This window comes from Labeo rohita, chromosome 25 (assembly GCF_022985175.1).
Source record: "Labeo rohita strain BAU-BD-2019 chromosome 25, IGBB_LRoh.1.0, whole genome shotgun sequence".
In the NCBI taxonomy this organism is placed as follows: Eukaryota; Metazoa; Chordata; class Actinopteri; order Cypriniformes; family Cyprinidae; genus Labeo; species Labeo rohita.
The window spans coordinates 27,454,925-27,563,521 of record NC_066893.1 but is presented as its reverse complement, the minus strand read 5'-3'; the positions used below and the strand labels follow the sequence as shown (position 1 = coordinate 27,563,521).

Below are 108,597 nucleotides of genomic sequence, written 5' to 3'. Positions count from 1 at the left end.
AATAATCTTTATGGAATGTTCTTATAACTTACCTAATATTTAATATACGTTCTCATAACATTGACAGAAAACATTCTTACGGTGCGTTCACACCAGACGCAACTTGCGTGAATAAATCACGCGTAGTTGGACGCTTGAACATGTTGAGTTTACTCGCTTAATGTGAAATTCGCTAAATTCACTTCACAACATACACGAATTCGCGTCATGGGAGGGGCTTCTGCCAGGTGGCTCCAGTCTCGTTGCGAAATGGCTGACATGGATTTTGTTAAAAGGGTAGCTGCGCTTTATGTGCTATGGAAGGCTGAAAAACAACGTAGACTCGTTCGGCGAGCTCGTTCGGCCAGCTTTATGTGCTATGGAAGGCTGAAAAACAACGTAGACTCGTTCGGCGATGTGTCTGGGTCCATCAGATCAGTCCGTCAATATGTATATAGCTCAAACTGTTAAAGAGTTTACAACTTACCAGATTGTCCGATGTGCATGTCTTCCAAGAAGATTTTTTATTCCTGTTTCTATAAAAGTACGAAGATGTATCGTACAGCTCCAGGTATCCACAGACAGCGACGATGATTTTGTCCTCCAATTTTGTTTCGGTTCAGCCTCTGCTCGCTACGTCGTAATCATGTCACTACTAGAGCAAGCTCCTGATTGGTTAACGCGGTGCGAATATTTGCCAAAGTTCAGATTTTTCAACTTGTGTTACGCGCATCAAACGCCCGAAACGCCCGAAACGCTCAATACGCACGATTCGCATCATCCGCCGTAGGCATTTTGGTGAACGCACCATTAGAGTAATCTTTATGGAACGTTCTTATAACTTACCTAATATACGTTCTCATAACATTGACAGAAAACATTCTTAGAACTACATACTACTTTGAATGTCCTTATGAAGTTATTTGTACTTGATAAATATTGTAAAAAAAAAAAAAAAATTAATAATGTTATCACAAGAAAACTAGACATTTCAACATTCTTACATCATTATAAACAAACATTCAAATATTGTATTTTGAGTAAAAATAATGCTAGTATTGTCAGAAACGTTGTTGCAACCTTTACATAACGTTATAATCACAAAAAAAAAAACAGTTTTTTTTCAAAACAATGTCCCCACAATGTTTTCAGAACCTAAATTTACTTTGGTTGTACGCTAGTATTTATACCTATGCATTTACCACAGAATACCTGTTTTTAGCCAAATTCTTTAAGGAAAAATACATAAGGTAAGAATACATAACGTATTCTTTTTCTTGCGCAAAATATACCATATTTCCTCAAACACATACATCTGTCAGCATAAGCAAAGGAGCTATTTCCATCTTCTAGTTTAAACCAGACTGGTTTGAAGAAGTGTCATTGAACAATGTAACTTGATGAACATGTTACCATATCTGAAAAGGGAAAGTTATGAATATTCGAAAACTGTTGGCTTCCACACACATATCAACTTATCTCCCGCCCGCACAAAACTTTCGTTACGAGGGGAAGGGCGTGGCCTCAAAGTTAAAGGTAAATGACACTGTTATAAACGCCAGCAGGAGTCACTTACACTTTATTAAATAGTTCTTAAACAATTCATTGATAAAATACATAATATATGGAATTTTTTGACAACGACAATGGGTTGTTTATATTGCTAAGGATGTTACGAAGTGATACACAGATCTGTTTTATGAAGCGGTCATATAGCCGTGTTTTATTGCATGGCTATTGACCAGAGACGTTCTAAATCACATATTAGTTCCATAAGTGAAGGTAGCTGCCTATGTAAGACTAGACTAGGCAACAGAGCAGCTCACTATATTGTCACTAAGTCATATATAGACCTAAAGGCTGATTAATTACTATTTTGTGTCAGATGAGTGCAGATTATTGAATCTTTTGCTGCTTCATAATGTGAAACTGTTAAAAGCTTGTCAAAAGCCTTTTGTGCTGCTTTCTGAAAAGCTTTGGGAAACGAATAATGAGACGTCTATTTCAATGACAGCATCTGCATTTATATGGAGATATTCTGCCCCAGTGTGTTTATAATAAATCATTTCATAATCACAGAGCTTTCGGATCTTTTTTGTTTGATTTTCATCTTGAGTTCAAAATCTGAGGGGAAAACACATTAAGTTGGATTCTCCTGATGTTCATTAGAGTGTTAAGGCCAGAAAATGGAAAAACTAGCCTATAAAACAATAACATAATGAGAATTGGGGCAATCATTGCTTTGTAAATGCTAATTTGCTGATTTTGTGGCAAAATCAAGTCTTTAATCTCTGACACCTAAAATAATATTATGAGAAAAATTGTGTCCAACCATGTTAAACTATGTTAAAATCTACTATTACTTACTGGTTTATAGTTGTACAGTGACTCTTTATGCAGTTACATTGACAAAAACGTCAATCATTCACTGGTGGTTCATTCAGGAACGAATCAAGTTATTCACGCAAATGATTCATTTAGAAACAAAATACTTTTTGTTCGGAGAAACGCAACGTTTAATTATTCTATGGCTTCTTAATTCATTTCGTTATTACTATTTTTTAATCCAATTTTGTATGAAAAATATCTGACAGTCTGACAGATTCAGTTCGACTGAATCAGATGCGCGAGTCAGTTCAATCGATTCATTAGACAGCTGATTCAACATTTCCACAGCGTGAATCAAATCACACTTCCTACAATGCTATTTCCATTTCATCAGATCTATAATGTAAGTTTACTTTCTTATTTAAACTGAAAAGCGCTGTCTGGGTTCCACCTGCAGGGATTTGAGATTGCATACACAAATATAGTTATATATGGCTGCAAAACGTTGAAAATTTCCAGTAGGTCAGCCTGAGATTCAATGCACACATAAAACAACCTGAATACTGCGTGCTGGAAAAATACTGTATGATATGAAGGGTATGATAGGCCTATTAAATATCCATAATCTCCTTAATGGTCGCTCATGTACAACACAGATGCGGAACAGTGTGCAGTTAAATGATACAAAACCACTCTAAAGGCCATTCCACACGATAACTATACCATATATTAAGCCAATTTCTCTAATTACACAGGAAGTTCCAACGACATGTCGCTGTAATCATTTTCTGAACATATTTCTCCAACTGACGAATGATGAAAACACTGACAGCCAATCAGAATCCATTCTGCTTTAAAGAGCGCGAACATTTAAAGCGGCAGATGACAAAACTGCATTTCGCGCTTAAAATAAACCGAACGACCGTTATCGCGCGGTGGTGTGGACGCAGTTAAGTCTCTTCAGACCTTAGAACTGTACATGAATTATGAGCTTCTTGTCCCCAGTGGAAATTACGCCCCTGATTATGATAGTTATCATTCTTGGTGAGAATAAAGACATTTTTAAACATGCTGGAACCAGAAAAAGATTCAGGGTCAAAGATTGTGGTTTTCTGAAGTGCTTTCAAAGACGTCTACTGAGTGTTTAGATGTAGGACAGCAGAACAGCGCCAAGACACAAACGATACGGGCCTGGCACAGAAACAGTCCTGTTCAATGAATATTGGATTATTTAATGATATTAAAGAAAATCTCATTCCAGTTTTCAACTTTATTGCTCTTTTGTGGGATTTTTACCTCATTAGACACCCTTGATGCAGAAATCGCACAGATGTTCAGAAATTCACGCCAAAACCCAAAGTAGACCATAAGGATGCTGAGGTGTGTGTATAAGTGTGTGTGTGTGACGACTAAAATAGCCTACTGGATCATTATTGGGGCTCAAATTCAAGAATCCAATTAAAAAGCCCAACGAAGCAGAGCTGATAGGACAAGTTCACTTTCAGACATGACCATGACAGGAACATAAACCCTTAATATCATCATACAGACATTTAATATATGCTTCTATGTAAATTTACAACAACTCAATTAGAATGACTAAAACTTTATAGCCTTTTCGTGTACTAATTTCACTAATGATGTGTATTTATAAAATAAAAAATAGACGTATTATATAAAAATCTAAAATTACTTTATTTATAAAATTAAATATGTTTTACAAATATGCATAATAACATTTTATTAGTATTTAAACGCAAAATAACAATTTATTAAATATTAAAAATTATTTTTTTTATTAAAAATGCTAATTTGCCATTTTTATATAAATACAAAATGCACAATAACAATTTATAAAAATGTAAAAAATACATTTTACAATTAAAAATGCCAAATAATAATTTTTAAAGTAACCATTTATGCAATTAATACTTTTCAATAAAAAATGCTAATTTACCATTTTTACATAAATATAAAATAGAAAACATTTTATAAAAATGTAAATATATATTTTACAATTAAAAATCCTAAATAATAATTTTTATATAATATTTAAAAATGCAAAGTAATAATTTATTTATGCAATTAATTTTTTTCCAATTAAAAATGCAAATTTACCATTTTTTATATAAATATAAAACGCAAAATAAAAATTTGTCAAAATTGAAAAATATATTTCACAATTAAAAATGCCAAATAGTAATTTTTATATAATATATAAAAATGCAAAGTAACCATTTATGCAATTAATATTTTTCCAATAAAACTTGCAAATTTACATTTTTTATATAATATAAAATGCAAAATAATTTATAAAATTTTAAAAATATATTTTACAATTAAAACTGCCAAATAATAATTTTATATAATTATATAAAAATGCAAAGTAACCATTTATTTATGCAATTAACTTTTTGTTTCAATTAATGCAACCTTACCAATTTTATATGAATTGAAAATGCAAAATAACATTTTATAAAAAATGAAAAATATATTTTACAATTTTTATATAATATATAGAAATGCAAAGTAATCATTTATTTATTTGTGCAATTGATTTTTTTTTATTAAAAACGCAAATTTACTATTTTTATATAAATATAAAATACAAAATAACAATTTATACAAATTAAAAAATAAATTTTACAATTTAAAAATGTTAAAATTCCACATAATATATATTTTTATAATTTTCAATTAAAAATGGAAAATTACAATTTTTATAAACATAAAAAATATAAAATGCAAAATATATAAAAATGTGTGTGTGTGTGTGTGTGTGTATAATTGCTTCTTTTGTATAGCTTGCATCCAGATTTAAGATGAACAACTTTGAAGAACTACTAATCTTGCCAATATTTCAACTCAACTTTCACTTTATTATCAGCAGCATATGCGACACTATTTTTGACTTGAACAGACACGACATGATGGAGGGTTTAAAAGCATCACATATACTGTTTAAAGCACTTATCTTCTCTAAAATGTTATTTTGGGTTGTTTTGAACCAGTAACAATCTTTTAATAACCAACACACCAACAAAGCACAGCCAACCCAAATACAGCAAATCATCAAATATGCTGCTAATGTTTCCGCTTTCAAATATAGCTGCTTATTTTCTGACAGAGGCACGGCGGACAGATAACAGTAATTATTTTATTTCTATAAACTGTCGCTTATCAATGAGCCGCTGAAAAAGTAAAGAACCTTTCTCTAAAAATAATTTTGCTGCAGTATGTCATTTATCTGTTAAAATACTGACCCGAGAGACTAAAATATTAAAAATAAAGAACTTTCCATTTGCACTTACTGTTATGCTGTTCACGTCTGCTTTATCACGAGGCGCAATGTGAACACGCTAGTACATGCTCAATATAAACCACTAGCTTACAAAAACACATTGTTATGTGAGCATTGGTGCTTTCAGATTGATTTTCTCACTGCATGTAGGTCTGTCTATTTCAAGACTGGTGCAAGGTTGTCTTTTTACTGTATTGTTGAGCGACACAAAGGTAAACATGTCCAGCTGTGACACAAAAGGAGAACGTGTGTGTTCTCATCCATTCAGATGTTCTGGTTGAGTCGAGGACATCTTTAAAGTGTATAGTTTATTTTAACCGGTACATTACGGTCGCTAACGCCCACCCGCATACTGACATTTACGACTTTGTGGAGTTTAATTAGAACGGCTGAAAGTTAAACATTCAATGGTACTGCAATGACACAATCCAAATGTCTAATATAAGATTGAATCAATATTGAAATTCATACATGCACGGGCAGTTTATGGCCCCTTTATCATTAGGGCTCCGTTCCAAAACCTAGTGAGCGGCTTTGCCGTCTGCTGTCTACATAGGAGGAGTCGACTAAGGAATCTTACAAGTGACCTATTTATAAGAGATTCAAGCTCAGCTGATTTTGCTTTTGGTATGTTGTTAAATTTAGCATTGCATCACTTTTTCACCAATAGATGTGAATGGGTGCCGTCAGAATGAGAGTCCAAACAGCTGATAAAACATCACGATAATCCACTCCAGTCCATCAGTTAACATCTTATGAAGCCATAATCCATAGTAACACTTCCTACAGTGAAAAAGTGGTCTGGTCTGAATCAGGGGAGAAATATGCACAGATAAAGCACTGTTAACAAGCCAAAACAGCTTCAAACAAACAACAGGAGAAAGAAATTTGAAGTAAAAACATCTTAATGATGGATTTGTTTCTTACAAACACACAGCTTTTGGCTTCACAAGATGTTAACTGATGGACTGGAGTGGTGTGGAGTATTTCTACACAAGCGAAGGGAATCTAGTTGCGTGGATAAATGTTTATATCGTCTCCCTGGGCTTCATCCTCCATATGTGTGCTACGGATTAATGATTACACAGCGGACTGTCTGTCAGGTCTGTGAAGGTCAAAGTCTTTGGCTGCGGGTTTGTTCAGCTTCACAGGTATGATTTTGCGTACAGATGTGAAACTATAATGCTTCTACATAGTTAAAACACCTTGGGGATGAGAGAAACTTCAGCGTTTGGCGGTCTCTCTAATGCAGTGTCCATTTTTTAGTCACTGTAGTGCACGGATACTTTTTTTTTCTCTCTGTTTTTAAGTTTGGTCGTTCATCTTTTTGTGGTACATGCATGCTTTGAGGTGTGACCAATATAATTAGCTATAGTGTTGCAAAAATGAAAGCCTAAAACTTTTTTTGGGGTCTAATCCACAATCAATATACTTTTTATTTATTTTATTTATTTATTTGCATTGTTTTTGGTCTTTCATACAGTATGTTGTGGCTGTGGCCAATATGATTCTATTAATATTTAATAAAAAAATCAATCAAAAATCAGTCAAAAGTTTTTGAACAGTAAGATTTTAATGTTTTTAAGTCTCTTCTGCTCACCAAGCCTGCATTTATTTGATCCAAAGTACAGCAAAAAGAGTAAAAATTTTAAAATATTTTTACTATTTAAAACAACTGTTTTCTGTTTGAATATATTTTAAAATGTAATTTATTCCTGTGATCAAACCTGAATTTTTTGAATCATTACTCCAGTCTTCAATGTCACATGATCCTTCAGAAATCATTCTAATATGCTGATTTGCTGCTCAAGAAACATTTATTATTATTATTATTATTATTATTATTATTATTATTATTATTATTATTATCAATATTAAAAGGTGAGAACATTTTTTCAGGATTCTTTGATGAGTAGAAAGATCCAAAGATCAGCATTTATCTGAAATAAAACCAAATAAAAGTCTTTTGTAACATTATACACTATACCATTCAAAAACTTATTATTATTATTATTTTTTTTTATTACAGAAATTAATGCTTTTATTTAGCAACATTATAACACATTTATAATGTTACAAAAGATTTCTATTTCAGATAAATGCTGTTCTTCTGAACTTTCTATTCATCAAAGAAACCTGAAAAAATTCTACTCACCTGTTTTCAACATAATAATAATAATAATATTTTTTGAGCAGCAGATCAGAATATTACAATTATTTCTGAAGGAACATGTGACTGGAGTAATGATGCTAAAAATTCAGCTTTGAAATCACAGGAATAAATTAAATTTTTAAATATATTCAAATAGAAAACAGTTATTTTAAATAGTAAAAATATTTGAATCAAATAAATGCAAGCTTGATGAGCAGAATTTCCATTGTGGTTATATTAATATTCAATCACAATGTAATGATGATTTTTTTTTTCTTCCTGTTTTAATTTCTATTTCTCACTTTGAGAAAAGTCCTAAAAACCTTTTTGCAGAGCATATACCCCAGTCAATCTACTTATTTCATTATTTATTTATTCATTTATTTGTTTCCATTGTTTTTGGTCCTACATATTTCTAAGAAACAAAATGTGTAGGTGTGACCAATATTTATTAACTATTTAATAAATTATTTATATAATGGCAAGAAGTATAAAATGTTTTGTATACATCTTTGTATGAGTCCATTCTGCAACCTCTTTATTTATTTATCTGTGTTTTGGTAATTAATTAATAGAATAATTAACATTTGTGACCCTGGACCACAAAACCATTTGTAAGTAGCACGTATATATATGTAGCAAAAGCCAACAATAGGTCAAAATGATCGATTTTTCTTTTATGCCAAAAATCATTAGGATAATAAGTATTAAGTTGCATGAAAATATCTTTTTAAAATTTCCTACCGTAAATATATCAAAACTTAATTTTTGATTAGTAATATGCATTGCTAAGAACTTCATTGGGACAACTTTAAAGGCGATTTTCTCAATATTTAGATTTTTTTGCACCCTCAGATTCCAGATTTCTCTGGCAGATGTCCTATGCTAACAGCACATCAATGGAAAGCTATTTATTCAGCTATCAGATGATGCATAAATCTCAGTTTCATAAAATTCACCCTTTTGACTGGTTTCGTGGTCCAGGGTCACATTTGACCAATTACTAATACTGTATAATGTGCGAAATACACCTTACTGTTTTCTAGGCACAACACTAGCAAAGAAAGTGAAACCTCGTTTCGATGGTCGAGAGGGAGGAGCGGATCGGCGTGACTCCGCCCCCACGGGCGGCGCATCAGGTGGCGCAGGTTTCATAAAGCCCCGCACAGAGCATCCGCAGCAGCATCAGCGGCGGTTGCGGCACCGTGAGAAGCTCCGTCATGGCGCGGGAGTCCCCAGCCTCATTATCGCTGTGTATGGATGTGGCGCGCACTCGTCACCCGCTCTCGTAGTGTTCCCTCCCGCCAGTCAGCCAGGTGATGCAAGCCCTCCACAGACCCGGGCTGCACCGGGCACCTGACGCTGAGCTGTGGCTGGACAGGATGGCGGACTTCCAGAACCAGAGCTCTGCGAACGGCTCCGGGTCCGAGCTGAGCCGCTTCAGCAACCTGGAGGACATCGACTTGGCGGCGGACGGCACGCTGGAGCTGCGCGTCATGATCTCCATCGTGTACTCGGTGGTGTGCGCGGTGGGTCTGGTGGGGAACCTGCTGGTCTTCTTCCTCATGAAAGTCCGACAGGGGAGGAAGAAGTCCACGATCAACTACTTTATCATGAACCTAGCGGTCACGGACTTCCAGTTCGTCCTCACGCTGCCCTTCTGGGCCGTGGACACGGCGCTCGACTTCACCTGGCCGTTCGGACACGTTATGTGCAAGGTGGTGGTGACGGTCACCGTGATGAACGTGTACGCCAGCGTGTTCTTCCTCACCGCTATGAGCGTGACGCGCTACTGGTCCGTTGCGTCCGCGCTCAAGGACCGAACGCGCAACAAGCGCTGCTCGGTGAAGCTGGTCAGCGCGCTCCTGTGGCTCCTGGCCACCGTGGCGTCGGTCCCCACGGCGATCTTCTCCACGGTGAGCTCGATCAGCGGCGTCAAGCTGTGCCTGCTGCGCTTCCCCAACGGCCAGCACTGGCACGCTCTCTATCACCTGCAGAAGATCCTGGTGGCGTTCGTGTTTCCGATGCTCATCACCGTCGTGTGCTACTTGCTCCTGTTGCGCCTCATTCGCCTGCGGAGCATGAACAACAACCTCCCCAAGCGCAGGTCCAGAGTCACCAAATCCGTCACGATCGTGGTCTTGTCCTTCTTCATATGCTGGCTGCCCAACCACGCCATCACCTTCTGGGGAGTCCTGGTCAAGTTTAACGTCATCCACTGGGACAAAGTCTACTACACGCTCCACACGTACGTGTTCCCGGTCACTATTTGCCTGGCGCACTCGAACAGCTGCCTGAATCCGGTCTTGTATTGCCTCATGCGCAGGGAGTTCAGGAAAATGCTCAAGGACTTCTTCTGGAGGATTTCCTCGCCCGCGATCGCCAACAGCTGTCAGATCCGCCCGTTCTCGGGCACCGTGAAGGAGCGCGACGACAGCCAGGCGGTGATTCCTCTGAACGTGATGGAGACCGAGGAGTACAGATTGTCGGTGGTGAACGGGCAAACCGACGCGTTGCCGTCCACGGACTGCGCCATTAGGAGGTAGACGCGCAAAGCCGTGCGTAAAAGCGCGCTGTTTACTTGAGATACAATACTGGAGGATAAAGGGAACTTTTGGAAAACTCTGCAAGGATGTCGTGCGAGCCCTTTTTTATTCTACTTCCTTCAAGTGACGTTTCGAGATGTTGCATCCTTAAACGTTCGTGCCAAATTGTCTTTTGCAAACCATGCGTCCGCTGCAAGCCACCGTGCTTTTTAACGCTTCTGTCCCCATTTCTGAATTCTAAAAAGTGGTTTTATTCCGTGTAAACGTGCGCGTTGAAGCAGACGTGGATGTACAGAGCATCGAAATAAAATATTGGGCTTAAGCTGCAATGCATTTTTTATAGTTTCCACTTTTACTCGTGTTTGGAGGAAATACTGTTGCATTAAAACTCAAAAAGAAAAAAAAAAACAGATTTCAAAATAATCGTTTATACATACAAATATCATAGTAATAATAATTAAATTATGATATATATATATATATATATATATATATATATTTATTTATTTATTTATTAGAAATATTTGGCCAACCTCATTTGTTGTCTTTTCCACACATTTGGAGTAAAATATTATTGCATTAAAAAAAGCTAGAAAAAAATAAAAAAGAACATTTATGTATAATTCTTAATAATACATTATGAGCTACCAACCCCATCTTTTCAAATATTTTGTTGCATTAAAAAAATGCTGCAAGATAAAAAAAAAGAAAAGAAATAATTGCATAAATGCTCCTACGGTAAATGCAGCAGTTTTTAAAGCAGCAACTTGAAATTGCTACATTTTTCATAGCTGGTTTCCGACCTCCTTTTCGTTGTTTGAATCTATTGCCTGGAAATTCTGAAATAATTAAAATGTATTGCTCATTTGAAGTGTAATAAAGCTATGTCAATGACCTCAACCATGTGAAGGTGGTGGTCCGAAAGGAAATGAATGTAAACAGTGTTACTATGTTGTCCATTTGAAGGGCATAATAAAGTCCTGTCTTATCATAGCAATGTTTGTTTTCCTCACAAACACAATTACAAAGTTAACTTTTACTGTTATTCCATCTAATTAACATTTGACAGCAGGTCTGTGGTTTAGGGAGTAAATCTACCTCAACAGCTTTACTTCAGTTTATTATCTCAACAGAGACACATAAAGCTGTGCAAACAATAACACGACAACAGGGGAATTTATGGGCTTTATGATCCAAAGACGGTTTGGTTCACAAAACAACAGAGTTTGCTTTCAGTTCTTGCTTTTTATAGGTTCTAATAAATTGTTTAAACATCTTTTTACACACAGAGAGGAGCAGTGGACATTTGGTGATCCACGTGTACACACATTTATTGTTTTTAAACGGGGTCTTTAGGTTGAGAGAAGACGTCATTTAAAAATTGATTTCTGAGATATGTGATTCATTACACCAAAATTATATTCTCTCTATAAACACAAGAGGGCACTGCGATCACAATTTCAAACACTAAACCAACAATCTCAAATCTTTACTACTTAAACTATTTAAATAAACAGTTGGAAAGTTCTGGAAAGTCAACTTTAAACCAACTATTAACCGTACAGTAAAAAAGTCGCACATCTGGTGACTTTGAAAAGAATCCCACGGTCGTTAGTTAATGATTAAAGCAGTTTGGCAGGTGGTTTATCAGTTAAATATGGTCATGCTTGTGTAATTATTTCATTTTTTTGCTAATTTAGGAAGATTTAGAGGCTGTAATATCTGAGGTTTTTAGCTGGAATGTCATTCTGCTACTGATTTATAGCAGCTCATCAGCTGGTCAGAAATGTCACAATCTTTGCAAAACCCTCTTCGTTAATTTGTCCGTCACACGCCACGCCGGCTTTACTCAGCAGCTCATCCACTGTAACACAAACATCAACAGCATTATTATTAACTAAATTCATTCAACAACAATGTAATGAGGAATAAGGCAAAAAGATTGTTTTATGCTGATGGATTGCAGATGTTTTTAATGTGCTGCATTTGACATCAAAATTTGGAATTTTGCTGGTTAACTTTAAGATTTTGGGATATTTTTCTTTCACAACATGTCTTGTTTCAGACTAGAAAACATCTACAACACACATTTAAATGTTTATTTTATTGCACTTTATCTACAGTATTTGCGCCTGTAAATTTCGATTACAAATATTTTTAAAGGCTGTTTCTGGTGTTTTCTTTTCTTTTCCACTTCAGCAGCTCTTACATGCACCAAAACTTAGTTTTATTTGTTTTTATATTCTAAAGGTTTTTACTGAGGGGTTTGTTCGTATATAATTCACCTGATATTTATTTGATTACATTTTATCTATTTGCGTCTGTAGATTTAATTAAAAACACATATTTTTAAAGAATATTTTCCACTTCAGCAGCACTTACATACACCAAAATTTACAGTTTTCCTCCCTTCTATATTCTGAAGGTTTTTACTGAGGGGTTTATTCATATATCATCCACCTGATTTTTATTTTATTACACTTTATCTATTTGCGTCTGTAGATTTAATTTAAAATGCATATTTTTTTTAAGGTAGTAACTAAAAATGAGTTTGTTTCTCCACTTCAGCAGCACTTACATGCACCAAAACTTACAGTTTTATTCCTTTCTATATTCTGAAGGTTTTTACTGAGGGGTTTGCTCATACACAACTCGCCTGATATTTATTTTATTACACTTAATCCATTTGCGTCTGTAGATTTCATTTAAAATGCATAATTTTCTTAAAATGCGTTTGTTTCTCCACTTCATCAGCACTTAGATGCACCAAAATTTACAGTTTTATTCCTTCCTATATTCTGAAGGTTTTTACTGAGTGGTATAATTCGGCTGATATTATTTTATCTATTTGCATCTGTAGATTTAATTAAAAACACATATTTTTAAAGAATATTTTCCAAAAATTAGTTTGTTTCTCCACTTCACACTTAATCTATTTGCGTCTGTAGGTTTCATAAAAAAATGCACATTTTTAAAGAATATTTTCCCAAAATGAGTTTGTTTCTCCACTTCAGCAGCACTTACATGCACCAAAACTTACAGTTTTATTCCTTCCTATATTCTGAAGGTTTTTACTGAGGGGTTTATTCATATATAATTCGCCTGATATTATTTTAACTATTTGCATTTGTAGATTTAATTTAAAATGCATATTTGTAAAGATTATTTCCTAAAAATGAGTTTGTTTCTCCACTTCAGTAACACTTACATACACCTTTTTATTTTATTCCTTTCTATATTCTGAAGTTTTGTACTGAGGTGCTTGTTCATATATTATTAGTCTGATACTTATTTTATTATACTTTATCTATTTGCGTCTGTATTTCTTTAAAAATGCATGTTTTTAAAGATAATTGTCTCAAACTGAGTTTGTTTCTCCACTTCAGCAGCACTTGCATACACCAAAATTTATCTTTGTCTATATTCTTAAAGTTTTTATAGAAGGGTTTGTTGCTATATAATTCCTATTAAATTATATAACATTTTATGTCTAAAGATGTGGTGAATTTTTTTCCCGTCTATTAACAGTACTTTATGGAATTTATGAAATGATAAAAACAGATATCCAAAATCCCTATAAAAACCTTTAACTCATATATGACAATAAAATGAAACAAGAATTTCGAACCTGGCTTTATCCAATGTTCAGATTAATTTTCTGGAAATTAATGCAAATTAGGGCACATTTAATTATGTATGGTGATATCTTTTATTTTACCCTAATAAAATGCATAAATTAGCCAAAGTTCCTACGTTGCATGACATTAAAAGACTTTTGAGACGATCAAAAACCTGCAAAGCTAATGTTTGGAATTCTTTTTTTATATACTTACAGATAATGTTCCAAGTATCGGTCAATGGAAACGGCTTTGTTAGAGATATAAAGCAGGAATATGCAACATCTGTCTTAGAATGGCACACCGCACAATGCATTGTGGGTAATGTAGTTCAACCTTTCCTGTGCACATGGTCCGAATCAGATTTACCTTCCTGATCTGTGAGTCGCTCTCCAAAGCATGTCAGTCTGGCCCTGAACTCAGACGCCGTAATAAAGCCTTGCTTCCTCGTGTCCATCAACCTCACGGCCTGCAGGATCTCGGCCCGCGGGTTCTCCTGCTGGATCTGCACGTGCATCACGCTGAGAAACGTGGAGAAGTCCAACTCGCCGCTCTTATCTGGGACAAGCAGAGTCAAAGCGCTTTGCCAAAAAGCTTCAGATACAGAACCCGTTTGATCACGTCTGACAGGCTGAGAGTTATATTTATTGCAAAGGGTTTATACATAGTACATTTCATCACATTTGTCAAGCAAGGCTTCATTTCATCAGCAGCACCACATGTGATGTCAGTTCAAATGACACTTCTTTCAATTAAAAACATTGTGAATGTATAGCAAAGGACTTTCAGTGCTCTGTTTTATTTCCAGGCGACTCTATAAACCATCTTTCTGCATTCACTGACCTTATCTGGATGTGCTGGGCACTGAGATTTGCAATTGTTATTGTTGAGTTTCATTTATCTTACTTATCTTAGTCAGCAAAGTTTACACTGTTGACTTTACCTGGGGCTTGGAAGTGTAGGAGGACATATATGCGATAACTTAACATTGACGTGAGTCATTTGTTTGCATGTTCAAATACTTCCAGTATCTCAGTTTAATGTTCACAGTCACTGTTATTATAGTTGGTTTTCAATGAGCTGCTTGACTCAACCAATAAAGAACTAAAAAATCCTATTAATTTTCTCAACAGGGAATTGATTTCTAAGGAAATCTGTAATATTAACATTTTTTATAGCGCTTTATACAATATGGATTGTTTCAAAGCATCTGTGCATTAATAAAACAGGAATACAACAGTGTTAATGTTGCAATGAAACAAACTTAATTTCTATTAAGAAGAAGCTCTACAGCAGTTATTTTAGTATTGTTTGTTTTATTAATATTTTGAATTATCTTTTATTTTATATATTCAGATTTATTTTTAGTTTAATTTGCTTTAGTCATTTTTATTATATTTTTTCTTTTTAAATATTACTATTTGTACTATTTATAAAGGTTTAATTTATTACTATTTTATAGGTTTAATTCCTTTTTAATTCTGTTTTGTATAGTTTTTATTTTCAGTTAGTAATTTTAGGCCTTTCCAAATTAAACTTATTTCAGTTAGTTCTAATTTCTAATATTTGTTCAATTCAAATAATAATTTTTTTTTTTTTTTATTTATTTAATTTTTAATTGTTTTATTTTCAGTTAACGTTAACCCTGCTCTGCAGAAGAAAAGTGTCATATTTCAACTTTAATGTTGATTCAGTTCATTATCAATGTTACAAAAAAGGCCAATTCAAGTGGAATTGAAATCATTTCACAATTAATGAACTTTCTGGCTGCTGAAAAAGTGGGCGGGAACAGTTGAGTTTGGGGCGGGGCTATCTTTGATTGACAGATGAGGAGCAGAAGGGGAGGTGTTTAAGAAAACAATTTAAAAGCAATCATTATTTTGCAGTTCTCAACTCATTTACTTAAACAGACCAACAGATATAGATACTATACCGATTTTATGGGTTAGCAAGTGTTTGTCGAGTTCTTGCAGGGTCGGACAGCAGCCCAGAGATCTCATGACCGTCAGCAGATCTTCCGCCTTCATTTTACCCCTGCGCTTCTGGTCATACAGGGAAAAACACTCCTTATACTCTGACAGAAACAGACAGAAACATATTACTATACACAGAAAATGTAGTATGCAAACATTAGAGAAACAACACCATGCACTTTAACTTTGAAGTAAGACCATAACAAATTGATTGTTTGAAATGTATCCAGATGACAGATGGAAAAAAAAAATCTTTTTTGTTTGATAAGGATTGGATACAGTTTGGCAAAGAATCTCTTTAATCCCAAATGAAGGATTTGTTCTGGCATAAACTGAGACAACCTGTGTAAGAGGGAATCAAGATTACAGCATTATCAACAACAGCAGGTGGAGGAATGAATCAAAGCCAGACAGTATGACAGACTGGAGCGTTCAAGATATCCTCGCATTTCCGCAGTGTATATCTTTGTGTTTACGATGTAAATCATGCATCTGTCTGTCTTGTTTTTATTCTCATATTTTGTACCCTGTTGAGCCCCATGTATGGTTCTTTCTCTGTTTCTGCATCAGAGGATCTGCACCGTGTTTGTCGAGCACTAATGGGTCAGTTCAAGTCCAGTGACCAGCAACAAATTCCACTTTGTTTCCAGTGAAAGAATAAAATCTATTGAATGAGCTTCAGTATCAGTGCAATATATAATAACTTCCAACATTTATATAATGTTTAACATATCATGAAACGTTCTTTCATATATATAGGCTATATTCAAATCTAAATGTTCACAAACTAATGGTCTACTAAACATTTTATGAAAGCTGTAATAGGTACTCAAGTAAAAGCATCTCAGTCTCTCTGTTAACCTGTATTTCCGTCTTATGTGAACGATATAACTCTAAATTTATCTTACTAATCAGATAAAAACAATCACAGAGTGTCTTTACGAAAAGTTTGGCATAATAAACCCAAGAGAATAAACCCACTTACCACTGATTTGATCTTGACTTAGGAATTTCGTCTGCAATGACATAAGTATACATTAAGTAAATTATATTTTTGTTTACATAGAAATAATACGCAAAGAACAGACGCTAAACTGACCATGTCCACAAGCAGACCTGCTCCACTACACTACAGTAAATCAGACATTGGGCTACAAATGTTGTCAGCTGTTTGTAATGACCTGTAATTCCTAAAGGGGGCGCTCGACGGCACAGAAAGCTGAATCTCCATTTAAATCAACATTTTAATCAAAAACATTTGGAAGACAAATCTTAGAATTGTTTAAAAATATCACATACACTGTACACTGTAAAAAACAACTTGTTGAGTCAACTTAAAATAATTTGTAACCTGGCTGACTTAAAATTTTAAGTTCAGTCAATTCAAAAAAAGTTTAGTCAACTTGAAATGTTAAAGTATACTAAGTGACAACTTAGCTATTTGAGTTGAATCAACTTAAAATTTTAAGGCAGCTGGGTTACTTACCCATCTGTTAAGTTTAGCAAACACAAATATCTAAGTTGTTACTTCGTACAACTTAATATTTCAACTTGACTAAACTTATTTTAGTTGACTGAACTTAAAATTTTAAGGCAGCAGGGTAACAAATTATTTTAAGCTGACCCAACAAATTGTGTTTTTTATTTTTTTACAGTGTATATTATCCAATTCAGTCGTGTTGTAAGGATTTTTAAGAACATTTCTGCATTTTTACTCACAAAGTTGATAAGACCGGCGCTGAGGGAAAAAAGCGGGCGTCACGTGACAGCGGCGTTTACGCTGAGGCGCGAATTTTATGCCTGAATGACATTGGGAAACTTTAATAAACACTGGATATTTGTAAATGTACATTGAAAAGGTACAATAGTATAATTAATAATATAAACCTATTATGCGTGAGCAAGTGATGAGCCTTGTCCATTCTACCCATGACAGTACACATCGTGTATATTTATTTAAGTAATTAATTTTTTAATTAAATGTCTTAGTTTACGTACATAATTAATTAACATATTAGTTTTTGAGGGAAGACATTGCAGATGAATAGGGTAAAAAATAAATAAATACCACCTTATTTCCCCACTCGATTAATCAGTTCAGTAAAACAGTTGTTTTGTACAAGTTATCTGAAACGTTTTTCCCGCCTGTCCTGAAAGCTTAATTAAATATGCCCTAATTAGCATACATTTTCAGATTTTAAGTTACAGAGGGGATTTTGGATTTCTGTTTCTGTTAGTTCTGTTTATCACTCCATAAATTGAAAATACTGTCAACAGAATAAAGTAGTTATTAGGAATAAAATGTATAAAATCAGGTGAAAGACATATAAACAAACTTCTTCATAAAAACTTTCAGAATATTGATAAGAATAAAACTGCTAAATTTGGTGTAAGTGCTGCTAAAGTGGAGGAAAACTAATTGCAAGATATGTGACCCTGGACCACAAAACCAGTCATAAGCAGCATTGGTATGTTTGTAGCAATAGCCAAAAATACATTGTATGGGTCAAAAAATATAGATTTTTCTTTTATGCCAAAAAATAATAAGGATATTAAGAGAAGATCATGTTCCATGAAGATATTTTGTAAATGTCCTACCGTAAATATATTAAAACTTAATTTTTGATTAGTAATATGCATTGCTAAGAACTTAATTTAGACAACTTTAAAGGTAATTTTCTCAATATTTAAATTTTTTTGCACCCTCAGATTCCAGATTTTAAATAGTTGTATCGCAGACAAATAGTGCCCTATCCTAACAAACCATACATCAATGGAAAGCTTATTTATTCAGCTTTCAGATGATATGTGACCCTGGACCACAACACAAGTAATGAGGGTCAACTTTTTGAAATTTGGATTTATACATCAGATGAAAGCCATCCACTGATGTATGGTTTGGCAGGACAATATTTGGCCAAGATACAATTATTTTAAAATGTGGAATCTGAGGGTGCAAAAAAAAAAAAAAATCTAAATGTTGAGAAAATTGCCTTTAAAGTTGTTCAAATGATGTTTTGAGCAATGCATATATTTACAGTAGGAAATTGACTAAATATCTTCATGGAATATGATTTTTACTTAATATCCTAATGATTTTTGGATTAAAAGAAAAAAATGATAATTTTGACCCATACAGTGTATTTTTGGCTATTGCTACAAATATACCCGTGCTACTTAAGACTGGTTTTGTGGTCCAGGGTCACATATATAAATCTCAATTTGAAAAAAAATGACCCATATGACCGGTTTTGTGGTCCAGCGCCACATATATATATTGGAATTTAAAGCTACAGACACAAATAGATAAAGAGTAATAAAATAAAAAAGACGTGTTATGAAGGCAAAGCAGCTTAAAATCTCAAAACTGACTTCTGCATGAAAAAACAATGTTTTTGACTATAGCGACTTGCCTTAATACACAAAACACTTTTTGCACACTTTTTGAATTTTATTTTATTTTTTTTGCAGAAATAGTCCATTTTTAAAGATGCAACACGACAGTTACTTACAAATGAATAAATAAAGTTTGAGTTGCAATGCAAGTCTTATTGAAAAATAAAAATGTCATATTGATCTGCTCTGAGTGATTTGAACTGTAGGTTCAGTCTGTGAGCGTCATGTGTTTGTCTCTGAGATGCAATGTGTAAATGGCCCACGGCTCTGGTATATATATCACACCTGGATATTTCCTCCGTAACACCTTGTCGTTCCACAAACAGGCGACCCAGATGGTCACTAACAGGAGTGATAGCGAAAAACTGTAGAGCAGGAAGAGTCCGTTACCATCGGGCAGAAAACCTTTGCGCTTCTGGTGCACAACTGTAGCCGTCATGGCAAAAAAAGTGAAAATGAACGGGATGAAGATTTGCCCTTCCGTCACAAGATACCTGAAGAGTAGAGAGCTATGATTAAATGTGACTATTTATTAAACACTTGTGTGTTTTTAAATCATATTGCAGCAAGGCATGAGCAATACAGTGATTTTACCACAGTTACCCATGGTAAAAACACTAACACACCACCTCAAGTGGCATATTGCTTTAATTAATGGCAAGACACTACAGGCAAACTAGAGTTTTATTCCTATCTGTATTCTGCGGGTTTTTTAAAAAGTTGAGAACGTTACATTTGAATGAATGTTCGGAAACAAGAAGTAACATTTTAAAGAATATTTTAAAAAAACATTCCATGGATCATGTATAAATTATGTTCTTGTGCTAACCTGATATTTCTGAATAAACATTCTATTAAAGGAGAAGTCCACTTCCAGAACAACAATTCACAAATAATTTACTCACCCCCTTGTCATCCAAGATGTTCATGTCTTTCTGTCTTCAGTCGTAAAGAAATTATGGTTTTTGAGGAAAACATTTCAGGATTTTTCTCCATATAATGGACTGCATTGATGCCGATTTTAAACTTCCAAAATGTAGTTTAAATGCAGCTTCAAAAGGCTCTAAACAATCTGTCATTTTTGTCTGAAAATAAAAAATTGTATACTTTTTAAGCACAAAAGCTTGTGTAGCACAGGCTCTGGGATGCGCGTTCACAACGCTACGTACTATTGAATCACGTCGGAAGGTCACGCAGCGTTTACAAAGCGAACGCACAAAGACTAAGAAAGTGCAAGTAAGTCAAACACTGTTTACAAACAAAAAGGTACAACGATGTTGGACGATTCTGAAGTTGTAGGAGAAAATAAGATGGAGTTTTTTGCCATACTGTACCTTTTTGAGCCGGAGTACACAGACGATGAACTTAGACGTGATTCGTAGCAGTGATGGGAAGTTCGGTTCATTTTACCGACTCAGACCTTTGAGTCTTTTTTTCAGGAAAATGAACAAATCTTTTTTTTCGAGTCATTTCGTTCATTTCAGCAAAATATAATTAAAATGTTACGTGTTAACACATCTACTGCTTACACAAACGTGTAACTAATGAACTAATTCCAGTACAGAACCTAATAGGATGTTGAGCATGCGCGACTGAATCATTCACTTCCTGAGACGACTCATTTTTCCGAGTCACATTAAAGATTCGTTCAAAATGAACGAATCATTAAAGAACGACCCGTCACTAATTCGTAGCATCATGAACGCGCATCCCAGAGCCTGTGCCACACAAGCTTTTGTGCTTTTTTATTTTTTCTGAAAAAATGACCGATCGTTTCGTGTTTTCCTCAAAAACCATAATTTCTTTACCACTGAAGACAGAAAGACATGAACGTCTTGGACGACAAGGGGACGAGTAAATTATTTGTAAATTGTTGTTCTGAAAGGGGACTTCTCCCTTAACATTTGTTTAAAACTTTGCCAGAACGTTCTCTGTTGGATGGTATGGCAATATAGATAAATGCTTAATTCTATTCACCTGTTGTGTCTTGCCTTAATTAATCATCTGTCTAACAGATAACGAAAGGAAACGAAAGGAAATGCCTGTGTCAGATGGCACACTAATGTAAACACACCCTGGAAACAAAGTTAATGTGTGACACTGGAGCTCACGGTTGTTTCCTTATTTCCGTGGCACAACACACGATATGCTTGCTGTTCTTTCTTTAAGGGCTGACTTTATAAATAATTCTGATGTGGGATGGAGAGTTGAGTTTTGTTGAGGTAAATAATGAAGAGCATCTGGTACCCGATGAGCAGGTCAAACACTAGTGTAAAGGGGATACACTGACCAGTAGTAAAGGCCACTAGGACCTAGGAGAAGCCACGCAGAGATGGGCATCGTCTTCTCTGCTTTGACTATAGTGAAACAGCCGGTGAAATACAGGAACAAGATGAGGAATAGAGGAACATACCTGTAAAAAAAAAATAAATATATATGCAAAAGTGATTTTTAGATGCCTTATGATGAGTTAATTCAAATGCTTTAATAAAATTATAAATTGCACATTTCTGCTTAAACCTTCCTGTGACAAGGATGTTTCTATGATTTTCAGATGAATTGGTTGAATTAGAATGAAGTAAATCAGCCTTGAAATGTAAGGGCTTAATGTGTGCAGAATATTTCACAGCTTACCACATGCAATGACCCAGACTTTCATCATAATACTGCAGCAGCTCAAACAAGTCAATCTATCAGAAAACAGAGAAACTAGATTTTAATTTTAATTTTAATTAAGAAACTATTTTAGTATAATTGAGATTAAATTATCATTTTTCTTAATATTTAAATATTAATAATTTATTTATTTATTTATTAATATATTTTTTCATTTTAATTAAAGTTTTAATAAATGTTTTGCCATTTTATATTGTATTATTATTATTTTTTAAATATGTCTATATAGTTTTCAAATAATGCAAATGATTCTTTAATAGTTTTTGTTTTAGTTAACTATAATAGCCCAGACTGATGTAAAGCTGAAATAAAGTAAAATATAAATATTAGATAAAAAAAAAAAAAAAAGGAAAGAAAAAATTGGCATTGGCAACTAACTAAAAGAAATGTAAGGTAAAGTACTAAAGTACTAAATTGTACTAAAACTAAAAAAAAAAAAAAAAAGCTAAATAAAAATTTAAATGTCATTATGTAACAAAATTAAATGACTACATCTTAAACTGAAAATTTAAAAAATGCATTAAAAATATTAATAAATACTGTAATATAAATAAACACTACCATACTATGACATATAAATAGTGCTAAAATAACACTGCAATGCTAGGGTGGTTGCAAAGGGAATTGCTATGTGGTTGCTATAGTATTTAAGTAGTTGTTAATCACTAAATGTAACTATGAGCATTAATAATGATAATGCTTGACTTAGCAAACCACATCAGTTGCCATGTACAAACCCGACTGAAAACTGCTGCATATACAAATAGTGTTGAAAGGTCTTGAAACTAATGTTTCCATTTGAGAGACGCTTTTTGGTTTGTTTTACCAGAGTTTTTGGTCTGAGGTTCTTCATGATAGGGTTTTCTCTGACGCTCAGGTGTAGCTGGTATCCGCTGAGCAGGAGACGATGGTTGATGGACTCTCCCACCAGGTGTATGCTGGCGCCCATCACAAATGTGATGATGCACAGGTAGACGGCGGAGCGAGGTAATGTCTTTGGGCTTCGCTCTATCAGCTGGAACAGAACACTGCATGAGATAAAATACACCAAAATGCCAAAGGTGCAGAATTTTGTAGGGACGCTAGGGACAATATCCAGTGACTATCAAATTGTCCCTAGCAACACAGAACATATAAGGTAGCCGAAGTGTTTAAAACATAGGCTACGTGCACAGTTCAGTTGAATGATAAAGTTTACCCTCTTTAACTCTGTTGTTAAACTGAATGTAGCTACAAATATCCACAAAATAAAAAAACAACATTGAAATGTGCTTGAACTGATAACTGTTACCAACGGAATTTAAATATAGTGAATTATGCTACAAACTCGATCATAATGCACAATGTTTCCATCTAATATGTATTTTGAAGTGCAGCTTGTCATATTAATGGAGTGTAATCACTAAACATTTGATTCGTAACGGAACTTCGGAGTGTGAATCGCTAATCATTTGATTTAGATTGAAACTTATGAGCCAGTTTGTGATTCTTTTCATTTAGATCGGAACCTCAGAGCGGATTTGTGAATCATTTTGCGTAATAAATGTTTTGCGAATCATTGTTCAGACCAGCAGTACTTGCTTCGGAGCGCGATTCGTTTAATTTAGATCGAAACTTATGAGGGAGTTTGTGAATCTTTTGATTATGATCAGAACCTCAGAGCAGATTCGCGAATCATTTCATGTTTTGAAGAATTTTGCGATCCAAAGTCCTGATTTTAAATGATGGTTTACGAATCATTCAGATCGGAACTTCGGAGAGCAGCTCACAAATCATTTGATTTAGATCGGGACTTCGGAGAGTGTGTATCGGGAATCTTTTGATTTCGATCGGAACTTCTGAGCGAGTTTGTGAATCTTTTGATTCAGATCAGACCTTTGGAGCGGGGATGGCGAATCATTTAATTTAGATTGGAACTTCGGAGCCGGTTCGTGAATCTTTTGATTCAGATCGTAACTTCAGAGTGTGGATCGCTAATAATTTGACTTAGAACTGGAATTCTGTGCGAGTTCACAAATCATTTGATTCAGATCAAGACGAGCGCATATCGTGAAACCATTGCTAATTTGCAATGTTGCCAGATTAACAAACAAACAAACAAATGAATGAATGTATACCAAAAGAGGACACATAAAAATAGAGAAGCAGATTTCACTGCTCTAGGATTAACAGAGTTAATTTCCTATACTTGTCAAGATCAACTTTGAGTAAAGAAAAGAGTTTCTGAGCCAGATTTTTAAGTATAAAAAATGAAATTGAAAGTTAGCTAGCAAGAGCCACAAATTAAGTTATATTTTCCTGTATTCTCTTATAGTCAAAAGTAGTCAAACAATACAAAGAATTTTTTTATACAGAAAGGTCATTTACAAAATGAGATTGGATGAACATTAAATCTGAAATTTGCAAAACAAGTGAATGACAACTTCCTCAGAAGAGCTACAAAAACAGCAACTCACTTTAAGCTGTGTCGAAAATCACATTTAAAACACAAAACTGGATTTACCATAAAATTTGAAATGTTTATCATTGCATACTGCATTTGACTTATACACTGTAAAAATAGCAGACGCTCACAAACTCAAAATTACAAAGGCATTTCTTCAACACTGACCTCAGAACAGTTTTATATCATAACAGATTTCTGGATCCATGCAATGCATGTCATCAATCATGCAAACCGCAGTTCTTTGAGACAGAAAAATCTCCAATTCGTCCAAGAAGACAAAGCACTGCAGAGATGTTTGCCAGATATTTTCTCAGATGTAAAGGTCAGAGTTGTTCATTTCCAACAGGTTTGGGGTGATGCATCATTCCACCGACATGTAGCGGCTCAGGTCATAAATATCACCTCCTTCTGAGGTCATTGTGCTCTTTGAGCTTTAATAAAATGTCTGAGCCTCACATCGTCAAATATGACACTGACAAAGCATCCAGCCTTACCGAAAGCAGCTGTGCCATCCATCCTAGAAGTGCAATGGATCTTGGTCCAGCACGTTGCAATTTGCAAATGGGCGGGGCTTGGTGAAGGGGTGGAGCCTAGAAATTGGTGGCCTGCTTCACAATAATGAACTCACCTTGAGCAGCAGGAAGGGTGTGGTGATGTTGTACAGCATGTGGAAATAGTCACCAGCACTGGGTTTGTTTAAAGGAAACCACTCCAAAGGACAAAAGATCTAGAGGAACCCACAAAAAAGCAAACATTGGTCATTTTTAGACACCTTAGAGCTGAAATAAAACATTTTGTGCATTGCAACAAATGCATGTAGTGTAAAATTATTAATTATTTTGAAGGAAAAATGTAAAAAGACTGTAAAAACCAGTTAACTGGCTTTCATTTTACTGCACAAAATAGTGTGGAAAAACTGCAATGTATATTGCATTTAACAAGAGAATAAAAAGGAGGATAAAAGTGTGAAAGTGATTTTGCCTCCTGGCTGAAATAAAACATTTTTGCAAGAGAATTAATAAGTGCTTTAATAAAATTATAAACTGCACATTAAGCAAACACAGATGTAATAGCTTAATAAAAATATTTGTGTAACAAATGCATGCAGTGTAAAAGAATAATTAATTATTTTAAAGGAAATAATAATGTAAAAATTCTGTAAAAACTTGTTAATTGGCTTTCGATTTACCTTACAAAGTACAGTGGAAAAATTACAGTGTATATTACATTTAATACAATACATGCAGTTTTATTAAAACAATACATGCAATATTTTAATCAAATATTCTAAAATTTAAATTTTCTTTATAATTATCTTTGAAAATGTAAATTATATTTAACAGGTCAAAACATGCACTTTTCACATAAAAAAACTAAATAAAAAATTTAAAAGCTAAACATTTCCCAAATAATACTTTACACAATTTTAATATAACATTTTCACTGTAAAAACTGTTTAAGATGACTGTGCTGGAAATTGTTCTATATTTACTTGTATGTAAAAATAAACAATAATAAAATAAGCAGATTAAAATAAAATTAAATAAAATTAAATATAAATTAATATGAATAAATAAATAGATTAAAATACAAAAATGATCAAATTCATAAACAACAAAAAACTAAAATGAAAATGTAAAATATTAAAATAAAAACTAATTTGAAATATTAATAAAAACTAAAAAACATTATCTAATATTATACAAAAAAAAATCATCTAAGTTACACAAAAATAAATTTGTTATAATGACTGGAAATTGTTCTATATTTACTTGTATGTAAAAATAAACAATAAGAAAATAAACAGATTAAAATAAAATTAAATTAAATTAAATATAAATTAATATGAATAAATGTCAGACCTGTGTGTGCCAGTCGGACTGTTTGTGAGTGCTTTCCCAGTGTTACCCATATTTGGTCTTCCTGTTCCTGTCCTCGTTAGTCACACATTGTCACCTGTGCTGTTCTGATTGGTCTGTTCTGTGTATTTAAGTTTGGTTGATCCCCAGTGTTTTTGTCGGTGATTGTATTGTTACTATGTTTATGCTCGTCGTGGCTGCCGTTACCCTGCCGTTACCCTGCCGTTACCCTGCCGTTACCCTGCCGTTACCCTGCCGTTACCCTGCCGTTACCCTGCCGTTACCCTGCCGTTACCCTGCCGTTTGTTTCTATGTACACTTTGGATTATTATAATAAAATGCACTTATTGGATCTCCGCTCTCCTCCTGCTTCATCCCTCGCACACGACGACAACCGTGACAGAATCACCGACCTAAAACCATGAATGCGGAGGCAGAGTTGATGCGTTTGAGGCAAGGCGGTCAGAAGTTGGAGGGGTATGTAGGGGATTTCCTTGAGCTACCCCCTCGATCAGCCATGGCCCCAAGGACTGCGTATTCGGCCATGGCTTCCTGAACTCCCTGATCCGCCATGGCCAAATGGACTGTGTGCTCGGCCATGGCTCCCCGAACTCCCTGATCCGCCATGGCCAAATGGACTGTGTGCTTGGCCATGGCTTCCCGAACTCCCCGATCCGCCATGGCCAAATGGACTGTGTGCTCGGCCATGGCTCCCTGAACTCCCCGACCCGCCATGTCCTAATGAACTCTGTGTTCCGCTGTGGCTCCCTGATCCGCCCTGGAGGTACTCCCCTATGTACCCTGTGTCTGCCCGGCACGGACCTCCAGGGCGCCCACCCTCCCACCCCGGTGTATTATGTTACGGCGCGAGTCGCTCCTTGGGGGGGGGGGGTAATGTCAGACCTGTGTGTGCCAGTCGGACTGTTTGTGAGTGCTTTCCCAGTGTTACCCATATTTGGTCTTCCTGTTCCTGTCCTCGTTAGTCACACCATTGTCACCTGTCCTGTTCTGATTGGTCTGTTCTGTGTATTTAAGTTTGGTTGATCCCCAGTGTTTTTGTCGGTGATTGTATTGTTACTATGTTTATGCTCGTTGTGGTTGCTGTTTCCCTGCCGTTACCCTGCCGTTTTCCTGCTGTTTGTTTCTATGTACACTTTGGATTATTATAATAAACTGCATTTATTGGATCTCCGCTCTCCTCCTGCTTCATCCCTCGCACACGACGACAACCGTGACAATAAATAAATGGATTACAATACAAAAATGATCAAATTCATAAACAACAAAAAACTAAAATGAAAATGTAAAATATTAAAATAAAAACTAATTCGAAATATTAATAAAAACTAAAAAACATTATCTAATATTATACTAAAAAAATAATCTAAGTCACACAAAAATAAATTTGTTATAATGACTGGAAACTGTTCTATATTTACTTGTATGTAAAAAAAAAATAAATAAATAAACAGATTAAAATAAATTAAATTAAATATACATTTATTAAATTCATAAACAACAGCTAAAGCTAAAATTAAAATGTAAAATATAAAAATAAAAACTAATTGAAAATATTAATAAATACTAAAAATATTACAAAAAGATATCTAAATTACACAAAAATAAAATTGGCATGAAATGTTGCCAAATAATTAATTATAAGTATATACAGAGTACAAATAAATAATAATGTAACAATAATAGAAGCTGAACACTTTCCAAATAATATTTTACACAATTTTATGTTTAAGAACATAATTTGTTATAATGACTGGCAATTGTTCTACATTTACTTGTATATAAAAATAAACAATAAAATAAATAAATAAACAGATTAAAATAAAAGTAAATAAAAAATTAATATAAATGAATATGAATAAATAAATACAATTGTAAAAATTATTAAGTGTATGAACAACAACAAAAAAAAAAACTAAAATTGAAATGTAACCAATTCAAAATATTAATAAAAAGGTCTCTCAATTACACAAAAATAATGAATTTTGTGCAGATATGTTTTTATGTATTTTTTTAAATGCAAAGGTTTTGATTAGTTTCAGATCTCTGTTTAATACAATTACGTGATGCTTTATTTTGCTGTTATTAATTTTATTCTGCTATTACTTTGATACCATGACTAAAGGCCTGCCAAAGTCCAGCAGCCAGTTCTGGAGGGTGAAGTAACACCAGAGGTCCATGTGGAACTGAGCTTTCCTCAGACAGGAGTCCGTCTCCCTCGAGCCGTGTCTGTCAAGAGGACGTGACATCAAAAGACAAATATAAAATGATAATGAGAAATATGCCCAAGGTCATTAAAGTCGCATAACGCTCCGCTGGCTGCTGATGCTTTTAGCAGCGTTTGTCTGATAAAGGATGTCAGGGCCTGATGTGCGTTTCCCCGGACCATCTGGCAAATATTTTTCATTTATTTATGTCCATCTGGCTCACTCTGGTTATGTCACTTTAATTTTTTTCTCCCGTTGTTTGACTTTCATGCTGACTTTGCACCACGGACCAGATGTTGGCCACAAATCGGTTTTAATGGAATTGCTGACGTGAGGATGCAGGACACACAAAAAGGCTAAACTAATATTTAGGATTAAAACTGCGCATCGCAAAAATATAAACTAGATTTGTAAATTTCCCCCCCAAAAGACTTTTATTAATATTACATTTTCTGTTTTCATTTTATTTTTAGTTAAAGTTTCATTTTTATATTTTTTGTATATTTTTTAAAATTTAAAAAAAAAAAAAAATATATATATATATATATTTTAAAAAAAAAACTAAAATTATAAAAAAATACTAAAAATGAAATATATATTTATTTATTTTATTATATATATTTTAATTTTTATATATTACAAATATATATTGCATTTAAAGTTCATTTTAATTTCAAGTAACAAATGACAATTTTTGACAAATAACGGTTTTAGGTTTACTTGATTATAATAACCCTAGTGTAGAACTCACTATAGAACCGTAACGAGTTTAAGTTGAATACTTAGTGTTGGGGTTTGTTCAAATCACTAATTCTTGACCTAAAAAACATCAAACTACAAGCGCAAGTGTAATGATGATGGTTTGGGATGCATCCAGACTCTTCCTCCATTTACATCTCAAGAAAACGTAGAAAGCGGATAGAAAGCGTCTCATGGACCGCCGTGGGAAACGCACTTTAATCTCATCCGATTTGTTTCCCTCAAATCCCAACGCAATATCTCCGGCTGCAGGGGTTTTGGGAGGCATCAAAGAGCTTTTGGCTTTGAATGTGATTCTAAGGTGGATTCAACCCAATCCAAGCACTTTAATATTTAAATATATATTTATAATATATTTAAAAATATTTTAAATAAATACTTAATCATTAGACATATATTTTTTAAATATTTAAATATTAATATATTTATATATATTCTTATATATATATTTAATTATTAGATATACTTTTTAGAACCAGACATAGACAAATGCTAAATACTCGCATCCACTTTATGAAATCTTTTACAGTGCATCTTAATTCTTTACAAAACTTTCCATATACTTCATACAGTATGTAGTCAAAAAAACAACAATAAAAAAAGTTTCAGACCTGTTCAGGAAGGCAGCATGCATGGCACAATTTTGCCTCTTGCGCATGACGGGTGGCATTTCAGTGGCACCATGAAGATCTGCTTTTCAGCCGCACTGGAGGCAGACGATCCCGTGACTGACCTCTGACCTCAGCGGGCAGGGGTAAAACGTCAAAAGCAAGCAATCATTTTGGTTTAGTCCTGATCTCTCGTCGATGAGGAGCTTGTAAAGCTGCAGGACACTCATGGCAGGTGTCTGGTGTAGCTGTAACACAAGAAGATGTGACTGTCCCGCCCTTCAATTCACACTGAGCTGACAACATACATCAGGTCTATACACTGACTTCTGACTATTTATTAAAATTAAAGGTTATTAATAAAGTAACATAAAACAAAACACACATTAAAATAAAAATAATGTTAGTAAAACAAATGAATGATAAAAGCTTGTCTGTCCAAACACAAAATCCTGAAAGATTAGGTTTTGCAAGAGCTTCAGTGCATTTATAGTCGGTGCGGTTGAGTGTGCAGATAAACCTTTAATCCAAACCCCTCCCTTTGTGAAATGCATGACATGTTTTAGGGTTTCATATTTATTTTGAATATACAGTACCATATGTCCCTAGAGAAGCATTTTTAAAACCTGCCAAAAATAAAAATCAGTATTTATCTTAAACACATGAAATCTATTTGTATGTCTTTAAAAATATAATACTGATATATATATATTTATATATATATATTTGTTTTCCAAGTGATAATGTGAAAATTTAAATTCATTATTGGGATTTTTAATGGGGACTTCTATTGCTTAAAAAATAAATAAATAAATAAATAAAAATAATAATAATAATGATAATAATAATAAATATAATATATAAAACAATAAAACCATAATGAACCCCACTAAAATATATATTAGTGGCATTCATTATTGTTTTTTTTTTTTTTTTAATTTTACAACTTTGTGGGCCTTTTATTACTTTAAAATTAACAACTTAAAAATATTGTTTCTTACATTTTCTATTTATCGCAGGATTTAATATTTCAGTTGAATATACAGCACCATGTGTCCCTAGAAAAGCATTTTTAGGGTTCATAACTTTTTCATAACTTTTTTTAATATATATTAATAATATATATATATATATATATATAAAATAAGAATTAATTCTTGTGATTTTATTTTTTAATTATTATTTTATGGGCCATTTATTGCTGAAAAATGAAAAAAACAAATATATATATAGATTCATTATATATATATATACATATATATATATATATTTTTTTTTTACAGTTTTACAATTTTGTTTTTTTTTTGTTTTTTTGTTTACTGCTGATATTATTTATTTTAGTATACAAGTTACGTCTACATATTTTCAGATCCACATTATTTTTTGGTATTGGATCCAGACTTCTGTGTAGAACATGTAAACAAACACATAAATTATATTATATTATATTATATACTCATAGATATATGATACATCATGTTATATAATATATAGAAAGTATGATTTTCCTCGTTCAGATTTTACCATGGTATTTTTATTTTATCCTTCTGGGATTTTTTTTTTATTTATATTATTTCATGGGACTTTTATTTCGAAAAGGCTGCCTTGGAATCCCAGTATCGCACTTCCTGTTATTGCTGACTTCATTTCCGGGCGTCGTTACTGGCAGAGGTGAAAGGCACAAACACATTTAGCACAGATTTAACCATTAATTTGGCTTCAATATCGGATTTATTAGCGAAATTTGTCTTCGTTCTGTTGAAGCGATCGGCGGACATTATCGCGGAGGAGCTCGGATCTGAAATCAGAACAAACCGAAGCACAAAAGTGAAGGAATGGGGCGAGCAAACTCGTTTCGTTTAGAAGTGAAAGAGAATTCCGACTGAAACTCATTTGAATTGAACAGTTTCCGTCAGGATTAGACAGTTAATATTTAAACTCTAGAAGTCTAGGACATATGTTAAGATATCGGATTATTATTTCAGTTACAGTATATGTTGTTTCATGAGTCCGTTCATATAATCACTGAAAGTCTTCATTTGTTTTATAAATATATAAACAGCTCATAAGATCCATATTAATAACGCAGCGCAAATATAATGTCGGTTGGTCTGGCAGAAACTCTCCATGTGCTTCATATATGAGCTGAAGAGCTCAGGCAGGTGTTTTTAATGGGAGACGGCTTGATCTGTTCTGAGATCAGCGGGCGAATCTTGCACAGATGGCGGAGGTACCGGCTCTGGCCCGGTTGGAGTCCCTGGCCCGGTACGTTCACAAAGCGGCTAGTGAGGGGAGAGTCCTGACGCTGGCTGCCCTGCTCCTGAACCACTCCACCGTCCAGACTCGATACCTGCTGGAGTATGTGACCCAGGAGGGCGGACAGAGATCCACACCGCTCATCATTGCTGCTCGAAACGGACACGACAAGGTGGTCCGGCTGCTTCTGGACCATTACAAGGTGGACACCGAACAGACCGGAACTGTCAGATTTGACGGGTGAGTTGTTTATTTACACGTGTCTAAATACCGGTTACTTTTTAATACATTGATTACGTTTCCAATTACTGTATATTATGTTTGGGATTACACGGCTACTCTTATACACGAAATATTGAGTTACAAATTATTTATTTATTTATTATCAATTACGATGTACAAAACAATCTGGCTTGCAACAATTACACATATAACTAGATGAGTAAAGTTTGAGAACAAACTTTAAGTTGGCTTGAGAAAGCCTAGCCTGAAAGTTTGAAGCAGTTGTAAAAGTATGAAAGCAGCTAGCATGATTCAACACATTGCTTACATGATTTAACATGTTGTTATAATGTTTTAGCATGATTAGAATGTTGCTTGTATTTTTATAGGCTGATTACAGTGTTGTTAGCATGATTAGCACGTTGTTATCATAATTTTCAAGTTACTAGAATGTTGTTAGCATGATTAGCACGTTTTTAGCATGTTTCTAGCCTGATTAGCATGTTGATAGCATGTTTCGCACATGATTAACATGTTACTAGCATGTTTCTAGCGTGATCGACATATTGCTAGCGTGTTGCTAGCATTTTTCTATCATGATTAGCATGTTTGCTAGCATGATTAGCATGTTAATAGCATGTTACTAGCATGATTAACAAGTTACTAGCATGTTGTTGGCACAATTAGCATGTTGCTAGTATGTTTCTAACATGATTAGCATGTTATTAGCATGTTATCACGATTAGCATGTTACTAACATGTTGTTAGCATGTTGCTAGCATGTTTTTAGCATGATTAGCAAGGTTGTTAGCATGTTTCTAGAATAATTAACATGTTGCTAACATGTTTCTGGCATGATTAGCAAGTTGCTAGCATGTTTCTAACATGATTAGCATGTTGCTAGCATGTTTTTAGCATGATTAGCAAAGTTGTTAACATGTTTCTAGAATGATTAGCATGTCGTTAGCATGTTTCTGGCATGATTAGCAAGTTGTTAGCATGTTTCCAGCATGATTAGCAAAGTTGCTAGCATGTTTCTGGCATGATTAGCAAAGTTGCTAGCATGATTCTAGCATGATTAGGAAGTTGCTAGCATGTTTCTAGCATAATTAACAAAGTTGCTAGCATGTTTCTAACATGATTAGCAGGTTACTAGCATGTTGTTAACATGATTAGCAAGTTATTAGCATGTTGTTAGCATGATTTAGATTGGAAATATTAGAAATATTAAATGAGTCTAAATGGATTAGAAATAGATCATAGAAGGGAAGCTTGATTGAGTCTCAAGGGATTCTGGGAGTTTAGATTTGAATTTTGTCAGTTGGAGTTTGAATAGTGTTGCTCATTTGAACATTCCGTCAATGTAAGTCTATGGGATTTTTGGTGGTTTTGATAGTCTGGTTTATGAAAACTGTAAACCGGATCAGTCTGAAAAGATACAGCACACCGAGTCAGACCAGTCTGAAGATCTGGACCGAGTTTGGTGGTTCTAGCTTGAAAGCTCTAGGAGGAGACAGATACCGAAATTTGGCTCAGAAGAAGAATAATAATCTTAAATAGTAGATCAGTAAGTTGATTTTCTCAAGCCAACTTAATTAATACTTATATCCTCTGAGGTCATTTTTAAAACAATCGATAACTGAAACGTGAGAATGGCGTATGAAATAAAAGAGCGCGAATCTGTGGAGTGATATGAGACGTTTGAAAGTAGCGCCGGTTTTAGTTACCCGGATGAGCGAACTGATATACGAAAAATAGATCGTTAAATACCGCGCTTGACCAATCAGAAGCGAGTATTTTTGAAATCCGTGTAATAAAATGGCTTTTTCCCCAACCAAATGTGGATCTATCATTATTTACTCACCTGCGTGTTGATTATAGTGATGGAAAGTTCGGATCATTTTACCGACTCGGACCTTTGAGTCTCGTTCAGCAAAATGAACAAATCTTTTTTCGAGTCATTTAGTTTATTTTTGCAAAATATAATTAAAATGTTACCTGTTGCCTCCCTAACACATCTACTGCTAACACAAACGTTTATCACACTTCAAACAAAACAAAACTATAATACTATAAGAAACAGAAAATATTAATTCATTGTTTACCTGGGTCTTTAGTCTATGGTTCACTCACCTCACCTCTTATCTGACAAGTTTTCGGGTTTGAGGTGTTCGTTCATCACATGACAGCACCATAAGGTGAACGAACGACTCTAAAAACCCGAAGACTCGAAACAGGTGAACTAATTCCAGTACAGAACCTAATAGGATGTTGCGCATGCGTGACTAAACGAATCACTCCCCGAGACGACTCGTTCGTCCCGATCAAATTAAAGATTCGTTCAAAATGAACGAATCGTTCAAGAACGACCCATCACTAGTTGATTATACATGTACAAACGCTTTATATGTGGAACATGAAAGAGGTGTTTAGCAGAATTGCTCTTTCCCAGGCAAATAAAGTTAAATTAGATCTCCAAAAACAGAATTTTAAGTTTTGAGGAACAGACTCAATTTAACTCTTTATCCATTTGAATACATTCAAATATGGCTCATGAAGTTGCATGACACCAGGTCTTAGTGTTCTAGTTAATTATTTTCTTTTAACTTTAACACATTTTTGACATCTAAATCAAAAATATTTCTGATTTATGTAAACCTTGCTATTTTTATTTTATTTTATGTTAATTTTATGGAGAGCTGTAAAAAGCATTTTACTAGGGAAAAATGAAAAATAAAAAAAAATGGTGAAGAAACAATTTTCACTCAGAAATTGCTATTAAATTTCACAATTACAAAGAAACGGCAAGTAACACATTAAGTTATACACTACCAGTCAAAAGTTTTTGAACAGTAAGATATTAAATGTTTTTAAAGAAGTTTCTGCTCACCAAGCCTGTATTTATTTAATTCAAAGTACAGCAAAAATGGGAAAATTGTAAAATATTTCTACTATTTAAAAATAGCTGTTTTCTATTTGAAAATGTAATTTATTTCTGTAATCAAACTGAATTTTCAGCATTATTACTCCAGTCTTCAGTGTCACATGATCCTTCAGAAGTCATTCTGATATGCTGATTTGCTGTTCAAGAAACATTTTTTATTTTATTATCAATATTTAAAACAGTTGAGTTCTTTCTTTTTCAGGATCCTTTGATGAATGTAAAGTTTCAAAGATCAGCATTTATCTGAAATAAAAAGCTTTTGCAACATACATTACATACATTATACCAATCAAAAACTTAGAGTGAGTGTGTGTGTGTGTATGTATATATATATATATATATATATATATATTTCATTATAATTATATAAATTAATGAAATGTACTTTTAGTTAACAAGGATGCTTTAAATTGATTAAAAGTGATGATAAATGATGATTTCAAATAAATCTTGTTCATCTGAACTTTCTATTCATTAAAGAAACTTCAAAAAAATCTGCTCAGCTGTTTTAAAATATATAATAATAATAATTATAATAATGTTTTTTGGTCAGCAAATTAGAATATTAGAATGATTTGTGAAGGATCATGTGACTGGAGTAACAATGCTAAAAATTCAGCTTTGAAATCACAGCAATAAATTCCATTTAAAAAAAATATTCAAATAGAAAGCAGTTATTTTAAATAGTAAAAATATTTTAAAATTTTACTGCTTTTGCTATACTTTGGATCAAATAAATGCAGGCCTGGTGAAAAAACATAACATCTTACTGTTCAAAAACTTTTGACTGGTAGTGTTGGTAGGTAGAAATACTAAAATACAATTTAAAATATAGTTTCTTTGTTTTATTTTATTTCTGGTTGTGCTTGTCAGCAATTAAAATTGTGAAATTTTTGCTCTCACAGGTATATTATTGACGGCGCCACGGCTCTTTGGTGTGCAGCTGGCGCTGGTCATTTCGAAGTGGTACGTTTGCTGGTTTCACACAACGCCAACGTAAATCACACCACCCTCACGAACTCCACGCCCCTCAGAGCTGCGTGTTTCGACGGCCGTCTGGACATCGTACGGTATCTAGTAGAGCACAAGGCCGACATCAGCATCGCCAATAAGTACGGCAACACTTGTTTGATGATCGCCGCCTACAAGGGCCACACCGATGTTGTTTACTTCCTGCTGGAGCGCGGCGCGGATGCCAACTCCAAAGCTCACTGCGGAGCCACCGCGCTGCACTTTGCGGCAGAAGCCGGGCATTTGGATATCGTGAAAGAGTTGGTACGATGCCAAGCGGCTATGGTGGTTAACGGACATGGAATGACGCCGCTAAAAGTGGCAGCTGAAAGCTGCAAGGCGGACGTCGTAGAGCTGCTGCTGTCGCATGCGGATTGTGACGCCCATAGCCGCATTGAGGCGTTGGAACTGCTTGGAGCATCTTTCGCCAACGATCGTGAGAATTACGACATACTTAAGACCTACCACTACTTGTACCTCGCCATGCTAGAGCGATTTCGCGATCCTGAGAGGCCTATCGCCAAAGAGTTGCCGTCACCCGTAGCGGCGTACGGAGGGAGAGCCGAATGCCGGACTTTGCAAGACTTGGAGGCCATTCGACACGACCGGGACGCGCTACATATGGAAGGCCTGATGATTCGCGAGCGAATTCTGGGTGCAGATAACATAGACGTCTCGCATCCCATAATATATCGTGGCGCAGTCTACGCCGACAACATGGAGTTCGAACAGTGCATCAAACTCTGGCTGCACGCCTTGCATCTACGCCAACAAGGAAACCGCAACACGCATAAAGACCTCCTGAGATTTGCGCAAGTGTTCTCGCAAATGGTCCACTTGAAGGAGCCGGTCCGCGCGTCAGACGTCGAACACGTCTTGCGCGCCAGCGTCCTGGAGATTCGCCGCAGCATGGCGCGCGTGCGAACCTCCACCGATGCGGAGTTGCCGGCAGCCACCGACAACTACGAATCCAACGTGTTCACTTTCCTATACCTGGTTTGCATCTCTACGAAAACGCAGTGCGGCGAAGAGGAACGTGCGCGAATAAACAAACAAATCTACGACTTGATACGCCTAGATCCGCGATCCCGAGAGGGGTCGTCGCTTTTGCACCTAGCGGCTAGCTCTAGTACACCAGTTGACGACTTTCACACCAACGACGTTTGCAGCTTTCCCAACGCGCAAGTGACTAAGCTGCTCATAGACTGTGGCGCACAGGTGAACGCCGTGGACCATGAAGGAAACAGCCCTTTACACCTCATTGTACAGTACAATCGTCCCATCAGTGACTTTTTGACACTTCACGCCATCATTATTAGCCTCGTCGAAGCCGGCGCTCATACGGACATGACCAACAAGCAAAAGAAGACACCGCTTGATAAGAGCACAACGGGCGTTTCTGAAATCCTTCTGAAGACGCAGATGAAGATGAGTCTGAAATGCCTGGCGGCTCGTGCCGTGCAACAACATCAGATCTTGTATCGGGACCAGATTCCCAAAAGCCTGGAGGAGTTTGTTGAATTTCACTGAGGTGGACTTTTGGGTTTCCGTCAGATCTGTTTTTTTTTTTTTTGTTTTAAACCTGTGAAACGGTGCTTTAGTACTAGAAAATTGTTTTAATTTACCTGTTGATCCATTTGGGAGATTCGTCTAAATCCGACTGCTGCATTTTATCCCAAAGGAACGGGAGTTTCTGGTTTCAACCTGGTTGTTTTTTTAACAAATGAAAGATGTTGACCTGATGGATACGGGCAGAAAAGACTCTTATTTTGAAAACAGATACGTTTCTTCTTTAGACAAACAGCATGTTGAACTTGACAGTGTGAACAGCTCTTTTTAATAAGCTGCTCTTTTGTCAACATTTTCATGATTTTTTGTTTTCTTAACATATTTTATAAAAGGTTTATTTAAAACAGAGTGTAAAATGTCTATTTTATAAGGAATCAGTAGCCGAGTGTTGATGTCCTAAAGCTAAACTCTGTGCCAGGTGATTTCTTTTATTTGAATATTAAAATGTGCCTGTAACCAGAGGTTTGACATTTGTAATTATTATTATTATTGTAGTAATTATTATTAGTTTTTTTTTTTTTTAAACCATGACGCCACTGTAAAGCCAATTAGCAGGTCTATAATTCTGACTTGCGTTAATGAACGTGCTGGAGCTCTTTCTGACTCACGGGGCCTTATTCTGGATGGTGCTGTTGTGCGAATGTGTGAGCAGCATGTCTTCCTGCTTATAGCTCCGTGTGTGTGTTTGAATGTGGCCGAATATGAATGTGGAGGTTTTTTTAACCCTCTGTGTTTGCACCATGTTTTATTCTTTCATTACTGGAGATTGCTCAACATGTTTTTATTTCCAAACCAAATCAAACAAGATTAAAAACATTGATCTAAGACGCCCGTCAGACTCTGTGTGCTTCTGTTGCATTTTAATTGTGATGGATGTGAATGGGTGCCGTCAAAACAAGAGTCCAAACAGCTGATAAAAGCATCACAATAATTTACAAGTAAGCCCCACCACTCCAGTCCATCAGTTAACATCTTGTGAAGTCAAAAGCTGCATGTTTGCAAGAAACAAATCCGTCATTAAGATGGTTTAAATTTAAACCGTTGCTTTTGGCCAAAAAACGAGTCCATAATTCCATAATAATGCTTTCTCCAGTGAAAAAGTCCATCTCCTTTTGTCCTCAAACATCAAAGAGGATCCATGCTCTGAAGTCCAGTTCGGAATAATGAATCATGACCCGTCATGAACTTGAAGTGTGGACTTATTTGTTTCAGATCGGGACTTTGGAGCGGGTTCTTGAATCATTCAATCAATTGAATGATTCACAATCCGCGCTTAAAGTCCTGATCTGAAATGATGGTTCACGATTCATTATTCAGAACGGGACTTCGGAGTTTTGAAGTCCCAGTCTGAAACAAATGATTTGTGATACGACTTGAGATTCAGATCTAAATCAATTGATTCATTATAAGTTCAAGTCTAAACCAATTGATTGTGAAGTTCTGATCTAAATTGAATGATTTGTGAACCCACTTCGAAGTCCGATCAGATGATTCGCGATATGCAACTTGAGGTTCTGATCTAAATCAATTATTTTGCAATACGCAAAGGTCCAATCTGAATCAAATGATTTGCGATACACAAAATTCTGATCTGAATTAAATGACTCATGAAGTTCCGATCTAAATCGAATGATTTTTTTTAAACCCGCTCCGAAGTCCCGATGTGAAACAAATGATTTGTGATGCGCGACTTTAGGTTCCAATCTAAATCAAATGATTCATGATACGCTAAGTTCCGATCTGAATCAAGTGACTTGTGAAGTTCCGATCTAAATAAAATGATTTGCAAACCCACTCTGAAGTCCCAGTCTGAAACAAATGATTTGTGATATGACTTGAGATTCAGATCTAAATCTATTGATTCATGACAAGTTCCAGTCTGAATCAAATTACTTGTGAAGTTCCGATCTAAATCGAATATTTTGTGAAGCCGCTCCGAAGTCCCGATCTGAAACAAATATGTAAAGTTCTGATCTAAATCAAATGATTTGCGATACGCAAATTTCCGATATAAATCAGATGATTCGTGATATGCAACTTGAGATTCTGATCTAAATCAATTGATTTGCAATACGCAAAGTTCAGATCTGAATCAAATGACTCGTTAAGTTCCGTTCTAAATTAAATGATTCGCGATACGTGAAGTTCTGATATAAAACAGATTATTCGCGATATGCGACTTGAGGTTCTGATCTAAATCAATTATTTTGCAATAGGCAAAGTTCCGATCTGAATCAAATGATTTGCAAACCCGCTCCGAAGTCCCGGTCTGAAACATGATTCGTGATACGCAAAGTTCTGATATGAAACAAATGATTGCGATACACGGCTTGAGTTTCCGATCTAAATTAAATGATTCGTGATACGCAAAGTTCCGATCTGAATTAAATGACTCTTGAAGTTCCGATCTAAATCGAATGATTTGTGAACCCGCTCCGAATTCCCGATCTGAAACAAATACGTGAAGTTCTGATCTAAATCAAATGATTCGCGATACGTGAAGTTCTGATATAAATCAGATGATTCGCAATATGCGACTTGAGGTTCCGATCTAAATCAGTTGATTCGTGATATGCAAAGTTCCGATCTGAATCAAATGACTCGTGAAGTTCCGAACTAAATCAAATGATTCGCGATACGCAAAGTTCCGATCTGAAATGACTCGCAAAGTTCTGATCTAAATCAAATGATTCGCGATACGCAAAGTTCAGATATAAATCAAATGATTTGTGATACACCACTTGAGGTTCCGATCTGAATCAAATGACTCATGAAGTTCCGATCTAAATCAGCTGATTTGCGATGCATAAAATTCTGATCTGAATCGAATGATTTGTGAACCCGCTCCGAAGTCCCAATCTGAAACAAATACATGAAGTTCTGATCTAAATCAAATGATTTGCAATACGCGACTTGAGGTTCCGATCTAAATCAGTTATTTTGCAATATGCAAAGTTCGGATCGGAATTAAATAACTTGCGAAGTCCCGATCTGAAACAAATGATTTGCGATACGTGAATTGAGGTTCCGATCTAAATCAATTGATTTGTGATATGCAAAGTTCCAATCTGAATCAAATGACTCGTGAAGTTCCGATCTAAATCAAATGATTTGTGATATGCAAAGTTCCGATCTGAATCAAATGACTCGTGAAGTTCCGATCTAAATCAAATGATTTGTGATATGCAAAGTTCCGATCTGAATCAAATGACTCGTGAAGTTCCGATCTAAATCAATTGATTTGTGATATGCAAAGTTCCAATCTGAATCAAATGACTCGTGAAGTTCCGATCTAAATCAAATGATTTGTGATATGCAAAGTTCCAATCTGAATCAAATGACTCTTGAAGTTCCGATCTAAATCAATTGATTTGTGATATGCAAAGTTCCGATCTGAATCAAATGACTCGTGAAGTTCCGATCTAAATCAAATGATTCGCGATACACGAAGTTCCGATCTGAATCAAATGACTCGCAAAGTTCTGATCTAAATCAAATAATTCGCGATACGCAAAGTTCAGATATAAATCAAATGATTTGTGATACACCACTTGAGGTTCCGATCTGAATCAAATGACTCATGAAGTTCCGATCTAAATCAGCTGATTTGCGATGCACAAAATTCTGATCTTAATCAAATGACTTGTGAAGTTCCGATCTAAATCGAATGATTTGTGAACCCGCTCCGAAGTCCCAATCTGAAACAAATACATGAAGTTCTGATCTAAATCAAATGATTTGCGATACGCGACTTGAGGTTCAGATCTAAATCAATTATTTTGCAATATGCAAAGTTCTGATCTGAATTAAATAACTTGCGAAGTCCTGATCTGAAACAAATGATTTGCGATACGTGAATTGAGGTTCCGATCTAAATCAATTGATTTGTGATATGCAAAGTTCCAATCTGAATCAAATGACTCGTGAAGTTCCAAACTAAATCAAATGGTTCGCGATACACAAAGTTCCGATCTGAATCAAATGACTCGTGAAGTTCCGAACTAAATCAGCTGATTTGCGATGCACAAAATTCTGATCTGAATTAAATGACTTGTGAAGTTCCAATCTAAATCGAATGATTTGTGAACCCGCTCCGAAGTCCCAATCTGAAACAAATACATGAAGTTCTGATCTAAATCAAATGATTTGCGATACACGACTTGAGGTTCCGATCTAAATCAGTTATTTTGCAATATGCAAAGTTCGGATCGGAATTAAATAACTTGCGAAGTCCCGATCTGAAACAAATGATTTGCGATACGTGAATTGAGGTTCCGATCTAAATCAATTGATTTGTGATATGCAAAGTTCCAATCTGAATCAAATGACTCTTGAAGTTCCGATCTAAATCAATTGATTTGTGATATGCAAAGTTCCGATCTGAATCAAATGACTCGTGAAGTTCCGAACTAAATCAAATGGTTCGCGATACACAAAGTTCCGATCTGAATCAAATGACTCGCAAAGTTCTGATCTAGATCAAATGATGCGTTATACGTGATTTGAAGCCCCCATCTGAATCGTATGGCTCTTTTAATTTGATCTGGTTTTTGCTAGTGAATCGCTTGAAATAAAAAGAAGTCACGAGTCAATCAGAGCGGTTCCAGCTTAAATGACTCACTAGATTTGGTTAAGCTGTTCCTCTTTTTGCATCTTCAGTCATGTTTACACAACAGTACTACTACTGGCTTAGCTCAACAGTTTTAATGTATGTTTTTTTTTTTAATTGAAAGATATGAGCTAACTAAAAAATTAAACACTTATTAGATACATTTCAATAACTCAAGCACTTTTCAAGTTCAGGAATATTGCTATTTTCAATGGTTTTCCAGGGCTTAAATTTCAAAAAGTCAGATTTAAGTACTTTAAGCACCTTGTACAAACCCTGATTATAGATCGAGGACTTTTAATTTTGGGAATAAGCAGAAGGTTTAAAGTTAAAGTGTCTTGATGTATCTGTTTCTTAAAAACACAGCTTTTCACTATATAAGATGTTAACTGATGGACTGAAGTGGTGAGGAGTAATTGTGGATTATTGTGATGTTTTTTTCAGCTGTTTGGACTCTCGTTCTGACAGCACCCATTCACATCCATTGATGAGCAAGTGATGCAATGCTACGTTTCTCCAAATCTAATGAATAAACAAACTCATCCTGAACTTGCATGGCCTAAGGGTGAGTGCATTTTCAGCTAATTATCATTTTTGGATATTGCATAATGAAGGGAAATTCAAAACAAAGAATACAGTGTTTTAAATCAAGATGATTTTAATTTATTCAGTGATTCAATTAAAAACATGTGACGAACATTCAGCTGTCATCTTTACATGCAATAAAATGGTGACATAAATGACAATTAAAACGAGTGACTAGAATCACACGCCGTCTTAAACTGAAAGCTGTGAAGCCATGTCAAACTAAAATACTGTTGGAAAACATTTTTGATTGAGTGACTGTGTTCAGAACAGAACCATCAAACTACTTATTCCTGAAGTCTGTAGTATGTATAGTGTGCACAGCATGCATTTTTTATCAGTTTATCAAAATGTACACAATGCATAGAATAATGTATCCTCAATGCAATGCAATGCATTTAACTTGATCTTTTACTTTTACAGTGTAATGAATGAATTGTAAATTATATCAGCTGTAATGTTTTTATTTTTTTTTTTAGTTTCCTGACTAATGGTCAGACTGACACTTTAAATGTAAATAACCTTATATTGTTTACACACGGGATAATGCACACTATTTCAATTAGTATTTTTTTTTAATAGTATGCAGTATACAATGTGCTTACAAGTAGTATACTAGTATTGCATTCTGAACACAGCCACTGTTATTCAAGACCGTGATCGTGAAAAGTATTTAAGGGTAGTTGTGAAGTCAAGAAAATTTTAATTTATAGCTTTTTTTCTAATTCATGTGATCATATAAATGGAGAAAGTACATGGAATATTGTGCTTTTTTTTTTAGATATCACACTACAGAAATGTTGAAGTGCATAAAAAGGAAAAAAAGCCTTTTATAAATTATTTAGTATTATTTTTTGACAGCAAATTTGCAGTTGAATAAAATAATTATTGCAATGCGAGAAATAAGTGAAAAAATGTAAAATGTGCATGATTCTGCATACAAATGTATATTTTTATTTCAACTACCCTTAAACCCTTTTACCAGTTTCAAATGATGAAAAGCACAGACATACTCGTGGAAGAAACACTTCCGATTCCAGCTGCAATGTACTGTACATAAAATTGAGATTGTGACAAAAATTGACAAAATCTCAAATACATGAGCCTTGAACAGATGTTGCAACAAAATGCATTAAGGTGCATCATTTAATGGTTAAATATTCTATTTGATCATAGTTTTACATTATATTGCTGAACTTTAATATTTACAAATTTCAAGTTCAAAATTCTTTACAATGTGCAAGTGCATCAGCTTGAATTTATGCTGCAGCAAACAAAAAAAAAAAAAAAAAGTCGTACTTCTGTTCCACAATCTGAGGTTTGTTGATAAGCAAACATTTTATCAGCACCAAAACCTCTCAAAACGGTTCAAACCGAAGCCTCTTCATTAGTGTTTTTACCTCCGTTGACTAGTACTTTCCAGCTCTCTTTAAAGTCTCACACTAGGTGAAATTTCCAGCATCTTCACATCTTCTGTCTTAATTGGCAGTGCGGCCAAGGGGAAGTGAGCTGATTGGTTCTGCGTCGGACTGCAGGAGGGCGTGGCAGTGCTTGAGGGCAGCTGATTGGCTGACACACACCCGTGTCTGCAGAGTCCCTGAGTGATTGGCTGAGGAGGTTGCCGTGGCATTACCGATCCTCTGCTGTTTTCTCATTGGTCGCCTGCTCTTCCCTCTTTCTCTTCTGCCTGTGGAAGAATCCGAGCTGCGGATGAAAGAAAAACAGTGACTTGTTTTGATTCATGTAGCGGAAGTGTCCTGAGAGATCTGACCTTAAACAAACCCTAAAATAAGTGTTTGTTATGTAAATGTCTGTTTTGATATGTAAATTTAGCTCTACTTAATCTAGGGTAAAAAGAGAACGGCAAGCATATGGACAGAATTTAAGCCTGGCTCTGGATAAATGAGATTTCACTTAGTTATTCAAGCAAACATAATGCACATTCGTTAGCCTAAGAGCCAAATATTAGTGTTATTTAAATACTATTATAGCATTTATTTATATTTTATATTAGATTTTATTTTAAGATTTTCAGTTTTCATTTTAGTTTTAGTAAATTATGTGCTGTTGTAATTTTTATTATTATTATTATTATTATTATTATTCATAATTTCTATTTTTTTCTACTTCTATTTTTATTCTATTTTTCTATTTAAGTCATTTTAACTTAATTTTAGTTTACGTTTTAGTTATTCTATTATAACTCTAATTTTATTAATAACTTATTTTGTTTCTGTTATTTGCCAAGGCAACACTTGTCATTTTAGTTTACATTTTAGTAATTCTATTTTAATTCTGTATTTTGACATTTCATTTGTAAAAATATTTTTACTTTTAATTTGTTTTCATTTCAGTTTTAGTTTTAGTAATTTTAGTTTTTCAATTTAAACTAATTTATTTTAGTTATTTGCCAAGGCAACATTTGTAATTTTAGTTTACATTTTAGTAATTCTATTTTAATTCCATATTTTGACATTTCTATTTGCAAAAATATTTTTACTTTTCATTTGTTTTTATTTCAGATTTAGTTTTAGTAATTTTAGTATTTCAACTTAAACTTATATTATTTCAGTTATTTGCCAAGGCAACATTTGTAATTTTAGTGTATGTTTTAGCAATTCTATATTTTGACATTTCTATTTGCAAAAATATTTTGACTTTCATTTGTTTCCATTTCAGCTTTAGTCATTTTAGAATTCAACTTAAACTTATTCTATTTCAGTTATTTGCCAAGGCAACATTTGTATTTTTAGTTTACGTTTTAGTAATTCTATTTTAATTCTATATTTTGACATTTTATTTGTAAAAATATTTTCATTTTTCATTTGTTTTTATTTGTCTTTTTTTAACAATTTTAATATTTCCACTTAAACTTATTTTATTTCAGTTATTTGCCATTGCAACATTTGTAATTTTGGAGTATGTTTTAGTAATTCTATTTTAATTCTATATATTGACATTTGTATTTGTAAAATATTTACATTTTTCATTTGTTTTTATTTCAGCTTTAATTTTAGTACTTTAACTTAATCTTATTTTATTTCAGTTATTTGCCATTGCAACATTTGTCATTTTAGTTTATGTTTTAGTAGTTTTATTTTAATTCTATATTTTGACATTTGTATTCGTAAAATAGTTTAATTTTTCACCTGTTTTTTATTTCAGCTTTAATTTCAGTAATTTTAGTATTTCAGTTTAAACTTATTTTTATTTTAGTTATTTGCCCAGGCAGCATTTGTAATGTTAGTTTACGTTTTAGTAACTCTATTTTAATTCTATATTTTGACATTTTTATTTGTAAAAATATATTTACTTTCATTTGTTTCTATTTCAGCTTTAGTCATTTTAGAATTCAACTTAAACTTATTCTGTTTCAGTTATTTGCCAAGGCAACATTTGCTGTTTTAGTTCACCTTTTACTAATTCTATTTTAATTCTATATTTTGACATTTTTATTTGTAAAAATATTTTTACTTTTCATTTGTTTTTATTTCAGTTTTAGTCAATTTAAACTTTTATTTCAATAAGTTGCCAAGTCATTTATTTATTTATTTTTTTTAAGTTTAAGCTTTTCATATAATTTTTACATAAGTAATATCTATTTCAGCTTTATTTTAATGACAGAAAACAATGTTTAATAGTTCAGTATTAGTTAGTATTAGTAAAATGTGTTGTTTTTCAGATTTTAAACCTCTTTATTGTGCTGTATGCATCTTAATATGCAGATAAGCCATTCACAGGCAGATTTGCCTTGATTAAACCAGAAAAAAAGCTTGGCCAAAAAAGGCCAAAAAAATTGATCTTCTTTTTTGACACCCAAATTAAGTGTGTTTACAAATGCACTACAGTAATATAAGCCTATACTAATACATATGTTCATATTAGCTTGTTAACTGTGAATAAAAACCGTCTCAGACCTTCCAGAGCGCCAGTACGAGCAGAGCCAGAAGCTGCAGTCCTCCCAGTGTGCTCCCAACAATCACCCAGATGGGGATTCGGTAATCTTCCTCCTTCCTAATCTCCAGGATTATCTACAGAACCACAATCCAAAAATCAAATTCTTGGAAGAATCGGATATACAAGACCAGGCCTCACACAAACCTGCACAAATGAAGATGTTAGAAGATCTGTGTGTGTGATTAAGTTAAAGTTGACTAACTAACACTCTATTTTATCAGCAGTTGTCTAGTAAAAAGCCTGACAGCTGTTCATCCAGAAGGGGGCAGCACATCACTTGAGTTATTTTGGATCTCATAAGAATTAGTTCATGTTTTCACCTGCACATCTGAAAAGCTTTAAGAGTGTATTGGAAAAAAACACATAAACACTTAATTTTCTGTAAACAACTGGATTTTCTTTTCATTACAACTAGGTTGCACTGGCGTCTACTTGTGGCACAAACAAATGTAATAAAAGAGCTCAGACGCATCATTTCATTTCAAATCCATGAAGTGTCTCATGCACCATTTTTTACAGCGTTCTGGAGATACTCACATGTCTCATGGGTCGTTCCTCGTGGAGGAACATCGGACTTGAGGGGCTCAACTCAACTACGGCCGTCATTACCAGATCTAACCGTTTAAATTTCACCTGAAGAATGACATGAAGAGGTTTTTTAATCACATATCTACAAAAAAACAAAAAAAAACAATTTAAAAACCCCTTCGATATGTCTTGCACCAACTGTCTGTTTCAATAGGTATCAGCACAAGAGCTTGCTTTGGGAAAACTTACATGTATAATGATAGAAAAAGTAGATGTATTTAATAAGATTGACCTGCTTCATGCAATTTGTTAACAAGCAGATAACATGGAATTTAAAATAACAATTATAACAGATAAATAATGTGAACAAATGCCTGATGTGAGAAATTATTTAGATACTTATGGAAGTATCTAAATAATTTCTGAATAAAGAATAAAGGATAAAAAACAGTAAATGCAACTTTTTACCTCGCAATTCTGACTTTTCACATACACTACCAATTCTGACTTTTGTTCTCAGAATTGTGAGATATAATGTCCAATTCTGGGAAAAAAGACTGATAAATTTGCAATTCTGGGGGAAAAAGTCACTTTAATTTTTGCAATTCTGAATTTTTCTCACAATTGTGAGTTTATATCTCACAATTCTGAGAAAAAAAAAAACATTTTTTATTTTTTATTCAGTGGCAGAAATGGGCTTTCATAGATACTAGACTGATAAATGTAATTTTCTTGTTAATTTATTATTTAATATTTTTATTTATTTTTAAGTAAAAGTATAATTTTTATAATTTAAGTATAATTTGTGTGTGTGTGCGTGTGTATATATATATATATATATATATATGCACTACCAGTCAAATGGTTTTGAACAGTAAGTTTTTAAATGTTTTTTAAAGAAGTTTCTTCTGCTCACCAAACCTGCATTTATTTGATCAAAAGTACAGTTTTTACTATTTAAAAATAACTGTTTTCTATTTGAATATATTTTAAAATATAATTTATTTCTGTGATCAAAGCAAAATTTTCACCATCAGTACTCCAGTCTTCAGTGTCACATTATCAATATTTAAAATAATTGTTTTTTTTTTTTTTTTTCAGAATTCTTTGATGAATAGAAAGATCCAAAAATCAGCATTTATCTGAAATATAGAGCTTTTGTAACATTATACACTGAACAATTCAAAAGCAGTATAAATATTTATTTATGTTTTGGGAAAGAAATTACAGAAATGAATACTTTTATTTAGCGAGGATGCTTTAAATTGATTAAAAATGATGATAAAGACATTTATAATGTTACAAAATATTTATATTTCATATAAATGCTGTTCTTCTGAACTTTGCATTCATCAAAGAAACCTGAAAAAAATTAAATGTTTTTTGAGCAGCAAATCAGAATATTAGAATGATTTCTGAAGGATCATGTGACTGGAGTAATGATGCTAAAAATTCAGCTTTGAAATCACAGAAATAATTACATTTTAAAATATATTCAAATGGAAAACAGTTATTTTAAATAGTAAAAACATTTCAGAATTTTACTGTTTTTTCTGTACTTCAGATCAAATAAATGCAGGCTTGGTGAGCAGAAGAGATCTTACTCTCCAAAAAACCTTTGACTGGTAGTGTTATCTAATACAACATATTATATTAAATCATTTTTAAATATACTCACGGATAATAAAGTACGCAGATTGAGCCATCCTGTCGCGGTGATGCTAACGTCTCCTTGGGGAAGCAGGTTGATTCTACACTGTGCAAATAACGTGTCGCTGGTGGACGCGTTCTGTGAACACAAATGACACAGTTCATGCTTTCTGATCACTTGGAAGATGAACGTGCCAGAGAGGAAACTCTAAGTGAATCTTGTGTGAATCTTCAGCCAACAAAAAGTGATCAAGCAGGCTGGGTGGTTTGTTTTCATCAAGCTTGTCCCTTTTGCAATCTCATGCTTTGTTTTCCAGCAGATGGATGCAATTAGTGTTTTTTAAGAAGTGTAAAAAGAGCAAAATTTACCACGTGCGAGTTGAGGGAGAGATCCTCCTGTGAGGACGAACCGGCCGTAATGACACGTGGAACGCTGCAATGTGAGCCAGCCATCTGAGACGAACAAACACGCCACAGATGAGGATTTACACAACAACAGTACTTACTAAAACAATACTACTGATTGAACTCGAGCTGCGCCAACTCAAATAAACAGGACGAACAGATCGCTTGCATTATGAAGCAGGCAAAACAACCTCTGGAAGCAGTTAAAAGATTTGTTTACAACATTAACTAGATAAAAAAATTCATCAAGACAAACTTTTAAGTTGGCTTGAGAAAGCCGGACCAGAAAGTTTTAAAAAGTTTGAAAAGTTTTAAAAAGTTTTAAGTTTAATGGTGTTCAATCTGAAATAGTTTGAAGTTTAAAGTAGTTTTAATAGGTTAGAGTTTGAATGTTTTGAAGGCGATACAGTCTGTCATGTTGTTAGCATGTTGCTAGCATGTTATTAGCATGATTAGCATGTCATTAGGATGTTACTAGCATGATTAGCCAGTTACTAGTATGTTGCTAGCATGATTTTAACATGATTAGCATGTCATTAGCATGCTACTAGCATGATTGGCATGTTATTAGCATGATTAGAAAGTTATTAGCGTGTTGCTAACATGATTGTAACATGATTAGCATGCTGCTAGCATGTTTTATCATGATTAGCATATTGTTAACATGATTAACAAGTTACTAACAAATTTCTAACATGTTTCTAGCAAGGTTAGCAAGTTACTAGCATGTTACTAGCAATGATTAACCAGTTACTAGTACGTTGCTAGCATGATTTTAACGTGATTAGCATGTTATTAGCATGATTAGCAAGTTATTAGCGTGTTGCTGGAATGATTTTAACATGATCAGCATGTCGTTAACAGGTTACTAGCATGATTAGCCAGTTACTAGCATGTTGCTAACATGATTGTAACATGATTAGCATGTTGCTAACATGATTGTAACATGATTAGCATGCTGTTAGCATGTTTCTAGCATGATTAACATATTGTTAACATGATTAACAGGTTACTAACAAGTTGCTAACATGTTTCTAGCATGGTTAGCAAGTTACTAGCTTGTTACTAGCAATGATTAGCCAGTTACTAGTACGTTGCTAACATGATTTTAACATGATTAGCATGTCATTAGCATGATTAGCAAGTTATTAGTGTGTTGCTGGCATGATTTTAACATGATAAGCATGTCATTAGCATGTTACTAGCATGATTAGCCAGTTACTTGCATGTTGCTAGCATGATTGTAACATGATTAGCATGTTGCTAACATGTTTTTATCATGATTAGCATGCTGTTAGTATGTTTCTAACATTATTAGCATATTGTTAGCATGATTAACAAGTTACTAGCGTCTTGCTAGCATGATTTTAACATGATTAGCATGTCGTTAGCATGTTACTAGCAAGATTAGCCAGTTACTAGCATGTTGCTAGCATGATTAACAAGCTACTAGCATGACTTGTCTTGGCTAGTGATAGACAGATGAGTTGAATGAGTTAAATGGATTGTAAATACAGTACATAGAAGGGAAGTTTGATTGAGTCTCAAAGGATTCTGGGAGTTTTGACAGTTGGAATTTGAAAAGTGTTGCTCGTTTGAACATTCCGTCAATGTAAGTCTATGGGATTTTTCCCAATTTTAATTGTTATTTTTAGGAAAACCGTAAGTCAGATCAGTCAGAAAAGATACAGCAACTAACTTCAGATCAGTCTGAAGATCTGGGCTGAGTTTGGAGTTTGTAGAGTTAAAGCTCTAGGACGAGTTAGAGTTAACAGTTTTAGAAAGAAGAAGAATATTAAGTCTAAATAGCATTTAGACAATAGCAAGTTGCCAACTTAATGATACAATGTTCAGTTTCAGATGACCTGTTTCTTTAAAAACAAACCAAGTTTTTGTAGTTTGAGGCTGAAATATGTAAATACGTCTAAAAACACACCTGATCGATATGCAAGTCTGAGAGGCGCAGGAGAGCGTTTGCGTTTCTGGTCACAGTGAAGACGTTTAAACTGAAGAGAAGCTCAGATATGGGGAACATGCCGAGATTCTGGATCTGCCAAACCAAAAGTTTTAGGAGAAACGTCTTAGATGTCCAAAGGAAATATTTGTTTTGTTCAATGCTCTGATTCGTTCTGGAGAATATTATTTGAAAACTGGTTTTGGATGTGAGGAACCCACCTGATAAGAGAGATTGAAAGGCGGTCCGGTCCCAACAGCGACGCTCTGGCCAAGCTCAGGTTTGATCTCGAAACGGGACGGGCTGGAATCCCTGAAAGAAAGACTCACGGTATGAGTTTAGTATGATTCAATACTAAACAATCATTTATTAGCTTGAAGATATTTCTGGTGAATCTCACATCTGTCAAGAACATGTCTGTGTTATATTTCACCCCATAAATCATAAGTAAAAAATTATCCTTTTTTTTTATTTTACATGAAACTTGTGAAGGATAACTCTTTTTGTCCTGTTTTTGAAGCATTATGATTTTTTATGAAAACTTTTAATAGATTGAAACTTTAAGTAAGTGCTAATTTAGTATATTGCAAATTTACATTTATATATTAAGATTATATATATATATATATTATATATAATTAAGTATTATTATTTTCACATTACAATGAATAATATAATATAATATAACAATATAATATAATAAAATATAATGTATTATAATATAATATAATATAATATAATATAAATCAGAAGAAAAAAATAATATATTTATTTACTTGAAACTCATGGAGGATTACTCATTTTGTCCTGTTTTGAAACCATTAAGATTTTTATGAAAACTTTTAATAGATTGAAACTTTAAGTAAGTGCTAATTTAGTAACTTTGGCATATTATTAATTAATTAATATTTTGATTTTTCCCCTCATTTTCCATTTTCATTTTAATATAAATTAAAGTCTTTTGTTAATTTTAGCAGTTTTATTTCAGTCCATTATTATTTTAGTAAGTGCATTAAATTGTATGTCTGAATATATACATGTGAATTCAATTGTGAATTTTGTAAATATAATTCAAAATGTATAAATACAAATATGCACAATTTACATTTATATATTCTGATTTTATATAATTGTTTCCTGTTTGGTACTTTACATATATATAATTTTTCCATGAATGAATACAATTTTTCCATGAAACTCATGGAGGATTACTCATTTTAACAGACTGAAAGTTTAAGTCAGTAGTATTTTAGTAACATTGACATTATTATAGTTTTTATTAATATTTAGATTTTTTTTTTCTTATTCCATTTTCAATTTTCATTTAAATTTAAAAACTTTTGTTAATTTTAGCTATTTTATTTTAAGTATAGTTATTATAGTCAGTGCATTAAGTTATACGTTTGAATATATAAATGTAAATTCAATTGTGAATTTTGTAGTTATAATTTTGAATGTATAAATATAAATATTCACAATTTACATTTATATATTAAGATTATATATATATATATATATATATATATAATATAATATAATATAATATAATATAATATAATATAATATAATATGAATAAATATTTTTTTTTTTTTTACATTTTCTGTTTCTATTTTAATTTAAGGGAAGTCTTTTTAATTTTAGAAATTTAATTTCAGTTATAGTTATTTTAGTCCATTTATTTGCAAAATAAATTTTAATTAAACCTTATAATAGATTGAAGCTTTAAGTCAATGTTATTTTAGTAACATTGTTGTATTATAGTTTTTATTAACATTTTGAATTCGTTTCTTTACATTTTCTTTTTCTATTTTAATTTAAATTAAAGTCCTTTTTTAATTTTAGAAGTGTTATTTCTGTTATAGTTATTTTGGTACATTTATTTGCAAGATTTTTTTAATAAACCTTTTAATAGATTGAGGCTTTAAGTCCTTTTATTATATTTTCTATTAATATATTTTAATTTTTTTTCTATTACATTTTCTGTTTCTATTTTAAAGTCTTTTTTAATTTTAGAAATTTTATTTCAGTTATAATTATTTTAGTGCATTTACCTGCAAGATTTGTTTATTAAACCTTTTAATAGATTGAAGCTCTAAGTCAGTGCTATTTTAGTAACACTGACATATTATTATAGTGTTTATTAATATTTTAAACAAGTTTTTTTTACACGTTCTGTTTCTATTTTAATTTAAAGTCGTTTTTAATATTAGAAATTTCATTTCAGTTATAGTTATTTTAATGCATTTATCTGCAAGATTTTTTTTCTTTTAGTAACTGATGTATTATAATTTTTATTAATATTTTTTAATTAGTTTTTTTGTACATTTTCTGTTTCTATTTTAATTTAAAGTCTTTTTTTAATTTTAGAAATTTTATTTCAGTGTTACTTTAGTTACACTGATATATTATTACATTTTTTATTAATATTTTGAATTAGTCTTTTTTTACATTTTCTGTTTCTATTTTAATTTAAAGTCTTTTTATAATTTTAGAAATTTTATTTCAGTTATAGTTATTTTAGTACATATATATATATATATATATATATATATATATATATATATAAGGGCTAAAATGTATAATTAAATGAAATTATATGTAATCTGAATATATAAATGTAAATTCTGAATATATAGTTATAGTTCTGAATATATAAATATACACAATTTACATTTATATATTCAGATTTTATAATTATTTCCTGTTTGGCCCTTGATACGATATATATATATATATATATATATATATATATATATATGATACGATATATAGTATAATATAATATAATATAATAAAATATAATATAAACACTTGATTTTTGGACATTTCTCTGTGAGTTTCACACTACTGTGTTACCTTGTAAAGAGAATATCAGCCTCATATTTCAGATTATGATATATGTCATTGATGTTGTCCTCTGGAGACATTTCTTCACCTTCACTGCAATGAAACAGACATATTAATCTTAAAACCTTCAAACTTCAAGCTACCAAAACATATCCAAACATTCTGGCCAGGCTTTCTTAAGTCAACACAGTTTGTCTTAATAAATAACATCCTCATTTACATTAATTTTATTCATCAATAAAAAAGATCCATCCGCAGAACTCATCATTTCAAAGGTCACGACCTCACCTGGAGACCCTGAGGGTGATCTGGACGTAGTTCAAGAAGGCAGATCTGCTGAACTCAAACTCCAGTCGAAAATACACCTGGATAAATGAGACAAAACGTGAACGGATGACGACAGAGAAGCCAAACAAAACACTAAACATGGCTAAAGGACACAGTGTTCTCTTCTATTCTAGTCGTTTATGGTTTCTGCGTTTCTCATTGCTGTCTAATTGGCGGTACTGTGATTAATGCTATTGCTTCGTACCAGATTTGAACAGAAGGTGCAGTGAATTTCCGACGGGCCCTAGAGACGCGAGTGGAATTCAAGTAGTGAAAGGAAGAGTCTGGGGCGACGCCAGCCCAGCGAGAGCACAGGAAACCACACAGAAACACCACATGATCCAAAAATAAACACCTGTAAACTCTTCAAGGAACAATCCCACCGTGAGACAGACTGATCAAACACGCATGGCGCACAAAAATCAGACCTTCGGTATGTGGAAAATGAGCAGAGAAATGACAGTCCTGTTCGGACAGGCACAAACAAATATCTGCATATGAATAGAATTTGGGGATTTTACATGATGAACTTTCTATTCTGCAGCTTCACTCGATGTCAGGAGGATTATAGACGACCAACCTCGGGCTTCTGTTTTGTGGCAGATTGACTCCAATGTACTCTCAAATTGGAACATGTGGCATTTGTTTTTCCAAGCAATCAAGCGGCGCCATTATTTTGACCGCATCTTCACTAACAAAAACGTACGGTATTAAAGCAATGCATAAATAAAATGGCTTTTGGAAATGCATCGTATTTTAGGCATTTATCTTGTAAATGCATATGGTAATTGAGTATTATGTTATATTGCCATCTGATACAGTCACTAAACCATGCAACTACCACTTAGATGATCAGTAGCATTCAGACTAGTCAGTCTTTACAGGTGTAAGGCATCTCACCTGAGCAAATGACCTCATGAATGGCGCACTGACGTTGCAGGTTCGGAACAGATTCGTATCGTCAGAGTTCGGACACTCGATTGCAATGTCCGAAGGTCCCTGAAAAACACATTTTAAGTTTCAAACCAATACATTTTTGCTGAGATCATTCCATAAGACATTACCAAGTAAATCATTTAATGGACAAAAAGTTAATTTTGTAGTCAATATATTGACTTTAGAAGTGTTTCATTTGCATATAATTTGCATATAACATCAGTCTATCACGTCAATTACAGTCCACTTAAAGTTTTTTATAATTCAGTTTAGTAATCTGTCTGAGAACGGCATATTTCTTCCATAATAACTATTAAATGTTTAAGAATTTAAATTATTTTAATATTTTAATTGTTAATCTGTGATGATCGTTGGCTGTTTTTTAGTGTTTCACATTATGAGCCCTATTTCGTTTGAGATTACAGGTATATTTAAAAAAATATTTGAATTAATTTGATTTATTTTTCATGTATTAATTATGAATATAATTTCTATTCAATAAAATACAGTATTTAACAGCCTAATATGACTTTTCCATGAAGATTGTATTAATTTGCATGACTTTTCCAGGTCTAGAAATCACACTTTTAACAGTCCCTCATACAATCATGGGAACCAGATAAGAAAAATCTTGATTTATTTTTTTTTTTATTTATTTATTTATTTTTTTTTTTTTTTTTTTTTTTACATTTAAATTACCAGTGAATTTACATGACGTTTCTAGTCACTTGTGATTACAGATTTAATTTTTAATTATTTTTAAATTTAATACATTTTTTAAAAATGTTTTAATTATTTTGATCAAATCTAAATTTCTATTCGAATATCGCACGTATGTAACGTACATTTAAAAAATGCAATATCACCCCCCTAGTGGCTGATTTCTTTCAAATTTCTCTCAGATCTTCGGGTCCGTGAGTCGAACAGGCCCAGTTTTGTTCTGATCGGCCTCCGTTAACCATGTCTAACAGGTGCTCAAAATTAATCGGCCAATGGCAGCCATATTTTTTGAGATATGCAAATGTCCTTATAGACACTTGTGGAAATTTGGATCAAGACCGTGCACTGCAATTTTCATGTTGATAGGACAAATTATTGTACAATTATAGCAATTCTTATGTTTTTTCCCTCTAATAGCACCACCAAGTGGACAAAGTCCGCAATTTGCGATATCGCCCCCCCAGTGGCCATTTTTTTCACATTTCTCTCAGGCATTTGGGGCCGTGAGTCGAACAGGCCCAACTAGTTTCATTCCGATTGGCCTCTGTTAACCTTGTCTAACAGGTGCTCAAAATTCATTGGCCAATGGCGGCCATGTTTTTTGAGATATGCAAATGTCCTCATAGACACTTGTGGCACTTTGGACCAAGACTGTGCACACCAATTTTCATGTTGAAAGGACAAATGGTTGCTAAGTTATAGCCATTATTATGTTTTTTTCCCTCTTATAGTGCCACCAAGTGGCCAATCTCCGCAATTTTTCACTTTGACCTCAGATTGAACTCCTACATACATGTTCTGAGTTTGGTGCGAAAGATGCGATATTACCCCCCAGTGGCTGATTTCTTTCAAATTTCTCTCAGACCTTTGGGGCCGTGAGGCCCGCTGTGTTTTGTTCCAATTGGCATTGTTAACCTTGTCTAATAGATGCTCAAATTTTGTCGGCCAGAGGCAGCCATGTTTTTTGAGATACGCAAATGTCCTTATAGACACTTGTGGCACTTTGGACCAAGACTGTGGACACCAATTTTCATGTTGAAAGGACAAATAGTTGCGCAGTTATAGCCATTTTTATGCTTTTTCCCATTTAATAGCACCACCAGGTGGCCAAGCTTTGCGATTTTTATCCTGTGGCCTCAGATTAAGCTCTTGCATAAGCATTTTGAGTTTGGCAGAGATATCTTATTCCATTCAGGATTTACAGGCATTTTACTAAAAGTGGCCCTGGCCCTTTCAAAAGTTTTGGCGCCCCTTTGCGACGGTAAGTTGAAAGTTAAACTTTTTTTTATAATTATTGATATTCACTCTCCAGAGAATCTTAATGCACTGGTTTGGTTCCAATCCGGCAAAAAATCTAGGACTAGTTCACAAAATCAGGTTTTTCAAAAAATGCGAAATACCTGAAAATTTATGAACGTTTTCGTAGTTTTGATCGATGTAGTGCCTCCGTCAGGCCAACTGGGGTCAGCCTTGATCACATTGTAGGTAGTGTAAGCACTACCATCCCTCCAAGTTTCAAGTCTCTACAACTTACGGTTTGGACTGCATGATCATTTTTACGTGAAGATTGCCAATCCTTGGCCATTCTAACAATTACAATAGTGTTTCGCTGCTACGCACTTCCCCCTAATAAGATTTCATTTCACATCTTGATTTTTAGCTGTTTAGCAAATTTAGTTTTATATTAAATCATTTTGAGCCCTGGTTGAGCAATTACATTTCTTCTAAAGCTGTTTGTGTGGCATGTATTTGTTGCTTAGCCACTTATCAGGTTCCACTGAGATTACGAAGCTGCCTATGAAGTCATTGAGGAAGTTCACTAGGCTTTGGATCAGATACACACACACTGAGTCACACTTTCCCTTTCACTCTTGGCCTCTTTATCAGCAACCCCTTCCATCTCATGTTTGAATTCCTCCTTTAATGCTCAAAACCCTCATAAATACAGGTGAAGCCTGGGTTGAGACTCAGGTCAGGGAGTTTTTCCTGAAAACAGACCTTCACCACCAGACTGGAGAACTGGAGGTTTGGAGAATGCGTGATGTGCAGGATCGTGCCGTACGCGTTCTCTCCTCGGTTCTCTAAACGCGCCTCCACCAGAACTTTTCTCCGGCTGGCCTCCACCAGACGCTCGCCGCTCGTCCTCGTCCTCTGATGGACACACGGCGGCCACGAGGAACGTTCGCGACGCCCGCAGAACTGCCTGGAATACAGAAACATAAGATCTGAGGTTTGTTTCACAGTGCGAGAAAGAGCAAAAGTGTGCGTTTGAGGACAAACCTGCGATCTAATAGGTCAGAGTTGCTCTGCAGGACGAGGTTGGGAACGCACTGATCGTCATTATCACAACCGTTCCAGAACGGAAGCTGGAGAGAAAGACATGTCATTTGATAGGATGTGAGGCAAAAGTGTTCTCAATTTGTGTGTGTGTCTGTCTGTGTGTCTGACCTCCGACTGCAGGCTGGTGGGCCACCCGTCGTCCAGCACCGGCCCTTCATCTGCGTTTTGCAGGCCGACGTTAACAGTGAAGATCAGGGGTCGTGTGTAGTCTGTCACTTCCTGTGCGAACCAACAATAAGATTCCATTTACTAAAAGAACAGAATTCATTTGAAATATAAATCTTTTGTAACATTCTAAATGTCTTTACTGTCACTTCTGATCAATTTAATGCATCCTTGCTGAATAAAAACATTCATTTTTTGCAAAAAGAACCCAAAAAACTTTTAGATCTCAATGTAGCTGCTACATTCATAAAAAAGGAGCAGAAACTGATATAAGTGACTGTATGTGAACATATGCAGAAGGGGGCTCACATGAACGTGGAAGTACACTTTCTGGCAGTAATCTGAGTCTGGCCGCAGGGTGACATCTCTGGGCTGCGGGTCTTCAGTGCTGTCTAACACGGCTCTGGGGAAATAACCGTTCTCCTCGAAACCAAAACTGTACCTCAGTGCTGAACAGAAAAACAACATATTAATGTCTGTATCTCTATATTCATCCTATGCATTCTCTTAAGTTGTAAGTTTATTAAAATAAATATTATTAATTAATTAATTGCTAACCAGGCAACACATCCCTTATGAAAATGAACAATGGTTTAAATAATAAATAAATAAATAAACAAATAAATAATAAAATAAAATAAATAAAAACATGGTTACTATAGTTAAATTATGGTAACAACACAAATAACCATGGTATTTGTAATTAAACTGTGGTTATAAAAATGCTAATCAATACGCCAAAAATAAAACATAGTCACTATACCTTTACCATACCATAATAAAAGCATGGTTAATTTTCTTTTTTTCTTATCTTTTTTCCTTTTTTCTGTTTTGTTTTTACAACTGTAATGCCTGAATGGTTTGATGTTTTGTATTGTTTAATAAAGAAAGAAAGAAAGAAAGAAATCAGAAAAAAGATTCGCGATATGCGCTTCAAAGTCACGATCTGAATCAAATGATTCACAAACCATTTTTCGAAGTTCCGATGCACATCAAATGATTCGCGTTCCGCGCTCCGATCTAAATAATGAATCTCGAATCATCATTTTGGGATTCGGGACTTCAGAGCACGTTTCATGAATCTTTCAATTCGCGAAATGATTCTCGAACTCGCGCCACCCTGGTGAAAAAACCAACATATGCTGGTAGGTATGTTTTGATGCTGGGATGCTGGTTAGGTAGGTTTTGATGCTGGTTTAAGCTGGTCCTTTGCTGGTTTATGCTGGATCTTTGACCAGCAACATGACCAGCAAAAACCAGCAAAGGACCAGCAAAGGACCAGCTTAAACCAGCATCAAAACCTACCTAACCAGCATCCCAGCATCAAAACATACCTAACAGCATATGCTGGTTTTTTCACCAGGGCAAAGTTCCCATCTGAATCGAATGATTCGCGATCAGATTGAATTGCTTCGAAACTGTGAATCTTTTGCGATGCAGTGGTTTCTGATAAGGAATTTCGAAAAGCTCCATTTCATCTATCACTACGTGCTTTTTAAAATGTTGAAATTTGTAAATAAATGCTCTTTTGATCTTTTTTTTATTTTGCTAGTGAATCAAGTCACGAGTTTAAATTTGAATCAAACATCTACTAAGCATCTCCTTTTGCATTCTACTAAAGAAATCAGCACAATAAATGACAGACTCTTAATTTCTGGATGAAATCCAGACTAAAAATATATCCAGTGTTTGATAAAAAGGTAAATATTATCTGTCTGTGCCTCTCAGACATGTTTATGTTCTGTCCTGATCATGTAAGTTCCAGATGGGAAATGCAGGGGATGCCTGTCACAGTTTTACGATGGTTTCTATGGGCTTCTCTCGCTCTAAATGCTGGGATTAAAGCATTTTCTCTTTGGCCGGAGGCTTTATGTATTCGGAAAAACTGTTCTAATGTTAAGGAGTGACCTTTCGAGCAAACATCTGAAAGATATTACTCACAGGCACAGGGTCCTGGAAAATACAACAAATATGCGTTTATCATACAGCCATCTGATTGGTCAGTCATTTTTAGGTTCGCCAGTAGAGTCCAGTTACATACCGACTGTTTTTGGATCCGTCATCGGTGTCCGCGCAGTGACGTTCAGGCAAACGGTGGCCAACATACACGACACCTCTCGACCTCCTCGGTTGCAGTCTTTATTAAAAACATTGATTTTTGAAGGCTCAAAATGAACGCTGATCCCTACGCGGATGACACTGCGAGACCTGTTTGAGAACACGTTAAGTTATAAAACTGACTCAGGAGAATACTGGAGATTTCAATTATGTATCATCTTCAAATAAAAATAGATACAGACATGATCATGTAGACTCACAATAAAAATACACAGCTAAAGGTCTTTTGATCTTGAATTTTAAGAGAAATATTTGAGATCATGTTGAGATTACAATTTTTTTTAGAAGGTTTGTATTTATATCTCAATTTAATCTTATTGCTGTCTATGAGAAACACTTGAGATATTAAAAAAACCATCAGATCTAATTTGGATTTTTCTTTTTTATGTGAAACCAGGGTTATTATATTAGCTAAAACTTAAACCATTAAAAAACTGCCTGAAATAAAATATTAAAAAAAAAAAAAAAAACTTCACAACTTAATGTAATAAAAAAACTAAAATTGAAATAAAAAAATATATTTATAAACATACTTAACAAAAATAAAAAATAACAAATAAAAAATTATTAAAACTTTAGATAACCCTAACCCTAAATAAAATGAAAAAATACAAAAAAAAAAAAAAAAAAAAAAAAATATATATATATATATATACACACACACACACACATAAATATAAACTAATTCAAAATATTAATTGTATATTAAATGTATAACACTAAAATAATGAGTGAATAATACATTCACATTCATTTAATTTAAATACATTCACATCTATTGAATATTTGTCAGATCAGTGTATTATAATAGGACTTCATACAGTATTTTTTGAGACATTTTAGTTTTTTTATTCCCACAAGGTATAATGGCTAATCCTAAAACAAGATGAATATTTTTTTAATATTTTCATTATATTTTATATATAATTTTTATATAATTATATAATTTTATTTTATTATATTAATTTTTATATTTTAAATGTTATTTTTAGTTAAAGTAATTTTGTTGTTTTTGCCATTTATATTTTATTTTTATTTTTTAAATATTTCTATATAGTTTTTTTTATTACTTTTTTTCCAGTTTTAGTTATTTTAGTACCACCTAGTAGTTTTAGTTAACTATAATAACCCTGCAAGATATTTTTAAATTTTGATTAGTTTTTTATTAATCCTAACACAAGATTAATATATTTAAAAAAATATTTTCATTATATTTTATTATAATTTTATTCATTATATATTGTTTTATATATATTATATTATTTAATTTTATTATTATTAGATAATTTTTTTAGATTTTACATTTCAATTTTAGTTACAGTTTAAGTAATTTTGTTGTGTTTTTGGCATTTCTATTTTATTATTATTTTTCTAATAATCTAATAATGTCTATATAGTTTTTTATTACTTTTTTCTAGTTTTAGTTATTTTAGTACCATCTTAGTAACAAGTTAAACTAAATGAAAATGAAAAATGTTGCTTTGGCAACTAGCTGAAATAAAATATATTTAGGTTTCCTTAATATTTTTTATATATTTTTTTTTGTATTATTTTAGTTGTAGTTTTAGTTAACTATAATAACCCAGCAAGACATTTTTAATTTTTAATTAGTTTTTTTTATTAATCCTAACACAAGATTAATATTTTTTTATATTTTCATTATATTATAATTACAGATATATATATATATATATATATATATATATATATTATATTGTTTTATTTTATTATTATTAGATTATTTTAGTTAAAGTTTAAGTAATTTTGTTGTGTTTTTTGTCATTTTTATTTCATTATTATTATTTTTTTATATATGTCTATATAGTTTTTCTACTTTTTTCCAATTGTAGTTATTTTAGTACCATCTTAGTATTAGGTTAAACTGAATTAAAAAAAAATATTGCTTAGGCAACTAGCTGAAAAAAAAAAAGTAAGGTTTCCTTAATATTTTACTTTTTTATGGTTTTAGTTGTAGTTTTAGTTAACTGTAATAACCCTGCAATCATCACTCTAAAAATGGGCACTATTAAGCTATTGGCTTGTAAGTATGACTTTTAACTTAACCCGCCCTATGTGAAGTAGAGTAAACTCACCAAAGCAGAACCGCGGCCCCTAAAGTGCCTATGGACAGATCTATGAGCTTATCTCCATTCAAATCCATCATCCCATGAACACTGCGCCCGAAATAACGGAGACCTGGAGAGATGTCACCAGCGGCTATCCTCTGAGATAACATGGCAAGAATGAATAATTAACAAACTAGATGAGTAAAGTCTGAGAACAAACTTTAAGTTGGCTTGAGAAAGTCTAGCCTGAAAGTTTGAAGCAGTTGTAAAAGTATGAAAGCAGCTAGCATGATTTAACACATTGCTTACATGATTTAACACGTTGTTAACATGTTTTAGCATGATTAGCTTGTTGCTTGTATTTTTATAGGCTGATTACAATGTTGTTAGCATGATTAGCATTTTGTTAGCATAATTTGCAAGTTACTAGAATGTTGTTAGCATGATTAGCAAGTTACTAGCATGTTTTAGCCTGATTATCATGTTGATAGCATGTTTCGTGCATCATTAGCATGTTACTAGCATGTTTCTAACATAGCTAACATGTTACTAGTTTGTTAACATGTTTCTAGCATGATTAACATATTACTAGCATATTGTTAGCACGATTAGCAAGTTACCAGTTGCTAGCACAATTAGCATGTTACTAGCATGTTATTAGCATGTTTCTAACATGATTAGCATGCTGCTATCATGATTAGCAAGTTACTAGCATGTTGTTAGCATGATTAGCATGTTACTAGCATGTTGTTAACATGATTAACAAGTTACTAGTATGTTTGTAGCATGATTAGCAAGTTACTAGCATGTTGCTAGCATGATTAGCTTGTTACTAGCATTTTGCTAGCATGTTTCTATCATGATTTGCAAGTTACTAGCATGTTGTTAACATGATTAGCAAGTTACTAGTATGTTTGTAGCATGATTAGCAAGTTACTAGCATGTTGTTAGCATGATTAGCATGTCACTAGCACGTTGTTAGCATGTTGCTAGAATGATTAGCATGTCACTAGCACATTGTTAGCATGATTAGCATGTCACTAGCACGTTGTTAGCATTTTGCTAGAATGATTAGCATGTCACTAGCATGTTGTTAACATGTTTCCATCATGGTTAGCAAGCTACTAGCATGTTGTTAGCATGATTAACAAGTTACTAGTATGTTTGTAGCATGATTAGCAAGTTACTAGCATGTTGCTAACATGTTTCTATCATGATTTGCAAGTTACTAGCATGTTGTTAGCATGATTAGCATGTTGTTAGCATGTTGTTAACATGATTAGCAAGTTACTAATATGTTTGTAGCATGATTAGCAAGTTACTAGCATGTTGCTAGCATGATTAGCATGTCACTAGCACATTGCTAGCATGTTTCCATCATGATTAGCAAATTACTAACATGTTGTTAGCATGATTTAGATAGCTCGATAGATTAGAAATATTAGAAATATTAGAGTGAAGCTTAAATGAGTCTAAATGGATTAGAAATAGTACATAGAAGGGAAGTGTTGATTGAGCCTCAAGGGATTCTGGGAGTTTAGATTTGAATTTTGTCAGTTGGAGTTTGAATAGTGTTGCTCATTTGAACATTCCGTCAATGTAAGTCTATGGGATTTTTGGTGGTTTTGATAGTCTGGTTTATGAAAACCGTAAGCCGGATCAGTCTGAAAAGATACAGCACACCGAGTCAGACCAGTCTGAAGATCTGGGCCGAGTTTGGTGGTTCTAGCTTGAAAGCTCTAGGAGGAGATAGATTGGACCGAAATTTGGCTCAGAAGAAGAATAATAATCTTAAATAGTAGCCAGTTTAATGAAATATCAGTGACTCTCAGCTCAGTCTTACCTGTTTGTATTTGGGTTGAATGTTGTTTTGTTGGCCATAGAACAGATAGATGGCTCCCTTGTGATTGTCCTCCAGTGGTGCGCCCACTACTAACTCACTGAAGCCGTCACCATTCAAGTCCGGAAGGGTGGACATAGCCGCGCCAAACCGGGAATCATGGGTCTTTTCTGACGGCCCAAGAGTCCCATCTGGTATAAAAGAGCCCTGTGGAATAAATAAGAGAGAAAAAGACAAGAAAATATTAATTAAAATGTCTGTTTTCAGCATTGAATACCAGTATACTAGTCTGAAGTGTACTACAGTGTTGTCACATGACATCATAATGTACCAAGTGGCATCCAATCCATCTCAGAAGTTTGTTTGAGGTTCGTATTTATGCTAAAATAATCAGCTGATAATCAGCAAATAATATAATATAAATATTCACAAAAGATTCATTCACTGATTCTTTTGAATGACTCAGAACTGAAAGAACAGTGTTCTGTTGAACCAGTTAATAGACTGTGAATCATTTAAATGACTCATAAGAGTCATTTGTTTGTAAAACAGAAGACACTGGTTGAGCTGTATGTTAATGAATCACTGATTAGAATTGGTTCATAAGAATCATTTGCTGGTGAATCAGACTATGCTTGCTGCACTGTAGGGTTTTGATTCAACCCGGTTCAAAAGTCATTTTCTAATGAGAAATCTGTGTAAACAAGCGGTGTTGATTCGTTAAGAGGTCTTACAGATTGATTCACAGAAGAATTCGTTCACTGATTCAAACCGGTAATAGTTTGTGAGTCCCACTTCAAACATAACCCAAGTCTTTCTGTGAACAAATATTGTTTGAGAAAGCATCATGGTGTTGTGTTTAGGATGTTGTCACCTGTAAGCTGATGGTGTAGATGTAAACTCTGCCTTTCTCCCACCCTTTGTAGAAGTACATGGGAGCTCCCACCAGTAAAAGATCCGTCAATCCATTGCCATCCAGATCAATTGGTGCCAGCTCACTTCCATAATACGATCCGATCTACAATTCACCAAAACACACTCTGTGAGCATTTGACATCCATATGCGTTAGGCCATAGTGTAGCTTGGTAGGTAGTTTACTATCCCAGAGTCCACATCAACTATATGTTCCTCCTTTATTGTAAATTTGTGGGATTTTCTCAGCCGTTTTATCATTCACCAGGTGAGACCAGGTTTTCTATTCGAATATATTTTAAAATGTAATTTATTCCTGTGATTTTTAAAGCTGAATTTTCAGCATCATTACTCCAGTCACATGATCCTTCATAAATCATTCTAATATTCCGATTTACTGTTCAAGAAATTATCTGAAATAAAAAGCTTTTGTAACATTATACACTATACCATTAAAAAGCTTGGAGTCAGTATAGAAATGATAGAAATTGATGCTTTTATTTAGCGAGGATGCTTTAAATTGAAGTGATGATAAAGACATTTATAATGTTACAAAAGATTTCTATTTCAGATAAATGCAATTCTTCTGAACCTTTTATTCAACACTGAAACCTGAAAAAGACCTGCTCAGCTGTTTTTAACATAATGAATGTTTTTGAGCAGCAAATCAAAATATCAGAATGTTTTTTGAAAGATCATGTGACTGGAGTAATGATGCTAAAAATTCAGCTTTGAAATCACAGGAATAAATTACATTTCAAAATATATTCAAATAAAAAACAGTCATTTTAAATAGTAAAAATATAAAAAAATTTTTTTTGCTGTATTTAGAATTAAATAAATGCAGGTTTGGTGAGCAGAAGAGACTTCTTTAAAAAAAAATTAAAAAACTTACGGTTCAAAAACATTTGACTGGTAGTGTATTGAGATCTATATATATATAATATACACATAAAGTCTTTTATCATTAAGAATTCAGTGTTAGTGCTTTGTGAATGAATGTAAGTGAATGAAAGTCCTATTTCATTTTAATTTACAATAAAATCATATATGTTTTATGTTCAGATATGATAGTATTGTACAGTTAGATATATAATATAAAGGAATATATAATGGTTCAGTCTATAGCACATTCATAAATTTAATAATAACATAAAGCAAAGCACACCTGATGCACATTCTTTAGCATTTTGTAGAAGTAGACTTAAAATAAGAACTTAAAAGAAGAGTTAAAAGATTTTAGAGCACCATATGATATTTTGGGGCAAATGCTGGTAATCATGGCAATTAAAAAAAATAATAATAATAAGAAGAAAATAAAAATAAATAAATAAATATATATATATATTTATTAATTTTTTTGTAAACGTTCTGTGTGACCTTTTGACACTTCAAGAAATAATAAAAATTATATATATATATATATATATATATATATTTTTTATTATTTTTTTTGAAGCTACATTTCATTGTACTTAAAGGAGTGAGTGACAGTGAGTGACTACTGAAATATGCCTTAGCATTTGTCTGGTTGGTGTGAAATTTTATGTTGAAAGGAGAAGTCCACTTATAAAACAACAATTTACAAATAATTTTGCTCACGCCCTTGTCATCCAAGATGTTCATGTCTTTCTGTCTGGGGCACAATTGCAGTCCATTATATGAAGAAAAATCCTGAAATATTTTCCTCAAAAACCACAATTTTTTTTATGACTGAAGACAGAAAGACATGAACATCTTGGATGACAAGGGGGTGAGCAAAATTATTTGTAAATTGTTGTTTTATAAGTGGACTTCTCCTTTAAACATAAAATTTCACACCAACCAGACAAATGCTAAGGCATATTTCAGTAGTCACTCAATGTTATTTTTCTTTTGCCACTGAAGACACATTGTGCGGCAGGTTCTTCCATTCTTCTGAACTTGCATTTCAACCCTGAAAGCTCCTGCTGGCTTTACAAATACCAGAAAACAGCAGACGCACTTTATCACATTCCCGTCTAAGTGCTTTCCTGAGGGCTCACGCACACACACGCACACGGTCTGGTGCATAACAGGTTGATGGCTAAATGAATGTTGTGGTCGGCGACCGGCAGTGTTTGAAACCTAAGCGTTTATGTGTGCATTCACTGCAGGCCATGCGTACACACACACACACACACGTGCAGATGAGATGCACATGGGCCGCGGAGACGCCTGCCCATCTGGAGCGGGTGACTGAGTCTAGACCTTCACACGCCGTCTCCTGTCCGCACACATGGTCCGCATTAATCTACTGATGTGCCTCTCCAATCAAACACGCCACCGTTTCGGAGAGAGAGAAGGTATGATGGAAAAATGCAGACAGATGGATTAAGGAAGCAGTTCAGAACGTTCACCGTTTAGGCCAAGTGCACACTGCAACACTCACTAAACAGTTGTGGCACTTTTACATGCGCTATTTCATGCAGATTAGCCCTATTATAGATTATTGACAAGACTATTTCCATGCCGCAATTTACCATCTGTGGAAAGCGGGTCGTGAATGGTATTTTGTTTAAAGAGGCCATTGTGAACGTTTTGTTCTGATAATGGCAGTAGTAATTTATCAAATGATGAAGAACATTCTAACTAGGCTATTTTGCAATGATTCGTGGGCTTTTTTTATTCTTGCAAGTTCATGGGTTTCTGCAGGTTTTAAAAAGGTCTTAAAAGTCTTAAATTCATAAAGTCATGGCATTGAATGATTTGGCACTTACATAAAGTACAAAAACCAGGGTTCGTGCAAGGTGCCTAAAGTACTTGAATTTGACTTTTTGAAATTTAAGGCCTGGAAAACCTTTGAAAATAGCAATATTCCTGAAGAGGTACTTGAAAAGTGCCTGAATTTAAAGACAATGTATCTATGAAATAAGTGTTTAATTTTGTCAATAAGCCGATATCTTTTCACACAAAATTCATGCGATTCAAAAAACAGAACTTTTTCACTTATTTCAGCTAATGTCAGAAAACAATCGAGCTAAGCAATTAGTAGTGCTGACAGTCTCATGTAAACATGGCTGAAGATGTGAAAAGAGGACCAGATGAACTAAATCAATTGAGTCACTTATGCTGAAACCGCTCTGGGGTGCGTTTCCCGTACAACGATGTAACTCGCTAAACGAACTAGGTAGTCACGACTGTTTCCCGAACACGGTCGCTTCTCTGTCGTTTCAGCTACATTAGTTCAACAATGTAGGGCCGTTGTTAATGACGTCACGGAGTAATAACTGATTAGAGATCTCTAAAATGCAGCTATATTGAACATGGCACCTAATGACTAATTTACTAGTTTTTGTTCCATGTCATTTCGCTTTATTTGATGTTTGATTCATCGCGGGTTCCCTCTTACGTCATACTCCGTTTCCCGTGGGCATTTATGCACATGCGCACTATTCAAAAACTGGGCTTACAGAGGAAGCTTAAAAATACATAGATTAAAATGCATTTATATTTAGATTGATATATCGAAAGATATAAATTGTACTGCATGTTAGCTTGCTTGTTGTGCCCAAGAGCATAATTGATTGAGCCCATATGTGACCCTGGGCCACAAAACCAGTCTTAAGTCGCTGGGGTATATTTGTAGCAATAGCCAAAAATACATTGTATGCGTCAAAATTTTAGATTTTTCTTTTATGCCAAAATCATTAGTAAATTAAGTAAACATCATGTTTCATGAAGATATTTTGTAAAATTTCTACTGTAAATATATCAAAACTTAATTTTTGATTAGTAATATGCATTATTAAGAACTTAATTTGGTCAACTTTAAAGCTGATTTTCTCAATATTTTGATTTTTTTGCACCCTCAGATTCCACATATTCAAATAGTTGTATCTCGGCCAAATGCCGTCCTATCCTAACACTCTATCCTATTTATTCAGCTTTCAGATGATGTATAAATCTCAATTTCGAAAATTTGACCCTTATGACTGGTTTTGTGGTCCACGGTCACATATGTCTTACTAACAAGGAACTATGCTTCTAACCACAGGTGAAGAGCTGTAGTTCCAACCACGTAAAGTTTGTGACGCTGTTTGCTAATGTTTTAAAAAGCACGTAGTGATGGATGAAATGGAGCTTTTTGAAACTCTGAATCAGTTAAACCATTGTGTCGCAAAGTGATTCACTATTTCGAAGTGCTCCAATTGGGTTGTGTATCGTGAATCATTTGATTTAGATTGAAACTGCGTGCATTTTGAATCATTTGATCCAGGTTTGGACTTCGGAGCATGTATTGCGATTCATTTGATTTAGATCGCTACAGGTTCATGAATCTTTTGAATAATTACAATCAATGATACGTGATTTGAAGTCCCAATCTAAATCAAATTCAGATCAGTACTTTAGAGCGTGGATTGCGAATCAAATTTCAGATTAGGACTTTGGTGCAGATTTGCGAATCAGCTGTATCTTTTTGTTTTCAGATTTTTTTCTTAAACAGTAGAAAAAAATCTAACTATTACTGCAGTACAGTTATAAAAACAAAAAAAGAAAAAGAAAAAGAAAGTTTACACAAATACAAATTCCTTAAGCAAATTAACAGTCGTTTTACTATAGTAAAAATGTAGTATACTTCTTTTATGTAGTATACTATTTCTCTTTTTTAGAATTTGAAATAGACATTGTTCAATAAGTGAGATTTCTGACTGAAATCCTTAAAAATAAAAAAAGGAGTGCTTGAAATATCCTTGAAAGTCCTGGAATTTCATTTTACAGTGTCTGTACGAACCCTGAAAAAAGTATTGTGATACTGCCAAGTGTGGCTCAAAAATAATGATTTTTACTTCCTCTGCCAATTTCACTGGCCCACTAATTCATTTTTTATGTTTATATTCCAGAAAAGATCCTTATTTCTTTAATGTCAAGTTTCTTTGCAAAAACAATTAGTACGTAATAGTAAGGCTTATTGTTGAGCCCTGTCATGGTTCGTACCAGGGTATTCTTGAAAGTACTTTGTAGTACCACATGCAGTATATCTTTAAAACATGAAACATGGAAGTGTAGTATGTACTTGGCTTTACCTGCTGTCCGTAGAGTGAGTACAGTATGGTAAGGTTGCCGCTGTTGGTTAGCGTGAAGATGACGACTTTCCCTGTGTGATTGAATCGAGGGGCTCCAGCAATGTACAGCTGTCCATGCTGAGCCGAGACCACGGATGACACCATGTACCCTACAAACAAGTGCCAATGTTATACATTATACATACAGTAAATATGATAAATATTGCCTACTGGCCTGGAGAAAATACACAATTCAAAGAAGCATTAAAGTGTCCCTATCATGGATTTTTGAAAATTACCTTTCATGCAGTGTGTAGCACAGCTCTAAGTGAATAAAAACATCCTGCAAAGTTTTAAATTTGAAAGTGCACCGTGTATAAAATTACAAAAGACAGTACAATTAGGGTATGTTGAAAAACTCCCATCTCATTTTTTCCTCCAACTCCAAAATTATCCTACATCGCTACAGAAACACCAACCCAGTGTTTACAAAGTTAACATGCAAAGAGGGTCAAACACAAAAGGGCAAAAAACAGCAATGTAGGATGATGAAATTGGAGGAGAAAATGGGATGGGAGTTTTTCGACACAACCCAACTGTCTTGAAGTGCAGAGTCCACATGCGCATCACAGAGCAAGATAAGCATTTGTGGTTAAAAAGTGTATAAATATAAATTTTTAGAAAAAGACAGATTGTTTTGCTAGATAAGACCCTTATTTCTGGGCTGGGATCGAATAGTGGATGTTTGTCGTGGTTATTACTTAGAGTTCTGATAAAGAATAGAGCAATACGTTGGTGTACAAACTGCAGTGCTTTATAAATACATTTCTGCGTTGGGCTAACACATATGGCTGTTGGCTGTTTGTGTGGTTAATGTAATGGTGATGGGTGTTCCGTTTCCGACATGTGCTGCACGGAGTAGACCAATCACAACAGACTGGGTCATTGGACCAATCACCGCAGATTAGCTTCACGCAAAGGAGGATATGAATCGTTGAGTGAACCGTTTGGGAGTCACTGGGCAAATAAGGTAACAATAAACGCATATTATAAGACAATGAAAGTGTTTTTTTACCTTGCATGCATATCAACCTGTTGTTGGGGACTCCCAAAACCAAAATATGAACCTTTCATAATAGGGGATTTTAATTAATAACGTTTTTGAGATAAGTTATGAAACCTGCTTGTATTTTCATACTAGTTTGGTGCTGGTCAGCTCCTTTAGTAGCGTTAAGCAAGATTTATGGTAATCTTGCCTTTCTCTTCCTGAATTCTGTGTATTCTGGCTCAAGACAGTTAGGGTATGTCGAAAAACTCCAATCATATTTTCTCCCTCAACTTCAAAAATCATTTCAAAATCATTCTACATCGTTGGGTCGAAGTTCTGACCCAGTCTTTGCAAAGTGAACATGCAAAGAAGATCAGACGCCCTTAACAAAAAAGGTAAAACAGCGATATAGGGCGATTTCAAAGTTGAAGGAGAACATGAGATGGGAATTTTTCGACATATCCTAACTGTCTTGAACCGGAACAAAAACAGTCCAGTTTGTAACAGTGAGACAAGATGAGCATTTGACATTAAAAATTATATAAATTGTATTATTTTTATTAAAATAACCAATCGTTACACTAGATAAAACCCTTCTTTCTCGGCTGGGATCGTTTGAAGCCGCATTTAAACTACATTTTGGAAGTTCAAAATCGGGGCAACATATCAGTCCATTATATGGAGAAAAAGGCTGAAATGTTTTCCTCAAAAAACATAATTTCTTTACAACTGAAGAAAGAAAGACATGAACATCTTGGATGACAAGGGGGTGAGTACATTATATGTCAATCTTTGTTTTGGAAGTGGACTTCTCCTTTAACGAGTCATGGGTGTGTTTTGGCTGTAACATGCAATATTACAAGCAGACCAGCAGAATTTGCAAGAGCAAAGACTGAACGCTTCTCCAGAGAAGAAATCTGCTCATGTGCAAAGCGTTCCCAATAATAATCTTTTACATTGTAATCCTTTCATTTTTAATATTTGGCATGTTTGTGTACTAATATTACTAATGCACCCTTTAAATAAATAACAAAAATACCACGCCATTGACTTTAGACTAGTTTTAGTTGGTCAATGGCGCAGTCATTTTCAGTTGCCTCAAAATAGCAACATGCCAACAATGCATCTGAACAGACCAGCATGCCTATGGGCGAACAGATGGGCGCAAGTGCATTTGCTATTTTAACAATGTGGCGCTGGATGTGAAAATTATAACTGTATCGAGCTGAAACTAGCAAAAAACACTTGCGTTGTGCCTGGCTTCACATTGCACTGGGTGTATGATAGAGCCCGGAAAGTCATTTTTGATTGCAATTGATGCAACGCACATTAATTTGGTGAGTGCATGCATAAATTGCATAATTGTGAACATTCTTAACCATTTCTTTTATGTTCTACCAAAGAAACTCAGACGTTTTTGAACTCAAGGGTGAATGCATATTCATTTTTGTCACAGAATCAGATCCTGATTTGGTACTAACCAAAAACGGTTGAATTTTCTTACCCAGGTAAGCTCCGTGGTTCTTCAGTTCCTCTGGGAACTCTTTCATGTACGAGGACTTGGGTGGGATAACTTTACCATGACTGGTCTCCTTCAGAACAGCTCCGTTCCAGTCGTATGCCCCAACGGCACCAACAAGAATCCCGTCCTTTAAAAGCATGATTTGCATCTTTAGTTGTTTACATTTATTCATAAACCATTGCACTTTTACACTGACCAAAACTATAAATGCAAAACTTCTGTTTTTGCCCCCATTTTTTATGAGCTGAACTCAAAGATCTAAGACTTTTTCTACGTACACAAAAGGCCTATTTTTCTCAAACATTGTTCACAAATCTGTCTAAATCTGTGTTAGTAAGCACTTCTCCTTTGCTGAGATAATCCATCCACCTCACAGGTATATCGAGGCATATCAAGATGCTGATTAGACAGCATGATTATTGCACAGGTGTGCCTTAGGCTGGCCACAATAAAAGGCCACTCTAAAATGTGCAGTTTTATCACACAGCACAATGCCACAGATGTCGCAAGTTTTGAGGGAGCGTGCAATTCGCATGCTGACTGCAGGAATGTCCACCAGAGCTGTTCCCTGTAAATTGAATGCTCATTTCTCTACCATAAGCCATCTCCAAAGGTGTTTCAGAGAATTTGGCAGTACATCCAACTGACCTCACAACCGCAGACCACGTGTAACCACACCAGCCCAGGACCTCCACATCCAGCATCTTCACCTCCAAGATCGTCTGAGACCAGCCACCCAGACAGCTGCTGCAACAATCGGTTTGCATAACCAAAGAAATTCTGCACAAACTGTCAGAAACCGTCTCAGGGAAGCTCATCTGCATGCTCGTCATCCTCATCGGGGTCTCGACCTGACTGCAGTTCGTCGACGTAACCAACTTGAGTGGGCAAATGCTCACATTTGATAGCGTCTGGCACTTTGGAGAGGTGTTCTCTTCACGGATGAATCCCGGTTTTCACTGAACAGGGCAGATGGCAGACAGCGTGTATGGCGTCGTGTGGGTGAGCGGTTGCTGATGTCAACGTTGTGGATCGAGTGGCCCATGGTGGCGGTGGGGTTATGGTATGGGCAGGTGTATGTTATGGACAACGAACACAGGTGCATTTTATTGATGCCATTTTGAATGCACAGAGATACCGTGACAAGATCCTGAGGCCCATTGTTGTGCCATTCATCCACGACCATCACCTCATGTTGCAGCATGATAATGCACGGCCCCATGTTGCAAGGATCTGTACACAATTCCTGGAAGCTGAAAACATGTCAGTTCTTGCATGGCCAGCATATTCACCAGACATGTCACCCATTGAGCATGTTTGGGATGCTCTGGATCGGTGTATACGATAGTGTGTTCCAGTTCCTGCCAATATCCAGCAACTTTGCACAGCCATTGAAGAGGAGTGGACCAACATTCCACAGGAGAAGGAGATGTGTTGCACTGCGTGAGGCAAATGGTGGTCACACCAGATACTGACTGGTTTTCTTGATATGCCACACCTGTGAGGTGGATGGATTATCTCGGCAAAGGAGAAGTGCTCACTAACACAAATTTAGACAGATTTGTGAACAATATTTGAGAGAAATAGACATTTGTGTACATAAAAAAAGTCTTAGATTATTGAGTTCAGCTCATAAAAAATGGGGGCAAAAACAAAAGTGTTGCGTTTATAATTTTGGTCAGTTTATGTAATGGAAATGCACACACATTCATAAGCAGTACAGAATAAAAACCCACAGCGTTGCATCAGAGGCCTGGGTTCATGTACCTGCAGTAAGCACTCAATGAGTGTTATGGGACGATGACAAACGGCCTGGCAGTGACTTCAGTGGTATAGAGAATGCAAACAGAGAGTTTTGCCAAACCTCTCTTAGATCTTAGAGCTCATGCCAAAACCCTGCACTGCATTAACATCTGGTACTTCAGCGTTCAAAGCCACAGTGAACTGCCCATTCCTGAACAATACACTCAAATACGCTTGGTCATAGTCAGACTGAATGTCCAGAACTAAATGTGATGAGTGACCTGTGCAGTTGCTGCAGTTTTCAAACATATAGCAACTTAAACAGTGGCTTTACATTTGCAGTCATTTATGTTGTAGAACAAACCATGAAAGTCTTCTGATGTAATATTAACCACAGAAAAACATTCCCGAGAGAAACACTAGCATGAAAATGCCAGTTATGTCCAGCTGTTGAGACTATAAACTGAACAGCTCTGTAATGATTATTGGCTTAGCAAATACCAATAGTAACATATACTACACAAACCATATTCACAGAGAAGACTTAGTCAATATGTAGTTTAATGCACAAGAGAGATATTTTGAGTACAAACGGTGGTCATATGAGGGATCTGGACCACCCTTGGTGATTAACCGGACAGAAAAGTCTTCAGCTTTGATATCCTGGATGCATGCGAGTCAGAGCAGCAGTCATCTGTGAGTCTGACTGGAGGCCTAAAACTCACTACGTTCACTGCCAAAGTTTTCCTCATGCGATGTCGACGTGGACACTTTGACAGAGTTCCATGGCACATTTGCACAATAAACTCTCTCCAATATGCTCTGTGTGTTGTTCCATTCGCTTTTTATTAGCGGTGCTCGCAAAGGCAAACCCCTGAACAAACCCTTAACCCGGAGTATCAAACCTTAGTATATAACTTTTGTGCTAAAGAAATTAATGGTGCCTCAAATTGCATGGATTATTTGAGAAAAATACTAGCAACCACCCAGAACACTTAGCAACAATATAGCAATGGTATAATGAGTTTCTGAATAAAACCATTCATGTCTAAACAAATTGGCAGCGGTTTCAATAGTTAAAGGTAGCTAGGTAACATTTTATCATTTAATATTTAATGTTATTGTAGCTATGGACTATATCTTTGCTCTTTACTATTTTAAACATAAACAAACATGGATCCATTTCAGCATTTTGAGCACTAATAACACAAGGTGCTTAATTTGACTTTTTGAAACTTAAGGCCTGGAAAACCCTTCAAGAGGAACTTGAAAAGTGCTTGAATTATTGAAAGTATTTTTTCGCTATTTCAGTTAATGTCATGAAACTAGCAAGCTAAGCCAGAAGTAGTACTGACAATGTTGTGTAAACATCCCTGGGGAAAAAAACAGCATATGCTGGTAGGTATGTTTTGATGCTGGTTTATGCTGGTCCTTTGCTGGTTTATGCTGGTCCTTGACCAGCAACATGACCAGCATAAACCAGCAAAGGAGAACAGATGAACTAAACAATTAAGTCACATACACTGGAACCGCTCCGACTGATTCAAACTCATGACTTTCATTTTAAATGATTCACTAGCAAAAGCCAGATTCAATTAAAAGAGTCATTCATTTTCGAATTTGAAACTCTGAATCAGTTAAACCACTGTGTCGCAAAATGATTCATTGTTTTGAAGCGCTCCAATCGGACTTCAAATCGATATCACAAATCATTTGATTTAGATTGGTACTTTGCATATCTCAAATCATTTGATTCAGGTCGGGACTTCGCATATCGCAAATCATTCATTTTAGATCAAAACAGGATTGTGAATCATTTCGTGAATTGAATGATTCAAATGATTCGGAATGCATGATTTGAAGTCCCGATCTAAATCAAATGATTTGTGATATGCAACCCTGCTGAAAAAAAAAAAGCAGCTAAAACCAGCCTAGGCTGTTTGGCTGGTCCTAGCTGGTTTAAGCTGGATATAGCTGGTTTTAGCTGGTCTCCCAGGCTGGTTTTGGCTGGTTGTTCCTGCTGGTGTCCCAGCCTGACCAGCTAAGGAAGTGGCCAAAGCCCCTCTAAAACCAGCCTGCTGACCAGGTAAAACCAGTCAACCGGCTTAGGCTGGTTTTAGCTGTTTTTTCAGCAGGGAAAGTTCCAATATAAGTGATTCACAAATCATTTTCAAAATGGGACTCCGGAGCGTGGAATGCAAATCATTTGATTTATATTGAAACTTTGGAGCAAGTTTGCGAAACTTTTGCTTTAGATCCAGATCCTAATTTTGGTGCAGGTTCGCGAATCATTTGATTCAGTTTGGGACTTTAGAGCGCGTATGACGAATCATTTGTTTCAGATGAGGATTTCTGAGCAGTTTTACTAAAAACAAGACATAGAAAGTATACACAAATACAAATCCCTTACAAAAAGTAATCATTAATTTATTTTTACAGTATCTTTATTGAACCCTGTAATAACTAATAATTTCTAAGACAGCTTGGAGTAGATTAAAGGTAAAACACAACAACAACAAAAAGATTTTACCTTTACACTGAAATATTTAGATGTATTCTGATGAATAAGTATTTCTTTAATAGAATTTGGATGAAAAGAAATGTGAATGTTCACACATACAGTATAATAATGATACTGTTATTTTAGTATCACTGATATACTATTATATAGTTGTTGTTAATATTTTAATTAATTTGTAAACTAATTAATTTTTTGTTGAAGTGTCACGTTGTGTGCGAATGTCAAACTCTATTGGAATTGATTGTAATTGCTGTTTGCATGGTGCGCAACACCTACTGAGTGATCCAAATCAGTCACTTATTAGATTTTACTTAATTTTCAAATATATACAGTTTCATCTATTTTGCCAATATAGACATTTGACAACGAGGTTTTGGAACAGAGTGTATGAGTGAGTTTTTCTAGGCCTGGCAGCTTTCTAGGCCTTTTTTTACAAAACAAGGCAGTGAAATCTAGTATGCCACGTCCATGTCAGCAGTCCAAGCTAATAAAATGACTTCCAAATGTTTTATTTCAATCTGATTAGGTTTTATTTACTGCTGTCTTAATGGACGCCAAACTCTTTTCTTTATAAAACAAAATAAAGTCATTCCTTTAAAAACATTGCAGCCACAAGCAAATAAGGCCTTTACAAATACAGTCACATGTACAAGCATGCATATAAAAGACAAGGGCACGTGTGTGAGAGTGTTTGTGTGAGGGTTCCTCACTCAAGGAGCCTAATTCAACAAAACCATATGTGTTCTCTGGACCTTGTTCCCTCTGAGAAGTCAAGAATGAAAAAAAAAACTTTCCAAGACGTTATCTCCATTCTCGAATTGCCACTGTCAAGAGCGGTTCCTGGAATCCAACAGTGAGAGTTATGAAAAAAAAAATATTATTTTCTGAGAGTAAGTTGTCCTTCATCTAACACGAAAGGAGCCCCAGACCTTCAAAACCCCATCTCCTTCATGGGATTACTCAAACCGAGAGGGAAGGCGTGAAAAATAGCCCTTTCCTTAGAAGACGCTCTAAACTGTTTTCATGCCACTCACAGCATGTGGAACGGCTTCAAACGTAAACAAGCCTTATTTTAATTGAAAGAGTGCCGCTTCGTGCTTCTGTCGGGCCCTAAAAGGACGTACCTCAGGTTTGTTTTCCCATGGGCACCGAGCAGTAAACGAATCATTCTTTCAATGACTCTTTATTTTGACTGCTGCCGTAGTTTCTGCTCCAGGCTAATGGAAGAGCGTCAAACTCAATCAGAGTGCAGAGAGCAAAATAACAGCATTTCGTTCACCTTGCTGAGTATGTAATATAATTCTCTGCACATTAGCTCTGTTGTCAATATTTATATTTCTTCTGTTTGAAACGGATGGAGACACACTCACCTCAACAATATGTGACGAGAATCCAGCTTGAGACATCTGCAAACCAAAGGCCGTACCATTCTGATTGGTGCCTGCAGAAAAGTAAAAAAAAATGCTAAGAAATCTAGTTTGAGGTTGTTACTAGTGTTTTGCTGTGCAAACTTCACAGCAGTGGTGCTAATGAGGGTGCTGAGTGTTTTTTATGTTGCTGTGTGGTTCTGAGGTTTTTTTTTAGCACATTTCTATTTGGCTGCTAGAGTGTTAAATGGCTTTTACATTGCTGTGGGGTTGCTTGGGTGTTTTGTGTGGTTGTAGATTTTGACGTGGTTTCTAAGGTGTTTTTATGCTGCTATGCAGTTGCTAGTGTATTCTGAGTGTTTCTTATGTTGGTATGCGGTTTCTAGGGTGTTCTGAGTGTTTTTTTTTAATATATGTGATTTCAAAGGTGTTCTGAGTTGTTTTTATGTTGCTATGTGGTTGTTAGGGTGTTCTGAGTGGTTCTTATGTTGCTATGCGGTTGTTAGGGTGTTCTGAGTGGTTCTTATGTTGCTATGCGGTTGTTAGGGTGTTCTGAGTGGTTCTTATGTTGCTGTGCAGTTGCTAGGGTGTTCTGAGTAGTTTTATGCTGCTATGCAGTTGCTAGGATGTTTTAAAATTTTTGATGATATGTGGTTTCCATAGACTTGCTATGTTGTTGTTATGCAGTTGCTAGGGTGTTCTGAGTGGTTCTTATGTTGCTATGCAGTTGCTAGGGTGTTCTGAGTGGTTCTTATGTTGCTATGCAGTTGCTAGGGTGTTCTGAGTGGTTCTTATGTTGCTATGCAGTTGTTACGGTGTTCTGTGTGGTTTTAGATTCAGTTGTTCGGGTGTTCTGAGTAGTTTTATGTTACTATGCAGTTGCTAGGGTGTTCTGAGTAGTTTTATGTTGCTATGCAGTTGTTAGGATGCTTTAAAATTTTTGATGATATGTGGTTCCCAAAGACTTGCTATGTGGTTGTTATGCAGTTGCTACAGTGTTCTGAGTGGTTCTTATGTTGCTATGCAGTTGTTAGGGTGTTCTGAGTGGTTCTTATGTTGCTATGCAGTTTCTAGGGTGTTCTGAGTGGTTTTAAATGTTGCTATGCAGTCGCTAGGGTGTTCTGAGTGGTTCTTATGTTGCTATGCAGTTGTTAGGGTGTTCTGAGTGATTCTTATGTTGCTATGCAGTTGTTAGGGTGTTCTGAGTGGTTCTTATGTTGCTATGCAGTTGCTAGGGTGTTCTGCGTGGTTCTTATGTTGCTATGCAGTTGCTAGGGTGGTCTGAGTGATTCTTATGTTGCTATGCAGTTGTTAGGGTGTTCTGAGTGGTTCTTATGTTGCTATGCAGTTGTTAGGGTGTTCTGAGTGGTTCTTATGTTGCTATGCAGTTGCTAGGGTGTTCTGCGTGGTTCTTATGTTGCTATGCAGTTGCTAAGGTGGTCTGAGTGATTCTTATGTTGCTATGCAGTTGTTAGGGTGTTCTGAGTGGTTCTTATGTTGCTATGCAGTCGTTAGGGTGTTCTGAGTGGTTCTTATGTTGCTATGCAGTTGCTAGGGTGTTCTGAGTGATTCTTATGTTGCTATGCAGTTGTTATGGTGTTCTGAGTGGTTCTTATGTTGCTATGCAGTCGTTAGGGTGTTCTGAGTGGTTCTTATGTTGCTATGCAGTTGCTAGGGTGGTCTGAGTGATTCTTATGTTGCTATGCAGTTGTTAGGGTGTTCTGAGTGGTTCTTATGTTGCTATGCAGTCGTTAGGGTGTTCTGAGTGGTTCTTATGTTGCTATGCAGTTGCTAGGGTGTTCTGAGTGATTCTTATGTTGCTATGCAGTTGTTATGGTGTTCTGAGTGGTTCTTATGTTGCTATGCAGTCGTTAGGGTGTTCTGAGTGGTTCTTATGTTGCTATGCAGTTGCTAGGGTGGTCTGAGTGATTCTTATGTTGCTATGCAGTTGTTAGGGTGTTCTGAGTGGTTCTTATGTTGCTATGCAGTCGTTAGGGTGTTCTGAGTGGTTCTTATGTTGCTATGCAGTTGTTAGGGTGTTCTGAGTGGTTCTTATGTTGCTATGCAGTTGCTAGGGTGTTCTGAGTGGTTCTTATGTTGCTATGCAGTTGCTAGGGTGGTCTGAGTGATTCTTATGTTGCTATGCAGTTGTTAGGTGTTCTGAGTGGTTCTTATGTTGCTATGCAGTTGTTAGGGCTGTTCTGAGTGGTTCTTATGTTGCTATGCAGTTGCTAGGGTGTTCTGCGTGGTTCTTATGTTGCTATGCAGTTGCTAAGGTGGTCTGAGTGATTCTTATGTTGCTATGCAGTTGTTAGGGTGTTCTGAGTGGTTCTTATGTTGCTATGCAGTCGTTAGGGTGTTCTGAGTGGTTCTTATGTTGCTATGCAGTTGCTAGGGTGTTCTGAGTGATTCTTATGTTGCTATGCAGTTGTTATGGTGTTCTGAGTGGTTCTTATGTTGCTATGCAGTTTAGGGTGTTCTGAGTGGTTCTTAGTTGCTAGTTGCTAGGGTGGTCTGAGTGATTCTTATGTTGTTTGTTATGCAGTTGTTAGGTTCTTATGTTGCTATGCAGTTGCTAGGGTGTTCTGAGTGATTCTTATGTTGCTATGCAGTTGTTATGGTTCTTATGTTGCTATGCAGTCGTTAGGGTGTTCTGAGTGGTTCTTATGTTCTGAGTGATTCTTATGTTGCTATGTAGTCGTTAGGGTGTTCTGAGTGGTTCTTATGTTGCTATGCAGTTGCTAGGGTGTTCTGCCAACACACATTAATGTTCAAACAACATGTAAAAGTGAACTTAGCATCCGATGACCCCTTTAACATGTTGATATATGGTTTCTTAGGTCTTCTGATTGTTTTGGTTGTTGCTGTATGGTAGCTAAGGTGTTCTGAATGTTTTTAGCATGTTGCCGTGTGGTTGCATTTTTAGTGTTCTGGTTGGTTTCTGATCTCTAGAAATGGTTTAAGTATGAGATTATGATTATGTTTAAGTTCATACCCTCCAAGCTGAAGATCTTCTCTCCCAGAGCATCAACAATATCCTTCAGGGCAGACTCGTCAGTGACGCTGAAGAAGTGCTCCTCGGGATCGGTGGCGATGAACTTGATTTCCCTCAGAAAAGCTTCAGGATTGATCCCTCGCCGGTTATAGTAGCCAAGAACCTGGAACGGCATTGGAATATCTGAACTATGTTCACATGTTTGACCTGTGCACCTGTTTGAAAACAACTCAAGAATCTGAGTCACGTGACCAACGGAGAAAAATAAACCTGAAGAACACATCTGGAGGATTCTACTGGAAAGAGGCAGTAACTCACCGCAATACCATACAACGTGATATTATCCTTCTCGCTTTCTTCCACGGCTTTCCGTAGGTCTGGGCTGTCGTGCGATTCTCCATCGGTGATGACAATCATGACTTTCTTAGCATCTGGGCGACCTCCGCGTTTGAATGCTTTAGATCTGTTATAAATACATATATGTAGACTTGTACATTCAGTGCTGGGGAGATTACTTTTGTACGAATTGTAATCCATTACTGATTCCAGATTACATTAAAAAAATTGTAGTTAGTAACGTAATCCATTTCATTACACATTTTAGGTAATGTAATCAGACTACTGTTAATCCGATTACTTTTAAATAAGTCTCATCTGCTCACCGAGCCTGCTTTTATTTTATCCAAAGTACAACAAAAATAAAGTTTCAAATATTTTTACTATTTAAAATAGCTGTTTTCTATTTGAATATATTTTAAAATGTAATTTATTTTGATTTCAAAGCTGATTTTTTTTAGCATCATTACTCCAGCCACATGATCCTTCAGAAATTATTCTAATATTCTGATTTGCTGCTAAAAAAAAGTATTATTATTATTATGGTGAAAACAGAGTAGAATTTTTATATGTTTCTTTAAAGAATAGAAAGTTCAAAAGAACAGCATTTATTTGAAATAGAAATCTTTTGTAAAATTGTAAATGTCTTTATTATCACTTTTGATCAATTTAAAGCACCCCTGCTAAATAAAAGTATTAATTTCTATATTTTCACCCCTCTCCCCCCAAACTTTTGAATGGTATTGTGTAAAAGTTTTTGATTTCAAATAAATGCTGATCTTTGGATCTTCTATTCATTAAACAATTCTGAATAAAAATGTACTCAACTGTTTTAAATATTAATAATAATAATAAATGTTTCTTGAGCAGCAAATCAGCATATTAGAATAATTTCTGAAGGATCATGTGACAACGAAGACTGGAGTAATGATGCTGAAAATGTAGCTTTGATCACAGGAATAAATTACATTTTAAAATTAATTAAAATAGAAAACAGTTATTTTAAATAGTAAAAATATTTTGAAATTTTACTGGTTTTGCTGGATCAAATAAACAAGGCTTGGTGAGCAGAAGAGACTTCTTTAAAAAACATTAAAAATCTTACTGTTCAAAATGTTGACTAGTAGTGTAGCTGATGAGTTTATCTAAAATTACTCTCCATTTTAGTGTGATTTGTGCAATTGCAAATCATCTTGATTCGAGCTGAAAGGAAGCTTATTTACACCACTGAATACAAATATAAAGGCAACTGCAGTTGCAGTCTAACAATTATAACTTTTTCCTGCAATTGTGAGTTTATGTCTAACAGTCCTGACTTTAATTCTCAGAATTACTAGTTTACATCTCGCAGTTTGGACTTTATCTAAGAAAGAAGTGATCAGAATGTGTTCAGGCCAGGTGTTTAAAAATTTGTGGAGGGGGGGCAGAATTGAAACTTAGTCTAGATGTAGATTTGCAATTGAAATTGAGAGATATAAACTCGCAATTCTGATAAAAAAAATATGAGATAAATTCACAGTTACCTTTTTTAATACATTTTTATTCATGTGGAAATAAGCTTCCATTTTTTTTTTGCCTTATTTCCTTTGCAAATGATGCACAGTTAGTGAAAGTTAGTGAATATCAGACAAACACAAAAACGCCACTGTACCGAGCCTCACTGATCGCGAGAGCCGTCCGTGTTTCTTCTCCGCCTCGCTGGTCGATATTCTTAGCTGCTGCAACAACTTCCTCAACCGTACGGAAATCATCCAGACGAAACTCGTTCACCACTCTCTCACCGTACTGGACCACCCCAACCTGGATATCAGGACACAACACCACGTGAGATGACAACTAACCTCCATATGCTTTTAAATGTTGTTAAAGGAGAAGTCAACTTCCAGAACAACATTTTACAGATAATGTACTCACCCCCTTGTCATCCAAGATGTTCATGTCTTTCTGTCTTCAGTCGTGAAGAAATTATGGTTTTGAGGAAAACATTTCAGGATTTTTCTCCATATAATGGACTTCATTGGTGCCCGATTTTGAACTTCCAAAATGTAGTTTAAATGCAGCTTCAAAGGCTCTAAACGATCCCAGCCGAGGAAGAAGGGTCTTATCTAGCGTAGATAATTTGTATACTTTTTAAGCACAAAAGTTTGTGTAGCACAGGCTCTGGGATGCGCGTCCACAAAGCTACGAATCACGTCTAAGTTCATCGTCTGTGTACTCCGGCTCAAAAAGGTAGAGTATGGCGAAAAACTCCATCTTATTTTCTCCTACAACTTCAGAATCTACATTCGGCGTGACCTTTCGACATAATTCAATAGTATGTAGGGTCGTGGACGCGCATCCCAGAGCCTGTGCTACACAAGCTTTTGTGCTTAAAAAGTATACACATTTTTATTTTCCGAAAAAAAATGACCAATCGTTTCGCTAGATAAGACCCTTCTACCTCGGCTGGGATCGTTTAGAGCCTTTGAAGCTGCATTTAAACTACATTTTGGAAGTTCAAAATTGGGGCACCAAGGAAGTCCATTACATGCAGAAAAAAACCTGAAATGCTTTTCTCAAAAACCATAATTTCTGTACGACTGAAGACTGAAAGACAAGAACATCTTGGATGACAAGGGGGTGAATAAATTTTTTGTAAATTGTTGTTCTGGAAGTGGAGTTCTCCTTTAATTAATATTCTATTAATAATTTTGAATATTTTCTTGAATTATCAGATTAGTTTCCACTGCTTGGATGAGTTCCTGAGCCTCAGGAGTACAGTGGTAAGTGCTGTTTTTGTACAGTCCAAACCGTTCATAAATCAAAGTCAGAACAGTCCAAAACTGATTTTCCAGGTCGTAATTCAGACGCACCTGGATCTGTCCTGGACCGATGTAAAACTTCTGTAGCACATTTATCAGGAAATCTTGAACCTCATACCAGGGGTAGATGGAGTTGGACCCATCTAACACAATCACTATGTCCATGTAGGTTTCGCATCCTGTGGAGAAACTGATGCTGTCAATATGCATATGATCTGCAATTGTTAATGAGATGAAGCTTCATAAATGAAAAAGTTTGGCTTTACTTTGATAGGCTGGAGCAATGCTGTGGGTGAAATCGAAGCTGCTGTTGACTCTTGAACAGATGCCTGTGCTGTAGTATGAACTTCCACATTCGTATGACCACAATGGTCCACATGCCTAAAACACAGTCAGCATGAAATATATTCACGAGCCATTTACTTATGCATTTTAATTAGAAACTGTACATTTCTGCATTGTGTATTACCACAAAGCTGTTGTCTTTCGGGTTGGAGGTGAGAGTCATTCCCAGCCTCATTTTCTCTTTACGTTCAGACACGTTGTTCAAGGATATCTTTCCTTAAAAACAGCAGAGAGAGGAAAAGAGAGAACAAATTACAAAACGTTCTTACATTTTGCCTTTTTAAAGCTTAAAGGAGTAAGTCACCCAAAAATTATTATTTGCTGTTTCTTTCTTGAGTAGAACAGTACAAAATGTTTTAGTTGAAACTGTCGTCTTGGTGATTCATTAAATCCAACTCAGTGGTTGCCCGTTTTTGACAAAAAGAGCATATATTTGACGCTGGACCACAAAACCAGTCATACATTTTTTTAAAATTGAGATTTATACATCTTTCTGAGCTTTCCATTGATGTATGGTTTGTTATAATAGGACAATATTTGGCTGAGATACAACTATTTGAAAATCTGTAATCTGAAGGTGCAAAAAATCAAAATACTGAGAAAACTGCATTTAAAGTTGTTCAAATGAAGTTCTTAGCAATGCATATTACTAATCAGAAATTAAGTTGTAATATATTTACGGTAGGACATTTACAAAATATCTTCATGGAACATCATCTTTACTTAATATCCTAATGATTTTTGGCATAAAAGAAAAATCTATAATTTTGACACATACAATGTATTTTTGGCTGTGGCTACAAATATACCCGTGCTATTTAAGACTGGTTTTGCGGTCCAGGGTCACATACTGTATAGGCAACACATAATCAATACCTGTGGCTCCCGACAATATATCAAGGTCTTATGAAGTGAAATGATCGGAAACTGAACTTTGTTTACAATATGTGACCCTGGACCACAAAACCAGTCATAAGTGTAAATTTAATTAAATTGAGATTTATACATCATCTGAAAGCTGAATAAATATGCTTTTCGTTGATGTATGTTTTTTTAGGAAAGGACAATATTTGGCCGAGATACAACTATTTGACAGTTTTAAATCTGATGGTGCAAAAAATCAAAATACTGAGAAAATCGCCTCTAAAGTTGTCCAAATGAAGTTCATAGCAATGCATATTACTAATCAAAAATTAAGTTTTGATATATTTACCATGGGCAATTTACGATATATCTTCATGGAACATGATCTTTACTTAATATCCTAATGATTTTTGGCATAAAAGAAAAATCGATAAATTTGATCCATTCAATGTATTTTTGGCTACTGCTACAAATATACCTGTGCAACATAAGACTGGTTTTGTGGTCCAGGGTCACATATTACCTTTAATCCAGAGCCTCAAAGCAACAGAATGATGTCTGATTCCCAAATGAATTATTCTTTTGAACCGGTTCTTTTTCGTGAACTAATTGAACCAGTTCACCGAACACTTGAATGAACTCGAAATGAAGGTTTTTATGGTTTCTCATTGTTTATGTAAAGGTGAGATGATAAAGACTAGATTTTTCACTTTATATGCTTTACAAAACATGTCAAACATCCACGTTTCACATGGGTGCTGTATACATTATGTCAGTGCATTACTAGTGAATTGAACCAGTTCATTGAAAAGAACTGTCCGAAAGAACCAGTTTGCAGAAAATAATCAGTTTTCCCCATTAGTCTGACCCTAGTAAAAACGTAATAGATTTAAAACGTATTTATTTTATACTAAGTATGGTTCAAGTCTATAAACATATTTGCTGACATATCGCTTGAGACTTACTGATATTAAAATTATTAAAAAGTTGTAATTAAACATTGTTTGGATTAATAATTGTGCACAATGCACATTTCTTAATATTAAGCCTAAAGTATAATCTTTAAATAATATCAGTCTTTAAATGTAAAACATTTAAAGGCTACCTAAAGTATACTTGCAATAGTTCTACTTTAGCACAATCGAATATACTTAAGTATATCTTAAGTTGGACTTCAGCGCTACTTCCACACATTTAAAGTGCATTAAGTACAAATTAGTTGTTCCAATTTAGCAGACTTTAAATATACCAGTTTAGTATACTAAAAGTACAATTGCAGGGTATTTTTATTAAGTACATAATATGTAAATGTATTTGTAGTATACTTAGCATGAAATATGTATATTAATGCTTTATAGTAAATTTATTTTTCACTAAGGGAGGCTCTGGATTACAGGTAATGTAATGCACAGACTGAGCATTTGGCTTCATAAGACTTCAATATCATCAGAAGCAACAACTATTAATTTTTTGTTTTTATTTTGTTATGCGCCTTTTCTTCTCAAAAACAGGCAGCCTGTTGACTTGCATTTTATGAATCACCAAGGATCACGGTTTCAGCTAAAAATCTTCTTTACTGTTCTACTGAAGAAAAAAGTCACCTACAGTTGAGGTCAAAAGTTTACCTTGCAGAATCTGCAAAATGTTAATTATTTTACCAAAATAAGAGGGATCATGCAAAATGCATGTTATTTTTTCTTTAGCACTGACCTGAATAAGACATTTTACATAAAAGATGTTTACATACAGAAAATAATAGTTGAATTTTTTTTGTTTAGTAAAAATTGTTCATGAAAAATCCTTCAGGTTCCATAAAATTATTTTGTTTTTCTGCATTTTTGTGTATTTGAAGCCTTTTCAGCAGTGACTGCATGATTTTGAGATCCATCTTTTCACACTGAGGACAACTAAGGGACTCATATGCAACTATTACATAAGGTTCAAACACTCACTGATGCTCCAGAAGGAAAAAAGATGCATTAAGCTGGGGGGTGAAAACTTTTGAACAGAATGAAGATGTGTGCATTTTTCTTATTTTGCCTAAATATGATATTTTTTATTTATTTAGTACCGCCCTTCAGAAGCTACAGAAGATAGTTACTTGTTTACCAGAGGACAAAATAAGTTAAATTTACCCTGATCTTCAAACTCAAAAGTTTTCACCCCCCGACTCTTAATGAATCGTTTTTCCTTCTGGAGCATCAGTGAGCATTTGAACCTTTTGTAATAGTTGCATATGAGTCCCTCAGTTGTACTGAGTGTGAAAAGATGGATCTCAAAATCATACAGTCATTGTTGGAAAGGGTTCAAATACACAAAAATGCAGAAAAAAACGAATTTGTGGGACCTGAAGGATTTTTTCTGAAGAACAGCAGGCAGTTTAACTGTTCAGGACAAACAAGGGACTCATGAACAACTATCACTAAACAAAAAAACACGGCTGTGGATCATTCAGGTAATAAGAATCAAGCATATGTAAACTTTTATAAATTCAACTATTATTTTCTCTTGTGGACTTTATGTTAACATCTTAAAAATATCTTAACAGGTCAGTACTAAATAAAAAATATCATGCATTTTGTATGATCCCTCTTATTTTGGTAAAATAATTAACATTTTGCAGTTTCTGCAAGGTGTATGTAAACTTTTAACCTCAACTGTACATCCTGAATGGCCTTCTGAGGGATCAGACGCATGATATGATACCTAAATGCAGTCTTGTGCAGTTTGTGGTGCGTTTGCCGTCTAGTGGACATCTGTAGACGTCACCTGTCTGGTGTTTACCATTGCTCTCAAAGGGAGCTCCAACCAGGAGCCTGAAATACAAAAATTAAAATACTTATACAACATACATTATTTGATCATGGTTAATTGTTTGATGTAATCTTCAATTCTGCAACACGGTTTATTAAAATCTTGGGATATTTGGTTTTCTTACATACTATTATAGCTTTAATTGTTGTTCATAAATTAGTGAATGGTAGTAGACCATTCCAAACAGCCATTTTATGAGAAACACAAACAGGATCACAAGTTCAACATTCCAGCTGCGTTCCAGAGCTCCAGTCAAAGTCATTCACTCCCCGATAGGAGGAAAACGCTACACGAGCCCAGCAGCAGGGAACCGCTAAGCAGATTTTTCCAGCTTCTGAGGTACGCTTGGGACGGAGCCAATACCAGAAACCAACAGCAAACTCAGTAATGCTGTTCGCGTTCAGATCAAGGCATTTAGAACTGCGTCGACAAACCGCATCCCAGAGTTTGGCCTGTGAAATCCATCCATGTCAATGTTTACATTCCTCCACTGCCACTGCGACCCACAGCCGTGTGTTCTGAATCACGGAAATGTCATTGTCAGTCAATTTGTGCTCTTCTCATAATGTGAAAAACTAGTCTAAGGTGGTTTGTTGGTCTTAACTGGCAACCAAAGCGGTCGGGATGGTGTCGATTAAAGGTTTTACCTACAACCTGAATCAAAAACACTGCAATGCAGTCTTGTCATATTGTCAGTTTGAAAAAAATAACAGCATAAATCAGTCTAAAGTGGTTTGTTGGTTTTAACTGGCCACAGGATGGTCTAGTTTAATGGTTTTACTTATAGCTGTGTCTTCTGAACACGTAAACCAATCTAAAACCCAACATAAACCAGTCTAAGGTATTTTGTTGGACTTCTAGTCAAGATGATCTAGTTTGATGGGTTTAGAGAAGTTTTGCAGCCTTCTCGGTTCCCACAATGCACCACTTTCTGAATGTCAGTCATTATTGGAATGTACCGTTACTCTTTGGCACCCGTTGTGAAGGTTTAGTCTATCCTGAGGCAAAGTTATTTGAGGAACGTCAGGTTAAACCCAGTCGTTTTTCCAAGCCATCCGATGCTAATACAACATGCCAGGTCTTTCTGAATAAATTGGAGCTCAACGTCTTAAAGGATGACAGACCGTTTGAACAGTCTCTTTCTTACCCTAAACAACCTACAAGTATCCCAGCATACTCTCAAATGAATAATTTAGATGTTGTTTACTCATTTTCATGTTGATCCAAACCTGTATGCTGTATGCAAAGTGGTGCTGCTATGTTGTTGGCTTTACATAATCTACCATTATAATAATACCAATAATACCAATCTACCATACCATTTTGACTTAAAAAAAGTTATGACCAGTCTTAAAGAAAAAAAAAAAGATAACTACTTTTTAAGACTATGGTTTATGCAACTGGCCACAGGACTTCGAAGTGCTTATCGCGAATCATTTGATTCAGATCGAAATTTCGGAGCGGGTTCGCGAATCATTTGATTAAGGTCTTTGAAGCACATATCGCAAATATATTTTCTGATTTCTTTATTTTTCATTGTTTTTTTTTTGTTAAACAGTACAAAACAAACTAATTCAGGCAGTACAGTTATTAAGACAACACCAAAGAAAGAAAGAAAGTATAGGCCTACACAAATATAAAACCCTTAAGAAACATGATTTTGGCATATTGATTACCATTTGTATAACCACAGTTTTACTACAAATACCATGGTTATACTGTGTAGCAAAACCATGGTTAATTTGTGTTGCCAGGTTAAATAAGAAAATATAAAAATGAATACATTTACACTTTAAGAGGACACAAAGAATGAATTTAGGATTAACCAAGCTTTGGATAGTTTCAATATACTTGTCTAGATCAACTCTGAATAAATAACAGAGAGGTTTAGAGAGATTTTTGTATGTATATGAAATCTGACTAACAAGAAACACAAATTAAATAAGTATTTTTTTCTGTATTCTCATTTGAGTAGTGAAACAAAACATAGAAAACATCTAAGGAATGTCACTTACAAAACAAGATTGGCTGAACATTAAAAAAAATCTGACCACAATTTCTCTGTGTGGGTTGATTGCCAAAACACTTGAATGTCTATAAATACGTCCATAAGCTTTTTGTGAAATTTTAATTAACTCATTAATCTGTTGTTTCACTTCTTTACATTTAAGAAGGGGTTGTCTGCTGTTATGTACCCACCAATGTCAAAGTCAAACTTACGCCCTTGCTGAATTAACATTAAATGTAAGTTTGCACAAAATAACCACTGTCATGTCAAGAAACATAAAACATGCTTGCGTAAAACCTAGTAGTTAAACATTAGGACTGATGACATTGCATTTCAAGTTCATGCATTTACTGGGAATCAAACTGTGTTTTGTTTAAACGAAATGCATTTGGCTATTTATAATTTTGTTTGCTAAAACAATGCAGACATTATATGCAAATAAAGGCTAACAGGATGTTCAATTCATTTTAAGTGAATTTTCCCCTTTCGATTTGTTCACACAGTCATGTCCGACTCAAATCTGTTTAGCTGTTTGTTGTCTGTGTGAAATCCGTAGTTTTTACAAACCCAATCCAAACCACATTTGTATGTGGTCTGAAATCTGATTAAAATAGGAATTTTAGATATGCATTTCAGTCTAAACAGTACAATCAGATTAATATTAGTTGTACTATCCTGGATATTGACTTCACTGTCTGAACAAACGGATCCAGTTTCAGCACTTGCACAGTGACGCTGCAGACAGTCAGTCCTAAATATTGGATTTGAAGAACAAATCAGAATTGGGTGCAAAGCCGCGTTCTCTTCATACGTCACTTCTGATAAAAGCTTCTGCTGATGATATTAGCCAGAAACCGGCTGCTCTGGAATATAAACTGATGTTGTTCTTAATCTTGCGGATCGGAACATGTTGACATGTGGATACCAATATCCCAAAAGTACTACAAATTCTTCATTTAATGAGTTATGTTGAGGAAATGAATCTCTGACACAGCATCAGCGACTATTACTTTTTAGTGTTTACCATTAATGTCATCCCATTTTACATCCATAATGTGATGTATTTTTATTTTTATATGAAACACGATACAAAATGTTCTTATTTGGTATTTCTGTCTTGTGTTTAGTGTAAACATTGAAACATTTTAAATCAGGATTCATATTTTCTGGAGGAAAAAGAAATCAAAATTAAGTGTTTTTATGCTTAAAATAAGAATAATATATCTGCCAATGGGGTCAGAAAAATAAACTTCATTCAAAGAGACAACTGATCCCACAGTCATTTTTCAGGAAACAAAACTTAATATTTTGTCATTATGCATCTAAAAATAAATATATCTTACTTTAAGACTGTTTAGATATTTGTACTAAAAAACAAACAAAATTTTTTTGAAGACAAATGTGCACTGATAAATTATGGGGTGCAGAATGAAAATAACCATAATAGATATTATATTAATAGAATATAATGGATTATTTTATGCATTTGCATTTTAGTCAGAAGTTAAAATGGCTTAATGATGGATTTGTTTCTTACAAACGCAGCTTTTGGCTTCACAAGATGTTAACTGATGGACTGGAGTGGTGTGGATTACTTGTGAATTTTTGTGATGTTTTTATCGGGTGTTTGGACTCTCATTCTGATGGCACCCATTCACATCCATTGGTGAGCAAGTGATGCAATGCTACATTTCTCCAAATCTGATGAAGAAACAAACTCATTTACATCTTGGATGACCTGAGGATGAGTACATTTTCAGCTAATTTTCTATTATTTTTATGTAAAAGAGGCACTTTTTATTTACTTTGGGATTTACCAAAACATGTAAACCGGATGCACTCGGGCCTCAACTAGAACAACAGGGGAATATCATGCAACATTTAAAGTAATAATTTAGATGCATGTGTTTTTAAGAACTAACTTATTTGTATGCATTACTGCATAAAGCAAAACCGTCACTTTAAGTGACATTTTACAGAAATTGAAAAACAGCATTCCTCTCGGTTCTGCTTAGTACCGCATTCCAGAGGGAAGCGCGTGCCACACGGTTTGTCCCGAGATGGGATGCACAGGAGGGGGTTTGGGAATTACAAGCCACAAAACACATACTTTCCAGAGCTCACGCTCTCAGAAGGGGTCGAGACAAGTGCAAATACTTTCCACTTATTTACCTGCGCACATCAAAGGCCCCCAGGTTTCTCAAAACTGGGGGACCACGAGTTCTCCATCAGTGATGACAAACAACAGGAAGCTGACGTCCGGATTTGGCGGTTTTGGTGCCGTGGGAGTTTGGTTAATGATGTGTATTCTTTTGTGTACCTGGGCTTTTATGAGTCAAAAACAATACCCTGTGTTTTAAAGGCTGTAAACTGTGAGCGTGTAATGTTTAGGGCTAATTGATTAGCTTTAACATAAGTTACAGTAAGGACAGGCTGGGTTACAGTAATGCAATTACTGCTAATGACGCAAGTCACATTCTACATGGCTGCAATTATACATGCACCTGGTTCTAAAATTTATGCACCTACACTACCAGTCAAAAGTTTTTGAACAGTAAGATTTTTAATGTTTTTTTTAAGTCTTGTTTGCTCACCAAGCTTGCATTTATTTAATCCAAAATACAAAAGCAGTAATATTGTGAAATATTTTAACCATTTAAAATAACTGATTTCTATTATATTTTAAAATGTATTCCTGTGATCAAAGCCACATTTTTAGCATCACTGCTCCAGTGTCACATGATCCTTCAGAAATATGATTTGCTGTTCAAGAAACATTTTTATTATTATTTACAATATTTAAAACAATTGAGTAAATTTTTTCAGGATGCTTTGATGAATAGAAAGATCCAAAGATCAGCATTTATCCGAAATAAAAAGCTTTTGTAACATTATACACTATATTATTCAAAGGCTTTTTTTATTTTTATATTTATCCTTTTATTTAGCAAGGATGGTTTAAATTGATCAAAAGTGATGATAAAGATATTTATAATGTTACAAAAGATTCGTATTTCAGATAATTGCTGTTCTTCTGAACTTTCTATTCATCAAAGAAACCTGAAAAAATTTTACTCAGCTGTTTTCTACATAATAATAATAATAATAATAATAATAATAATAATAATAATAAAAGTTTTAGTAGTTTATTAAAAATGTAAATGTAAATGTAAATATAAAAATAAATGCATTTATAATTTAATAATGATAAACGCAAATCAGAATGATTTCTGAAGGATCATGTGACCAGAGTAATGATGCTAAAAATTAAGCTTTGATGTCACAGGAATAAATTACATTTTAAAATATATTTAAATAGAAAACAGCTTTTTTAAAAAAAGTAAAAATAGTTCAAAATTTTACTTGTTTTTGCTGTTCTTTGGATCAAATAAATGCAGGCTTGGTGAGCCGAAGAGACTTCTTTAAAAAACATAAAAAAAACATCTGACTGGTAGTGTAAATATGAGTAAGTTTGATGTATGTTGCACAGTTTCTGACATAAGACTTCATAAAGAGTGAAACACAAGCTTTGCTTGTTTTTGCTTTCAAAAACAATGATCCATCAATGTCTGAGTCAACCAATCATGTCAGTTTGGGGCGGGACTTGTCTGTTTGCCTGACCAATTATAAATGAGGTGGAAATAACATATGTTATTTGTTGTCATTGTTAATGGTTTTGTTTATTGCTTCTTTAATTTCCCATGAATTCGTGCAGATGCAGTTATGTCGCGTCAGGAGAACCACAGCTTGATTTACTTCAGTGAGAATGATATGTCTTCCTGCTTGGAGAGTTTCAAGGTCAATTCTGAGACTGTTTGTTTGCCAGCAGACAGCAGAACCATGAGCACGATCACATTTCACAACAGTATTTCATTGGAAAAAAAATGATGGATGAAACTATTCAAGAAGAAAGTTATTGCTTAAGTTCTGCTTCTCTCTATAATATCTCGATTGTTTCTTCTAGACAGCCATGAGAGAGCAAATGAAGATTTGCTTAAGTGTGCTCAAAATATGAATGTCAGAGATTTAATGAACCATTTCTCATCAAATGCTCTGAGCTGCTCCACATTCATTTTAAAGCTCTATATTTATACTGTGCGACCAATTTGTGTCTGTTTTTTAAATTCTTCAGAAATTTTAGACGAAACCTCTGTGATGATGTTGATTCTTCAGTGAAACACGGCTGCGAACTCCATTACGTCTCATGAGGTATGAAAGCGCAACACCAGAGCTGTAAAATGTTAATTTGGGAATGTTCTCTCAGGCCTATGAAACTCAAACTGGCAATATAAAATTAAAGTGTCGATCAGGTTTTCATACTGAACTAGTTTTCAGTTTTTAGATCAGTTTCTCAAGATGCATTCTTACCATTTCCGCCCATCGGCTTCGTGTTGTTGAACCGTATATCCAAACTGAGCCTCCTTTGAACCCTTGATGATTTTTGCATGTCTGGTGTCGATATTAAAGCAGGTCCACCGCCCTGAAATAAACACAAAACGTTTTTTAAATTGGATTCAGTTGGGTGTTAAATGGATTAAATTCATAATAAATACTTTAACATTTGTAGGCTGTTAAAACCATTGTTTGTTTTTTTTCATGCATCAATTTTGGAGGTTTTATTTTGTTTCCAAAATACACACTATAAAACGGATAGTTCCGGTCCTTGACTCTGATTGGCTGAGCTGCATTTAAAGCTATTGTAAATTGCTCTACAAACTTACACCTTTATTTACTTTTGTGTGTTGCTTGGCAACCACTTTGTTACAACTGTTTCTGAGGAACTACATTGTTTGGTGGAAGAATACTGTTTTTATTTAAATCATTACACTTTATTTGCTCTGTTTTATGTTGTGAATCCTTACTACATATATATGGAATATATATGGAATTTTATAAAAGCAGTAATCCCTGTGAAGCCATAGTTTACAGTGAATTTATAACCGCTTCGCAGAGAACTGGATCCAGAGCAAAAACGAAACTGTCACGAATGTTTTGCTATGCGTTTGATTACGCACAGGCGAGTACACAGAAGCTACAATGATCTATCACGTCACATTAAAGAGCGGCAAAATGGTATTTATTGCTTGAATTTTCTAATGAAATGGATAGAACGTGAGACTTTGTTTCATATCAAAAGTAACACAAAGCTTAGCCTATTCCAATTTATTGGATGGGAGGCACACTATGTACTGTTCATTCATCAACTGAAAACAGCATAAACCAAAAGAACGATTGGGATTTACTAATCGATATTGGTTCATAAAAATGAGAATATATTAAAATCGCCGTAACTGCAGGGCGTGGTGTTGAACATGAAAAGTTACGCAGTCTCATCTGTTCGTCTGTTCTCTTAAAAATAAGTGCATAAGCTTATATCATCCTGTAGGTTCATAATTAAAAAATGAAAATGTGAACAAAAATAAAAGCAATTACATTTACATTTATTCATTTAGCAGACGCTTTTATCCAAAGCGACTTACAATGCATTATTATAATTAAAACATGAAAATTAAAATGACGGGTAATGTTAAAGTCTAGCGCAACCTCTGATATATATATACAGTAGTCAACATTTGAAGTGGATCAAAACCTTTCATTAAATTTGTCCTAAAACCAAAAAGAATACCCGTTCTTGTCTTAGGACAACTTTGATGAACTTTTTTTTTGATCCACTTCAAATGTTGACTACTGTATATATATATAAATAATGTATGATTTCATATAACGTAAATGGTGTCTTTTACTGAAATATGTAGTAGAAAACTCATGAACAATTTGTAGTTTAGAAAATGCACATAGTTTTATACATATTTTGAACTATGGGGGGGCGCCATAATGACATGAAATGGTTGCGCTCATTGAGCTACTGGCGCTACCTGTTGCTTTTTTACCACAAAACAATTCAGAATACACAACTCTGAAAATAAAATACTGATATGATGACCACAGCTACTGAAAGAGCTTACAGGTGGCGATGGATATAAGCGTAGGCTTAAACCAAATGCCATACCCTCGATTTTCCCCACAAGAAGTTAAACGCCCCAGATATCGAGTGAAATCCGCCCTGAAAAACTGTGGCGTCATGACAAAAGTCTGCATGTTTACATCCTGCCAGGATGGCATCTAGCGTTTCTTGTCTCTGCCATTTGTAAGCACTTTTAGTAGCTGTGGTCAGGGCTAAAGGAATTTTTATTCATCCACAGGCATCTTCCCATTCTTTGCTTCTCTTCACATCGCTAGGAAAAGCAATAAAGATTTACATCACTTCTCTTGTTGCCCTTTGACTAAAAATTACAACCAAATCCAAATGTGGCATTGTATTAGTATTTTTTTTTCCGAGTTGTGTTGTGGTAACAACAGCAATTTAAAAAATGGCTGCACTCAATTTATAATATGTATAAAACGATGTGTTTTTTTTTTAGTCATGGGATTTCTGCTACATATTTCAGTATTAGACATTATTTACATTATATTAAGCCAAGTCTCAATACCTGGGGTTCCCTTTAAAGTCCCCATGAAACCAAAATTGAAGTTTTTTTGGCTTTTAGTATGAATATGTTAGCCTTAAGTTTATCTGTAAGCTATTGTGCTCCAAAACAATGACAAAATTCACATTTAGAAGATATAAGCTTTCAAAACTTACAATCTTTAACTTCTGCCAATATGGATCAACGATTATGATGACATCACCCTGCACTTTAGCTTCTCATTAAACTTTCTGTCGAATCAAATGCTCTCTAGAATCCGAAGCATCCCGCCCCCCTCACTATAAACAGACGTTGAAGCTGTGGCTGAAATCTGTCAAGTCTGTTCACGGAATTTGTATTTTCTGTATGGTAAATGGCATGTTGTGCATTATATAGGGGATAGGGAAGATTCAGACAGTGTAAATACAGAGTTCTGGCATGAAACTCTAGATGGCGCAGTCTGATAGGTCTAGCTCAATCTGACGTAGCAACATAATTGTCACATAGCAGCTGATTGGTTCTCTCCTGTATTGGTTGCCAATAAACTTACTGCTCAATATTCAAATACCTGGATTTTGTTTGCTGTAGCAGTTTGCAGCGCACTTTACAAACCCTCCACCTCCTCCATCTCCACCTGTATAGTTCTGCTAGGGGTGATTCATGTGTACTATATGGGGTTATACATATGTGTTATATGTGCAGCAGCAGTATTTCTTACATGCTTATAGCAGCATGTTGTGGATGTACTGGCAGTAGATAGTCTTGGTACTTGCTCCGCCACAGCAGCAGCAGCAAAGCAGCTCTATTCCACCAAGACCAAATACATTAACATTGTCATGTACATTTCAATGCCAATCCTTCCGAGAGTTGTACTGACAGAAATATGCACTCCTTTGGGGCGAATGAAGTCTGGTTTCACATCATGTCACATGATAGCACGATAGCGGATCATATGTACGAGTCGGCACAGACCATAAAACATATCGGACACATTGGAATTCTACACAGAATGCTATTTTATATATAGATAATGCGATGCGGATGAGATTGTGACTATCATATGCTGTCAAATGCGGCTTTACTGAGCTCAATGGCTCTAGTCCAAGCTGTGATATAAACGAAATGCTATTGGCTAGTTTTAAAAGGGGGCGGTGCTGCTTGATATGTCGCACCTTGTTTTTCTGTTTCAGCTAAAATTACGTCAACACATAGAATAAGCCTGCGTGTTTCAAAGCACTTCAGTCAGTGTTGCTAAGTTGCCAAATTGGGCAGTTTTAACACTGCTGCCACATGTTGTTTTTGATGTCTGCGGGTTAAAAGCCATATTTAAAGTCATATTTAGCCCCTGAAATACAAATTTACTATGATAAATACATGCGTGTCTACAATTGGGCTAGTTTTCGGTAGCAATTGGGCGGGTTTTGTTGTGAAAACTTGGCAACCCTGACTTCAGTAGACCATTATATACCCTAATGTGAGCACTAGGAATAGTAATACTTGTATTAGCAAATGATTTTGGCCAACCCAGGCTCATTGGAAATATGTACTTGTGGCAACGTTTCTGCAGCACTGTTATTACGTACCACACGTTTCACGGCAGTTTGAAAGGGAAATGTTCAGTAAGTAGCGCTAAAATGCACAACGTGATCATTGCATATTTGTATTATGTTGATACGAATTGCTATGTTTTTATTATGTTGCTTCTGGTATGTATTTGTGGTGGTACCAGAAATGTCTGGTAAGTGTCACTAAAAGGTTAATGCTCTATTGAGTTGGAAAATAACAAATCTCCTACACCAAACTCATCCCTAAACCTACCCGATAGTATTAACGAATGCGAAGTTGGTATAATACGAATTTGCGGATGCAGTCGTGCTATTATAACTTACTTATACGTGAGTTTGAGCTGTTTTGTCAAATCGTTTTATGGGATTCATACAGGAATGCCTTACATAGATAGACCTGTGTGAAAATTAGGCTTACTTAATCGAAATGGCCCTGCTGAAAAAAAAAAATTGTAATGGTTTTACTGGATATAATGGGACTTGCTTTAATTGGTCGCCTTCTTTTAGTGGCTTGTTAAAAAAAAATTTAAAAATACACTACAGAAAACCGTTTTTTAATGGTTTTAATGGTTAAAAGTTGATGGTTTGTAATGGTATTTGTATTTAGAATTTCTGTGATGGTTTGTATTGTTTTTTTTCCCAACAGGTCTAATTCATACTTTTTCTGCAGTTTCAGAGTTTTACTGGGTCTAGTGTTCATTTTAACTGGAAGCTGCAGCGTACATATAGGTACGTTATTTAAGCTTTGCAGAAATGTTGGTAGACACATAGGCTATTTCCAGTAAGCCTGCATGTGTAGTTTTTGGCATAAATACTGTGAAATTACTAAAAGGTCTAAATGTTACAATCTGTCAGAGGAACGCTTATTCTATTCTTTAGTTGTTCTTAAGAAGGCACAATTTGTCTCACATGGTGCACAAACATGATAAACAGTCAATAAGACCACATGAAAGAGCAGGAGGGAAAAATTTGAAGTTTAAAGCTAAACGCCATCGGCAGCCCATATCAAAGGGAATTCTGCGTCCTGTGATGGTCTGTTCACTTCCCTCGGCTTCTGGATGGACATTCGCAGCCTCTGGTTTTCATTTAAATGTTTATTAGGAAAGGTCACTTGGATGGGAAGCAAGAATATGGTATCATAGAAGTGACATCACATCGCTTTTGAAGTTTAATTTCCTGGGGAAATGTTTCCCCTGACTGGGAAAAAAAGAAAAAGGGTCAATCACATTTCCTCCGAATTCTTCTCACTTTCACAGCAGAATAAAGAAGTCATCAGACTTTATAATACGCAGTGGGTTGGCGTGAAGCCAACACATCAGAAATGAAAATATGTCTCTCAAATTTAGTCTCATTGATTGTGGAATGTGTTTTGGACAGCATCGTTTTGTCTCTTTATAGACAGGAATGTTCTGGCTGCAGTATATAATGGTAGTATTTGTGGTGTAATATGTTACCACAGAAAATTATATTCACTTATCCATCAGTTTTGCTTAGAAAAGTACAAAAATCACAATTTTGGGTCACTGAGGGTTTTAAGAAGAAATTAAATGAATTTTTCCAGACAAAAATGTGTTATTGAATTCTAAAGCAGAATTATAGAGCTGAACTAAGGCATTAAAATTTTAGCTATTTTTTCTAATTGTTCCATGATATGTAGGAAAGGCTATTCGTTAACATTTCCACTCTAAATTCAGCATGTGCCAAGGACATGCTGAACATTTTTACTGAGGAGCACATAGTTCTTAGACTTATGTCACCTGAGCCGTGAATATCATGTGATCTAATAACTCTAAAACCACAAAAAATGACATTGGCACAACATAAATACACGTAATCCCAAACTAGCGACTATCCTGTGACGTCAAAGACAGCAGATCTTCAGTGAATGTGAGTAAATGATTTTTCTGTGAACTAACCCTTTAAGTTGTGTAGTATTTTTTTTTTACTATAATAGTATTTATTACTGTTTTGAATTAGTTTGTATTTAAAATTAGTCATTTTAAAGTTTTAGTCATGTTTAATGCATTTGTTTATTTCTTTGTAGCATTTCAGTTTGACTTATTTCAAGTTTTTCATCTAATAAAGGGTTCAAGTGTGTAGTGCTGAAACTCTATTGTAATTGTTAGAATGGTCACGGATCAGCGATCTCCACGTAAAACTGATTGTGCAGACCAAACCGTAAGTCGTAGAGACTTGAAACTTGGAGGGATGGTAGTACTCACACCACCTACAATGTCACCAAGGCTCGCCCTAATTGGCCTGACGGGGGCGCTACAGTGATCAAAAGTGTGAAATCGCTCATAACTGTCTTATGTCTTTGGAATCCTTGGCTCATGCCGGACAAAACACACACCTCAGATTCGATCAGCCTGATTAATTTTTTATTTATTTTTTTTTGGAAAAACCTACTTTTGCGAGCTAGTCCTAGGTTTTTCGCCCCTATCGGAACCAAACCAGTAAAGGAAGATTCTCTAGAGCAGTGGTGCTCAACCCTGTTCCTGGAGATTGACTTTCCTGCAGTGTTCAGCTCCAACCCTGACCACAGCTGAACCAGCTAATTATGATCTCAAGGAGCACTTGATAATTACAGACAGGTGTGTTTGATTAGGGTCGGAACTAAACTCTGCAGGAAAGTTGATCTCCAGGAACAGGGTTGGGCACCCCTGCTCTAGAGAGTGAATATCAATAATTATTAAAAAAAAAGTCTAACTTTAGACTCACTGTTGGAAAGGGATGTCGACACATTTGAAAGGGGCAGGGCCATTTTTAGTAAAAAGCCTATAATTCCTGAATGACCAAACTCAGAACACTTATGCAAGAGCTTGGCCACCTGGTGGCGCTATAAGAGGGGAAAAACGGCTATAAATGCGCAACCATTTGAAAATTGGTGTGCACAGTCGTCGTCTGAAGTGCCACAAGTGTGTACAAGGACATTTGTGTATCCTAAAAAACAGGGCCGATATCACATTTTTCAACGGTGGGGGGGCGATTGTTTGTTGCGCTGTTTTTCACACATACGCACGATATTCATATCATACGATAGAACTCCTCATTCACAATTTATTATTTGCGAAGCTATAACTGGGTCGTTTAGAAAAGGGGCCTGTTCAAATTTACCCGAAGTCTTATAAAGCCTATAATGTCAAAGACAGCAGATCTTTAAGTTGTGTTCACTGCTATTTTAGTAGTATTTTTATGCAATAATTAGGGGTTCAAGCATGTAGCGCTGAAACGCTACTGTAATTGTTAGAATCTCCACGTAAAACTGATTGTGCAGACCAAACCGTAAGTCGCAGAGACTTGAAACTTGAAAGGGCTGTGGTACTCACACCGCTGACAACATGACCAAAACTCACCCCAATCAGCCTGAGGGGGGCGCTACAGCAAACAAAAGTACGAAATCGCTCATAACTGTCACATGCCGGACAAAACACTGCCTCAGATTCAGTCGTGAGCCTGATAAATTGGGTACTTTTGGCAGAAATATTCTCTAGAGAATGAATATCAATAATTATCAAAAAAAGTTTAACTTTCGACTCACCATTGCAAAGTGGCGCCAAAACATTCGAAAGCGGCAGGGCCACTTATAGTAAACTGCCTATAACTCCTGAGCGGAATGAGATATCCAAGTCAAACTCAGAACGCTTATGTAAGAGCTCAATCTGAGGTCACAGGAAAAAAAATTACAGAGCTTGGCCACTTGATGGCACTATAAGTGGGGAAAAAATACATTAAAATGGCTATAACTGCGTAACCATTTGTCCTATCAACATGAAAATTGGTGTGCACGGCCTTCGAAGTGCCACAAGTGTCTACAAGGATATTTGCGTATCACAAAAAACAGGGCCGCCATTGAGCGACAAATTTTGAGCACCTGTTAGACAGGGTTAACAGAGCCTGATCGGAACGAAACTCAGTGGGCCTGTTCGACCCACAGCCCCAAAAATCTGAGAAATTTGCAAGAAGTCGGCCATTGGGGGAGGGGGGAGGGATATCGTATTTTTCAAGGGTGTAAACGATTGTACGTGATGTGGCACATACGCACCATATTAGTATCATACGATAGAACTCCTCATTCCAGACAATTTTGCCTCTAGAACTACTGCTGTCAATCAAATTGTTTGTTAAATGATGTAAAATGTAAAAACGAAACAAAAAAAGCTACTTTCGCAAACTACTCCTAGGTTTTTCGCTCAGTCTGGAAAAACACTGCAGTACAATTCTCTGGACTCTCTAGGCCCATAATTGTCAAAAAATGTTGAAATTTAGCCTTTGGGAAGCTATAACAGGCTTGTTTAGAAAAGGGGCCTGTCCAAAATATTAAAATAAATAAACCCTAAAAAAAGCCTAAAGGAAAACACGCAAAACTTCACAAAACCTGCTGAGCACATGAAACAGGTGATTCTAAACAAGCATGCAACGTTTTAAGGGGATCAAACCACAGCTGGTGCTATGACAGTCATAAACATTAGAAAACATCATATTTGTATGGTAAATAATCTGGATTTGCCAAAAATGCTTTTTTAATCATTGATTTAGGTGGGTACAGCCTTGCTAAGGCTTGCATATGTAATGTCTACGTCCTTATATGCCTAAATGCCTTAAGCGCTTGAACCCTGGAATCGCTGCTTGCAGCTATATTATTTATATTTTATTTTATTTCAGCCTTATTTAAATTAACAAAAATAATTTTGAGTAGTTTAAGTAAACAGTAGCAACACTGTCTGTACTGAAACCAGACTCCTTTAATAAACCATCTCAGGGAATATGAGGCAACACGACTGTAAAGTCAGCCAAGTTCTGTGGCTAAATTACAGCCAATTTCAGATAGTAATGACTATAGCGAATGTTATGCGCTCAGATGCTCTGGATTCTTGAGAAGATCTGGTGACATTAAAGTCATTTTTCATGTGTGATTCACATATGTTTTAATTCAAACAGAAGCCCCAGTAGTTCTCAGATCATTCATTATTCTGCCTGGATAAAGCTGGTTGGAACCATTATATCAATACTGCATCAATATCAATCAGTTGCATCAGGACTGCATCTGTGAAGCTTTAGGCGGCTTAAAGTTTGGGAAAAGAGCTACTGAAAGCCAAACTTAATTTTGAACCAACTTAAAGTTTTAGCAAACCGACATGACTAGATTAGGAGACCTGCTAAAACCAGTTTAGGCTGGTTTAAAAGGTTTTTTGTATCTGTGTGGTTTTATCTCGGCTCTTTCAGACCGGCTCTGGCTCGGATGAGAAATTAATCCACGACCAACACTTCGGGCCAGAAATGAACCAGACATTACACTCACATGGCAAGTGACTGCGTGAGATTCCAGCATGGTAAAGTCGTCACAGAAGCTTTCTGGGAAAGCGCTCTTAAATTTGAATTATTGAACAGGTGGCTTTTCTGACTCATCCGAGTCTCTAGATATGGCTCAGGTCAATCTATCAATGTAATTCTCTGGTGCTTTTCTCACCTGTTTTATAATCCAGCAGGTGAAAATCGCATGTCTGATCACTTAATAAAGTAGCACAGTCACATAAAAGAGCATAAATTAGGTCAGTATCTCATAAGTAAATTTCGGAAAGAACGACTCAGGAAACTGTGGTTTTGATTAAGCTGAAAGTAGGTTAAAATCTGTCAGATGGATGTTATTTTGTCCTCATTATTCATGATATCTGCGTGTCAGAACTCCTAGTTGCATGCAAACACAGGCCCAGGCACTTCCGGCGTGATCAGCCAATCAGATTGCTTATCGCCGTGGCGACGAGAAACATCTCTGTAAGTACTTAAATTTAATGCATCACAGTGAATACGATCTTTCTTTCACATGTTTTGAATGATATGCCACTTGTCATTAACGGGTGGAGACCAGGAGTTGGGTCCTTTTTTTTTTCCAAAGCATTCCTTTAAAATATCTTGCCTCAGACGTACTTTTTCCACTTTGAGACGTCTATTGTTTTTAAATGACAGTGTTTTAAGAGCTCCAGTTACTGAGAGACGCATGTAAACAGTGTACGCCCTCTGCTGGGCGCCATACGCAAACGCAGCGCTAAAGGAAAGATGTGCTAAGGCACTTTAACGTTTCTGCAATTCCTACTTTCAGGTATTAGGACTGAACGGCTGCTTTTTCACAACACAATGGGAGTTTTATGCTTCTCATTAGAAATCGTTCTGTTAATCCTTTTGTTTTCTGACAAATCAATGCATGTACAACAGATTTGACTGGTTGTTAGCCCAAAATGAAAACTATTACTACCGATAACAAGTATTTAAAATATTAAATTTATTATTAAAGATTTATGCATTTTGTGTTTGAACCAGATTGGAAGCCACTGCTCTTAGAAAATCCATCTAGCTTAAATTCTGGCATCTAGCTAGATTGGATCAGTCTGTATTTATGAGCTAAGACTTGAAGTAACCACTTCTCAGCTCGTTAAAAATCCCTTGCGACATATAAATATCTTTGCGAGGTCAGTCCAGCACAGCTCATCGTCTCTGCATACATTTATTGTAATCGAGCCCATGTATGACATGTGCCCTCTTGTGTAGGTCCATTAGATGAGCAAGTTTGTAAGTGGATCCAGATCGTGTGTTTGATCCTGGAATTAGATCCTGCTCATAAAAGTCCATCTGGATGTTCTGGATGAAGGTCACACAGTTCCTCCAGAGTTCCTCTATTATCAACCTGACGTTCCCAGAGACCCAGCTAACGTTCTAAGAACGTTCTGTTTAAGTTATGAAAACGTTATTTCTGAATGCTTTAGATGTTCTAAAAAATTTTTGCTTGATTATGCAAGCATTAAGAGAACGTTCCATTTTATCATGTTCCAACAATATTGGAATGGAACTTTGGAATGTTCTTTGAACGAAACAAAACGTAGCAGCCTAAAAAATATTAGACAAACGTCCAAAACGTTTCAGAAAATAAACGTTCCATGAACAATGTGTATGTTTTTGTGCTAAAGTTTTGAGAACATTATTAAGGACCATATTTGTTTCTATAAATGTGACTGGAAGAATGTTTATAACCACGCCAGAATGTTCTGAAAACGTTCCCTGTGAGCTGGGATTTACTTTATTGAACTTGACATCAACACATACTTGTATGATAAACCCCAAACCACAAGCAATTTTTGGGAAACTATCTAAAGTATAAATATTAAATGCAGTGCAGCAGATTACAGAATCTATAAAGCATAGAATTTTAGCATGCTAATCTCTTGAACATCTTAAAATAGCATCTTAGACAGCAATTAGATTACAATAAAGAGCAAATGAAGACTTTTGCCTAAATATCCACAGGTTTCTCCTGAGAAAAATAATCAGTAATCTCATATGAGTCTCCTCTGGAGTTTCAGATCTCAACAATGTCTCAAACTTCGACATGAACTCATAAATTCCTCATGAAATAATATGAGCTCTTTCAAATTTATTTCACTAGATGACAGCTAGTGACACATTTGTATTTGCTTCTATTTCTCATGAGGAACCCTAAAAACCCTAGAATCAAAAATTATTTACTTGTAATGATATTTAATCCGATTTATCTCACTTGTGGAGACTGTTTTGTCCTCAAAGTCTATCTAAGTGCACTGAGAAACGTGCTTGCATAAGCTCACACACCCCCTCACGCTCTCACACACTCACCTGGCATCAGAGCGGTGATCCACAGCAGCAGGATGTAACTGTACTCCATACGTTCGTATGTGAATCAGTCAGTGTGTTTGTGTGTATCAGGTCCTCACAGCAAGAAAAGACAGTTGGGTCTGATCAAGTCCTGAACCGCAGCAGAACTACATCTGAGAAGGAGGAGCTGACAGCTGCCTCGAGGAGGAGGAAAACGGGGCGACCGTCCTCAAACACAGAGAGAGAGTTTGGAGCAGGTACCTGACCTGGCTTCTCTTGTAGTTTCCCACATACTTTTACTGCTCTTAAAGCTGCTGCATCTCTCTCCAGACATGTAGCTGTGGAAAATGAAGTTCTTCAGCTTTCTGGACTTCACGTCTGTCGGAAAACACTACACATATTGCTGCCAGAGCTTAACGGTCTTCAATAACATGGTGGTTTCCATTCCATGCACTCTTTAAAAACCCCAAGAAATCAAAATTGTGGCTCTAGGTTTATTCTCTTGTGGCATCAAGCTTCAAAACATACATATTTTGAGGTGTTTTGAATCTAAACACTTAATTACACTTCATGCATTAAGGCAAGACACTACAGGTGAATAGGGTAAAAAAATCCAACTTAATACTTGTAAATAGAACTTGTAAAAAGTTCTGTTTTTACAAGTTCTTTTTTATGTTTTCTGAAATGTTAAGTTTGAATATGCTAGTGGGTGCATAATTGAATTAAATATGCAAATTTGCTTACATTTCCATAATATAAATCTGAATACTGGATGAAGCCAGGTTTAAAATTCTGATTTTGTTGACATGTTAGAGTAAAACGTTTACTGAGGGGATACCTATTTTTATCACTCAGTAAATTAAAAAATACTGTCATCAGCCAGAAAAAAAAATCTTCACCATGTTTTTAGGATTAAAATGTTAAATAAAATCAGGTGAATGATATATGAACAAACCCTTCTATAAAAACCTTCAGAATATAAATAGGGATAAAACTGCTAAGCTTGATGTATGTAAGTGCTGCAGAAGTAGAGAAACAAACTCATTTTGATAAATACAGCTTTTAAAGAAAAGAATTGTATTTGAAAAATACAGACACAAATAAAATATGTATTTAAAATCTGCAGGTGCAAATAGATAAAATGCAATAAAACTCTAAATTTTGGTGTATGTAAGTGCTGCTAAAGTGGAGAAAAAACTGAGAAAACATCTTTTAAAGACAAGTTACAAAACTACAGGCACGAACAGATAAAGTGATAAAAAACCCTGCAAATAAAAATAAAACTGTAAATTTTGGTGTATGTAAGTGCTGCTAAAGTGGAGAAACTCATTTTGAGAAAATTACCTTTAAAAATATGCATTTAAAAATCTGCAGGTGCAAATAGATAAATTGCAATAAAATAAAAATTAGGTAAATTATATATGAACAAAACCCCTCTACAAAACCTTCAGAATATACTTTGGAATAAAACGGTAAATTTTGGTGTATGTAAGTGCTGCTGAAGTGGAGAAACAAACTCATTTTTGAGAATTATTGTATTTAAAAATACAGACGGAAATAGATAAAGTGCGATAATAAAATCAAGCAAATGACATATGAACAGACCCATCTACAAAAACCTCCAGAACACAGATAGGAATAAAACTCTAAAATTTGGTGTATGTAAGTCCTGCTGAAGTGGAGAAAAAACTAATTTTGAGAAAACATCTTTTAAAGACAAGTTACG

General features: G+C 34.9%; 5 protein-coding genes across 5 annotated transcripts; 2 read left to right on the top strand and 3 right to left on the bottom strand.

Annotated features, from left to right (window-relative positions):
• Positions 1 to 8,854: 8,854 nt before the first annotated feature.
• On the top strand, positions 8,855 to 11,188 carry rxfp3.3b (relaxin family peptide receptor 3.3b). The gene has a single exon (XM_051100387.1). The coding sequence runs from the start codon at positions 9,080 to 9,082 to the stop codon at positions 10,304 to 10,306; it is 1,227 nt and encodes a 408-aa protein (XP_050956344.1). The 5' UTR covers positions 8,855 to 9,079; the 3' UTR covers positions 10,307 to 11,188.
• calml4b (calmodulin-like 4b) lies at positions 11,188 to 17,019 on the bottom strand. The gene is made up of 5 exons (XM_051100389.1): positions 16,996 to 17,019; positions 16,882 to 16,912; positions 15,857 to 15,997; positions 14,293 to 14,481; positions 11,188 to 12,170 (listed from the first exon to the last, which is right to left on the bottom strand). Exons 1-5 carry the CDS (start codon positions 16,996 to 16,998, stop codon positions 12,079 to 12,081), a joined length of 456 nt encoding a protein of 151 aa, XP_050956346.1. The 5' UTR covers positions 16,999 to 17,019; the 3' UTR covers positions 11,188 to 12,078.
• Positions 17,020 to 19,417: 2,398 nt separating this feature from the next.
• cln6b (CLN6 transmembrane ER protein b) lies at positions 19,418 to 30,288 on the bottom strand. The gene is made up of 7 exons (XM_051100388.1): positions 29,869 to 30,288; positions 28,406 to 28,520; positions 25,043 to 25,141; positions 22,795 to 22,983; positions 21,927 to 21,982; positions 21,583 to 21,705; positions 19,418 to 19,786 (listed from the first exon to the last, which is right to left on the bottom strand). Exons 1-7 carry the CDS (start codon positions 29,925 to 29,927, stop codon positions 19,501 to 19,503), a joined length of 927 nt encoding a protein of 308 aa, XP_050956345.1. The 5' UTR covers positions 29,928 to 30,288; the 3' UTR covers positions 19,418 to 19,500.
• Positions 30,289 to 31,504: 1,216 nt separating this feature from the next.
• fem1b (fem-1 homolog b) lies at positions 31,505 to 37,871 on the top strand. Its single transcript, XM_051100315.1, has 2 exons — positions 31,505 to 32,361; positions 36,193 to 37,871. The coding sequence occupies exons 1-2, from the start codon at positions 32,087 to 32,089 to the stop codon at positions 37,826 to 37,828; spliced, it is 1,911 nt and encodes a 636-aa protein (XP_050956272.1). The 5' UTR covers positions 31,505 to 32,086; the 3' UTR covers positions 37,829 to 37,871.
• Positions 37,872 to 43,133: 5,262 nt separating this feature from the next.
• Positions 43,134 to 107,033, bottom strand: itga11b (integrin, alpha 11b). Its single transcript, XM_051100384.1, has 30 exons — positions 106,893 to 107,033; positions 95,585 to 95,696; positions 89,101 to 89,210; positions 85,655 to 85,746; positions 85,452 to 85,566; positions 85,237 to 85,364; positions 84,036 to 84,184; positions 82,367 to 82,511; positions 82,049 to 82,211; positions 79,057 to 79,127; positions 73,405 to 73,549; positions 70,874 to 71,022; positions 65,790 to 65,933; positions 64,919 to 65,122; positions 63,103 to 63,233; positions 60,933 to 61,099; positions 59,201 to 59,340; positions 58,835 to 58,945; positions 58,667 to 58,752; positions 58,385 to 58,589; positions 55,631 to 55,729; positions 54,692 to 54,768; positions 54,413 to 54,496; positions 51,777 to 51,867; positions 51,538 to 51,651; positions 49,566 to 49,649; positions 49,225 to 49,335; positions 47,556 to 47,651; positions 46,979 to 47,092; positions 43,134 to 44,765 (listed from the first exon to the last, which is right to left on the bottom strand). The coding sequence occupies exons 1-30, from the start codon at positions 106,939 to 106,941 to the stop codon at positions 44,691 to 44,693; spliced, it is 3,561 nt and encodes a 1,186-aa protein (XP_050956341.1). The 5' UTR covers positions 106,942 to 107,033; the 3' UTR covers positions 43,134 to 44,690.
• Between the last annotated feature and the right edge of the window lie 1,564 nt (positions 107,034 to 108,597).

What these genes read in the sequence shown, in the direction of transcription:
- cln6b (XM_051100388.1), bottom strand. Translation starts at nt 29,927, where the DNA reads ATGCCACCCGTCATGCGCAAGAGGCAAAATTGTGCCATGCATGCTGCC. An exon ending in CACCCTTCCTGCTGCTCAAG is followed by an intron (nt 22,984 to 25,042) that starts GTGAGTTCATTA and finishes GTTCTGTTCCAG; the next exon opens with CTGATAGAGCGAAGCCCAAA. An exon ending in ACCTCAGACCAAAAACTCTG is followed by an intron (nt 21,983 to 22,794) that starts GTAAAACAAACC and finishes GTTTTCTGATAG; the next exon opens with ATTGACTTGTTTGAGCTGCT.
- rxfp3.3b (XM_051100387.1), top strand. Translation starts at nt 9,080, where the DNA reads ATGCAAGCCCTCCACAGACCCGGGCTGCACCGGGCACCTGACGCTGAG.
- itga11b (XM_051100384.1), bottom strand. Translation starts at nt 106,941, where the DNA reads ATGGAGTACAGTTACATCCTGCTGCTGTGGATCACCGCTCTGATGCCA. An exon ending in TCTACACCATCAGCTTACAG is followed by an intron (nt 65,123 to 65,789) that starts GTGACAACATCC and finishes TTTATTCCACAG; the next exon opens with GGCTCTTTTATACCAGATGG. An exon ending in CTTTCAATCTCTCTTATCAG is followed by an intron (nt 51,652 to 51,776) that starts GTGGGTTCCTCA and finishes TTGGTTTGGCAG; the next exon opens with ATCCAGAATCTCGGCATGTT.
- calml4b (XM_051100389.1), bottom strand. An exon ending in AAGTCAAGATCAAATCAGTG is followed by an intron (nt 15,998 to 16,881) that starts GTAAGTGGGTTT and finishes TGTTTCTGTCAG; the next exon opens with AGTATAAGGAGTGTTTTTCC. An exon ending in GCGACTCACAGATCAGGAAG is followed by an intron (nt 12,171 to 14,292) that starts GTAAATCTGATT and finishes TTTGTGTTACAG; the next exon opens with TGGATGAGCTGCTGAGTAAA.
- fem1b (XM_051100315.1), top strand. Translation starts at nt 32,087, where the DNA reads ATGGCGGAGGTACCGGCTCTGGCCCGGTTGGAGTCCCTGGCCCGGTAC. An exon ending in GGAACTGTCAGATTTGACGG is followed by an intron (nt 32,362 to 36,192) that starts GTGAGTTGTTTA and finishes TTGCTCTCACAG; the next exon opens with GTATATTATTGACGGCGCCA.